This window comes from Lactuca virosa, chromosome 5 (genome assembly GCF_052849685.1).
Source record: "Lactuca virosa cultivar CGN04683 chromosome 5, Lactuca_virosa_CGN04683_v6, whole genome shotgun sequence".
NCBI classification, from domain to species: Eukaryota; Viridiplantae; Streptophyta; class Magnoliopsida; order Asterales; family Asteraceae; genus Lactuca; species Lactuca virosa.
Genome location: NC_136430.1, coordinates 153,696,414 through 153,840,592, shown reverse-complemented (window position 1 = coordinate 153,840,592; position 144,179 = coordinate 153,696,414).

The window sequence follows — 144,179 nt, the reverse complement described above, 5'->3', positions numbered from 1 at the left end:
AACTCCTTTTCTCCCCCTTGCACCCCTGTGTTAACAGGTGGGGCACTTGTTGGTAAGAGATTTGAAAATTTTGATAGAGGAGCCACTGCTTTCGTTATTGATGCTTCAAGGGAATTGAATTTATGAGTTAAAAACTCAAGAGTTAAAGCAGAAGTTGTAGTAGACTTTGACACAATTTCCTTTAATTCTCCAAGTGAGACGCCTATCTTTTCGAAACTTAGAACATCTCCACTCACCTTTTCTTCATTCTTAGAAATTAACGAATTATAGTATTCCACAAATTTCGTAACAGCCCCAGCAATGATATCAACTTTCGAATGAAGAGAAGAGTAATTAGTATTCAACTCTTGGATTTCTTTCGAAACATCAACCTTCATTTCCTCAAGCTTGCGATTCACATCCTCTCGCACAGTCTTGACATCCTGAACAAATAGAACATGACGTTCTTTTGCTACCATCCCAAGCTCTTTAATTTCACCATTAAATGAGTCAGCTTGAGCGTTAACTCTGAGCTCATTGTTCTTATCCATAACATCCATCTTATTTTGAAGACGTAACTCCTGTGCCTTGAGCATTACATCCACCTCTATACCCGAAACTGAATGTTTTGCCCCTGAGTCAGCTTGGGATTGAAGAATAGAGTTGAGCTTTCGATTAAGTATCTTGAACTGTTTGCTAGACATTAGCATATGATCTGGAATGTTTTCTTTCTTAGAATCAAATTCTAAGTCTGAAATTAGGCTTTGGTGGATCAGTGGATTGTGATGTGAATAGTGAAGGGTTGCTGTAAGATGTTTTCGAAAGTGGGTGAAGTTGTGGTGGTGAGAACTTTCAAAATAAATGGTGGAAGTGAAGTGTTAATGACAGAAGTGTTTTCGACAGTAGATGAAGTGATTATACCTTGAGAAGTAGCTGACTTCGTGACACCATCACCCATGTTGACATTTGCACCCGTATCAGATACGTTTGCAAGAACGCCTGAAGTTGGAACCTCCTTAGTAAATGACTTAGTTACCAAAACTTCGAGTGGAACTGTTGTAGGAGTTTGGATTAGTGATTTCGATCCCAAAGGTGTTTTTGGGACAATCTCACTGTCTGATGACTCTTCGTGAATGACCAAATTTCTCTCCTTTCTCTTATCAACTATATGTTTTGCAACATCTTCAGCTCTTCTTTTCTTTGAGGATGGAGAAACTCGTGCTAGGATTTCTCGAACAATAATTCCTTTCCTATTCAATTGCACTTTTCGAACTAAAGGAGAGTGATCATCAGTAGATACTTTGGACTTGTGTGACAACTTCCTCAATCTTTTAAACACTCCTGATTTCGAAGGTATTAATTCCTTCGAAGAACCAGTTGTAGTCACTTCAATTTGCTTGACCAATTTTGGCATAACTTTTTCTTTATCAACAACACGCTTCTTTGGTGATTTAGCCAAGATCTTCTTATGACTTTCTTTCAAAGGAATTTCTTCAGTTTCCTTCGTTGATTTCTTGGATTTCTTGGAAGACCCCTCATCACTTTTTGATAAAAGAACTCCAGTTTCCACTGAAGGATTAGTCTTCTGCAAATACGCCACCAAAATAGGATTCTACGGATCTATCTTTTTGAGCATAGCATCCGGAATTCTTGCAATATTTGGAAATACCTCTGCATCATCTTCAACTGTCTTTGGAAAATGATACTTCAAGAATTCTGCTTTGGGTTCATCAACTGGAACTTGAATTCCTTCCTTCTCATACGCATAACATATGATCAGACTCCAATACCGAGCACACGATATCCCTTGAACCAAATTCGTGTTTTCTACACTTTTAAGAAACTCCTTCCACATTTGCGAAGCATAATCAACATTCAGATCATAGTATATTCCAGCTACCATAACATATACCTCCAAACGACCCTTGTCAAGCCCTACACTTCGACTAGTTAAGCATCGAAGGTAAATGCCAAAGAGAAAGTTCTAGATACAGGGTAGACTTGATTTCTTAAAATCACTGATCTTGGTAAGAGGTGGTTGATGTACCATCTCATTGAACATATGGATGACCTGAGCATTCGTAACCTTGTAGAATGGCGGAGAATTTGGGGTTTCAAGAATTTGAGTGAACAACTTCTTTGTGAGACGAATCTTCTTGTAATTTACCAGATTGAAGGTAACGACATCCATGGCCTTGCTATAAGTTGCAGTGGAACCCGCCATTGACAACCAGGACATAGGAACATCGAAATAGTTGAACATCGCAGTTGACAAACCTGAGTGTTTGAGAGCGACAATTAACATCTAGAGTTCATCTGGATACACGGAAACATCATCTTCAACTTGGTAATTAGTGCTATGAAGCTTCATGATTGGCTGGGATGAAGCATCGTCGGTGGTATTAGTTTGATCAGCAGCCATTGATTAGGGTTTTGAAAGCGTTGAAGAACAAAGAGAAATTAGGGCTTAAATAATCTGAGAGAATTTTGAACGCGTAAAGTGTTAATGATAAACCAATTTCCTTTTATATGTATCCTCATTTGAATACCAAACGATTTAGTTAAATCACTAGCCACGTCTCTCCTTGAAACTTGCACCACTAGCCGTTTTTAATGCCACGTTAGATAAAGTAACCTTGAAAGTCGCACCTTGTTGCCAAACAGTCACATCAGACGTTTCGTGAGTACGAAGAAGATAAGAACGAAAACCTTCGGCATAGAGGTTGGGCTCTTTCGCTTTTGGCTTTAGAAGCGAAGTCATATGTCAGACTTTCTAAATCTTCAGCCTGAGTTGGTAGTACTCAGAACCTCAAGGATTTTGTGAGTTCAGTGTGCCAATGAAATGAGATAAGAAGCAATAAAAAAATTTTGGATCTGTGATGTCGAAAATAAAATTTCGACATTAAGGTAGTTAAATCCCGGGCAAAGATTGCTTCGTTAATTATCAAGAGAGATAATCAACTGCTTGTGTAGTTTCCCGTGAATTACAATCGAATACTTGTAAAGAAGTATGGAAGGGCTACTTTTATAAGGCTTTCTGGGTGGTTAAGAATTTCGTTACATTTCAGCACTTAACATAAGTGTCATCAATTGTAAACGAAATTACTTGTTTGACCAGTGTAGTCAGTGACAAGTATGCTTTGAAAAACTTTTAATGTGACAAAGATAACGAATGATACTCATACAGAAATCATATTCAGAAAAACAAAATTTTAGCTGGATCCTGTTGGGAAACAAATGTCGTGGGTTTCGAACATTTGATCAAGATCACTCATAACGAAAGAATATGATTTTGAGTATCGAAAAATTGGTACAGAAACAAGTGTTTCATGAAAATCTGGAACAAAGTTCCCCGTCAATTTCTTAAAAAGTTTCAAGATTTTGGGTTTCACTTTCATCACGGCCTCATGAATCCAGATCATAAACATAGATTTTTGATATGTCTAAATCTTGATTGGTTTCGATCAAAGATCTCTTGGACATACGTCTTTGTGTGTGAATGTGTTAGAAATTTAGGATGAAAAAGATTGGTTTTCGAAGCGATTATACCTCTGCTATGTTTGGACCAAGCAGTAAACTCTTAACTCCATTGAGAAGAGTAAGGTAGCTCTGGGACTAATGTGAATACAACCTACTTGGGAAGAAATTTTTCGTAAGAGAAATTTCATTAAGGCTTTCGAAAATACACATTGAGTCAATGGAGGCTTGGGTTAACATGCTGCAGTATGCTTCTAGGTACACCCTAACTAGTTCAAAAAAATTTCGAAAGAATACCTGACCCCAGAATTGCAAGCATGATTCCTGAAAATCTTCATGATAGTCTGCATGAACTAATTAGAAACAAACTACGAACAACAAAAATCTTTTTGGATTTTATATTTTCAAAATTTAAGGAAGAAAATATTTTTGTGATTTTTGATTTTTGAAAAGAAAAAAAATATTTTTGGTATTTTTGATTTTTCGAAAATAAGGAACAAACAAAAAAAACATTTTTGATATTTTTGATTTTTCGAGAATAAAGAACAAACAAAAAAATATTTTTGGTATTTTTAATTTTTAGAAAATAAATAACAAAAAAAAAATATTTTTGGTATATTTGAATTTTCGAAAATAAAGAACAAATAACGAAAATATTTTTGTGGTTTTCAAAATTTTTCGAAAAGGAATAACAAAGAAATTTCGAAAATTTAGATGTACCTAACTCGCGAAAGTTTTGCATTCTAGATGTCAAAATCGAAGCGTTTCGAAGCGCTGAATGTGAATAGTAACCTCTGAATGATTAACCATTACCTCTGAATCGACACTTTTCTTCAACACTAGCTTTTCGTTCTTTCGAAAGTAGTCCTGGAACAGAACTTGCTTCTATCATCCCCAAACCTGTTAAAATTCTAACAAATGACTTTTCATCCAAGGGTTTTTTAAAGATATCAGCTAGCTGATCAGTTGTCTTTACAAAATGAACTTCGACATTTCCATCTTCCACATGATCTTTTATGAAATGATAGCGAAGTGCAATGTGTTTTGTTTTCGAATGTTGTACTGGATTATGACAAATGCGTATTGCACTTTGTGAATCACAATACAATGAAATCTTTTTCATATTTATTGCATAATCACGCAATTGACTTTGAATCCATATAATTTGAGATGTGCATGCAGCAGCTGCAACATACTCTGCTTCAGCAGTTGAAATTGCAACATATGTTTGCTTTTTCGACTGCCAACTAACAAGCTTCCCATCTAATAATTGACATCCGCCACTTGTACTTTTACGATCAAGATTGCAACCTCCCAAATTTGAATCTGAGTATGCTTGAATGAAAAAGCCTGATTTCGAAGGATACCACAATCCTAATGAAATTGTTCCTTTGAGATATCGAAAGATATTTTTCACAGCAGTTAAGTGAGGTTCTCTGAGATTTGCTTGATACCTAGCACAATTACAAACAAAAAACATGATATCAGGTCGACTTGCAGTAAGATAAAGCAACGAACCTATCATGCTCCTATATAAAGTAAGATCAACAGCAGGTTTATCTAACAAAGGTGTAAGCCTTGTTCCAACCGCCATTGGTACTCTTAACTTGGTACTATTCGTCAGTCCAAACTTTTCAAGCAAATTCTTGATATATTTTTCCTGATTAATGAATATGCCTTCTCTGCTTTGACGAATATTTAACCCCATAAAATTGTTAATTTTTCCCATCATACTCATCTCAAACTGACTTTTCATTAAGCTTTCGAATTCACTAGACAAAGCAGGGTTAGTAGAGGCAAAAATAATATCATCAACATAAATTTGAACAAGCATTAGATGATCCCCAACTTTCTTTCAAAATAACGTGGGGTCAACTGATCCTTGTTTAAATTTCGATTGTTTTAAGAAATTGGTAAGAGTTGCATATCAGGCTCTTGGTGCTTGTTTTAACCCATAAACATCTTTATCTAAGATATAACAATGATCAAGATATTCTTCATTTACAAAACCTGGAGGTTGTTCAACGTAAACTGTTTCTGCAAGTTCGTCGTTGAGAAAAGCACATTTGACATCCATTTGATATACATCAAAATCCTTGTGAGCTGCATAGGCTAAAAATATTCGAACAACCTCAAGTCTTGCGACAGGGGCAAAGGTTTGTTCATACTTGATACCTTCTTGTTGCGAATAGCCTTTAACTACAAGCCTAGCTTTATTTCGAACAATATTGCCATCTTTGTCGGTTTTATTTTTAAAAATCCTTTTTAAACCAACAATTGAAACATTTTCAGGTTTAGGAATTAATCTTCAAACCTTGTTTCTTTTGAATTCAGCTAGTTCAGATTGCATAGCAACAACCCAATCTGAGTGTTCCATTGCAACCTTAACTGTCTTAGGTTCTACTTTCGAAATAAAAACATTAAACATGCAAAACTCTTGATGAGTATTAAGTACCTCATTCTTTGCATGAATTTGAGCTCTTGTCAATACTCCATCTTGTGGATTTCCAATGACTTGTTCTTTTGGATGATTTCTTGTTCATTTTTCCAGTGGTGGATATGCTGGATCAAAATCCAATGGAGCATCTTCATACATTTCATCATTTTCTGAACCTGCAACAGAAACATTATCAGTTGAGTCAAGAAAAAATTCATTTTGATTCACATTCGACATATTTGTATTAATATGCTCCCCCTCGACATTATTATCATCTTGATGCTCCCCCTCAACATCTCCATTCATTCTCCTATTCTCCCCCTTGAAAGAATGCTCCCCCTCAACTTGAGAAGTTGAATGAAAGTGCTCCCCCTCCACTTGATCATTTAGCATACTTTCGACAATTCTAGGAGAATTCGATGCTGAGTTTAAATCTGAATTTTCTTGTATTAATGTCAAATTTTCAGAATGCTTTGATTCTTCAGATATTCGATTGACCGCGACATTAACTTCAGCATCAGCAGCCCTATCAGGAACACCAAATATAAAATCATAATCAAAATCTAACGAATTAACATTTTCATATTCATCATGTAACGACCCAAATTTTACAAAGAAATTTTTCATTTTTAATTAGTCAACCATTTTTCATAAAACATAAAGGTTCCAATAATTGTTTTCAAACCACAAACATTACAACATTATTATTTCCAAAACATCAGAGTGTCCCCCAAACCAGATCGGAAAAGAGAGATAGAGTGCATGCCGCATCATCACGCCTTGCCTTTGCCCTTGGGCTCCGATGGACCTACAAGAAATCCACAAACGGTAAGCTGAAAGCTTAGTGAATCCCCCAGAGCATACCCCACAGAAACCACATATCACATTAGCTATAAAGCTACCTCTACCACATATCACATGTCAATTAGCAATGCGCTATCTCTACCATTATCCACAAAGGCTATCTCTACCATCAGCCATAAAGGCTGTCTCTACCATTAGCTATAAGGCCATCTCTACCATTAGCCATAAGGCTATCTCTACCGTTAGCCACGAAGGCTATCTCTACCACATATCATGCACACATACATATCATACATCTACATAACAAATAAACCAACTATCACAAAATGGGCCGGCCTTGGTGCCTTAGACCCATTGGTATAGTGAGAAAACTCACCTCTCTAAGGTTGAACTGGCAAACTGTAGTCAGATATATCCCACGCTGCCCCTCCCAAACTGCCTATAATCAATGAGTAAGTAACTCAGCATAATCCCATAAATACCCCCCCCCCCATGGTCAACCCTGGTCAAAATCAAGGTCAACAGTCCATATTGACCTTGACTCGTCGAGTACAAACAGTCACTCGTCGGGTTCCCTGCTTACTCATCGACTCGCCGAGTCACCCGAGGGACTCGTCGAGTTCCTTGATGTTTTCGGCCGTAAACTACCGACCGTACACCCCTGACCGTGAACCCATGGCCGTGAACCCTTGGCCGTAAACCCTTGGCCGTAAACCCTTGGCCGTGAACCCTTGGCCGTAAACCCTCTCGACTCGCCGAGTCACCAGAGGGACTCGAGGAGTTCTCACGTAATCGGTTCTTTCTAGTGGGATTTTAGGTTTCAAACTTCAGATCCATACTCTCCTAGTGAAGATATAATGTAAAGTTGCAAACTTTACGTGCATGCATAGCCTCACATGACCATAACAACAAAACTAACCTTCAAAAAAGGTTCTGATGCATGGAGAGGGAATGAGCTCAATAAAAGATGCAACTTTAGGACATTTGGGGCCTAAAAAGGTCCAGATCTGGAACCATATCCTTGTGATAGGTCCATAGCTAAGCTTGCTTCCACTTCCTCAAAGTTGATCACAACTCTCAAATAGAATTTATGCTTAAGGTAACAGATTCATACCTCAAATCAATGACAAATAAACCAACTATCACAAAATGGGTCGGCCTTGGTGCCTTAGACCCATTGGTATGGTGAGAAAACTCACCTCTCAAAGGTTGAACTGGCAAACTGTAGTCAGATATATCCCACGCTGCCCCTCCCAAACTGCCTATAATCAATGAGTAAGTAACTCAGCATAATCCCATAAATACCCCCCCCCCCCCCAGGGTCAACCCTGGTCAAAATCAAGGTCAACAGTCCATATTGACCTTGACTCGTCGAGTACAAATAGTCACTCGTCGGGTTCCCTGCTTACTCATCGACTCGCCGAGTCACCCGAGGAACTCGTCGAGTTCCTTGATGTTTACGGCCATAAACTACCGATCGTACACCCCTGACTGTGAACCCATGGTCGTGAATCCTTGGCCGTGAACCCTTGGTCGTAAACCCTTGGCCGTGAACCCTTGGCCGTAAACCCTCACGACTCGCCGAGTCACCAGAGGGACTCGACGAGTTCTCACGTAATCGGTTCTTTCCAGTGGGATTTAAGGTTTCAAATTTCAGATCCATACTCTCCTAGTGAAGATATCACGTAAAGTTGCAAACTTTACGTGCATGCATAGCCTCACATGGCCATAACACCAAAACTAACCTTCAAACAAGGTTCCTATGCATGGAGACGGAATGAGCTCAATAAAATATGCAACTTTAGGACATTTGGGGCCTAAAAAGGTCTAGATCTGGAACCATATCCTTGTGATAGGTCCATATCAAAGCTTGCTTCCACTTCCTCAAAGTTGATCACAACTCTCAAATAGAATTTATGCTTAAGGTAACAGATTCATACCTCAAATCAATGACCAAGACGAACTAGATGCTAGATCTAGTGTTTTCCCCTTGATAATTCTTCTTCAAGCTTGGAATCCTCCCCAAAATCCCAAGGATAAGCTCCCAATTGATCTTGCTTCACTCACAAGAGGGTGTGCGATCGTAAACATCTTTCTATGGTGCTAAGGGAGGCTACTAGGGCGTATAATGTTGTTTATATAGGGCGCAAACCCCAAATTTAGGGTTTTCTTTAAACAGATCGGACTCGCCGAGTCAACCCGTCGACTCGCCGAGTCAACCCGTCGACTCGCCGAGTCAGTCCCGTTCCGCATTCCATGATACCACGACCATACTCGACGAGTTGGTCTCCCAACTCGCCGAGTCCATGCATAAAACCTTTACAAATTAAACCAGGTATTACAAGTCTCCCCCACTTGAACTAGACTTCGTCCTCGAAGTCTGCTGACTCAAACAATTTGGGGTAATGTTCTTGCATCTCCTCTTCCGGTTCCCAAGTCCATTCGGAACCCTTCCGATGTTGCCATTGCACTTTCACCAGTCTTACTTCCTTATTTCGGAGAACCTTCGTCTTCCTATCCAAGATGGCAACGGGCTTCTCGATGTACTTCAAGCTCTCATCCACCTGGATATCACCCAATGAAACAACCGCAGCCTCGTCTGTGACACACGTCCGAAGTTGCGACACATGGAATATGTTGTGAATCTAGCTAAGCTCCTCTGGTAGATCCAAGCGATATGCCACCTTGCCCACCCGGGCCGTGATCCTGAACGGGCCTATATACCGAGGCCCCAACTTGCCCCTCTTCCGAAACCTGATGATCCCTTTCCAGGGCGACACCTTTATCAACACGAAATCCCCCACCTGAAACTCAAGATCTGTTCGCCATCGGTCGGCATAGCTTTTCTGACGGCTCTGCGTGACCCGCAACCGGTCGCGTACCTGCTGAATCAATCTGGTGGTCTTGAGCACTACCTCAGTGCTCCCCATGACTCGGTGCCCAACCTCATCCCAACAAACTAGGGTCCTACACCTTCGACCGTATAACATCTCGAATGGAGCTCGATCGATACTGGCATGATAACTGTTGTTATACGAAAACTCTGCCAGTGGGAGATACGCATGACCGTCGGTCTGGGGGTGGTACGTCGTGCTAAAATGTAGCTGAGTGCCCAGCTCCTCGTGGAATTTCTTCCAGAACCTGGATGTGAACCGAACATCACGATCAGAGACTACCGACACAGGAACCCCATGTCTAGCCACTACCTCACGCACGTAAATATCCGCCAACTTCTCTGCGGATATACTTTCTGACATCGGAATAAAATGGGCACTCTTCGTCAGTCTATCCACAATCACCCATATGGCATCCACACACCTCGCCGTCCTTGGCAACTTCGTAATGAAGTCCATCGTGATCTCCTCCCACTTCCACATGGGAATGGGTAGCGGCTGGACCTTACCATAAGGCTGCTGATGCTCGGCCTTGACCTTCCTGCAAGTCAAGCACCGCTCTACAAACCAAGAGATTTCCCGCTTCATGCATGGCCACCAATAACTCAGCCTCAAGTCCCTATACATTTTCGTAGCTCCTCAATGTATAGGGAACTTGGACTTATGCACTTCCTCTAATATCTTCTGTCTCACTCCCCCGATCACCGGTACCCACACCCGGCCACACTGCGTCAAGAGGCCACGACTATCCTTAACAAACAGAGGATATTGTCCTCGGATCCTCTCTACCTTCCAATTCTATCTCTTTACTCCCTCAACCTGAGCCTCTTTGATCATCTCCAACAATGGAGAGATCACCGTCATCCTCAAACACACACTCCCCATCGGGGAACTTGCCGTTTTACGGCTCAAGGCATCGGCCACTATGTTGGCCTTCCCTGGTTGGTATAGAATCTCGCAATAATAGTCTTTTAGCACGTCCAACCATCTTCTTTGTCGCATGTTGAGGCTTTGTTGGTCCATCAAATACTTCAGACTCTTATGGTTGGTGTAAATGGTACACCGCACTCCATACAAGTAATGCCTCCAGATCTTGAGGGCAAACACCACTGCCCCCAGTTCTAGATCGTGAGTAGGGTAATTTGCCTCATGCGGCTTCAACTGTCGCGTGGCGTATGCTATCACGTGTCCTCTCTGCATCAGTACCGCACCTAACCCTGAAATCGATGCGTCACAGTACACCACCAGATCATCTAATCCCTATGGTAGAACAAGGATCGGAGCCTCGCACAATTTCCGCCTCAAGGTCTCGAAGGCCAACTGCTGATCCGTACCTCACCGAAACGTCACATTCTTCTTGGTCAGACGGGTCAATGACACTGCAATCTTGGAGAAGTCCTAGATAAATCTCCGATAATAAACCGCTAAACTCAAGAAGCTACGAATCTCTGATGCATTCTTCGGTACTTCCCACCGCATCACAACCTCAACCTTGGCCGGATCAACCGAAATACCCTCCTGGTTGATGATATGCCCCAAGAATTGTACCTCTCACAGCCAGAAATCACACTTGGAGAACTTGGCATACAACTTTTCCGCCCTTAGGGTTTCCAGCACCTCCCTTAAGTGTTGTTCGTGCTGCTCCCTGGTCTTAGAATAGACCAGAATATCATCAATGAAAACAATCACTGACCGATCCAACATCGGTCTACACACCCTATTTATAAGGTCCATGAACGCTGTTGGGGCATTGGTAAGCCCAAACGACATCACCACAAACTCATAATGCCCATACCGAGTCCTGAAAGCCGTCTTCGGTATATCCTCATCCCAAATCCTCATCTGATGGTATCCCGACCGAAGATCAATCTTGGAAAACCAAGACGCACCCTGCAGCTGATCGAACAAATCATCAATCCTTGGCAACGGATAACGGTTCTTCACCGTTAGCTTGTTCAGCTCCCTATAATTGATGCACATCCTATGCGATCCATCCTTCTTTTTCACGAAAAGAATCGGCGCTCCCCATGGGGAACTGCTCGGAAGAATGAACCCTCGGTCTAGTAGCTCCTGAAGCTGCATAGAGAGTTCCTGCATCTCTGGTGGTGCCAACCGGTATGGCGCCTTTGCTATCGGAGCGGTACCCGACACCAAGTCAATGCGAAACTCCACCTGCCTCTCCGGAGGCACTCCTGGTAACTCTTCGGGGAAAACATCCCGAAAATCCTGAACAACCGGCACACTGCCTACATCCTTCGTGATCTCTACCCTTGTATCCGAGATATAAGCCAGGAATCCTGAACAACCCTGCTGCAGGAACCTCCTAGTCCTCGCAACCGAACAGAGGATCGACCCCCGCGATGCCCTATCACCCTGTATCACCAGTTCTCCCCCACTTGGGGTTCGAACCCTCACCAACTGATGCTCACAGTCAATCAGGGCCCCGTTGGTCCCCAACCAATCAATTCCAATAATCACTTTCAGCCCTCGCAACGGTATCAGAACTAGGTCGACACGAAATCTCTCACCAATCACATTCAGGACACAATCCCGATACACTCTCGCAGCACTAATATTGCGGTCATCTGCAATCTCCACCTCAAGCGGGGAATCTAAAGTTCCCGGCGCTTCCCGGAACTTCTTGCTAAGCGCAAGAGATACAAATGATCGGGTAGCACCCGAATCAAATAAGACGTGAGCAGACATACCATTGACCAAAAAGGTCCCTATACAAGCATATAATATACATAAGTGAAACAGATCCATAGAGTAGAGAAGAATGAATACGTACCAGCCACAATGTCTGGCGCTGCCCGTGCCTCCTTGGTAGTCAGCTGAAATGCCCAGATTTTTACCGTTGGAGTATCCACCTTAACTGGGCGGCCATCGGTAATCCTCATTGTGGCGGGCGCAGGCGCCATCGCTCCTCCTCCTCCCTGCAACTTCGGACAGTTGACCCGCTTATGGCTGGTCTGGTTGCAGTGAAAACAGATTAAGCCCTTCGTGGGGCAATCCCTGCTCATATGGCCCTTCTGGCCACATGCATAACATCTCGAGCCTGTGATACGGCAAGCTCCACTGTGTACCCGACTACACTTGGCACATCGGCCCCGAACCTGCTGACCCTTGCTGGGAGTGTCTGACGTCTTAGGCTTCTTAGCCTGTCCTACTGCTGCCTGAGCCTGCTCAGGCTTCCGCTTTGTGCGGGATTCTAGCTCTATTTCCCGTTCCCGGGCCTTCTCCACCATTTAATTCAGGGTCTTACACCCCGTAAAGCTCACAAACTCCTGAATATCGTCCCTCAGCATGGAATGATATCGGGTCCGCCTCATTTCCTCATCGGTAGCGTAGTGTGGAATCAATAAAGCTCGTTCCCGAAACTTGGCGGTGATTTCCGCCACAGTCTCGGTGGTCTGCTGCAACTCATGAAACTCTCGCACTAATCGTTGCACCTCAATGGGCGGCGCAAACTCCAGATCAAATCGCCGAACAAACTCGGCCCATGTCATCTCAGCCACCCCGGCTGGTCCCACCTGTCTAGTAACCTCGCCCCACCAATCCCGGGCTCTGTCTCTCAGCATGCAAGAAGCAAACCCAACCTTTGCCACATCCGGGCAAGAACTCGTGCGCTGGGCGTTTTCGATATCCGCCACCCAGCGTCGGCTAACAATGGGGTCCCTGACCCCGAAAAGCTTCGGTGCCCCACACGCCTTGAACTCCCAGACCGAGGGAGTTCGGGCCCCCAACTGGCCCGCAGCAATCTCAGTCCTAAATGATCTGAGTCTCTCCTCCATGATCTCTATTATGCCCTCCTTGACCATCCCAAAAATGACTGGGGTAGCGTCAAGGATGCCCCTGGTAACCTCAGCTGCAATAAGCTCGCGCAGCCTCCCATCTATGCCGTCTGTAGTGTCACCTAATCCATTCCCAGATCCAGATCCCGATCCTGATCCTCCCGTCCCGAAACGTGTCACTACCATGCTGAACTAGAATGTCATAAATTATAACGATCAGGATTTCCATAAAACGGATCTCTCCACACCGGTCCTCCTTGAAGTCGTCAGATCTAACATTGGCTTGGGTACAGATCATGTTCTTCCAATAGTAAGGGCCCAATACTACCTTCCACACCTACCTGTACCTTTCCCCAAGACTCGATTTGATAACTCCAATTCGTCCCAAATAAACGATATACTACCAACCACCGCATAACCCAAATCCTAGACTGTTCTAAGATTTCTCTACCCACATCAAACAGACCAAACGTAATAGGTTGCCTTTATGCATGCAAATTATACACAGAAGAGGATCAAATAGACTTTCGAATAAAAGATTCTACCCTAGGACCACAACCAGACAAGGAACAGGAAATAAGGCCAAATCGATCATTCTAAAGCTATAAGCTCCTAAACGTATATAATTTTAAAAGCATACACATAGCAAATTCCATATGATCATCCAAGCTCAAATACCAAAATAGCATGACTAGCATATTGGGGATCTACTTACTTGGCTCGGCTGATCACGATTGTTGCACTCTCATCTTTTCCTTATTTCAAAAAGCTTTTCATGTCATTTTTGAAAACAATTTACCATTTCCTTAGTTTGAGTACTGACACACCCAAGGGTATGCCTGAATCCCTCAAACCAAGGCTCTGATACCAACTTGTAACGACCCAAATTTTACAAAGAAATTTTTCATTTTTAATTAGTCAACCATTTTTCATAAAACATAAAGGTTCCAATAATTGTTTTCAAACCACAAACATTACAACATTGTTATTTCCAAAACATCATAGTGTCCCCCAAACCAGATCGGAAAAGAGAGATAGAGTGCACGCTGCATCATCACGCCTTGCCTTTGCCCTTGGGCTCCGATGGACCTACAACAAATCCACAAACGGTAAGTTGAAATCTTAGTGAGTCCCCCAGAGCATACCCCACACAAACCACACATAACATTAGCTATAAAGCTACCTCTACCACATATCACATGTCAATTAGCCATGATCTATCTCTACCATTAGCCACAAAGGTTATCTCTACCATCAACCATAAAGGCCATCTCTACCATTAGCCATAAGGCCATCTCTACCATTAGCCATAAGGCTAACTCTACCGTTAGCCACGAATGCTATCTCTACCACATATTATGCACACATACATATCACACCTCTACATAACAAATAAACCAACTATCACAAAATGGGTCGGCCTTGGTGCCTTAGACCTATTGGTATGGTGAGAAAACTCACCTCTCAAAGGCTGAACTGGCAAACTGTAGTAAGATATGTCCCACGCTGCTCCTCCCAAACTGCCTATAGTAAGTAACTCAGCATAATCCCATAAATACCCCCCCCCCAGGGTCAACCCTGGTCAAAGTCAAGGTCAACAGTCCATATTGACCTTGACTCGTCGAGTACAAACAGTCACTCGTCGGGTTCCCTGCTTACTCATCGACTCGCCGAGTCACCCGAGGGACTCGTCGAGTTCCTTGATGTTTTCGGCCGTAAACTACCGACCGTACACCCCTGACCGTGAACCCATGGCCGTGAACCCTTGGCTGTGAACCCTTGGCCGTAAACCCTTGGCCGTGAACCGTTGGCCGTAAACCCTCTCGACTCGCCGAGTCACCAGAGGGACTCGAGGAGTTCTCACGTAATCGGTTCTTTCTAGTGGGATTTTAGGTTTCAAACTTCAGATCCATACTCTCCTAGTGAAGATATAATGTAAAGTTGCAAACTTTACGTGCATGCATAGCCTCACATGACCATAACAACAAAACTAACCTTCAAAAAAGGTTCTGATGCATGGAGAGGGAATGAGCTCAATAAAAGATGCAACTTTAGGACATTTGGGGCCTAAAAAGGTCCAGATCTGGAACCATATCCTTGTGATAGGTCCATAGCTAAGCTTGCTTCCACTTCCTCAAAGTTGATCACAACTCTCAAATAGAATTTAGCTTAAGGTAACAGATTCATACCTCAAATCAATATCCAAGACTAACTAGATGCTAAATCTAGTGTTTTCCCCTTGATACTTCTTCTTCAAGCTTGGAATCCTCCCCAAAATCCCAAGGATAAGCTCCCAATTGATCTTGCTTCACTCACAAGAGGGTGTGCGGCCGTAAACGTCTTTCTATGGTGCTAAGGGAGGCTACTGGGGCGTATAATGTTGTGTAACAACGTAAATTTCCAAAACAATTTTTCATTTTTAAAACATACTTTTATTCATAAGGTAATATCAAAACATAATGTATCTAATGTTATCATAACAAAACATATCCCAGAATCTCAAGACATAAACTCCATGAGTGTGTACGGATCATGCCGGCGCCTTCCCGCGATCCTCGCTAGTACCTGAAACACATATCACAACAACTGTAAGCATAAATGCTTAGTGAGTTCCCCAAAATACCACTCAAGGCTATAAGACCTTCCGGTCACTGTGTCTTAGAGGACTTCCGTCCCCACAACCCTGGTAGACCTTCTGGTCCTACCCGTAATGACCTTCCGGTCCATATCATCATGACCTTCCGGTCCACATCATAATGACCTTCCGGTCCTTCTCATTCATAACATACATAACACATACATATCATATAACAGCATACAGTACATACATCTCATAGCATATAAGACCTTCCGGTCACATATAGGTACCATCCTAGGTACAGTATAGTGAGAAGACTCACCTCGTAGGAAATCGGGTAAACTCTCGTGCTTGACGTCCCGACCTAGCCTCCTCCTATCATCCGAATAACATTCCTGATCAATACCCTCTCATAGTCTCATCTCTAAAGATTGGGTAAAAGGCCATTCTATCCCTCCCTGAACTCTCCTGAATCAGCTTGACCAAAACCCTAAGGTCAACTGAAGTCAACGGTCAAACTTTGACCCGACTCGTCGAGTGCACATGGGCGACTCGGCGAGTCCATGCAGGTCCTCTGAATCCTTCTAGCCTCACTTGGCACGTCGAGTCATCCCTTCACTCGACGGGTTACTCCTGTCACGAATCGCGGGGCAACCCCGACTCGACTCGTCGAGTCCACTTATGAACTCGGCGAGTAGCGTCCATGGCAACACTCAGATGACCTTCTAAGGTCAGATCTGCTTCTCTAACCTATAGATCTGACCTTTCCATACCCACTAATCACGTAAAGGTGAAACCTTTACACTCATGCAACACATATATGGTTCCTTTTGAAGAAATAGCCTCAAAAATGGCAACCTAAGTTCATTCCTTCCATAACATTTCATAAAGCAAGATGGATAATGCTCTCTGGACCTCTATGGGTCCAGATCTGAAGTCTAACACATAATGGGACCATAAACTCATCAATTCAAGCCATAAAAAGGGTATAGAAAACCCTAGATTCATAGATCTTAACCAAAACAGAAGGAGAGTTCGATTTGCTACCTCAATACTGCAGATCCAAGATTGAAAACCACGGATTAGCAATCCTCTTGACCTCCTTTAGCTGGAAACACCTTCTTCTTTGCAAAACAACACCAAAAAGGATTAAAATGGCTTGCTCTCACACACAACTCGCCCAAGCTCTCTAGGGTTTCTCTCTCTGGACTGGTAGCCGCAAATGAGGGCCATAAGGTCCCTTAAATAGGGCACAGGCCCGAGGATTTAGGGTTTCCACCCACAGCGCCTACTCGGCGAGTCTACTCTTGGACTCGTCGAGTAGTTCATTAAACTTACATGGCCATCCCGCTTCTACTCGACGAGTTATAGCACCAACTCGCCGAGTAGATCAATGATCCTCAAAAATAATTAATTAAAATAATGTTCCTGGAAATCCGGGTGTTACAATTCTCCCCTACTTGAAATAAATTGCGCCCTCGAAATCGCTCCTCAAATCACATAGATAGAAACCAAACACTTGAAAAGCACCACTGTGAGGTTCTCACACTAAAACGATATCTTCCTCCATGAATACCTGGATCCGACCAGGAACTCCAAATTTTAAACAAAACCGGCCCCTCTGTCGCTAAAATACCCCTTTCTGATCTTCCCATAATCGGGAAACTCTAGTGGCCTGGCTCGCCGCCAGACCGCCCACTCACGCTATCACCATAATATTCGCTCCTCGAACATCAAACCCAGGTAACTCACTGATCCGCTGATTCTCACAAGACAAAATCCAACAATCGGCTACCGATCACACGTACCAACGTAACAAAACAGTCCGAATCACGCCCCAAGGAACGAAAGGGTTCACATCCCACCAGGGCTCATCCACTGAACTACTATCAGAATCCATCCGATCAATAAACTTTCAACATCCTATTCTCTGCCACAAGAAAATCATGCTCGCTCAGAAGTCCTCAGACATCAAAAATCATAAGCCTCAGCTGCATCCCTCGTATCCCTTTTTTAACACTGAGTACCAGGTCTGATCTCGACCCAACAGTTGACCCTCCAGGTCATCCGTTGCATTATCCCAACCGTCTCCATGGTTTCCTTCTTACTATAACCACATCGGCCCAATGTGACAGACAAGTAACGAAGTTCGCTTAACCCTAAGCGAATGTTACCTTCCCAACTGGAGATCGACTAAGCCCCGACCTCTGTCATCTGTTACTCATCGTTCCATGCAATTTGCGGTACCTCCCATACCCGAGTACTGACCCACACAGGTCTAAGACATCAGACGACAAACAATACTCCTCAACATGGAACCCACCTCAGAATCCAGAATCTCATCTCGCCTATCCAACGCACCACCAGAACCAAACTCAAACTCGAGAGTTTGGTCCGACCCAGAGTGGGAACCACTCGTCCCAATGAAGCACTCAACTCAGAGCTCATTTCCCGCAACCCATGCGTACCTCACTTATCCCATTCTTTTGGATTGCGATTACCACCTTACTCAGAACATAATAACGCCCTATCATTAAGGAGACCCCGGTCTCGCCCCTGGTCCGACCACCAGGTTCCCAAGAAAACTCATAAATTAGGGCCACCACATGCCTAAAACTCTTCTGCGCCCTGCTCTGATCAAAGAGTACTTTATCATGACAACTTCTCGCTGACTAGTGTGTACTACGTCTTCCCGTAGCATCACATCAACCTCTCACTGACTGGTGATTACTACGGCTTCCTGCAGTATCACCACAACCTCTGTGACAACCCGAAATTTTTATTCTGTACAACCACTCAATTCAATAGAAGTCAGAACAGTTTCTGCTAACTTTCAAGCTTTTTGGAATAAGTTTGAGTGTTTTTAAGTTAGTACTTCGGGAGAAAACAGGAGAGAGGATGCTCTAGGGTTTATTGTGCAACAATAATGTCCCAAAACTCCAAGAGTTTGGAGTTTACGGCCTAAACAAAGGTGGTTACGGCCGTAAACCCTAAAAGGGGGTATAAATATGACACTTAGTCATTATTTACCACTTTTTCACATTTTCAAGATCCAAACTCAAATTCTCTCAAATATCATCCAATTTCCCTTCTTGATCTTCAACTTTGTAAGTGTTTCTATCCCTAAAAAGTTGATATCTTACTTAATCTAGTGATCTTACATGATTTCATCCGTAAAATCATTCCAAAAGTGTAGATCTTCAAGTTTCACCAAGAACACCAAGAACACACACTAGTGTTCTTGGACTTTTAGCACCTTTTCAAGCTTCTACCTAGTAAGTACTTCTATCCTAGTGTATTATAAGACTTGTTACACTTCTAATCATCAAGAAAACACCCAAGAATCAAAGGATCAAAGGTGTTTACGGTCCAAGAACACCTTGAACCGTAAACCCTAATAAAGGGGCCAAAGTGTGCCCTAGTCCCTACCAAGCCTTGTAAACTAGTTTAGATCTCATCCTTGATGTGCTTAGGACTTAAAACATCAAAAAGACCATAAATCATAGAGGTTTACGGCCATAAACACATGGAGAAGTGGTCCATGGGCCGTAAACTCCATTTAGGAGTGAAATGATGCCACAAACACTTCCTAAGGCTTATACATGAAGTAGGATGCTTCCTTATGACTTGAAAAGCTTCAAATCGCAAAATGGTATAAGTACCATGAGTTTATGGCCGTAAACTCATGGGTTTACGACCGTAAACTCAAGGGGTGATGGTCACAAAACCGTAAACTCCAATAAAGGGTCCCCTTCAACCCTAAACTCAATAGCCAAGTCCTACCACCCTTAGATGCAATCCTTAGGACTTATAGCACTTAAATCAAGTGTTTTACATGTCTTAGGATGTCTTAACTTGGTTAATTAGTTGTTTTACATGTGTCATTATATGTTAACTAGGATCCTTGTGTGTGCTCAAGTCTTCACTTGACACTTAGCATCCTATATCAATCCGTTCATCCAAACCACTCACTACAGGTGAGTTCATACCCCCTTAATTAACCTTTTAAATGTTTTTTAATGTTTTTAAATGCTTTTATGGGGGGGGGATACAAGTTGATCTATTATAGTTATTATATCAATCACATGTGATTAATAACTACCAGACTAGTGGATTTCTTACTTTTCAAATTGTGTTTTCAACAAACTACTTTTCAAAGGGTTTTACAAGCTTTTTTACATATCAAATGGTTTTATCAAACTCTTTTACATATCAAATACTTTACTTAAACTCTTTTACATGTCAAATACTTTTACTTCAAATCTTTTACACTTATATTCTGTTAAATGTATATCTTTATAGATATAGTTATATAAGTAGGATTGAAAGGACTTAGAACTGATAACTCACCCTACCTCCTCTTCCTCGTTTGGTTGTGGACTTAGGGTATTGGTTATTTGTCCGAAGGTCGTTTGAATCCTAGTTATATATTATGTATATGTATATAGATATAAAAGTTCCTTCTTTCTATTCAAAACCTTTGGGTAGCAAAGGCATACATACATGTTTATACATTCAAATCATACTACTAGTAAGCTACTATAGGTGTAGTTTAGGGAGTTACTAATACTGTTACTAGAACAATGAATCATACAATGAGTCAGTTCATACATGAGTCAATACATGCTAGATAGAGAGAGAACACACAATACAGCTAGTACACACAATACATTACAATACATGCTAGATAGAGAGAGAACACAATACAGCTAGTACACACAATACATTACAATACATGCTAGATAGAGAGAGAACACAATACAGCTAGTACACACAATACATTACAATACATGCTAGATAGAGAGAGAACACAATACAGCTTAGATCATACGCGGATGTCGATAATTCATGGCTTCTAAGCTGACATGATAACGCTTCCTTTAGCTCCCAAACCAACATACATAAACAACCAGCTAACAAGCATGAACACTCATACCTGGCCCAATCAACCTCGGGCTGGAATACCAGGCATGCCCACGATGGGTCCAGTCATCCCTAGGATGGAATACCCTCATATCACGCACATGTTTGGCCCAATCAACCCTCGGGTTGGAATGCCAAACATGTGAGGTCCAATCAATCATAGGGTTCGGTCATCCTCATGATGGAATACCCTAGATTAGAATACCACTATATACATAACTTGGGTCTAAGCCCATAACTTGACATCCAAGGACCTATCCTTGTATCTCGTCCAAAATCCTCTGATTTGTCGCAACCGATTACAACTCACCCGAACCACAACAATACATCCATTCCGAAAGCGCTCCAACAGGAGTGATAAACCATTATGATCTCTAGCCCCATAGCCTCTGACTGGAATGTTGCCGATAATCTATCGATGATGTGGTCTTCTCGTCAGTTTCCCAATCCTTCGGCCTTGAAGGTACCCACCTTCCTCCGTCGCCCAAAAGGCCTAATCAACGTTCCTCACATCACCATACAGGCACCGCAATACTGAAACTCTACCGTGCACGATTCCCTTTTGGAGAAAGTTGCTACCCAAGAGTTTCCAGGCTCTCCTACATGACCACCGACAATCCCTAAGGGAACTCTATAATTGATAACCCGCAAGCACATATAATGTATGGTTCTGCAGGTTCGTATCACAAAGCATCATGCTCAATACCAGAACGTAGATCTAACAGAATACACGCAGAGTCTTCAGCATGACTGGACAGCCTCACTGGGCCTTCATCCTACCTGGACCACTCTCAGAACCTTCAGCATGTCTGGACCGCCTCTTCGGGCCTTCAGCATGTCTGGACCATTCCTCGGGCCTTCGGTCTGACTGGTACACCTCGTTGGCCTCCAGTCTATCCGGGCCACCCTAGGTTTGTTGAGCAAAACCCTAAACCCACCCTGGTGCCCTTTTCATAAATAACCAGCTCTCCCCCACTTAGGGTTAGAACTTTTGATCCAATTCACATACTATAATCCTGACCTAACCATACACGTAAGTCGAACCAAACCCCAATGCTACCTTGAAAACCTACAAATAAACACGAAAAATCGCCTCCATGCGTGTACTTGGGGAAACCCTTGACCTCATGTTTGATCGCCTAACCTCTCTGGAAACCGTTATCCGGACAGCAACAGACAAAACCTTCAATCATTGATGCTCCATCTGAGAATTCTCAATTCTCCCCCACTTAGGACACTAACCACCACCTACTGTGGCGAAACCAAAACATGACTTAACCGTCCCAACCATGTATTACCATACTTAACCATGGAATGATTAACCCTGTAATGAATAACCTACGCAGAACAATCCTCCTGCCACGGAGCAACCGAACTTCAAGAGAAACTTGAATCCCAGCTGAATACTTCTGAATTTCCAAACTACAACCACTGACTCTGGAATGACGATTCTCTATCCTAACTTCTCATCCTCAAATGCATCCCTAGATCCTAACCATCTACAACCCTTCGATACTAAATTTCCCCTGACCCTCCTATGTCCTAGCGTCTCATGCAGAAGGCAAACGAAATATCACAATATAATCATAAACAGTAAGATAAGAGGCAAAGACATACCAGTCGCCACATCAGGTGTTGTCCTGGCCTCCTCGGCGGTAAGCTAGAAGGCGCGTCCCCAAGCCCTCGGGGGCTCTACCCTACCCTGACTCCCATCAGCAATCCTCAAGGTAGCCAGCGCTGGAGCCGGTGCTGGACTGGCAGCTAGGAGGGGACATTGAGCCTTCATATGGACCACCTGCTCGCAATGGTAACAAAGTCTGACACCAGAACATAGAGTCTGCTGCCTACAATCCTTCGCGATGTGACCCTCCTTGCCACACTTGTGGCATCCTGAAGAAGATCGGCACACCCCATCATACACATTGCCGCACTTCCCACAAGTGCGACCCCTCTGACTCTCCTCTCTGGAATCAGCGACCCTAAACCGTTTTGGCGCAGGCTGTGACTGCGTCGGGGCCTACCTCTGCTCCCTCAACTGAAGCTCAATCTCCAACTCGCGCCGCCTGGCGGCCTCCTGTAACTCTAGAAAAGTATCACATCTCTGCGTGAACACGGACTTTCTGATGTCCGTCTTGAGCATGCGCAGATATCGGGTCATCTGAGCCTGCTCCGAAGCAAACTCGAGGCAAAACATCACCCTCTCAGTAAACATGTGGGTGATCTCCGTCACCGACTCCGTACCCTGTCTCATCTCCAAAAACTCTTGATCCAACCTCTCCCGCTCGACCCGCGGAATGTATCGAGTACGGAACAGCTCCCTAAACTGATCCCACGTAACCATAGCTCTTTGCTCGTCAGAATACGACCCAGTAATCAAGCTCCACCAATCCTTTGCTCCGGACCTTAGCAAGTTCAAAGCACACCTGGCCTTCTGGTCAGCTGGGCATAAGCATGTGAAGAAGCATCCCTCCACGTCCGATAGACACCTCATGGCTATGATCAGACGCTGAATCCCCTCCAAGGTCGGGGGCTTCATGTTATCGAAGTCCCGATACTGAAAACCTCGACGTGTCCCCACACCTGCAGCTACCACGGCTACGGAGGCTGCAGCAGTCGCAGTCTCAGCAATGGTTGCGTATCTATCATCAAAATACTCCATCATGGCAGTCTTGATAGACCCGAACATCTCCGGAATCTGACCTCAGACTATCTCAATCACCTCCTCCCAGATGATCTCCCTGACGCGATCCTCTATCAACGCTGGCCTATCCTGGCTGCCAGCTCCTGATCCTGACCTGGATCCGGCCTCAAATCACCTCGTAGTCACCATACTGAAAATATACCAGGAATATATCAGACATTCTGTGCAACAACGGAAAACCAACTACCAACAAACCCCTAGGGGTTGTGACTTCCTTGCTACGTGTATGGGTCCTGTGCTTTCATTATTACGGGCCCATACTACCTTCCACACCTACCCATATTTGTCTCAAGTATCATCACAACGCCCTAACAATATACATCAACATAGGCTAGCGCTCAATCCTTACTCCTAGAGGAAGGCTGAATATCTCATAACTGGCCGACTGACCCCGCACAACTCATCCGTCCTACCACTAACTGCCACACGACCCTCCATTGGTGCCATATGACTATCGCATGAATACAAGCACATACCCCACACTTTAAACAATGTTAGGCTAAAAGATTGAATCCAACAATGGTTGGACTCATACAAGAGCTGCGTAGCAGGACCAAACCTCTCAGCCTAAGATCCTTTAAACCATGCAGTATGTGACTTAGCGTATCCACTCAATTGCCGGTTCACAAGCGAAAGAGTCACATATCATCTCAACAAGAGAACCCTATAGGAACTAAGGCATCATATATTCAGGCAATTCTATCATGCAATTCCTGAAGATCCCTAGCCTATCACTAGCATGTTGTTCTAACATATCACAATATCAAATAACTGTATGGTATTTTGGGGTCTACTTATTGGCTCCGTCTGATCGTACACTCTGCATCCTCCTTTAGTATTTTGAAAACCATTTGAAAAACATTTTGAAAATCTTTTCCTTGGTTTGAGACTGGATTCACACGAGTGTTCCTCCAATTCACTCAAACCAAGGCTCTGATACCAACTTGTAACATCCATAAAATTCATGAAAATTTAAAAAATTTTCAAGCATTCAAAAAACCATTAATTACTACAAAATGTTTTCAAAATAGTTTCATATCAGAGTATCCCAGAAATCAATATCATAAAATGTGAGGAGGTGCACGATCATGCCTTCGCCTTCCCGCGATCATCTGAAGTACCTGAAACAAAATCCATAACTGTAATCCCGAAGCTTAGTGAGTTCCCCCAAAATAACCATACACACAACAATATAAATATAATCACAAAAAGCATACTATGGGTCCAATCAACCATCGGGTTGGAATGCCAACATACTATGGGTCCAATCAACCATCGGGTTGCAATACCCCAGGCCCTCTGCCATCGGGTTGGAATGCCAACATACTATGGGTCCAATCAACCATCGGGTTGGAATACCCTCAGCCCTCAACCATCAAGTTGAAATGCCAACATATAATGGGTCCAATCAACCATCGGGTTGGAATGCCAACATACTATGGGTCCAATCAACCATCGGGTTGGAATACCCCCAGCCCTCAACCATTGGGTTGGAATGCTAACATACTATGGCTCCAATCAACCATCGGGTTAGAATACCCCAGACCCTCAACCATCGGGTTGGAATGCCTACATATTACGAGTCCAATCATCCTTGGGATGGAATACTCTCACTACAAATCAAACATGTGCACCTATATCAGATAATAATATAACAGTCTACAGAGATAACATACTAAGGTCCAATCATCCTCAGAATGGAATACCCTTAACTACCAATCAAACATGTGCACATATAACAGGTAATCACATAACAGTCTACAGACAGTCACTCCGATCTACAGATCTCTAATCATAGCACCATCCTATCTACCAGGATACCGATCTAACCAGTCTCACTAATAATAAAGCACGATAGCAATCCAAAGGGTCGGCCTTGGTGCCTTCGACCCGTGAGTATAGTGAGGGAAACTTACCTCATAATGTCGAACTGTAGTGATAAGATCAAACTCCCGAATCACAGCCACAAACTCCACCACCTATAACCACCATAGGACCAAGTCCATTAAAATCCCAATTTACCAGAATACCCTCAGAAGTCAAATTTGGTCTACCCTTGGTCAATGTCAAAGTCAACGGTCAAGGTCAACAGTCCATGTTGACCAAACTCGTCGAGTGCAACTTACTGACTTGACGAGTTCCTTCAGAACTCAGAAACCGTGAAAACTCGAGTCAACTTGCCGAGTTGCCAAACAACTCGTCGAGTCCATGCAGTGTCCAGAAGATCGGGAAAACCCTAACCAACTCGTCGAGTTATCTCTGTAACTCGCCGAGTTCATGCAGAATCCAGAAAGCGGGAAACCCTCTTCCAACTTATCAAGTTGGTTATGCAACTCATCGAGTTTCTTCATTCCTTTTTTCATTCAGACACTTTTAAGCAAAACCAAGGCTCCAAACTATGGATCTAGCCTCCTAGGGTGTAGTTACCACGTAAAGTTGCTAACTTTATGTGCATGCAAGGCTCCAAGAAGCTAAAACACTCAATACTATCCTTAGGAAGAGGTTTTGGACATGGAGAAGGGCCAAAGCTTCATAAATCTTGAGGCTTTATGTCCATAAGGGCCTAGAGGAGTCCAGATCTGATGTTACAACTTCAAATCATGCTCAAAATCAGAAATGCTTCAAAGATAAACAAGAAATGGCCCTAAACTCTTGGATGAATAGATCTAGTATGAGAATGATAAGGGTAATGACTTTTTACCTTCAAATGAATGCCAAAACGATGTAGATGTTGGATCTACAAGCCCCTTCTCGTTCCAAGCTCCTAACTCTTCAAACCTCTTCAAGAAATGCACAAAAATACACACTTTTAGCCTCACATACTCAAAATAGGGTTAGATCGATTAGGGTTCGCTTCGGGACGTGAAAAGGTGGTAAGGAGGCTGGAAGAAAGGACTTAAGGTCCTTTAAATAGGGTGCAAACCCTTAAAATTAGGTTTTTTCATATCCAACTCCAACTCGTTGAGTTGGGTCCTTCAACTCGTCGAGTTGGTCTCATAATCCATGCGACCATATGGGATCCTACACGACGAGTTGGGGCCTTCTAACTCGTCGAATAGACTTTCTAAAATGCCCAAACATCTCAAGAATTTCGGCCCTGGAAATCGGGATGTTACAAGAGACAAACCCTATTTTTTGGGTTTGCGCCCTATTTAAACAACTTTTCTCACATTTTGACACCCTTATGATCAACCTCCATCATCATATGCCCTGAAATCAAACCCTAAGTGCCTCTTGTGAGTTTTTGAGCTTGTAAGTGAGATCTTGGTGGTGTTTTAGTGAATGAATAAGAAGAAGAACTCTTTGTGGTTGCTTGGGATTAGCTTGGGCTTCTAGATCCAGCTTTTTCATCATCATTTCAAGCCATTTGAGGTACAAAGCTCTCACCGTGATGGCCTTTTGTGCTAGATCTGGTTTATGGTGTTTTATGCACTTTTGAGTCTTTTGAGTTAAAGTTGAGCTTTTGATCTACTCCAGAAGCAATGGATGCTAGATCTTAGCTCCATTTAGGCCCCATATTCATAAAAAATGCAAACTTTATGGAGAATATTGGTCCATGCAAGCATTAAGATCTTTATTAAGCTCATTTTTTAGCTTTGAGTCCCATTAAGCCATGGATGAGTGTAAAGTTGCCAACTTTACGTGATAAGTCACTCTTAGGAACCAGATCTGGGAGTTTGGAAAAAGGTCTTAACTGTTTAAGTTCTTAATGAAGAGGAATAATGGTTAGTGAGTACGTTGGGCGTACGAGCTGAGTACGCCCCGCGTACTCAGCATATGGACGTTGGGCTTTGATATTCTCGGATTAGGCCATAGTTTGGGCCTTGGACTTCTGATTTGGGGCTTTTGGCTAGTATATTGGGATTCCTTGGATTTAGGCCCATGATGGGGTTTTGGGCCCAAATTTGGATGATTGGGCCATAATTGGGCTTTGGATTGTCATTTAGGATTTGAGCCTTTTGAGTAGTTAAGTTGGGCTTTGGATTAGGTCCAGGTTAGAAAAAGGATAAAATGGTCTTTTACCCTGGTTATGGGCTAAGTAGCTTAGATTATCGGTTATGGGTCGAGATCTAATTAATAATTGGATATTATTTTGATGATGATAGCGCGGGGATTTTCTGGTCCAGCAGACAGAGATTCATTTGCGTATTTCAGCAGCTAGAGGTGAGTTTCCTCACTATGTTTAGCGGGTCAAAGGCACCAATGTCGGTCCATGGTTTGTTATGTTTAGATGCCAGATGTCTACGTGACTCTTGAATTTGTTATGTGCTTGTATGGTTACCAGGCGGGGCCCGATGTCGGGCGGTGCCCAATGACCATTTTGTATGTTATTTATCTTTTTGATTATTGCATGTGCTATGTGTTTGTCTGTTTATATGTTTATATGTATACCGGGTGGGGCCCATTATATGTTCATTATGTATGGTATGTGGTATTCTATGGATATTAATAAGCTTTGTGCTTACCGTTTTCAGTTTATGTTTTCAGGTACTTTTTCTTCGAATGGGAAGAGCTCAGGATGATTGTAGTGCACACACCACCTGGTTCCGCATTTTATGATTACTCTGATGTTTTATGATGTAGTTGATACACTTTGTTCCACCACGGTTTTATGATGATGTTTTGGATAATAGTTTAATTAATTTGAAAACAAAAAACTTTGGTCTAAATTTTGGGACGTTATAAGAACATGATTGGTAAGAGTTACAGTGACATAAATTTTAGAGATGACTTTGAGTCATAGTCTAAATGAATATTCATTTTGATTTGTTACATGAAAGGTCTCATATAGGAGATGGTGGTAGATTCGATAATGTGGGTAAGACCACATCAGTGCAAGTGAAGTGTCCAAGGAGCGTACCATGACTAGAAAACTTCATTATTGACCTTGGATTTGTTTTGAATAACAATTTGCCATTTTGTGAAAGTGTAGTCATATTGACTAACGATTCTTGAGATCACAGAAGGTCAACGCATAGAAGGAGGAAATTCCACTTCATCCAAGAAAATATTAAGGATGGAGATCTAGTTGTGAAGTGAATATCTTTTTGATGATTCATTCACAATAGTAATGACCAAAGGAAAACATGATATGCATGCTACAAGCATTGGTATGATAAATGTTAACAAGTTTATTCATTAAGTCGATTACCTTGAAATGTTTATACAGTAGATATTTTTGTAATTGTTATGATGATTATGTAATAGAAAATTATTTATATTCAAAGAGTATGATACCATAGAACAATTAGTTTATTATTGTGTTTCACATTGTGTGTTACCTCCTGAATATTAATTTACTCAAAATGCCACAATTAGTCATACTTTTAGGAGTAAGTACTAATTTAAGACTGTCATGAATTGATTATAGATTGTCCATAGGGATTGAACATTGCATAGAGATTGTTGCAATATTCATGAGTACTTTGAAAATAGAGATTTTGAGTATTGATTAAACCTGTGCTTAGAGATTACTTCATGGATCCAATCACGAGTAATTCTAAGATGATAATATCTTCTATTATTCAAACAGAGATATATAGGCCATATTTTGCAAATATGTTGTGCATTGGTTACACCAACGCATCTCGTAACTGGGTGTTATAAAGTGTAATTCCATGCTTGATTTGGTGAGTGAAATTGATGATTATATATTCGAAGTTTATTCATTCCTTTTTCCTTAATAGGAAAAGCAATATCTTTGGGCTCCTCGATGATGTTGCCGACATCTGAAGTGATTGATAGAGCCCAGACTAAATTGATGTGTTCAATTAGTAGTCTACATTCTGTCATCATAAATTGGAAAAAATCGAAAAACAAAATCTTGGACAATGAGATTGATTCTAATCCATGTTTCGTGTCCATACGATATCTTGTAGAACAAAGGAATAGCTTATCACTTATCTTAGGACCAACATCTAATCAGAGTTTGGGAGTGTCTTTGGAATACAATCTTTACTGGTTATTCGAAGTTGTACGTGTACTTATCCAAGTGGGAGACTGTTGGATTAAGTGTCTAAGGTCCTAACTAAATTGGTATAATGTTGATGAATAAAACTAAAGTCCTTTTGGTGTTGCCCTCATTACCAGGAAATGGGTTGGGTTGATCAAAGGAAAGAGAGATAAAATGTTTTGTTAATATATTAATTAGAAATTGTTAATTAATGATTTGTTAATTTATTATTTGAATAATAAATTAATTAGAAATAAGTGATAATTGATTAATTAATAGTCAGAATTAATCTGGAATTATCTCGTGATTAATTGGAATTAATTAAAGGTGCAAGGGGTGAATTGTAATTTTTCAATAATTTAACAAAGATGTAATTCTAGAATGGTCCATAGTATGGACGGTTTTGGAGCCTTTCTTAAGGTTTCCAGAAGCCTCCTGATGGTATATAAGGAAAAGATTTGGATTGGGATTAAATCCTTCAAATCTTGCTTTGTCCCTAAGTTATCTAGACTATAAATAGGACCCTTGGGCACCTAATTTTGGGGACCTCCCATACCCAAAGGGGGATAACGAAATTCTCCTTCTCTCTCCCCTCTCTCCTTTAATCCTAGGGTTTCTTGTGTTTTGGGTGTGAACCATTAGAGGCTCGCACACTATTGGAGCTAGGTTTTCCAAGGAGACAAGAAGACTTTGATTAGCTTCATTGGAATCAAAGATTTGTTTACAATAACAAGTCAGAGGTATGTAATTTTTGTGAATTTCGATTTCAACTAGGGTATAGAAAGTTTTGTTGTTCAATAGTATGTTGCTTCAATAGTGTTATGACAGATCAAAGTAGGTTGCATGTACCCTTAAGAGTATAAGGATTTTTGCACATTATTACATGTAAAACCCATCAAATTGTTCTTTATATGGGAAATGTAGACTATAGTTATTAAGGTGGTTAGTTGAAGTGTATTAAATGTATTTATGATCTAGCTTGAAATATATACATTTTGAAATTCTTCTATTAATGCAACTCTTTTTTTTTGGTTTTATATGAGTATATGTAATGGGATATGTGTGGTGTTTAATTTCTTTTGAATGTGTTAATAAAGTGTATGTTTATGAGCCCTTATCTTTAATTACTAATAAATTTATGTAGGTTTTGAGTGTCTTTTTGCTAAATGGTGGCTACTTAGTGAGGTGGAGGTCTCTAGGAGTGCATGTGTGACTTTAATTTGTGTATTGTTTGGTGACACCTTTTAATAGTTATATTTATTGTATGGAATAAAGCGAGAGACTGATAAATATTGTAAAGATCTTTACAAATTTTATAATAACTATGTTTTGAACTTGAAACTATGTTTGTGATAACTATTTGTTTTATTGATAATCTATTAAGTTTGTCGTTTGCTAACTGAAATATACATGAAGGCTGGGAGGATAGTAGGTTTTACTTTGTGTGAAAAAAGAAATTTTTTTTTGGTATCAAATAAGATCTTTTAGTTAGGGTATTAATTATATGTGGCGTAAATTATGATATGTGGTTAGGCCAAGGGAATTAATTGTTCCATTTAATTCTTTTCCATTACATGGAAGTCGTTTATTTTTAATATAGTTGTGAATGTGGGTTGCTTATTATTATTTTTCCTGTAGCAATAAGGATTTTTTTATAGTTATATTATTTTATGGAAAGATAAAATATTTAAATTTGGAATGATTGGGCGAAAATAAGGTGTCTGAGAAGGTATTTAATCTATGTTTGTAATAACCATTTTTGTATTAATAATGTGTTGAATTTGTCCTAGGCTACCTCAGATTTATATGAAGGTTTTGAGTATAATATGTTTCATTTTATGTGAAAGTGATTATTTTAATTAAAAGGCATCATTCGATAATTCGATTAATAGTGATGCTTATTTAAGACAAGTACAATTTTTGACCAAGTTGGAGATGTTGATAACTAAGTAAAAGTTTTTTTCGTTTCATGTAATTTGTTATCCTTACTGAGTAGTATTGTTTTGTATTTTTATTGATTTAATATTATGGAATGTGTATACAAATCAATTTATTTCTATCACTTAGTATTTGACAACATTAATCGTATGAATGTCAGCTTTTAGACTATTATTAGATTTTTTTTATAATATATATTGACATACACACAATCACAAGAGGCGTTAGTGTTTATAGTCGTTCTTATATCCTTTGTTTACAGTACCAAAAGCATTCCACATCAAAGTACTTGTGTCATGGTAAGCGAAAAACAGAAGTTTGTGGTGCTGCTATGAAACGATGTTGGAACCTATGATGGCTTGCGTCCTCGTTTTTGTTGTTTTGTAGGTGAAGGTTCATCTGCATATTGATACAAGCACATTAGAGGCAATTAGTTTTTCTTTTGAATGGAAAAGACATGTAGGTACCTGTGCGTTCATACGACAAAGTTCTTGCCACATGTGACGCCTATGAGGTTGTTCATGATGTTCCAAGGGTGTGATTACTTTCGATAGTCCTAGAGTCTGTAGCAGGTGTTGGAGTGGTTGGGACAACTGATTGAGTGAGGTTCCTAATGTCTCCTATGTCCATAATTATGAATCAAATGTTTTTAGAGGTGGAGGCTTTTAACATTCGAAATGACATGCTTTTCAAGAATCCTTTACAATCACTGATGATCGACGGTAAAATCTTTATGCTAATCATACATAACGTTGGATCCCAAAGACAGTCGAATACTTGATTCTACCCTAAGTCACAACCAGACAATGAACATGAAATAAGACCAAATCAAACATTCTTAGGCCATAAAATCTTAGTTATGTATAATTTTTATGCATACACTAAGCAACTACAGTAAAGTTGTCAATTTCATACAAGAAATAACCTTAGGCTATCAGGCATCATATATCAGACAATTCTATCATGCAATTCCTGAAGATCCCTAACCTACCACTAGCATGTTGTTCTAACATAACATAACATCAAATAACAGTGGGGGTAACTTGGGGTATATTTTTTTGCTCCGACTAATCGTACACATTTCATTAAAAACTTTTGCAGTTTCCTAGTTGGAGTCTGGATTCACACGAATGTTCATCCAATTCTCTCAAACCAAGTCTCTGATACCAACTTGTAACACTCAAAAATCACAATAAATTTATAGGTTTCAAAATCAACCATTAATCAACATTGTTTACAAAAATAGTCATTGTTTCAAAAACATTATATCAAATCAGAGATTTCCCAAGACCCAGTGACATACAACAGGAATTTGTGTATGATCACGCTTTCGCCTTCCCACGATCCTCGGAAGTACCTGAAACCATAAACTAAAATTGTAAGCCAAAGCTTAGTGAGTTACCCCCAAAGTACCAAACACACAACATATATCAGCATATACTAGGCCTACAGCCTACGGCTGGAATGCCCCTATAAGGTCCTCAACATAAGTCTGGATTACCCCTGAGCCCATAGTATGAGTCGGGCATGCCTATCGGGCCCTCAACTCATATGTGGATTGCTCCCAAGCCCACAGCATAAGTCTGGCTTGCCCTCTGGGCCCACAACTTATGTCCAAATTGCTTTGGGTTTGTCGGCTACCGCACAAAGCAGTACAACCTCAACGCAACCTAATATGTTGACATATGAAATAGATAAACTTAAACATAGAACCAGCAAATACAGATAATCATGCAAATCAACTACTCAGCCAAATACATGTATATCACTATCCTATAACCAGGATACATAAACTAGTGGGCCGACATTGATGCCTTCGGCCCAACGTACTCTGATGTTGACCAAAAATGGGGCACTGACCGCGTACGCGCAACGTACCACCAGGTACGCCCAACGTATTCAGCCCAGTCCCAAAACTCCATTAAGAGCTTATTTCATTAAGCCCTCACGTCCAAAACTCATATCCAAGCCCAAAATGATGTCCTAAGTCATAAAGTTTCCAACTTTATGACTTTGCATGGCTATAAAGTGTTAAATGTCCAAAACCCTAAGTTCTTAACCCAATAAGACCATCTAACACATGCATGGGTTACATACAACACTCAAGATCATATTTTTATGCATCACAACACTCTAAAATGTCTAAAAGGACGACTCAAATGACTTAAAGTAACCTATACTCATAATGTCAAGGTAATGGGACCAAAATGTTCACAACTTCAAGGCTAACAAGATCTTAAACAAATCATCATCAAGTTTAGAGCTTTTTACCTTAAAATGATGCCAAATGGTGGTGAGATTCTAGATCTAAAGTGCCTCACTCTTCCAAGGTGGTCCTCTCTTCTTCTCCTTCCTTCTAAATCACCAAAAGTACCCACAAAAGCTCAAGAACACTCTCTAGGAGGATCAGGGTTCTAGATGGACGAAATGGCAAGTGGAGGCTGAAGAGTGAATGAGAAATGAGGATTTAATGATGTTTATATATGGACCAAACCCTAAAAATTAGGGTTTTAAGGATCCTTCACGTATGCCCTACATACGCGGTGTACGCCCATCATACTAAGGTTCGCCCAAGTACGCCCAACGTACACAACATACGTCCAACGTACTAAGTCTTTGGCCAAAATTACCAAAATGCCACTATTGGTCGTTTAACCAATCTTTCTTATGCACAAGGGTCAAAATGCAATATTCCTTCATACACAGGGTTAAAATTGAAAATACCTCATCAACGGGATGTTATAATTCTCCCCCACTTGAACTAGACTTCGTCCTCGAAGTCTGATGCTGCAAAGAACTCTGGATAATGCTCTTGCATCTCCGTCTCCAGCTCCCAGGTCCACTCGGAGCCTATCCGATGTTGTCACTGAACCTTTACCAATGGTATCTCCTTGTTGCGTAAGACCTTCATCTTTTTATCCACCACCATTACTGGCCTCTCAATATAATTCAGGCGTTCATCGACCTGAATATCATCCAAAGGGACCACTGCCTCGTCGTCCAACACGTACTTCCGCAACTACGAAACATGGAAGTGTTGTGGATCTGACTGAGCTCACTTGGCAAATCCAACTGGTAGGCTATCATGCCTACCCTGGCAATCACTAGGAACGGTCCAATATACCGGGGACCCAACTTCCCCCTCTTCCTGAAGCGTATCACACCATTCCAGGGTGATAACTTTAGTAACACCATATCGTCGACCTGGAACTCCAACTCTTATCGACACCGGTCGGTATAGCTTTTCTGCCGACTTTGAATAGTCTGTAATCTCTACCTGATCTGCTGGATGAGCTCTGTAGTCTGGAGGACTACCTTAGTCCTTTCCATGACTCTGTGATCGACCTCCCCCCAACAAACAGGGGTACAACATCTCCGACCATACAGAAGCTTGAAGGGTGGTGCACCAATGCTGGAGTGATAGTTGTTGTTGTAGGAAAACTCCGCAAGAGGTAGATACGAATCCCAACTCCCACCAAAATCTATGACATAATCCCTTAACATATCCTCAAGTGTTTGGATGGTCTGCTCACTCTGGCCATCAGTCTGCAGATGATAAGCAGTGCTGAAATGTAGCCTCGTACCCAGTTCCTCGTGGAACTTCTACCAGAATCGAAAAGTAAACCGAACATATCGATCTGATATAATGGAGATCGGAACCCCATGACGAGCAACAATCTCCCGAACATACATATCGACTAATTTATCAGCCGAGGAGCTCTCCCGAATGGCAAAAAAGTGGGCACTCTTGTCAACCGATCCACAATGACCCAGATAGTATCAAAACCCTTGGCATTCCTTGGTAGCTTGGTGATAAAATCCATAGTGATTTGTTCCCACTTCCACATGGGAACCTCCAAAGGCTAAAGCTTCCCATGTGGCCTCTGGTGCTCGGCCATGACCATCTTACATGTCAAGCACCTCTCGACGTACCAAGCTATCTCCCTCTTCATGCACGGCCACCAGTAACTTAGTCTCAAATCCCGATACATCTTGGTGGCTCCCGGGTGTATCAAAAAGCGAGACTTATGTGCCTCCACCAAAACCGTCTGTCTGATCCCACCAAAAACTGGAACCCATACCCGACCACACCGGGTCAACAATCCTCGACTATCGGTGACAAATCTGTCGATATCGCCCCTAATCCTCTCTTGTTTTCAGTTCTCCTTCTTGACCCCTTCTGCCTGTGCCCCTCTGATCAAATCCAAAAGTGGAGAGTCAATAGATATCCTCATACACATACAGCAGTCGAAGATCCAGACGACTTGCGGCTCGAAGAATCCACGACCACATTCGCTTTACCCAGATGGTAAAGGATCTCACAGTCATAATCCTTGAACACGTCAAGCCACCTGCGTTGTCTCGTGTTTAGGTTCGGCTGGTCCATAAGATATCACAAACTCGTGTGATCTGTGTAAATAGTACACCGAACCCCATACAAGTAGTGCCGCCAAATCTTGATGGAAAACACTACTGCCCCCAACTCAGCTTATGGGTAGGATATCGTGCCTCATGCGGCTTCAACTGCCGAGAAGAATACACAACCACTCGCCCTCTCTACATAAGAACTGCCCCCAAACTAGTGTCATCTGCTGCTCACGGCCCCATTGGAAACTCACGCCCTTTCTCGTCAGACGAGTGAGGGGTACAACAATCTTGGAGAAATCTTGGATAAATCTCCGATAATATCCTGCTAAACCCAACAAACTCCTGATCCCTGAGGGAGACTTCATAATCTCCCACTGCATCACAGCCTCAATCTTCGCCGGATCGACCAAAATCCCATCCTGGTAAACGAGATGCCCCAGGAACTGGACCTCTCGTAACCAAAACTCACACTTCGAGAACTTGGCATACAATCGTTCTCGCCTGAAAACTCCCAAAAGTTCTCGAAGGTGTTCCTCATGCTGCTCTTTGGTCTTGGAATACACTAAGATATCATCAATAAAGACAATAACTGATCGATCGAGCATCAGCCTACACACCCGATTCATCAAATCCATAAACAATGCAGGCGCATTGTGAGCCGAAATGGCATCACCACGAACTCGTAATGCCCACAACGAGTCTGAAATGCAGTCTTATCTACGTCCTCCTCTCTAACCCTCACCTGATGATACCCCGACCTCTGATCGATCTTGGAGAACCAAGATGCTCACTGCAACTGATCAAAGAGGTCATCAATCCGCGGGAAGGGGATAACGGTTCTTCACCGTCAACTTGTTCAACTCCCGGTAATCAATGCACATCCGGTGTGAACCATCTTTCTTCTTGACGAATAATATTAGTGTTCCCCATGATGAACTGCTCGGTCGGATGAACTGCTTACCTAACAGCTCTTGAAGCTGAGAGGACAACTCCTGCATCTCAGGCGGTGCTAAACGGTACGACGCCTTGGCAATCGGATTCACACATGACACTAGGTCAATCCTGAACTCAACCAGCCTCTCGGGAGGCACACTGAGTAACTCCTCTAGAAACACATCAGCAAACTCCCTGACATCCGTCGCATCCGAAACCAATGTCTTCTCCCCAACCCGTGTATCAACCACATAGGCAAGATAACCCATACAACCCTGTTGAATGTACTGCCGAGCCCTGGTCACCGAACAAAACCCTAACCCAATCCTGGTACCCTCTCCATAGATAACTAGTTCTCCCCCACTTGGGGTTTAAACTATCACTCGTTGACCCTCGCAGTCTATCACAGCACCAAAATTGCTCAGCCAATATATTCCCACTATCACGCATACATCCCCCATGGGGATAGGAATCAAATCAATCGGACAAGGCACCCCATAAATCTCCAAACACAACCCTGATACACTTTGGATGCAGAAATCCCATGTTCGTTGGCGATAGAAACCCGCAACAGACACTCCAACTTGCTAAGGGACATACCAAAATCCCTACTAAAAGACCGAGACACAAAATACTGACTCGCACCCGAGTCAAATAACACAAGAGCAGGCAAAGAATTCACTAAGAATTTGCCTATCATAAACATAAAAATAAGCATACCATAATATAATTGACAGAATAATAAATGGAAACATACCAGTAACGACGTCTGGCATCACCCCGACCTCCTCTGTCGTGAGCTGAAAAGCACGGCCTCGAGCCCTCGAGGGCTCCTCCTTACCCTGGCGCCTATCGGTGATCCTCAAAGTAGTTGGCGCTGGAGCATACGTCGGTCCCCCAGTGAGAAAATAACAGTTGGCCTTCATATTGCCAACCTTCTTACAATGATAACAGATCCTGGTAGTCGGCGTGGAAACCTGTTGGTGACAGTCCTTGGCGTAATGCATATCCTTGCCACATTTTTGGCGCCCAAAAGTAGATCGGCAAGGACCCTCATGAAACCTACCGCACTTGCCACAAGTGCGGTCCCTCTGACTCCCAGATCTCACATCAGCGACCTTGAACCGCTTCATTATAGGCTGCGTCTGCCCCAGATCCTGCCTCCGCTCCCTCGCCTGGACCTCCAACTCAATTTCCTGCCTCCTCGCGGCCTCCTGTAGCTCCATAAGTGTACTATAGCGCTGAGTAGACACAAACTGGCGGATGTCCGTCTTGAGCATGATCAAGTACCGGTTAATCTAAGTTTGCTCAGAAGCAACAAACTCAAGACAAAACAGTGCTCTCTTAGTGAACATCTTGGTGATCTCTGTTACCGTCTCGGTCCCCTGCCTCAAGTCCAAATACTCATGAGCTAATTTCTCCCTCTCAACCAATGTGACATATCTCGGGCGAAACATCTCAAACAACTGCTCCCATGAAACGACAATCCTCTACTCCATAGTATAGGAGCTAGTAACCAACCTCCACCAATCCTTCTCCCCCAACCTGAGAAGGTTCAGGGCACACTTGACCTTCTGGTCAGCTGGGTAGGAGCAAGTAAAGAAACATCCTTCAACATCAGACATCCACCTCATATCAATGATGAGATCCTAAACCCCATCAAACACTGAGGGCTTCGTATTGTCGAAGTCCCGGTACTGGAAGGTCCTCTCTCCACGAACCCCAACGACCGCAACGGCCGTGGTAGCTGTAGCAACATCAGCCTCAGAAAGTGCAGCGTAACAGTCATCAAAGTACTCAATCATGGCAGTCTTGATAGACCCAAATAGCTCTGGTATCTGTCCCCAGATGACAGTCACAAACTCAGTAGAAATCAATGCCCTAATCTCCTCATCAATCAACCATGGCCTATCCTGGCCATTTTCTCTAGCTCATGATCTGGATCCCCTCGTGATAACCATACTGAAAATAAACCAGAAAATATCAGATAGAGTGCATTTCATACCTTATGAGTTATTCGAAACAACGAAACCATAGGGGTTATAATGTTGAGATTAAATCTTGAATGATCGAAATATTCAAATAGGTAAAATAATCGAGAACATACAATGTGACAACCCGAACCCCTTTTTTCGTTAAAGTTAGCCGTTTTCCGTTAAATAAATTTCACGTTTTTATTTGTTTCGTTAAATTTCTATGGTTTGGAAAATCATTTTAAGTTTTATATAATTGAATTTTCTTCTATGAGTCGGAACGAAAAACACGCGAAAACCCAAGTTTCCTTCGAAAATTAGCGAAAATCCAGCCTGACTGGTGTTCACGGCCGTGAACCCGATCACGGCTGTAAACCCGTTCACAGCTGGTGAGTTGTTCACGGTTGGACCCCACCACCGACCATACCCCCCAACCTATATATGCGAGACTCCCACCCTCATTTGAACTTTTCTGGCCGCGAACACACTTTCTCTCTCTAAAAATCATCACCCGAAAACACAAGGGAACACTAGATTTCTCTTCATTTATCGTTCTATCCGCCTTGGAACTCGTTTTGGAGCATCAAATCATCAGTTTCTCATCGAGATCAAGTGTTGATGTTCTTGAGTTTACGGCCGTACACCCTTCAAATCTTCAAACCTTCAAGGACCGCAAACCGTTTACGGCCGTACACCCTTCAAAAGTTCATATTTCCTTCAAGAACACCGTTCACGGTCGTAAACCCTTCAAGGGGTTGTTCAAGGCCAAGAACAGTTCACGACTGTAATCCTCTTAATGGCCGCAAACCCTTCCAAGTCGTGAACTTGGCTGAAAACCTGCTTTTTCCGATTCAATTGAGTCCCGGTAACATTCCTAAACCAAAATCAAGTGTTTTACCAACACTATAATTAATGGTTTCGCTAATAATATGCTTATATGTATTTAATTATTATTAGGATTCCGTTAAGTGCCACGTATAGCAATTCGAGGGTCTTCGTTTCCAGTCTCTTTTATGATTTTAATGTTTTCAGGGGGAGAATACAAGCCAAACACAAATGATTTTATGAATTCATACAAAAAGGACTTCAATACACTTAAAACGGATACAACCTTACGTTTTCCCACATTTTTATAAAATATTTATAGATATTTTTATCCCTTTTGTAACATGCTGAGCATAAGGGACGTTTTCAACTTACAAGCGTAATTACATAGTTTTTCAGATCAATACATAAATCAAAGTATATAACATACTTACAAACTATAATAGGTATAGTTTGGGAATTCAATACACGGTTTTACATATACAAGCATACAAACTATAATAGGTATAGTTTGGGAATTCAATACACGGTTTTACATATACAAGCATACAAACTATAATAGGTATAGTTTGGGAATTCAATACACGGTTTTACATATACAAGCATAGAAACTATAATAGGTATAGTTTGGGAATTCAATACACGGTTTTACATATACAAGCATACAAACTATAATAGGTATAGTTTGAGAATTCAATACACGGTTTTACTTATACAAGCATATAAACTATTATAAGAATATAGTTTAGGGAACGAACGTATCTTTTATAAACTTAGTCGTTATTTATAAAAAGGGTTTTCCGTATTATTACTTGTAAAGTCGTTAATCTAGTTTGAGAGACACGTCTTTGGGTACAATTACATGTACTAGTGGAAGACTACCCTTATGAACCAGAGTCTCCTTGAGGGAGAGCGTGAGTTTGTGTATAGATCTATATGGGACTGACAATCCCGCACCTTGTTGTTAGCTACAGTAGGACCGGCAGGTCTACGGGTGACAAAGTCATAGAGGATATTGGCGTCCGATTCACGTTGTATCAGTTAGTATGGTCATAAAACTCACAAGTAGATAACAACGATATATTTAAATAGTAATATACTTTACATGAACAATGCTTATTTAACATAAGTATGGAAAATACATGGTTTTATTTTGAGTAATGAAACTACTATACATACTGGTGATAGCCAGGGTTTTTCTTATACAAGGGATTTTACATTCAAAACAGTATTCCACATTTCATCAGGTGGTAAACAGGCATTTGAACTAATACTTTATGGAACACTGTAACAAACTCATATGTTAGAAAATATTGGATTTTCTTGGAAACATACAAACATTTTCACTGATTCATTAACAGGTTTTCATAACAAAAATATGCTTATGAACTCACCGGCTTAATGCTGATATACTCTTTCAAAACAACTTGTATTCTCAGGAAATCAATAGACAGGCACCTCTGCAGCTTTTAAGAAGGCGGAGCGTATAGAGTCACGTCTTTTATATTTTTCTATACTTTTGATGTATACAATCCATGTATCAAACGAAGTAAATATTCTATTTATTCAATGTAATGGTCGTGTTTACTTTGATTACTAAGATGCAATTGTTATGATACTACACGTGACGTCCTCCACCCCCAAGCGTTTCCGTCGTTCCGCTTTGGGGGTGTGACACATAATGAATATCAAATATATTGTATGATTAAAGATCACATCCATAGAAGAGCTCGATAAAGAACTGCTTCTGTAAAGGCGTGTAGGGCTTACAAAAGACGGTCACAAGATACAGTACATGCATGCACCTTAAATAGGTAAACCCTAATAATAATTAACTGGGGGACAGGCCCAACCCGGATACAAAATAAACTAAGCTTTAAACCACAATGACGCAACACATAATGCCTAACAATCTTCCCCTTTGCGTCAATTGAGGTAGGAGACCTTTACTGTGGAGTTCGATTTTGTACTTCAAAAAGTTTCAGAATGACACTGAGCAGAGCTTTGCGAACTTGGATGTACCATAGAATCATATCAGAGAAGCACTTCTTATCTACATTGTTGTTCTCTTTGCATTTGTTCACAAACTCCAGGATGTACTGCAGGCACGAACTGGTGAAAAGATGCTTATCAGTGAGATGGAAGCAAACTCTGTGAAAATCAGCATCACTTCGTTCTTTGATTTGAAATGCCAAGCACCAGCCATCCTTTTGTATTTTCCCCGGCTTCATTTTATCAAAATCTTCAGGAGCTTCTTTGGGGAGCACAGACGGCTTCTTTTGCAAGACAGATGCTATCTCAACGTCCATTATACCAATCTCTTGAATGTAAGAAACTAACATCTGTTTGAGATGATTAACAACGGGTTCGTATTTCTGTTCGTCCTTGAGCAACATGTTGAATAGCATAATCCCGTCATACGGGTTTAGGCAAGGTAGATCAGCAAGTGTAAATTCACATACCTGGCTTGTAGAACCTCTAGCAACCTTAAAGTGAGCATTTGGGAAGCTATCGGTTTCGATTGGACCTGAAACCTTCACAACAGTAGTCTTCTTCTCACTCCAGGTTTTGTATTGTGGCTTCATGTGCTTCAAGTAGAACGAGAATAGTAAATGATTTGCACCGCTGTTTGTCAGGGGGACATTTGTAACCTTGACAAAGCTACGAAACTTGAAAGCATTCTGAGTTATTGGTAGATCAAGTTGGAAATCCTGTGTGTTCTGCAAATCGAAGGAAACAATAGACTCTAACCAATATTAGCTTGGAAGATCAATAGCCTCGCTCATTTTTCGCTCCAAAGTCCACGATGGAAATAAAAGCTTTTGGCTTTCCAATGAGACTTGAGCTTCGCGTTCAGGTCTTTCTTTCTCTTCAACTTCTCGCACAATCCGATTGTGTTCATCCATTTGAGCTTCACGAGCCTTCCTTCTTTGTAAGTCGTGCTCATCGGTCCCTTCTTCTTCACTATCATCAAGAATTCTTTCATTATTGAGCTTCTCTTTGCCTTTCGAATCCGAAGCTACATCACCATTCGGTTCGTTTTCTGACTTAGGCTTCACATGTTGGGTTTTGAGCATTCTAACACTCCTATGGTGTACATGCAACCCTAAATACCTTGGATCTATGTTTTCTCTATTATACATGCAAATATCAAATTTCCAAGGTATTTATCCTAACTAGCATATTATGAAATACAAGTAATATAAAATCTAGTAGAATTACATACCTCTTTGTTGGTGCTTGATTCCATGGAGCTCAAGAGCCTAGTGCCCCAAGTGTGACACCTCAAATGGTTCACACAACACCATGAACACTTGGAATAACTTGAGAGAAACTAGAACACTTCTAAAATCGGTTTGCCCTCACTTTATTATCTAGTGGCCGATTTCTTCAATAATAAGATTGTTATATAGTTAGTCACAATTAGGGTAAACCCTAATTGTCATGGCTTTCCATTTCCTTGGATCCATGGGTTCAAATACACCATGGGGCATTCATGGAGTGTCCTATGGCTTTTAGCCCAACTTAATAATCCATGGAGTCTTAGCCCACTATACAAGTATGGATGATTTACACAATCAACCCATATATTTAATTAGTCTTCTTTTGATCACTTAATTAATTCTAGATTAATTCTTGATCAATACTAATTAAATAATCTTATTAATATATTAGAACTTATAATATATTAATAAACCTTAAGTGTTATTTCTCTCATTTTAGTCTATCCAAATGCATGATGCCATGCAACCCAAATGGACCATGCCGGGTCGGGTCAAGTATATATCAATTATAGTTATGGACTTAGACACTAATCCAACAGTCCCACTTGGATAAGTCTAATAACTATTATTGCAAGTACGCCTTTACAACCCAACCAGCAGTCGTAGCTCTTCAAAGCTGCTGCCGAACTCTGAACAAATCAATGACGCGTCCATTAGATAAGTGATCATATATTCCTCCATTCTAGATATCATATAGACTGAGACATGGATTATAATCATTCTCTCTATCCATTTGTTGTTTCCCGATGTCTGATTTATGATGACTGACTAATTGAACAAATCAAATCAGTCCAGGCTTAGCCAAGCACTTAGGGGTGCCATCACTAAATCATCGAGGGGCCCACAGATATCGCTTTTATCCCATTAAAGGTAAAAGGAATGGATAAACTTCGACCCATATGCTTGTACTGACTACTTGTTGAATCATACACAAAGGCACGTTTTATAGCATCGAGTTACCAATGCGTTTTCGTGCAATCAATGTATAACCAACTCATAGTCAACAACTCATATCTCTAGGTTTGAAGAATATAAGATATTATCGTCTCATGATTCACTCGTGATAAAATCCATGAAGTGATTCAAATGAGCGTGGGTTGAATCCAATACTCAGAACTTATGAGCACTCATGAATGTTGTAGCAACCATTGCTATGTCTAATGTACCTTAGACAAATCTTACAATCCATATTCATGACAGTCTTGATTCATATCTACTTCCAAAATATGACTGACTGTGGATGGTTTGGATAACTTAGTCATTCGAGAAGAATGACCTAGTTATTCTGGAAGTCAAAACATGCAAAGTGAAACACAAGAATAATACTTAATCCTATATGGTCCCAAACTCTTGAGTGTAAATAAAAACCCTTTTATCTAAGCACCATATTGATTACTCATTATTCATTGTTTCGATTTATCAACTTAATACTTGAATTGAAACAATAGTCATGCCATGCACCAAGCATGCATACTATGTTCGTCCAAACAATAGCTATGCCATACTCCAAGTATGCACACTATGTTTACATGTGGTCCTCTCTTTGTGAAACAGATCGATTGACAATATTTCAATGATGCTCATTTCACAATCCCAATCCTCTTGTCATTTACTGTAATATGTTAGATTCTAAACTTATATGCAATGATTCTCTTGTAATGACTATACCCAAAAGTCACAAAGACTTGGCAACAAACATTACAAAGAATTCCAATGGAGATCGATTCCATGGAAACGAAGTCTCAAATTCAAAGTATATTCCTTTGAACATCCTTCTTGCATTAAGTTCTCTAATCTTACACAGATTCAAAGAATAACTTCCACCTATGGAAACAATTCCATATTACCATTTTGACCATCACTTCTGAACAAGAGTTGCCTCTTTTCAAAATATGTCAATATGGTCCTTACTCTATACTTCTAATTGTCCATGAGCAACCAATCTTTGGTAAACCTCAGATTGTCCTCGACAATTTGCTTAATCATTTTAGCCATATCCAGTTCTATTCCTTTTCCATTTTGATGCCTTAGGCATTTGGAAAATTTAGAATGGATTATAGCACATGTAATCGAACCTATACCCGAAGCATATAGGACACGATTCATGCTATAAATTTTTTATTTGCCATGTTCTCACAATTTGAACTATGAAGAGGGATGTCGTAATCATAAACAAATTTTGAGAACGCAACATATATAGAATTGGAATGAAGTATAGAGTAAGGACCATTCCAGCATAACATTCATATATATTCTTGACTAAAGTTGATTAAAATCTCAATCTAAGCTTGTAGAATTGGAATGAAGTATAAAATCCTCTCCCTTAATTATAGCAAAACAACTTTTCAAAGCGAATTGAAACTTTTTGTTTTCTATAATTAACATTGCTAGCTTGCAACATAATCATCATGCTCCCACTAGAATAATGATTATTATCTTACTAGCATAACACTTATGCTCCCAATAGCTTTGACATGTATCCAGAAATCAACTGGACCTCTAGAGATCAATAGTTTATTGTCTTTCTTACCAAAGTTCATATTTCTGATACGAGATTGCTTTGATAATACTTTATCAAAATCATACACCTTTCCTTAGATAGCTCACATGTTTGTCTAGACCTTTTGCAATTCTCACTAGTTAGTGTGCCGGTTAACCACACACGCTCCACTAACTATATGAGAATGCAAATATCACAACTGCTATCTACTTAAAATCTTCTTAGTGAAAGCGTTTCCTCACCATCATTTTCATGAATCAAAGAGAAACCTTATAAAACTTAGATTTTATGGTGTAAGTGTTCCTATCCATGTGAATTTATCATAACCATAATCACAATACAAGGTTAGTGGCAAATCCAAACACATATGGACTGAACTTGTTCAATCTTAATTTCTTGCCTCCCGGCAGCACAAGGGCCTACCATTGCTTCCAGGTTTTTATTTGAGAACTCTCATAACTTATATGCAAAGCCAACTTTAACTGGAATGGGCACAGAAATATGATATGTCAACACGATAGGTTACAAACCTCAAGTCGTGGGCTAGTGATTAACAAATATCTTGATTAGTTCTTGAAACTATTTCATGATCTTTTAAACTCCCACTGTCCTCTTGACATATAAGACTCTCTTGCCCAATATTCAAGAGATAGTGCGGATTCTTTTACAAACACTTCACACAATTGACCTTAGTTGGTCTTTGTTTTATCCAAAACATCACAACTTACCAATTTCAAATGTACAAGAGTAAGAAAACATTTTACTCCACATTTGACAAGTGTTTTAAACCTTTCTTAAGATTATGTCACTCAAGGCTCAATCTTGGAGTATGACTCTAAGATTTTATTTTGGAATGAAGTATGATTTATCTTTTGATTTAACCATTTCCACAATTCACGATTCCTCTCCTTAGCCAACAAATGCACTAAGGTGTCCTTAGAGGATCAATTGTGCTAGGGTTCCATAATCACTAAGATAATCATAAAACAAGATACACAAGTACTATCCCATCTCTTCAGATTGGAGAAACTTTTATCTTTCTGCCTTATTTGATTCTTCTTATTCATTCTGCCATATATTGAAACTTTTCCAATGTTTCAGAATTACACTTAAACTTGTAAGCATAATCATATTTACTAAACTTTAGTAAATCATAACGAATAATCTTATCAACCTTTGTGGTGGACCTGACCAGTGCACAACCTAATGTACCCGATCCTTTAGTCCTTCGCTTGACTCACATGCGGATGTGAACAAGGAATTAGTCTTAATTTACCAAAGATGAAAAATCTCATTCATCACACAACACAACTTGCATGATTCCAAGTTTCTATCCAACTGAAACTTGGATGATGAGAATCTTTCCTTATTTGATAAATTATGACACTACCACAAACGAAAGAATCAAATTCATTTTCCAATATTGCTTATCGATGGAAACATATAAACAACAATTTTTCACAAATGCCTTTGTAAGGATACTTAAAATAAATAAAATCAAAAATTTTCTTTTATTTTAAAACTTGCGGAAAAACTTATCCTTACAATGCAAATTCATATGAAAACTTTGTTGTTATCTATTCCTAAGCAATATCTCATAACTCTTATGCAGTGGCTCAAAATTCTGGTCATCGAACCATGCGATCAGAATCAGCACACTTTTTCTTTAAGCTTCCTTTGATTCTTCAAAAATATCAAAATGTAATTACATTACATCATGTATTAAGAATCACAAAAGGAGACTTAATAGAGTTAGATAGTGGACTTTACCCGAAGCAAAGTCAAACTTTTGACTTTTACCAACCTTATGAAATTTCAGGTAAATTGGGCAGCTTCGCAACCAATGTCCCTTTTATTGGCAAAAGAAATATATGGACTCTTTGGAAATGGTATATGGGACTATCTCAGACTTAGCCTTTCTCTTTACCATTAGGTCAAACGACTTGACCATGGACGATCCCCTTTCAATTGGGAAGAGAAAGTCTTTCTGGACTTCCAATGTCACCATTGTCAATGTCAAAATAGGTTTGGAAAGTAGATCTTCCAATCTAATTTTCTTTTCCAACGCCCCAAATCATTGCTGATTCAGCATCATCAAGCAAATAGGTATGATCATTAAGGGTCATGTCGTGATCTGTCATCGGGGAGTGACTAAAGAACCAAGTCAAAAGCCAGCTACCTCGAGACTTCGACACCCGACTCTCCCGGCTTCTCCATATCTAACTTAACCTCTAAGATGTAAGCACATATAGACTTTGCTTGCCAATAGGAATTGAGTGACTTAGAACTTATCAAGTCTTGAAACTTGTGGGATAGGGAGATTTATTGGAGGAGGTGGAGGAAGTGAAGTATGATTTCCAGTCCCACTAATGCACAACAAAGGGACTGATCTTTCACCTTTGGTTGCCATTTGGGATATCATCTTCATTAGGAAGCTTGTTCCTAAAGATTTGGGAAGACCATAGTTGTCTGAAGGAGACATCTATAAGGGAGAAATTCAAGTTAGTTGATTTAAAGTCCTTAATATAACACCCAATATGAAATATTAAGGCTTAGGACCCAACAACCTATTTATAACCGGAAGAGGGATGCCGTAATCCAAGTTATAAAATAGTTGAAGGTAGGTAAATGACGATTTACCAATTTCCACCACGAAAACGAAATATAATTAAGTTTTAATTGGATTTGAAACTCCTAGATCTTTTGAGATACATTGAAATTTCAATGGCATGTTTGAATCTTGATTGTGCCCTCTCAAGTTTGTGACTGGGATGCCGAGGATCACAAACAAGGTGTGAATAACCATGCAAATATACTTGGTACCCTTAATATTTATCACCTAATCGATGTGCCGATTAACCACACACGCTCCACCGATCTATGATAAACTTAAGTTACCCTTTGCCACTCTTACTAGTCCTTATTAGTGTGCCGGTTAACCACACACGCTCCACTAACGACTTGGTAAGGTACAAAGTGTAATTTCATGGGTTAACACCTTTTCACATTTTCCTAAGTAACTAAGATTGGGAATTTATAAGTGTTTAGTTACTTAGTATTTATCATTATACTTTTAATTAAGGGAGAATTATAGTCATTTCCTACCCGTTCGGCTAACGACCCTCCACCAGTGTCACACCCCAAAACCGGAACGGCAGAAACGTTCGGGGGTGGAGGACGTCATGTTCAGTATCACAACAATGCAAAGTAGTAAACAAGCAACAACATCATCCATTGCATTAATAATATAATTTCATACAAGTGTGTTCTGTCAAGTTATATAGACACCAAAAATATACATCAAAAATAAAAGATGAGTCCTGAACGAGCTCCATCTTCTCAGAACCTGGCACCGGTACCTGTCTACTGGTGACCTGAGAATACAAGTTATTTTGAAAGAGTTTATCAGATTTAAAGCTGGTGAGATCATAAGTATATTAGTGTTTGTATTTGTATGAAAGTGTTTGTAAGTCTGTAATGTATAAGTTTTGTAAAAGTTTGTAATTGTTTGAACTCTCCTAGAAAACCCTATGTTTCCTACTAAAAGTAGCCTTCTACCAAGGCATCTAGTATCTGTGTGTGTGTCTCTTGTAAGAGTGTGTATTTTCCCAAATCTGACTATTATTAACCAAAAATATAGTTCTTACATTATTGTTTATTGTGTGAATATCACAAAGTAAATGTAACGGGAAAATGAAATAGTACTGTAGTGTTGTATTAAGTAACTACTGTTGTACTAATTACTTTAAACTATTTGTTATTTAAAGTACCATGTGATCGGCTTGTATCCTGCTACCGACTCTATAGTAAAACGACAATGTAAGACGTCGTAAGAAATGACGTTTGGCACCCGTAGACTTGCAAGTCCCACTGTAGCGAGCAGCAAGGTGTAGGATAGTCAATCCAGTATAGATCTATACACAAACTCATACGCTCCCCAATTAAGGAGATTCTGGATACAAAACGGGTCATGACAGGTAGTGCCATGTCCCCCGTTAAGTGGCTCACATAACTGTATGTAATGTATATGTATATGTATATGTATGTGCTAGCTGTATTGTGTGTTCTTTCTCTGTCTAGCTTGTATGTTTTGTTTCTCATCACTGTGTATTATGTTTGTTTCTCATCACTATGTATTATGTTTGTTTCTCATCACTATGTATTATGTTTGTTTCTCATCACTATGTATTATGTTTGTTTCTCATCACTATGTATTATGTTTGTTTCTCATCACTATGTATTACTCATGAATGAACTGACTCATTGTATGTTTCATTGTTCTAGTAATAGTATTTTCCTAAACTATACCTATTATAGTTTACTAGTAATGTTGTTTGTGTATATGAACATGTTTGTATACCTTTGCTACCCAAAGGCATTGAATTGAATGAAAGAAGTAACCTGAATGCCCTAAGTCCACAACCAAACAAGGAACAGGAAGTAAGGTGAGCTATCAGTCCTAAGTCCTTTCAATCCTACTTATATAACTATATCTATATAGATACACAGAATATAAGTTAAAAGAATTTAAATAAAAGTATTTAACATGTAAAAGAGTTTGATAAAAGCATTTGGTATGTAAAAGAGTTTGTAAGATAGTTTGAAGTAAAACAGTTTGGTAACACAGTTTGAAAAGTAAGAAATCCACTTGTTTGGTAGTTATTAATCACATGTAATTGATATAATAACTATTATTGTTTAACTTGTATTCCCCCCCCCCCCTCATAAAAGCATTTAAAAACATTTAAAAGGTTAATTAAGGGGTATGAACTCACCTGTAGTGAGTGGTTTGGATGAACGGAATGTATAGGATGCTAGGTGTCAAGTGAAGACTTGTACACACATGATGACCCTAGTTAACATATAATATCACATATATGTATCCAATTAGTCTTTAAACAACTAATTAACAAAGTTAAGACATCATAGGACATGTAAAACACCTTATATAAGTGCTATAAGTCCTAAGGATTGCATCTAAGTGTTGTAGGACATTGCTATTGAGTTTAGGGTTCAACGGAACCCTTTATTTGAGTTTACGGTTTTGTGACCATAACTCATTGAGTTTACGTTCGTAAACCCATGAGTTTACGGCCGTAAACTCATGTTTCTTTGACCATTTGCGTTTTGAAGCTTTACAAGTCCTTAGAAGCCTTTCTACTTGAAGTATAAGCCTTAGGAAGAGATTAGGGCACCATTTCACTCCTAAATGGAGTTTACGGTCTCTAGACCACTTCTTCTTGGGTTTACGGCCGTAAACCCATATGGTTTATGGTCTTTTGATGTTTTCAAGTACTAAACTCATTAAGGAAGGGATCTATGCAAGTTTCCAAGGCTTAGAAGGGACTAGGGCACACTTTGGCACCCTTTTTAGGGTTTACGGTCCAAGGTGTTCTTGGACCGTAAACACCTTTGATCCATGGTTTCCTTGGTGTTTTCTTGATGTATAGAAGTGTAACAAGCCTTATTATACTCTAGGATAGAAGTACTTACAAGATAGAGGCTTGAAAAGGTGCTAAAAGTCCAAGAACACTAGTGTGTGTTCTTGGTGTTCTTGGTGAAACTTGAAGATCTAACCTTTTGGAATGATTTCATGGATGGAAGTGTGTTAAATCACTAGATTAAGTAATATATCAACTTATTAGGGCTAGAAACACTTACAAGTTGAAGATCTTGAAGAATTGTTGAATGATACTTGAGAGAGAATTGAGTTTGGATCTTGAATTTGTGAAAAATGGTAAATAATGACTAAGTGTCATATATATACCCCCAATTTAGGGTTTACGGCCATAAACACCCTTGTTTAGGCCGTAAACTCCAAACTCTTGGAGCTTTGGGACTTTATTGTTGCACAATAAACCCTAGAGCATCCTCTCTCCTGGTATCTCCTGAAGTACTAATCTTAAAATACTCAAACTTATTCCAAAAAGCTTGAAAATTAGCAGAAACAGTTTTGACTCCTATTGAAGTGAATGGTTGTACAAAATAGAAATTTCGAGTTGTCACAACCAGTCAAGGAAGCGGTGGGTGAGAGTGGACACCCATTAAACTGCCATTTTATAGGCAGTAACCTTATACCCCCTTATAGACGAGCTTCGTGAATGAGGCCTACTAATGGTAAGATCAACTTTATCTTATACATATCTATATAATTAAATTTATAATAATAGTATAAGGGTTAAATTTTAAACTTTTAAAATTCTAAGGTTTTAATTTGGAATTAAAGTATTAGAGTATAAGACTTTACAAATTCCAAAACTTGAGGGCAAGTTTTGAAACTATTTCAATACTTTTCATTTCATAACTTATGAGTTTAATATACATTAAAATGAAGACTCTTCATTTTTTATGTAACTCCTTATTCTTTAATAACACTTTTAAAGAAGTGACTCTTAAACATCCATAACTTGAGGACAAGTTATGGAGTTATAAAACAATTTAATGAAAAGGACTCTTCATTTTTGTGTAACCTATGACACATTTATGAGTTTTAAGATTCATAAATATGACTTTTCACATAACTTGAAGACAAGTTACAAAAACATATTTTATGAACTTCTTTTAGATCAATATGGATTGAAAACAACTAACACATAATTTTTTTTATTAATCTAAATCAACTCATAAACAAGGTAACAAAAAAACTTTTGGTAATCCATAATTTGAGGACAAATTATGGAGTCCATAGAATTTCATTAAGATCAAGAATTATACTAACAAAACAATTTGTACATAATTCCTATGATCTAACAAAAACTCACAAGCATGATCATTCATAATCAACAACTTTTCAAGAATTACATAAACATATATAAACTTGAAACTTTGATTATAGCATTGAAATTGGTTTAAAATAATCATTACCACATTAAAAAAACAGGTTTTATAAGTCCAAAACAGTCAAAGGTAATGATTCTAGACCAATTCCAGCACCAAAACTCGAAGATATGTTGTTTGGGGGTCCAACTCGTCGAGTGCATGAACCAACTCGGCGAGTTGGATGAACTTTGCCTTGGACTCGTCGATTCCATCAGTGAACTCGGCGAGTCCACTATCCTAGCAGCAAAAAACTTCGATTTTAAGCAGTTTGCATCAAGTATAAGTGAAAACAAGCCTAGGCTCTGACACCACTGTTGGGTTTTGAGCATTCTAACACTCCTATGATGTACATGCAACCCTAAATACCTTGGATCTATGTTTTCTCTATTATACATGCAAATATCAATTTTCCAAGGTATTTATCCTAACTAGCATATTATGAAATACAAGTAATATAAAATCTAGTAGAATTACATACCTCTTTGTTGGTGCTTGATTCCATGGAGCTTAAGAGCCTAGTGCCCCAAGTGTGACACCTCAAATGGTTCACACAACACCATGAACACTTCGAATAACTTGAGAGAAACTAGAACACTTCTAAAATCAGTTTGCCCTCACTTTATTCTCTAGTGGCCGATTTCTTCAATAATAAGATCATTATATAGTTAGTCACAATTAGGGTAAACCCTAATTGTCATGGCTTTCCATTTCCTTGGATCCATGGGTTCAAATACACCATGGAGCATCCATGGAGTGTCCTATGGGTTTTAGCCCAACTTAATAATCCATGGAGTCTTAGCCCACTATACAAGTATGGATGATTTACACAATCAACCCATATATTTAATTAGTCTTCTTTTGATCACTTAATTAATTCTAGATTAATTATTGATCAATACTAATTAAATAATCTTATTAATATATTAGAACTTATAATATATTAATAAACCTTAAGTGTTATTTCTCTCATTTTAGTCTATCCAAATGCATGATGCCATGCAACCCAAATGGACCATGCCGGGTCGGGTCAAGTATATACCAATTATAGTTATGGACTTAGACACTAATCCAACATCACAGTGGGTTTAGGGGTTTCTTTCTTGGATTGCTTCGTAGTTTCTCCCCTTTTTTCGGAAGTGAGCTTGACTCCGAAACACCCTCTAGCCGATTCAGCATTACAAATACTGCTCTAAGATTTTCAGCCAAATGCTTCTTGACAGTAATCGTGATCATAGAATCACGAGTCTCGATTATTTCAGAAAGCAAGGCATTCACAACTGCAACGCAACTCTTCATAAAAGCCTTTTCTGATAAGAGTTCGTTGATCTTCTTCTCAGCATGCTCGAGCTTAACAGTTAAAATCTTCACTTTTTCTATATTCATGGCAAGAGCATCCATTATTTTGCTCTCTGTGGCCAAGTCATCTTGAAGCTTTTGTATTTTTGATGTTATGGAGGTGTTGAGTTCTGAGTTGTCAGTTTGGATACCAGTCCGAACTTCTTCAAGCTTTTCCTTCTCGGTGCAAAGAGTTGATCCAAGACTGGAAATAACTTCATTTTCCTTCGCAGTATTTGATTCAAATGAGCTCTGAAAAGTGCTTATGAAGAATTTAGCATCAGTAATTAGTTTATCGACTTTTTCGGTCGTTTCTTTACCGAAGCAGAAGCATCAACTGCTTTATTAGTCTTCTCGAGATTTGCATTGTGTTCTTTTGTGAGGGTATCGAGAAAAGATTTGATCGTGGCTTGAGAATAATCATCACTGGTGGAGGTTTTGGAGGATTGAATCAGTGAATCTAGCTTCTCGGTCATAGCCTTGAGTTGCCCTTTGGTGACAGGGGCTTCATCATCACTTTCTGTCCTAATGTTGAATGGATTGTAAGTGAATCCTCCAAAGTCTTCTGTATCTTCACCAAAAATGGTATTGGGATCATCTTGCAGAAGAGGTGAAATGGGTGGTGTAGAATGACCAAAAGCGAAACCTAAAGCACCTACCCCCGCATCAGATGCGTTGACAGAAACTGGAGGTTCAACAGTGGTTATGGTTGTAGTGGATGTTGAATCTGTGAATAGTGGGTTGATTGTGCGAGAGAAGTTTTGGTTTGCGAAACTCCCATAGACACGGGTGGGCATGGAGCAATAGTAATTGGAGTAGTAGTGGAAATTGGAGAGTTTGGAGGAGTAGAGTGTTAAAAGAATTCATCAGTTAAGGGAACAGACTGAGGCATTGTAAAGGTTACCTATGGATTAGAAGAGACTGCCTGCGAGGCCTGGGGTTGCGACGTAGTAGCGATATCTTCGTGTTCGTTGTGAACTTCCTCTTGAACAGGAATCTTTGAAACCGTGTTTGACTGCGAGTCTTCGTGGTCACTCGGTGTTGGAGTTCGTGGTCTACGAGCAGCTTTCTTTACCTTCTTCTTTTTCGGAGCTTGAGAAGGTTCAGATGGACCAGCTTTCGCACCTCTTTTCTTTCCTCCTTTCTTCGGTTTGTCTGCTTCGTCAAGGACCTTTCACATTTCATCGGTTATTGGGCGAAAACCAGAAACTGGTAGATTATGATAGGCTCGCAGCACTTCACTTACAGTTGGAACTGTTGGATAAGGTCTCTAAGTCCATAACTATATTTGGTATGTACTTGACCCGATTTAGCATGGTCTATTTGGGTTGCATGGCATCAGAACAATTTGGATAGACTTTTGTGAGAAGAGGATACTTATGTTTTATTAATATATTATAAGTTCTAATATATTAATATTATTTAATTAGGATTGATCAAGAATTAGTTTGGAATTAATTTTGTGATCAAATAAGACTAATTAAATAAATGGGGATTGATTTGGTAAATCATTCATTCTTATGTAGTGGGCTTATGATCCATAGTTCTTCATGTTGGGCTAAAACCCATGTGGTGACCCATGGATACTCCATGGAGGTTAAAACCCATGGATCATCAGGAATGTGGAAAGGCATGAGTTACATGGTGTAACCCTAATGTGCACACTATATAAAGAAGCCTCACACTAGCAAAATCGGCACTTAAGAGATACAAGTGAGGGCCAGCCGATTTTGGTGCAATATAATCTTCTCTCAAGTTATTCCAATTGTTGGTGGTGTTGTGTGAAGCATTTGAGGCATCACATTTGGGGTGCTAGTCTCACAAAGTCTTAAGGAATCCAAGCTACAAGAAAGGTATGTCATTCTACTAGTTTTTGTATTACATATACCCCATGAAATGCTAGTTACGATGAAACCTTGGAAAAAATGAAAGTTTGCATGTATAATAGAGAAAACATAGATCCAAGGTTTCTAGGGTTGCATGCACATAATAGGAGTGTTAGAATGATCAAAATCCAACAGTGGTATCAGAGCCTAGGCTTGTTTTCAATTATACTTGATGTTGCTTGCTAAAAAATCGATTTTCTGCTCACTGTTCAGTGAGCTCGCCGAGTCCATTGGGGGGGCTCGACGAGTCCATGTGAAAATTCATCCAACTCATCGAGTTGGTTCATGCACTCGACGAGTAGGAGGCCCAGAGTGCAAAATTTCGAGTTTCAATGCTGAAATTGGACTAGGATCATTACCCTAAACTATTTTTAGATTGTTAAACCTGTTTTTGATGTGGTAATGATTGTGCTTATCCAATTTCAAAGATAATTGTCAAAGTTTTAAGTTTTATATTAAGTTCATATGATTCTTGAAAATTGTTGATATGAATTATGCATGCTTATGAGTTTTGTTAGATCATAGAAATTATTTGACATGCTTGTTAGTTTAATTGTTGATCTAAATGCTTCTTAACGGAGTCCATAACTTGTCCTCAAGTTATGGAATTCCAAGAGTCTTTTCCATTAAAATCATTAAAACTCATAAGTTATAGAAATGAAAGGTTTTGAATAGTTTCAAAACTTGCCCTCAAGTTTTGGAATTTGTAAAGTCACTTTAGAAAACTTTAATTCCAAACCCTAGAATTTTAAAAGTTTAAAATTCAACCCTTATACTTTATAGTATTATAAGTTAATATATATATATATATATATATATATATATATATATATATATATATATATATATATGTGTGTGTGTGTGTGTGTGTGTGTGTATAAGATCAAGTCAGTCTTACCGTTAGTAGGCCTCATTCACGAAGTCGGTCTATAAGGGGGTATAAGGTTGTTGCCTATAAAATGGCAGCTTAATGGGTGTCCACTCTCACCCACCGCTTCCTTGACTGGTGGAGGGTCGTTAGCCGAACGGGTAGGACAAAGAATATAATTCTCATTAAAAGTATAATGATAAATATAAAGTAACTAAACCTTTTATAAATTCACAATCTTAGTTACTTTAGGAAAATGCAAAATTGATGCTAACCCATGAAATTACACTTTGCACCTTGCTAAGTCGTTAGAGGAGTGTGGTTAACCGGCACACTAACTTGGACTAAACAAGGGTGGCAAAGGGTGGCTTAAGGTTTATCATAGATCGGTGGAGCGTGTGTGGTTAACTGGCACATCGATTAGGTGATAAAATTAAGAGTACCAAGTTAATTTGCATGGTTATTCACACCTTGTTTGTGATCCTCGGTATCTCAGTCACAAACTTGAAGGGCATAATCGAGATTTAAACATGCCATTGAATTGTTTAATGAATCTCAAAAGATCTAGGAGTTTCAATCCAATTAAAACCTAATAATCTATTTCGTTTTTCATGGTGGAAATTGGTAAATCGTCATTTACCTACCTTCAAATATTTTGTAGCTTGGATTACGGCATCCCTCTTCCAAGTTATAAAATTGTGTTGGGTCCTAGACTTATTATTTCATTTGGGTGTCTTATTAAGGATTCTATATCTAATCTAAACTTGTATTTCTTCCTTTTCAGATGTCTTCCAACAATGCTGCTTCTGGCTCAAACCCTACCGTCTCCTTCTCTCTCATAAACCTTTGTGGGAGAGTCATCTTTGATGGAACTAATTTCAATGATTGGATTAGGAATATAAGGATGGTCACTCGTTATGAGGACAAGGAATATGTCCTCGACAAGGAGCTTAAAGTCATCGATGAGTCATCTGCTACTCCTGAGGAGATTGCTGAGTACACTAGCCATGAGAAGGATGCCACTAAGGTATCTTGTATCATGTTGGCTACCATGACAGCAGAACTCCAGAAATCCTATGAAGATTTCTACCCTTATGAGATGCACCAGGACCTAATGGAAATATTCCATCAGAGTGCTCGTTAGGAAAGGTATGAAATCATCACCTCCATGATAACAACAAAAATGAAGGATGGAGAGTCTATCACGGGCCACCTGTAGAAAATGAAAAGATTCGTGGACCGTTTGCTAAAGTTAAATGTGAACTTTGATGAGGAGTTAGCAATAGATATCATTCTACACTCCTTACCCTCCTGTTATGATCAGTTCCGCATGACCTATCGTATGAACAAGGAGGAGGTCATACTTAGCAAACTTCAAGGACTTTTGAGGACTACTGAAATTAGTCTCAAAGGTAAGAATGTTGTTACCACTCCTACCACAGCCCCTGTTCTGGCAATCGGGCAAGGTAAAGGGAAAAAGAGGAAGACCCCTTCGAAGGGTACCAAGGGAAAGTCTCTTGATGGCTCCTCTTCGAGTGGAACCAAAGGAGGTTCTGTCACTCCCTCTTCCAACCCGAAGGATGCACAATGCTTCTACTGTCAGGAAAAAGGGCACTGGAAGCAAAGCTGCCCCAAGTACTTGCAGGATGTTAAGGATGGGAAAGTGAAACCCACCCATGTAGGTATTTACACTATATTGTCTACTAACTCACCACATACTAATTCTTGGGTCCTTGATACAGGGTGTGGAATTCACATTTGTTCTGATTTGTAGGGCCTAAAAAGAAGTGAGGATGTGGAGCACGGGAAGATAAACTTGATCATGGGGAATAGGAAAGCTTCACCTGTCACCAAGATTGGAGTTTATTCTTTATTGCTTAGTAGTTGGTTAATATTAGATTTAAATAAATGTTGTTACTCGTTTGAAACGGCGAGAAATATTATTTCCTTTCATGGTTTGTACAAACAAGGATTTACTTTTTCATTTGATAATGAATGTGGTGGTATTAATGCTTTTTATCATGGTGTTTTTTTATTTTAGAGCATTACCTTGTGATGGTGTATATGAAAGTGTGTCGGTTGTAGACAACTTAGGAAATAATGTATTGCATATTGATTCTTCCACTAGTTTGGATAAGGCATCCTTGTGGCATTGTCGTCTTGGACATGTCAACAAGAAGCGCATAGGCCAACTCCAAAAGGCTGGAGTCTTGGAGTCATTTGACTTAAGGTCAGATGATAGTTGTGAATCTTGTTTACTTGGAAAAATGACTAAGTCACCCTTCACTGGTACATGTGCTAGGGGTGAAGGTTTGTTGGATCTCATACACACCGATATGTGTGGGCCCTTCAGAACCGCCACAAGGGATGTTAACCGCTTCTATGTGACTTTTACTAATGATTACAATAGATATGGCTATGTCTACTTAATCAAGCATAAGTCAGAAACCATTGAGAAATTCAAAGAGTTTAAACAAGAAGTGGAGAATCAGTTGGGCAGGAAGATAAAGATGCTCCGATCTGATCGAGGTGGTGAGTATCTTAGTATCGAGTTCCTTGACTATCTTAAGGAATGTGGAATTGTTTCACAATTGACACCTCCTAGGACACCACAGTTGAATGGTGTGGCTGAGAGGTGTAATTGAACCTTGTTAGACATGGTTCGTTCCATGATGAGTCGAGCTTTGTTACCAATCTCATTCTGGGGGTATGCCTTAGAGACTGCTGCCCATATCCTTAATCTAGTCCCTACCAAGAAGGTTGCCAAAACACCTCACGAGACGTGGACTGGGAAAGTTCCCACTTTAGACCACATCAAGAGTTGGGCTTGCGAGGATTTCGTGAGGCGCGAGACTCACGACAAGCTCGAACGTCGAAGTGAGCAATGTATTTTCATCGGCTATCCACAGAAATCTTTTAGTTATTTCTTCTACAGACCGAGTGACAATGTTGTCTTCGTTGCAAGGAGAGGATTCTTTCGTGAGAGAGAATTCATAAGCCAAGGAAACAGTGGGAGGCAAATTGACCTTGAAGAACTTCAAGAGTCAAGCGGTGAAGGATGTTAAAACCGCTTTCCTTAATGGAAAGTTGGCTGAGGATGTTTACATGAGTTAGCCAGAGGATTTTGTTGATGCAAAGTACCCTAATAGAGTGTGTAAGCTTGAGAAATCCATCTATTGATTGAAACAAGCATCTTGCAGATGGAATCTTTGTTTCGATGAGAAAGTCAAAGAGTTTGGCTTTTCGAGAAGCGAGGATGAGTCCTGTGTATATGTCAAGGCTAGTGGGAGCATAGTTAGCTTTTTGGTATTATATGTGGATGACATACTACTCATAGGAAATGACATCCCAACCTTGCAGGAGGTTAAGTCCTGGCTTGGGAAGTGTTTCGCTATGAAGGACCTTGGAGAAGCTACCTATATCCTAGGGATAAGGATATTGAGAGACAGGAGTAAGAGACTAATTGGACTTAGTCAAAGTACCTACTTGGATAAGGTGATGAAAATATTCAGCATGCAGGATTCCAAGAATTGAGACTTACCGATCCAGAGTAACGCCAAACTGAGTAAGACTCAGAGTTAGAGTACAGAGGCTGAGATAGCTGAGATGAGTCGAGTACCATATACTTCCGCTGTAGGCTCGATCATGTATGCTATGACTTGTACTCGCCTTGATGTGGCCTTTGCTTTGAGCATGGTCAGCAGATATCAAGGGAATCCTGGCAAGGCTCACTGGACTGCGGTGAAGAACATTCTCAAGTACCTGCGGAGGACTAAGGACTGGGTCCTTACCCATGGTGGGAGTGATGACTTGAGAGTAGTGGGGTATAGTGATGCCAACTTTCAGACTGATAGGGATAATTTCCGCTCTTAATCGGGTTGGGTCTTTACCCTAAATGGAGGAGCAATTACTTGGAAAAGTTCCAAGCAGGAGACAGTAGCTGATTCAACTTGCGAATCAGAGTAAATAGCAGCAAGCGAGGCGGCGAAGGAGGCAATATGGCTGAAGAACTTCATTGGAGACCTTGGAGTTGTACCAGCTATACAGGAGCCTATGGAGATTTTCTGTGATAACGAGAGTGCAGTTGCCTTAGCCAAGGAACCAAGGGATCACGGCAGATACAGACACATCGACAGAAAATACCACTTCATTAGACATCGAATAGAAGAAGGACTCCTCGTGGAAAAGAGGGTATCATCGGATGAGAACCCAACAAATCCCCTCACGAAGGGAATTTGTAGGGTTAAGCATTTACAGCATGCGAGGCGCATTGGGCTGAAGGATGATATTAGTTTTAGTAATTAGATAGCTTTCGAAACTTGTAATAGTTGAAATGTAATTGACATTTGATGTTCAAATAAAAGGTGTTTTATTTACTAGTATGGTATTGTCTTGTGTCAATCATTTACTACTGTTTTATATTGCATGTTTTGACTTCCAGAATAATAATATTATTCAAACTATCCACAGTCGATCATACTTTGGAAGTAGGTATTGAAATAAGACTGTCATGAATTGGGTTTGTAGATTTGTCTGAATTGTATTAGACATAGCAATTATTGCTGCAACATTCATGAGTGCTCATAAGTTCTGAGTATCGGATTCAACCCACGCTCACTTGCATCACTTCATGGAATTTATCTCGAGTGATCGTGATATGGTAATATCATATAAGTCTTCAAACCAAGAGATATGAGTTGTTGACTATGAGTTGGTTGTACATTGATAGTACGAAAACGCATCAGTAACTTGATGTTATAAAACGTGTTGTTGTGTACAATTTGATGATTAGTTAGTACAAGCATATGAGTAGAATTTTATCTATTTCTTTTAGTCCTTGGAGGATTAAAAGCGATATCTTGGACCCCTCGATGATTTTGTTTTGACTTATGTGTCGGGCCCGGTCAGAACTGAATTGATGTGTTCGATTAAGTTCTATGTCAAACAAATCGGAAATCGGGAAACAAACTGCTGGACAATAAGTACGACGTTGTTCCATGTATTTGTATGGCTGATATCTTGAACAGAGGATTATATGATCACTTATCTAAAATGGCACAACTTAGTTCCATGAGACTTTTAAGAGCTACGATTGTTGGTCGGATCCTAAAGTCGTACTTGCAGCTATAGTTATGAGACTTATCCAAGTGGGAGACTGTTGGATAAGGTGTCTAAGTCCATAACTATATTTGGTATGTACTTGACCCGATTTAGCATGGTCCATTTGGGTTGCATGGCATCGGAACAATTTGGATAGACTTTTGTGAGAAGAGGATATTTATGATTTATTAATATATTATAAGTTCTAATATATTAATATGATTTAATTAGGATTGAACAAGAATTAGTTTGGAATTAATTTTGTGATCAAAAGAGACTAATTAAATAAATGGGGATTGATTTGGTAAATCATTCATTCTTATGTAGTGGGCTTATGATCCATAGTTCTTCATGTTGGGCTAAACCCATGTGGTGACCCATGGATACTCCATGGAGGTTAAAACCCATGGATCATCAAGAATGTGGAAAGGCATGAGTTACATGGTGTAACCCTAATGTGCACACTATATAAAGAAGCCTCACACTAGCAAAATCGGCACTTAAGAGATACAAGTGAGGGCTAGCCGATTTTGGTGCAATATAATCTTCTCTCAAGTTATTCCAATTGTTGGTGATGTTGTATGAAGCATTTGAGGCATCACATTTGGGTGCTATGCTCACAAAGTCTTAAGGAATCCAAGCTACAAGAAAGTATGCCATTCTACTAGTTTTCGTATTACATATACCCCATGATATGCTAGTTAGGATGAAACCTTGGAAAAAATGAAAGTTTGCATGTATAATAGAGAAAACACAGATCCAAGGTTTCTAGGGTTGCATCCACACCATAGGAGTGTTTTTTTTTAGTAAAAAGGCGAAAGAATAGTTTGCTTTGTGCTCACTGCATGGCTGCGTACACCATAGGAGTGTTAGAATGCTCAAAATCCAACAGGAACATCGCGAAGCATGGCTTCAGGGATGGATCCGATGAATGAAAAGTTTGAAGTATCCGCTACAATTATGTTGGTGGTGTGAAAGATCTGAATAGCAGCCATACAGGAATCTTCGAGGACGGGGATGTTAAGCTTGTTAATCGCCCGGTTTACCATTACCGCCTCGCGATCACTCGAGATAAATTCCATGAAGTGATACCAGCGAGCGTGGGTTGAATCCAATACTCAGATTTTATGAGCACTCATGAGTGTTGAGGCCATGTCCAACATCTTAGACCTCTACAACTAACTCATGACAGTCTTAATTCATATCTACTTCCAAGATATGACTGACTGTGGATAATTTGAATAATATGTAAAACACAACATAAATAATCTGGAAGTCAAAACATGAAAAAGAAATAATAGTAAACGATTGACAAAAGATAGCAACACTTTACTCATAAATAAACACAACTTTTATTCATCATCAAATGTCAATTACACTTTACAAATTTCGAAAATTATCTAACTACTAAAACTAATATCATCCTTCAGCCTTATGCTCTTTGCGTGATGGAGATGCTTAACCCTACCCAGTCCCTTCGTGAGGGGATCTGCCGGGTTCTCATCCGATGATACCCTCTTTGCCACGAGGAGTCCTTCTTCTATACGTTGTCTGATGAAATGGTATTTTCTGTCAATGTGTCTGGATCTCCCGTGATCCCTTGGTTCCTTTGCTAAGGCAACAGCACTTTCACTATCACAGAAAATCTCTATGGGCTCCTTTACAGCTGGTACAACTCTAAGGTTTCCAATGAAGTTCTTTAGCCATATCGCCTCCTTTGCTGCCTCGCTTGCCGCTATATACTCTGATTCGCAAGTTGAATCAGCCACTGTCTCCTGCTTGGAACTTTTCCAAGATATTGCTCCTCCGTTTAAGGTAAAGACCCAGCCCGACTGAGAGCGGAAATTATCCCTATCAGTCTGGAAGCTAGCATCACTATACCCTATAACTCTCAAGTCATCACTCCCACTAAGGGTAAGGACCCAGTCCTTTGTCCTTCGCAGGTACTTGAGAATGTTCTTTACCGCAGTCCAGTGAGCCTTACCAGGGTTCCACTGATACCTGCTAACCATGCTCAAAGCAAAGGCTACATCAGGACGAGTGCAGGTCATAGCATACATGATCGAGCCTACTGCAGACGCATAAGGTACTCGACTCATTTTTGCTATCTCAACCTCGGTACTCGGGCTCTGAGTCTTACTCAATCTAACGTTACTCTGGATGGGTAACTCTCCTTTCTTGGAATCTTGCATGCTGAACCTCTTCAACACGTTATCCAAGTATGTACTTTGACTAAGTCCAATTAGTCTTTTACTCCGGTCTCTCAAAATCCTTATCCCTAGAATATAGGCAGCTTCTCCTAGGTCTTTCATAGTGAAACACTTCCCAAGCCAGGACTTCACTTCCTGCAGGGTTGGGATGTCATTTCCTATGAGTAGTATGTCATCCACATACAATACCAAAAAGCTAAATATACTCCCACTAGCCTTGACATATACACAAGATTCATCTTCACTTCTCGAAAAGCCAAACTCTTTGACTTTCTCATCAAAACAAAGATTCCATCTGCGAGGTGCTTGCTTTAATCCATAAATGGATTTCTCAAGCTTACACACTTTATTAGGGTTCTCTGTACTGACAAAACCCTCTCGCTGATTCATGTAAACATCCTCAGCCAACTTTCCATTGAGGAAAGCAGTTTTGACATCCATTTGCCATATTTCATAGTCATGAAATGCAGTAATGGCTAACAATACCCTAATAGACTTAATCTTGGCTACTGGTGAAAAGGTCTCATCATAATCAACTCCTGAAGTTTGTGAAAAGCCCTTTGCAACCAGTCGCGCCTTATAAGTGTGTACATTACCATCCATGTCGGTCTTTTTCTTGAAGATCCATTTGCACCCTACTGTCTTACGACCTGGTACATTGTCAACCAAGTTCCAGACTTGATTGTCATACATGGACTGTATCTCGCTGTCCATTGCCTCTTTCCATTTGGCAGACTCGGGGCCTGCCATGGCTTCCGTATAGCTGTTAGGTTCATCCAGACTTACCAGTGTCTCATCACTGATAAGTGACTCACCTTCCGCAGTAATATGGAAATCATAGTAGTGCTCAGGTGCATTCCTAACCCTTGTGGAATGCCTCAGAGGTACAGACTTGTCAATTGGATCAACAGGAGTTTCCTCCTCAAGTTGACTGCTAGGGATTGAGGTTCCTTCACCACTTGACTCTTGAATTTCTCCAAGGTCAATTTGCCTCCCACTGTTTCCTTGGCTTATGAACTCTCTCTCTCTCGAAAGACACCCCTCCTTGCTACAAAGACCATATTCTCACTAGGTATGTAGAAGAGGTAACCAAAGGATTTCTATGGGTAGCCGATGAAAATACACCTCTCACTTCGAGGTTCGAGCTTGTCGTGAGTCTCGCGTCTCACGAAAGCTTCGCAACCCCAAATCTTGATGTGGGCTAGACTAGGAACTTTTCGAGTGCACATCTCGTGAGGTGTTTTGGCAACCTTCGTTGTAGGGAACAGATTAAGGATATGAGCGGCAGTCTCTAAGGCATACCCCCAGAATGAGATTGGTAGCGAACCTCGACTCATCATGGAACGAACCATGTCCAACAAGGTTCGATTACGCCTCTCAGCTACACCATTCAACTGTGGTGTCCTGGGAGGTGTCAATTGTGAGACAACCCCACATTCCCTAAGATAGTCGGGGAACTCAGTACTAAGATACTCACCACCGCGATCGGATCGAAGCATCTTAATGTTCCTGCCCAATTGATTCTCGACTTCCTGTTTAAACTCTTTAAAGCTTTCGAAAGTCTATGACTTATGCTTGATTAAGTAGACATATCCATATCTACTATAATCATCTGTAAAAGTCACATAATAACGATTAGCATCCCTTGTGGCAGTTTTGAAGGGTCCACACACATCTGTGTGCACTAGATCCAACAAACCTTCACCCCTAGCACAAGAACCTGTGAAGGGTGACTTTGTCATTTTTCCAAGTAAAAATGATTCACAACTATCATCTGACTTTAGGTCAAATGATTCCAAGACTCCATCCTTTTGGAGTTGGCCTATGCGTTTCTTGCTTACATGTCCAAGACGACAATGCCATAATGATGCTTTATCCAAGTTATTATCATTAGTAGATCAATACACAACACATTATTTCCTAAATTATCTACAACAAACACAGCCTCATACACACCATCATAAGGTAATGCTTTAAAATAAAACACATTATTAAAGAAAGCATTTATTCCACCAACTTCATTATCAAAAGAAAAGGTAAAACTTTGTTTGTACAAAGCATGAAAGGAAATAACATTTCTTGTCATTTCAGGCGAATAACAACATTTATTCAAATCTAAAGTAAACCCACTATTTAGTAATAAAGTGTAAACTCCAATCTTGGTGACAGGTGAAACTTTCCTATTCCCCATGATCAAGTTTATCTTTCCATGCTCCACATTCTCACTTCTTCTTAGTCCCTGCAAATCAGAACAAATATGAATACCACAACTGGTATCAAGGACTCAAGAGTTATAATAAGGTGAGTTATTAGATAATATAGTGTAAATACCTGCATGGTTGGGTTTCACTTTACCATCCTTCAAATCTTGCTGGTACTCCGGGCAGTTCCGCTTCCAGTGTGCCTTTTCATGGCAATAGAAGCATTCAACCTCTTTTGGGTCAGCAGAAGGAGTGACGAAACCTTTCTTGGTTCCGCTTGAAGAGGAGCCATCAAGGGTCTTACCCTTGGTACCCTTCGAAGGGTTCTACCTCTTCTTACCTCTACCTTTCCCGATAGGCATGACAGTTGCGGAGTTTGGAGTAGGAGTAGGAGTGGTAACAACCGACTTACCTTTAAGACCTGATTCTGCAGTCTTTAGGAGTCCTTGAAGTTTGCTGAGAGTGACTTATTCCTTGTTCATGTGGTATGTCATGCAGAATTGATCATAACACGATGGTATGTCATGGGACACTCATCTTCCTTTGGTTGAATTTTCTTATAACAACAGCTACCATACCAGCATCAAGGTTGCGCCTTTCGAAGCCCTCTATGGCCGCAAGTGCAGATCCCCTCTGTGCTGGGCTGAGGTGGGCGACACGCAGCTGGTCAAGGGACAAGTCCCTGACAGCACTCTCACTGGTCCAGAAATCATCCACGAAACCACCGAAAAGATCGTACAAATCCGAGAACGACTTAAGGCCTCCCGAGATAGACAAAAGAGCTACGCCGATAAACGACGAAAACCCTTGGAATTCCAGGTAGGAGACCGTGTCCTGTTGAAAGTCTCACCCTGGAAAGGCATGATACGCTTCGGAAAGCGTGGAAAGCTGAATCCAAGATTCATAGGACCTTTCGAGATCCTCGCTAGGATCGGTCCCGTAGCCTACAAACTCCGATTACCTCATGAACTTAGCAATATCCATCCTGTCTTCCACGTTTCTAATCTTAAAAAGTGTCTTTCCGATGAGACCCTTGTGATCCCTCTTGATGAGATCGAGATCAACGAAAATCTGAACTTTGTGGAAGAACCAATCGAAATCATGGATCGAGAAATCGAACGAACGAAACAAAGCCGCATCCCGATAGTGAAGGTTCGCTGGAATGCCAAGCGGGGACCCGAATTCACTTGGGAGCGCGAAGACTCGATGAAACAGAAATATCCGCATCTCTTTCCAAATCCATGATTTGTATCTTAAATTTCGGGACAAAATTCCCTCTAACGGGGGGGATGATGTGACAACCCGAAATTTATTCCGTCACTGTAACCCTTTCCGTTAATAAAATTTATTTTATTATTAAAATTGTCCGTTAACTTTTAAGTTAAATAATTCATCTAGGGTTATTGTCATAATTTCCTACGTGTAGGAAATCAATAAAATCACATATAATTCCCTCGATAATCCTTTGGAAAAATTTCTAGTTTACGACTAAGTCGGGTTACGGTCACTTAATCGGGTAAAATCTTAAACTCCGTTTAATGTAGGGATTGGGTGTGTCCCCACCTAACCGTGGACTCAACCCCATATAAGGGTTGAGTGGACTCCATTTGAACCTTTTCACCCACCTTGGAACTTTCTCTCTCTACTCTCTCTCTAAAAATCGGGTTTTGATCAAGAATCACCTCATTCAAGCTCCAAAATCGTAAGTAATCCTTCCTAGCTTGTTGTTTAACTTAACATGCATGCAAATCTATGGGTTAAACTCTCAAAAACCCCAAAAACTTGTGTTTATGGTTTGGGAACACCTCCCAAAACCGTAAACTCCCATAAGGGGGTTTTGAAGCCCCAAAACCCTTTCAAACCTCTTCTAATGTTTAGCTATGGCTTAGAAACTTGCATGCATGAACTTAGAACACCAAAATCATGTCTTTATGGGACTAGAAATGAGTTTACGATCCATGAACATTCATGAACCGTAAACACCCCAAAATGGGGTTTTGATGCCCCAAACCCTCTTCAATGCTTGGCTAATGACCTAGAAACTTGCTGGAATGATCTTAGAACCCTAAAACATGGCTTGAGAAGTGTAAACATGAGTTTACGGTTTGGGAAGGTCTCCCAAAACCGTAAACACCTCCAAAGGGTGTTTAAGTGCCCTTAACACCTTGAATGGCTTACCTTTGGGTCTAGAACCTTGCATGCATGACCTACAACCATCAAAACTCATGAAGATTGAACAAACATGAGTTTACGACCGTAAACCCATGTGTTTACGACCGTAAACTCCCCAAGGAGTGGTTCATAAACCGTAAACTCCATAAAGGGTCCATTCCAAGCCCCAAACACTTCCTAAGCCTTTGATTCAACCCTAGGACCCTTCTTTGTGAAGCATGAGACCTTGAAACACCCAAATGCACCATTCCCATGAGTTTACGGCCGTAAACTCATGGGGGATATGGTCTTTGGACCGTAAACACCCCTAAGGGCTTACACTTGAAGAGTAAACTCCATATCAAGGCCCAACACTCCTTAGATGCAACCCGAATCATTCCTAATACTTGAAATAAAGTGTTTTCGCGCCTCGGGTGTATTATCTTACTTAATTAGAAGTTCAATGTCTAATTAGATACACTTATGTATCTCCTCATGTTACATAGGATCCTCGCGCGTGTTCAAGCTCTAAATTGACACTTAGCATCCTATCCGACACATTTCTCGTCTAGTGAGTTCATACCCCTACACTTTTTCGAGTTTTTCATGTTTTTCCGGGGGGGAATACAAGCAAATCATAAAGGTTTTCGCAACTTAAAAAGTTGATGTAATTATACGATTTTCTGTAAAACTTTAGATACTGTATCCCTTTTGTAATATGCGGAGCATAAGGGACGTTTTCTAAACATAATTACATAGTTTTCAAAACAGCATAGAAACCTATCGAAACATTCAAATTATTATGGGAATAATTTGGGATCTTAATACTTGTTTTACGGATTCAGATTTCATACAAAGCCAAGATATAAACTATGTCTGATTTAGTTTATCCATATCTGATCTAGAGTACCATGCTAAATAATTATGTTGTATTTAATTATTTATACTCTACTATGTTCCAAACGATTTCGAAACTTGATAATGACCAATTATCTCGTAAATTAGTTAATACTAGCTTGTGAGACTTGTCTTCGTTATACCCTTCGGGGTACCAGTAAATCCTCTCTGGAAGTATAACCAGAGTCTCCTGGAGGGAGAACGTGAAATTTGTGGATAGATCTATTCGGGACTGACAATCCCACACCTAAACTGCTAGCTACAGTTAGGCGGGCACGCCTGGGGTGACAAATTTTGGAAATCGAACGACGCCTGAAAAAAGTCAAGGAGGTCACGGGTCAAATCAGTATGGTTATATGACTCACAATACGTACTAAATTAACTAACTCTATTCACGGATTTCTTTCTTTCATCTATAGTTTTATGTATTAAAACTACCTACTTTCGTACTGGAGGGGAATTCCAGGATCCTAACTTATGGTTTTCTTAACTTATTGATGATTAGTCAAGGTTTTTCTCATTCTATGGAAACCAACTTACATGTTAGAAAATATGGGATTTTCTGAGAAAACATGCTTATGTAATTCATAACTCAGTAACAATGGTTTTCGATATAACAACAATCTTTATTAAAGGAAATGAATTATTTATCACAAGAGTAAATAACCGGTTTTCCTTACAAAACATGCTTATGAACTCACCAGCTTTATGCTGATATTTTAAAACTGCTTGTATTCTCAGGTTCTCGTTAGACAGGTATCCCGTTACTTTTGGAGAAGACGGAGTGTATAGAAGTCTCGTCTTTACTTTTGATATACTGATGTATATAAACTATGTATTTCTCCACTCTCAAACGAATGTAACTTTTCTTATGCAATGTAATGGTTATGTTTACTATGATTACTATGTTCAATGGTTGTGATACTACGTATGACGTCCTCCGCCCCGGAACGATTCCGCCGCCGGTTTCGGGGTGTGACAGATTGGTATTAGAGCTATTGTTTATAGTGAACTAAGTATACCGAACCTTACATGGTATACAACTATAAACACTAAGGGGCCTAAGTTCTCTAAACTAAAAGTATACTTTCAAAATATAAATATTTTTACAAAAGTATACAAGTATACCCGTATCCCAGGAACCGTGCCTTAAGCAGAACAAAACAAAAGTATTTTGGATGTTGAACACTGCGGTTAAACCTGGGCAGTTATGTAATCATGTCTAGGGTCAATATAGCCTGATCAACTATATTTATTCGAGACATGACCAACATGTGCTTGGGAGTGACTTTGGTGTTACAACAGGCCTAAAACTTACCTAATATCTATCCAACTCAAAATACTATAGGAGTATTTTAGTCAAAACCGAATGCATTGCAGAAGTTCATCCCAAGTGTTGCTACTCATTCCTTCCTTAGCGATAGCTTACTTGCTTTAGTAACTTTTCCTATACTATCGCTTTGTAGAACACTCTAACTGCCATAATGAGATATCCCTTGTTTCATATCTCTTAATTCTATCCAGAGGACTTACCATCCTCTTCTTCCTGATTGTTTTAGAACAAGATGCCTCCCCGAAAAAGACCTATCAGGAGAAACGACGACACTCCACCACCACCGCCGCCTCCTCAGTTTGATCCTGTCATATTCCAGGCAGCTGTTACTGCCGCAGTGGCTGCCGCAATGTCACAAATGAATCCTGGTGGATCGGGTGGTCAGGGAGGTGGTATGCATCCCCAAATCCAGGAAGGTGGTCAGGAATGCCAGAAAGAATGCTCTTATAAGGATTTCATGAACGCAAAACCCACAACTTTCGACGGCACAGGAGGTGTTATTGCCCTGACTCAATGGTTCGAAAAGATTGAGTCCATATTTGAAATTTGTACCTGTTCGGAGGCCAACAAAGTAAAATTTGCCGCTTGTACTTTCGTCAATAAATCGTTAACCTGGTGGAACGGCCGGGTCAAGTCCTTAACCCTACCGGTGGCAAATGCTATGGGTTGGGAAAGCCTAAAAGAACTTATGATAGCCCAGTACTGCTCACGGGGCGAGATGCAGAAACTCGAACACGAACTCTGGACCCTAAGGATGAAGGGTTCCGACATTGCTTCCTACACTTCTAGGTTTGAAGACCTAGCACTCCTTTGTCCGGGAATGATCTCCCCAGAAAGCAAAAAGATTGAACGATTCATTTGGGGGCTGACCCAGCCAACCAAGGGAAATGTTTTGGCTGCGAAGCCAGACACGTTCGACAACGCTAAATGTTTGGCACAAACTCTGATTGATCATGGTGACGATCTCGAGGAAGTGGCCACCGTTCTTGAACCGGCAAAAGGGAGCGGTGAAAATAAAAAGAAATTCTGGAACAAACGAAAGGGTCAAGGTTCGCAAGGACCCTTGAAGAAACAACAAACTGTGGCAGTTCATGCTACTACAACTCCTACCGCCGCTCCTACAACTCAAGCTTCTACCAGTGGATACACTGGTACCCTCCCCTGGTGCGACAAGTGTAGTTACCACCATCGTACTTCTGGACCTTGTCGTGAAAAGCTCTGCAACAATTGTGGTAAAAAGGGCCATCTGACTCGAGACTGCAGAAACCCAGTCCAACAAACTACTCAGGCCTCTGGAGCAGGTGTTGATCGAGCCTGCTACAACTGTGGGGAGATTGGACATTTCAAGAGAAACTGCCCCAAAGCAGCAACAACCAACAACACCGGGAGAGTTCTATCTATGGGACAAGAGGAGGCAGTCGCCGACCCCACCGTTGTCACGGGTACGTTCCTTCTCGACAACTCTTATGCATGCATCCTTTTCGATTCTGGTGCGGAACGAAGTTTTGTTAGCCATTCATTCAAACATCTTCTTAAACATAATCCTCAGCCATTAACCGAAAAGTTTACCGTCGAAATGGCTAATGGTGAGAAAGAGAGCACTAACGAGATATACGTAGGTTGTACCCTTACCTTAAACGACCATTCATTTCCCATTGACCTTATGCCAGTCTCCATAAAAAGCTTTGATGTCATCATCGGCATGGATTGGTTGAGCCCCAATCGTGCTGATATCCTTTGTTTCGAAAAGGCTATACGTCTCAATCTTTCACCGGACGAAACTCTTGTAATCTACGGTGATAAACTCAGTTCAAACCTTCGCATCATTTCGTGCATCAAAGCCCAGAAACTCCTGCGGAAGGAGTGCTATGCATTCCTAGCCCACGTCATTAACGAGAAGCAGGAAGTTAAAGACCTCGAGAGCATCCCCGAAGTCTGCAACTTTTCCGATGTTTTTCCAGAAGATCTTCCAGGAATCCCTCCTGAACGCCAAGTCGAGTTTCGTATCGACTTAGTCCCCGGAGCTACCCCCGTAGCCAAATCTCCCTACCGATTAGCACCAGCAGAAATGCAGGAATTATCTAGTCAGCTCAATGAGCTGCTCATCAAAGGATTCATCAGACCGAGTTCCTCACCCTGGGGAGCCCCGATCTTGTTTGTGAAAAAGAAGGATGGATCCTTTCGAATGTGTATCGATTATCGGGAGCTGAATAAGCTCACAATCAAAAACCGTTATCCTCTTCCTCGGATAGACGACCTTTTCGATCAACTTCAAGGAGCCAGTTACTTCTCGAAAATAGATTTAAGATCAGGGTACCATCAGCTACGAGTCCATGAGGGTGATGTTCCTAAAACAGCCTTTCGGACTCGATATGGTCACTACGAGTTCGTAGTTATGCCCTTCGGCCTAACCAACACACCGGCAGTATTCATGGACCTAATGAATCGGGTGTGTCGTCCTTTCCTGGACAAGTTCGTCATCGTATTCATTGACGACATACTTGTCTATTCCAAAAACGAGGAAGACCACAAACAGCACTTGAAATCAGTACTGGAAACCTTAAGGACGGAGAAGTTGTACGCGAAATTCTCCAAATGTGAATTCTGGATCCGAAGAGTAACTTTCCTAGGTCACGTAGTAAGCGAGGAAGGCATACACGTGGACCCCCACAAAATCAAAGCGATAGAGAACTGGTCAGCACCAACGACACCTACTGAAATCCGTCAATTCTTGGGTCTCGCTGGCTACTATCGCAGATTTATCCAAAAAATTTCCAGAATTGCCAAACCCTTAACCACTCTAACTCAGAAAAGGCGTACCCTTTTGTTGGAGTGAAAAACAAGACACTGCGTTCCAAACATTGAAGCGGGCCCTATGCAGCGCACCTATACTGTCTCTGCCCGAAGGGACAGAAGACTTCGTTGTCTACTGTGATGCATCTAATCAAGGCCTAGGTTGTGTGCTCATGCAACGGGGAAAAGTCATTGCTTATGCCTCGAGACAGCTGAAAGTACACGAAGTCAACTACACGACGCACGACCTAGAATTGGGAGCAGTGGTCTTCGCATTGAAAATATGGAGACATTATCTCTACGGAACTAAGTGCACTATCTTCACTGACCATAAAAGTCTACAGCACATCCTCGACCAGAAGGAGCTGAACATGAGACAACGACGATGGGTTGAACTACTCAACAACTACGAGTGTGAAATCCGCTACCATCCCGGCAAGGCCAATGTGGTGGCAGATGCTCTCAGCCGAAAAGAGTACTCAGGTCGTAGAGTGAAGGCACTGACTATGACTATCCATTCCCATTTATCTGCGCAAATCAAAGAGGCTCAGTTGGAAGCCTTAAGACCAGAGATCGTGCCAGGCGAAGCCTTGAGAGGAATGGATAAAAATCTTGAGATCAGAAGCGACGGAGTCTATTGTTTCATGGACCGAATCTGGACCCCGAAGTTCGGAGGTTTCAGGGAGGTTATCATGAACGAAGCTCACAATACTAAATACTCCGTACACCCAGGTTCGGATAAGATGTACCTGGATCTCAAGAAACTATACTGGTGGCCAAACAGGAAAGCAGAGATCGCTACCTTCGTGGGCAAGTGCCTGACTTGCGCCAAGGTGAAGGTCGAATATCAGAAACCCTCCGGTCTACTCCAACAACCAGAGATACCTGAATGGAAGTGGGAGAGGATTACTATGGATTTCATTACCAAACTACCCAAATCTCCGAGTGGGTACGACGCCATTTGGGTAATTGTCGATCGACTAACCAAATCCGCTCACTTCCTTCCTATCAAGGAAAACTTCAAAATGGAGAAACTCACGCGAATCTACATCCAAGAGGTAGTCCGACTGCACGGTGTGCCTGTATCCATTATTTCCGATCGGGATAGCAGTATCACTTCGAGATTCTGGCAGTCACTACAAAAGACTCTTGGAACTAAGCTGGATATGAGCACGGCTTACCATCCTCAAACAGATGGACAGAGTGAGAGGACCATCCAAACCTTGGAAGACATGTTGAGAGCCTGCGTCATCGATTTCGGCGCATCATGGGACACTCATCTTCCTTTGGTTGAATTTTCTTATAACAACAGCTACCATACCAGCATCAAGGTTGCGCCTTTCGAAGCCCTCTATGGCCGCAAGTGCAGATCCCCTCTGTGCTGGGCTGAGGTGGGCGACACGCAGCTGGTCAAGGGACAAGTCCCTGACAGCACTCTCACTGGTCCAGAAATCATCCACGAAACCACCGAAAAGATCGTACAAATCCGAGAACGACTTAAGGCCTCCCGAGATAGACAAAAGAGCTACGCCGATAAACGACGAAAACCCTTGGAATTCCAGGTAGGAGACTGTGTCCTGTTGAAAGTCTCACCCTGGAAAGGCATGATACGCTTCGGAAAGCGTGGAAAGCTGAATCCAAGATTCATAGGACCTTTCGAGATCCTCGCTGGGATCGGTCCCGTAGCCTACAAACTCCGATTACCTCATGAACTTAGCAATATCCATCCTGTCTTCCACGTTTCTAATCTTAAAAAGTGTCTTTCCGATGAGACCCTTGTGATCCCTCTTGATGAGATCGAGATCAACGAAAATCTGAACTTTGTGGAAGAACCAATCGAAATCATGGATCGAGAAATCAAACGAACGAAACAAAGCCGCATCCCGATAGTGAAGGTTCGCTGGAATGCCAAGCGGGGACCCGAATTCACTTGGAAGCGCGAAGACTCGATGAAACAGAAATATCCGCATCTCTTTCCAAATCCATGATTTGTATCTTAAATTTCGGGACGAAATTCCCTCTAACGGGGGGGATGATGTGACAACCCGAAATTTATTCCGTCACTGTAACCCTTTCCGTTAATAAAATTTATTTTATTATTAAAATTGTCCGTTAACTTTTAAGTTAAATAATTCATCTAGGGTTATTGTCATAATTTCCTACGTGTAGGAAATCAATAAAATCACATATAATTCCCTCGATAATCCTTTGGAAAAATTTCTAGTTTACGACTAAGTCGGGTTACGGTCACTTAATCGGGTAAAATCTTAAACTCCGTTTAATGTCGGGATTGGGTGTGTCCCCACCTAACCGTGGACTCAACCCCATATAAGGGTTGAGTGGACTCCATTTGAACCTTTTCACCCACCTTGGAACTTTCTCTCTCTACTCTCTCTCTAAAAATCGGGTTTTGATCAAGAATCACCTCATTCAAGCTCCAAAATCGTAAGTAATCCTTCCTAGCTTGTTGTTTAACTTAACATGCATGCAAATCTATGGGTTAAACTCTCAAAAACCCCAAAAACTTGTGTTTATGGTTTGGGAACACCTCCCAAAACCGTAAACTCCCATAAGGGGGTTTTGAACCCCCAAAACCCTTTCAAACCTCTTCTAATGTTTAGCTATGGCTTAGAAACTTGCATGCATGAACTTAGAACACCAAAATCATGTCTTTATGGGACTAGACATGAGTTTACGGTCCATGAACATTCATGAACCGTAAACACCCCAAAATGGGGTTTTGATGCCCCAAACCCTCTTCAATGCTTGGCTAATGACCTAGAAACTTGCTGGAATGATCTTAGAACCCTAAAACATGGCTTGAGAAGTGTAAACATGAGTTTACGGTTTGGGAAGGTCTCCCAAAACCGTAAACACCTCCAAAGGGTGTTTAAATGCCCTTAACACCTTGAATGGCTTACCTTTGGGTCTAGAACCTTGCATGCATGACCTACAACCATCAAAACTCATGAAGATTGAACAAACATGAGTTTAAGACCGTAAACCCATGTGTTTACGACCGTAAACTCCCCAAGGAGTGGTTCAGAAACCGTAAACTCCATAAAGGGTCCATTTCAAGCCCCAAACACTTCCTAAGCCTTTGATTCAACCCTAGGACCCTTCTTTGTGAAGCATGAGACCTTGAAACACCCAAATGCACCATTCCCATGAGTTTACGGCCGTAAACTCATGGGGGATATGGTCTTTGGACCGTAAACACCCCTAAGGGCTTACACTTGAAGAGTAAACTCCATATCAAGGCCCAACACTCCTTAGATGCAACCCGAATCATTCCTAACACTTGAAATAAAGTGTTTTCGCGCCTCGGGTGTATTATCTTACTTAATTAGAAGTTCAATGTCTAATTAGATACACTTATGTATCTCCTCATGTTACATAGGATCCTCGCGCGTGTTCAAGCTCTAAATTGACACTTAGCATCCTATCCGACACATTTCTCGTCTAGTGAGTTCATACCCCTACACTTTTTCGAGTTTTTCATGTTTTTCCGGGGGGGGGGGGGGGGAATACAAGCAAATCATAAAGGTTTTCGCAACTTAAAAAGCTGATGTAATTATACGATTTTCTGTAAAACTTTAGATAATGTATCCCTTTTGTAATATGCGGAGCATAAGGGACGTTTTCTAAACATAATTACATAGTTTTCAAAACAGCATAGAAACCTATCGAAACATTCAAATTATTATGGGAATAATTTGGGATCTTAATACTTGTTTTACGGATTCAGATTTCATACAAAGCCAAGATATAAACTATGTCTGATTTAGTTTATCCATATCTGATCTAGAGTACCATGCTAAATAATTATGTTGTATTTAATTATTTATACTCTACTATGTTCCAAACGATTTCGAAATTCGATAATGACCAATTATCTCGTAAATTAGTTAATACTAGCTTGTGAGACTTGTCTTCGTTATACCCTTCGGGGTACCAGTAAATCCTCTCTGGAAGTATAACCAGAGTCTCCTGGAGGGAGAACGTGAAATTTGTGGATAGATCTATTCGGGACTGACAATCCCACACCTAAACTGCTAGCTACAGTTAGGCGGGCATGCCTGGGGTGACAAATTTTGGAAATCGAACGACGCCTGAAAAAAGTCAAGGAGGTCACGGGTTAAATCAGTATGGTTATATGACTCACAATACGTACTAAATTAACTAACTCTATTCACGGATTTCTTTCTTTCATCTATAGTTTTATGTATTAAAACTACCTACTTTCGTACTGGAGGGGAATTCCAGGATCCTAACTTATGGTTTTCTTAACTTATTGATGATTAGTCAAGGTTTTTCTCATTCTATGGAAACCAACTTACATGTTAGAAAATATGGGATTTTCTGGGAAAACATGCTTATGTAATTCATAACTCAGTAACAATGGTTTTCGATATAACAACAATCTTTATTAAAGGAAATGAATTATTTATCACAAGAGTAAATAACCGGTTTTCCTTACAAAACATGCTTATGAACTCACCAGCTTTATGCTGATATTTTAAAACTGCTTGTATTCTCAGGTTCTCGTTAGACAGGTATCCCGTTACTTTTGGAGAAGACGGAGTGTATAGAAGTCTCGTCTTTACTTTTGATATACTGATGTATATAAACTATGTATTTCTCCACTCTCAAACGAATGTAACTTTTCTTATGCAATGTAATGGTTATGTTTACTATGATTACTATGTTCAATGGTTGTGATACTACGTATGACGTCCTCCGCCCCGGAACGATTCCGCCGCCGGTTTCGGGGTGTGACACCTCATATTCAGCAAACTCCCCAGGAGTAGCAGTTGGCTCAGGTACCTTAAGTTCCTTGTCGAGAACATATTCTTTGTTCTCGTATCGAGTGACCATCCTGATGTTTCTGATCCAATCAGTAAAGTTGGATCCATCAAAGATGACTCTCCCACAAAGGTTCATGAGAGAGAAGGAGCCGGTAGGGTTTGAGCCAGGAGCAGCATTGTTGGTAGACATCTGAAAAGAAGAAAAGACAAGTTTAGTTTAGATATAAAGATAGTCCTTAATAAAACACCCAAATGTAATATTAAGGCTAGGATCTAATCACAATATATTATAACTTAGAAGAGGGATGTCGTAATCTAAGCTAAAACACATTTGAAAGGTAGGTGAATGACGATTCACCAATTTCCACCATGAAAACGAAATATAAATTATTAGGTTTTATTTGGTTTTTAGAAACTCCTAGATTCTTTTGAGATTCATTGAACTTTTCAATGGCATGTTTCAATCTCGAGTGTGCCCTTTATGTTTTGTGACTGGGATACCGAGGATCACAAAACAAGGTGTGAAGTAACCATGCAAATTACTTGGTACCCTTAATGTTTTTCACTTAATCGATGTGCCGGTTAACCACACGCGCTCCACCGACCTATGAAAAACCTTAAGTCACCCTTTGCCTACTTTGTTAAGTCCAAGTTAGTGTGCCGGTTAACCACACACGCTCCACTAACGACTTAATCAAAGTGCAAAGTGTAATTTCATGGGTTAGCACCTTATTCACATTTTCCTAAACTAACTAAGATTGGGAATTTATAAAACATTTAGTCACTTTATAATAATCATTATACTTTTAATGAGAATTTTTAAGTCATTTTCCTACCCGTTCGGCTAACGACCCTCCACCAATCAAGGAAGCGGTGGGTGAGAGTGGACACCCATTAAGCTGCCATTTTATAGGCAACAACCTTATACTCCCTTATAGACCGGCTTCGTGAATGAGGCCTACTAACGGTAAAACGACTTGATATTATACATATATATATTATTAAACTTATAATATTATAAAGTATAAGGATTGAATTTTAACTTTTAAAATTCTAGGGGTTGGAACTAAAGTTTATTAAGATGGCTTTACATGTTCCAAAACTTGAGGGCAAGTTTTGTAACTTTACAAAACCTTTCAATTCATAACTTATGAGTTATTAAAATGAAGACTCTTCATTTTTGTAACTTGTGTGTTCTTTTAATGGAATTAAACAAAGAGACTTTTGGTTATCCATAACTTGAGGACAAGTTATGGACTCCATTAAAACATATAAAGATCATGAATTCAACATTAATCAAGTAATTCCTATGATCTATCAAGAACTCATAAGAACATGAATAATCATATCAAAATTTCAAGAACATATGAACACATATAATCATGTAATTTTGATATTAGCCATTGTAAATGGATTAGAACAACCATTACACCAACTAAAACAAGTTTTAAAACACCAAAACAGTTTAGGGTAATGTTTCTAGTCCATTTCCAGCAGCAAAAGTCGAAAATCTGCATTTTGAGGCTCCTACTCGTCGAGTGCACGAACCTACTCGACGAGTAGGATGAGTTTAGTCATGGACTCGGCGAGTCCCCCCATGGACTCGGCGAGTTCATCATGCAGACAACAAGAAAATCGGCTTTTTTTCACTATTTTGCATCAACTATCAAACAAACAAGCCTAGGCTCTGATACCACTGATGGGTTTAGAGCATTCTAACACTCCTAAGTGTACATGCAACCCTAGAAAACCTTGGATCTATGTTTGTCTAAAATACATGCAAAATACTTTTTCGAAGGTTCATAATCCTATCTAGCATATATGGGGAACTTTAATCATAAAAGATGGCTAGAATTACATACCTTGTAGTTGTTATGATTCCTTGAAAACCTTGAGAGCCTAGCACCCCAAGTGTGATGCCTCAAATGTTTCACACAACACCAAATGCTTTGGAATGAATTTAGAGAATATACAACACTTGTAAAATTGAATGCTTGCCCTCACTTGTTCTTAGTGTAGCCGATTTTGGTGAGTAACATAGTCTTTATATAGTGTGTCACATCTAGGGTTACACCATGTAAACCCTAATGTGACATGACTCTTCATTTCCATGACCCATGGGTTTGTAACTCCCATGGAACCTCCATGGAGCATCCAATGGGTTTAACCCAACTTGATAATCCATGGAGTCTTTTAGCCCACTATACAAGTTATGGATGATTTACATAATCAACCCATATATTAGTCATCTTTTGATCACTTAATTAATTCCAAATTAATTCTTGATCAATACTAATTAAATAATACTATTAATATATATTAGAACTTATAATATATTAATAAACCACAAGTGTTATTTCTCTCATTAAGTCTATCCAAATGCATGATGCCATCAACCCAAATGGACCATGCCGGGTCGGGTCAAGTACATATCAGAAATAGTTATGGACTTAGACACCTTATCCAATAGTTAATTCCATGGTGAATAAGCTAGAACAGTTAAATTGTTCACCGTCAATTCGTAAATTTGTGTTGGATTTTGGGTTTCACTCAATTCGTGGTAATAACGAATTTAAGATCATAAACACATAATTTGTTGTAACCATAAACCTCAGTGGTAATATCTAAGAGTCTCAAGGGTTACCTTTATGAGTGCGAAAGTGATGGAGAAATGGTAAGAGGTGGTTCCAAAGAAATAGTATACCTCTGCTATGCGAAAGTGACCAAGCAGTTAACTCTTAACTCAATGTGAGAAGAGTAAGGTAGCTCATGACTTATGTGAATAAACAGCCTAGTTGGGAAGAAACGATTGGTGTTATCGATTCATTAAGCTTCAACATAGAGTCTTTGAGGCTTCGGACTACATGCAACAACATGCTTCTATGGACACTTAACTAGTGCATAGATTAGAAAATTTATACCTGCCCCATCATTCGTAATTGAGATCACCAAGATATTTACCTTCAAATCTGCTCAATTATCTAATACTTTTGGTATTTTTGATTATTTTACAAAAATAAATGATGAAAATAAAGAAAATATTTTTGTATTTTTGTTTTTCTAAAAAAGAAATAAAAACAGAAAAAAATAAAATATTTTTGGGTTTTCAATATTTTGAAAAAGAAATAAAAACAAAATAAAATATTTTTGGATTTTGGATTTTCTGAAAAAAGCAATAAAAGCATAAATTAGTAAAAAGAAATAAAGTAGTAAAAAGAAATAAAGAAAATGTACAAAGGATACATGAAGTTCCGAACCACGAATGAACAGTAGACTGCGAGTCATTACAAACATTCGCACCTTTTCACAGTGTGAATAGTTGACTACGAGTTACTGCGAGCGTTCGCACCAATTCGTAGTGTGAACAGTGGATTGCGAGTCACTGCGAGAGTTCGCACCAATTCGCAGGTCTATCAAAACCTTATGACTACGAAGGTGGTTTCGGAACAGATTCAGCCTCTATCATTCCTAAGCCTTGAAGAATGCGATTGAAAGTTTGCTCAGGCAAGGCTTTCGTGAAGATGTCGGCTAGCTGATCAGCAGATCTAACAAAGTGTATCTCGACATTTCCATCTTCCACATGATATTTGATGAAGTGATACCTTAGTGCGATGTATTTGGTCTTTGAATGTTGCACTGGGTTGTGACAAATGTGAATAACGCTCTCAGAATCGGAATACAAAGGGATTTGCTTCATATGTATGCCATAGTTATGAAGCTAACTTTGAATCCAGATTACTTGTGAAGTACAAGAGGCAGCAGCTATGTACTCTGCTGCAGCAGTTGATAGGGAGACGCAAGTTTGCTTTTTAGATTGCCAACTTACGAGTTTGCCATCAAGAAATTGGCATCCTCCCGTTGTACTCTTTCAATCCAATCCGCAACCTCCTAGATCAGCATCCGAAAATGCTTTCACAAAGAAACCTGAACTTGAAGGGTACCATATTCCTAGTGAGGATGTTCGTTTGAGATACCTGGAGATATTCTTGACAGCAGTCATGTGGGGTTCGCGAGGATTCGCTTGAAACCTGGCACAATAGCAAACAGAAAACATGATATATGGACGACTAGCAGTCAGATACATCAATGAACCTATCATTTAACGATACCTTCTTGACAGCAGTCATGTGGGGTTCGCGAGGATTCGCTTGAAAGCTGGCTTGTCTAGAGACGGTGTTAGTTTCGTTCTGAATGCCATTGGAACCTTCAACTTCGAATCTCCCACCATTCCAAACTTACAAAGTAAGGTCTTTGTATAAGCCTCCTGATTGATAAAGATACCTTCTTGACTCTGTATTATATTCAAACTAAGGAAAAAGTTAATCGGACCCATGGAGCTCATCTCAAATTTAGTTTCCATCAACTTTCGGAACTCAACAGTTATGCTGGGGTTAGTTGATCCAAAGATGATGTCATCAACGTAAATTTGGACGATCATCAAGTGGTAACCATCTTTCTTGCCAAAGAAGGTTGGGTCGACCGATCCTTGTTTAAATTTAGCTTGTTTTAAAAAACGAGTAAGAGTTTCGTACTAGGCTCTTGCTGCTTGCTTTAGACCGTAAACTGCTTTGTCTAGAATGTAACAGTGGTTCGAATACTTTTTGTTTATGAACCCTGGTGGTTGTTCCACATATATTGTTTCTTCTAGTTCCCCGTTCAGAAAGGAACACTTAACATCCATCTGATATACTTCAAAGTTCTTGTGCACTGCATATGCCAGAAAGATGCGACCAGATTCCAACCTTGCAACTGGTGCGAAGGTTTCTTCGTAGTCAATGCCTTCTTCCTGACAATATCCCTTAACAACGAGTCGCGCCTTGTTCCTTATCACATTTTCTTCTTTATCCATCTTGTTACGAAATACCCATTTTAGACCAACAACAGATGCATACTTTGGAGTGGGAATAAGTCTCCAGACCTTGTTTCGTTTGAATTCATTGAGCTCCTCTTGCATTGCTTGCACCCAATCAGAATGATGAAGAGCAATTTGAACATTTTTAGGTTCAATTTTGGAGATAAACGAATTAAACATGCAAAATTCCACTCTAGAGAATAATGTAGTCCGTTTCGCTTTTTGTTGTGCTCTCGTAAGAACTCCTGAAGACGAATCTCCTATGACTTGAGTTTTTGAATGATCTCTGGTCCATTTGGTCAACGGAGGGTAATTTGGATCATATGTTGGATCCAATTCAGCATTCACTTCTTCAAACTCTGGCTGCATCTGAATCATCATTCATATTTTCATTCTCCCCCTCGAATGATGTATATTCTACTTCTTCATTCGGAATAGGATTCTTCCCCTGGAGAGGACTTTCGTGGGTTACTGGAGGAGTTGAATGCTCCCCCTGCACAGGTGTATCATATGTTGAGGTCGATGTGTACATTCGCACTTTGTGCTTGAGACGGAATTTCAGAGTCTTTCGGAGTGGGGTGCTCCTGTTCCATATTTTTCGCAGCGTCATCAATGATCTTCTTTAGTTCGTCTTCCTTGTTTTCTTCTGCTTTGGATTCGAAGGAGATGGCCTTTTCTGGCTCATCAAATAAGTTCATGAACTCCTCGTAGAGATTGGAGAGTGGAATTGTAGTTGGATTCCGTTTGGGAAAGATTTCCTTTGATTGATTGTCATTCTTCTGAAACTTATTCAAATAATTGTCCTCGAATGTGACATAGTAGGTTTCTTCTATCTTTTTGGACTTTTTGTTGAGAACCCTATATGCCTTAGAAGTCAGAGAATACCCCAAGAAAATACCTTCGTCGGCCTTCACATCGAATTTGTTCCTTTGCTCCATAGACTTGAAGATAAAGCACCTGGAACCAAACACATGGAAAAACTTGACATTAGGTTTGCGATTATTGATAATCTCATATGGAGTGATAGAGAATCGGTTATTAAGGATTGATCGGTTTTGGGTAAAGCAGGTTGTTCCAATTGCATCCGCCCAGAAATAAAGCGGCAGATTCGCGAATGACAGCATGGTTCTTGCAGCTTCGCACAACGAGCGGTTTCATCTTTCAACGACCCCATTTCGCTGAGGAGTATAAGGAGCCGAAAAATTATGAGTTACTCCTTTCACAGTCAGAAATTCTTCAAACGCTTGGTTCTTGAATTCCAAACTGTTGTCACTGCGAATGTTACGAATCAGCTTTCACAGTTGTATTTCTATCTGCTTTATGAAATCTTTGAGCTTGGGTGTGGCTTCGGATTTCTGCTTAAGAAAATGCACCCAAGTAAATCTACAAAAATCATCAACAATTACAAGTATGTATTTGTTACCACCAATACTTTCAATTGTAGAAGGACCACAAAGGTCTATATGCAAGAGTTCAAGTGGTTCTATGACTTTTGTATCCACAACTGTTGGATGACTCTTCCTGCTCTGTTTCCCCATTTCACAGGCTGCATAAAGATGTTCTTTATCAAACTTCAAGAGAGGAAGCCCTCGCACATGATCACCAAGAACCAGTTTATTGATGTATTTAAAATTGAGGTGTGAGAGTCTCCGGTGCCACAGCCAGCTATCATCTGTAGAAGCTTTCATAAGTAGACAGATGGCAGGCTTCCCTTTGATGGGGTTCAGATTGAGTGGATACATCTCGCCTTTGCACTTTGAATTTACGAGCACTGTTTTGGTCTCCTTTTCGATGATCTCTGATCCCTCGTTGTCAAATGAAACTTTTAATCCTATACCAACCACCAACTGCGAAACACTTATGAGGTTATGTTGTAAGCCTTCCACGTATGCGACCTTGCGAATTGAAAACTCCCCATTAGTGATCATCCTGTATCCCTTGATTTCTCCAAGTGATTTATTGTCGTACTTCACTCTTCCTCCATCCTTTAGCGCTCTAAACTCTCGTAGTTCTTCCTTCCTTCCTGTCATGTGACGTGAGCAGCCACTATCTATATACCATTTGGAGTCAAACTGCTCGTCACGAATCACTTACAAGAATCAAAGAGATTTAGGAACCCAAAGTTGTTTGGGTCCATGTGAGTCTTTCACAGAAACATGAAAAGTAATAGCAACATTAACTAGATAAGATAATTTAATCAAGGTGGTGTTATCTTTCTTTATTATTTGAAAAATGGTGATCCTGTTATCTTTTAAGTTCATATTCCTTATGGATATTTCCTTTGCTTATTTTGGATTTGTTGCTTGACAACTTTCTTCTCAATTTTCTTTTCGGACCTCTTAATTGGAATTTTAGGCTCCGAAACTATCTTTCCTTTGTCGTTAGCATCTTGCGATGTCTTGGCTAAATGTGAAGCATTCGTGTTAGGAGAGAAGTGAGACTTTGTCTTCTCCATAGGTTCCGCGTGATTTGGAAAAGACGGTTTTTGAAAAACTTTTTGTTTCGAAACCTATGGAGACTGTGACTGAGTCCGTTGAATATTCTTAGGGTTCGCATGTGAAGAGACTTTTGCATTTGGATTGGATGATTTTTCTTGATAGACAAAGTTGGGGTTTTTGGATTTCCAGAAATGCTTTCTTTACTTCAGATTTTTGTTATATCTCGCATTTCTTTGACGTTTTTGAGCTGCGAAAGAAGGCTTATAAACATTTGCCCTAGCTTTTGGCTTTCTAATGGGAGTTTCGGTTTGAATGGATGATATATCACTTGGAACATTCTTGGTTCCGCTTGGACTCCCTTTTTCGTAGCTCGAGTTGACTTTGCTTAACGGTTCTGCTACATATCTGCTCTTCGTCTTCCTAGAGGTCATTTTAAAGAGACCTTTGGTTTCTTCCGCATTGTCGATTGGAGCTGACCAGAAAAATTCATCACAACCATCTTTATTATCGTCTTCGACCATGGACGTTAGTTCTGCTGTTTGATTTTTATTTAGTCCCTTAGTTGCGAAAGCTTGATTGGGAACAATTTGAACTTCTGGAAAAATGGTTGCTTTTTCTCTCAAAACTTTTGATTTAACTTCAGAAAAACGTGCAAACTCAACTGAATTTTCAGAAATTAAGACTTTCGCAGGTTCATGTTCGTTTTTAACAACTTTAGAGCAATCAACCTCATCCTCCACATAGATTGCACTCATATTAGTATCATCGTCGAATTTAGATGTATTTTCAACATTAAGTTTGTTTTCTGAACTCAACTTAGTGTTTAATGAGTCAAACTTCTGCACAGTATCAGATTTGGTTTTCTCTTTGTTATTTTCATCTAAAAGTTGTTTCAACATGTTTTTATGATCTTTAGACTTTATGAAAGATTCAATTTTGTCTAGTCCTACTCTGTAAGCATCTGAGACTTCGTCAGATGAGATTATAGATTCGCACCTGTAATAATCTGCGCCGATTTCGTCCTTTTTCAATTCGAGAAAGGGCAAAATCATCTTGTGAATTTTCTCTCTAATCTCACAATCAAGATGTAACTGAGTAATATTAAAATAAAGTCTTTTGGCAATCAAACAAAAAATGTTTCGCTATTTTAAAAGCTCTAATTTATCTCTTTGCAAACAAATCAACTCATCCCTAGACTTGAACAAATCTGACTCCAACTTTTCAATCCACGTGCGTCTCTCTTCAATTTTGTTTGAAACCCTGCCGAGTTGATCGGTTAGTTAGAATTATTCAAACGGGTTCTTTTTAAACTTTCATTGAAACTAGATACTGTATATTTTAGATCATCTAATTCAATTTCATATTTAGATACAGGAATATTTAGATATTTAAGAATGGTGTGTACCTTGTTTATCACCCTCTCGCATTCGCTAATCTGCTCAGGGACGGGTTTCATTGCAAAGCAACTGTCGGAGATACGGTCGCCTTCAGTAGCGTATCCTCTAAGCTCCGAACCTTCATTTGTCACCATAAAGCACCTTCCACTGAACTGCGAATCATCAACTTTTGCCACGCAGCTTCTCCTGTGTGTTGGCCTATGAACCTCTTCGTCTTCGGAGTCAGTCGACCACACTTCGACTCTGCCAAACTCATCATCCTGTTCCTGCACAATTAAAGCAGGTTTAGCATCATCAACACTTTTCTTCTTCTTGATTTCCTCCAGCTTTCTTAGGAAATAAGTCTCATCATCTTCCTCTTCCTTCTTCTCATTCATCCGTCTTAACATGCACTCCTTTGCTTGATGATTTTTGTCATGACAATAATTACAGTCATAGCCAGAGTCGCCAACAAACTTCTTTTCCTTCTTCACTTCTTCCTTTAGAGGGTTGTTCGCACTCTCATCCTTTACTTTCTCAGAACAGTAACTCCCCTGCCAGTTTCGTTTTTTGTTGCGACCGAAATTTTTCTTTACGAACCTCTTTGGGTTGGACACCATCTGAGCATAATCTTCTTTAGAGAGTTCAAAATCGGAGAGATCAGACTCCGAACCATCATCATCAACCTTCTTTCCCTTTGCCACAAGCGCCAACGAACCCATTCCCAAAATGACCTTTCCTTCACTAGTCGCCTCATCTTCATGTGACCTCAGAATACCAACGAGCTTTGCCAATGAGTGATTTTTAAACTGCTTGTGTGCTTTAACTGTCGGCACCACAACTTTCCATTCAGACCTTAACTCGTTCATAAATCTCACCTTCTGCTCAATCAGTTCTTATTTGATCTTGTGTTTCACCATCGTGCTCAATAGATGGTTGTAACGGTTGAACGTTTGGCCAAGCTTCTCATCAGGCTTCTGAACGAAGGCTCCAAACTCCGAAAGTAACAGCGTCTGGATGGAATGTTCAAGATCAACGTCGCTTGAATACAGTTCCCTAAGCATGTCCCATATTTCTTTCAAAGTTTCGCAGGAGCTTACTAAGCGAAACATGTTGGCTGGTAAAGCAAAGCGAATAATCCTCATCGCCTTGACATTGCTGATTAGCTTGTCCTTTTCATCTTTAGGTATATCAATAACTTCAAGAAGAAGAGCGTTGTACTCTGCTTGTGTCTTGATAATTCTCTTTGTACATGTGTGAGCAAACGTCTCCTTGTTGTAGATTCAATACCGCTAGAAAGATTGAATGAGTTAGTGTGAGAATCGTCAGACTATATTTATCCCAGATATGATTAGATAACTGTCTAGGTTTGACTATAGTGTCCAACATCTAAATACTTTTGTATTGTACTTCTTGTGATATTGTTCTAGTCTGTATGTATGTATGTATGTATGTATGTATGTATGTATGTATGTATGTATGTATGTATGTATGTTCGTATACTTCTCATAAAATACTTATATTTTAAAAGTATACTTTTAGTTAGAGCACTTCGGCCCCTTTGTATTTATAGTTGTATACTAAGTTCACTATAAACAATGCTCTGATACCAATCAGTCACACCCCCAAACCGAGATGGCGGAAACGTTCGGGGGCGGAGGACGTCATGTACAATATCATCAGAATGAATAATAGTAATCAAAGAAACAACAACCATTGTATTGATATGTCACACCCCCGAACCGGACGGCGGAAATGTTCGGAGGTTGGGTGACTTTATCTTTGTAGTATCATCACATAGTATATAACTGAAACATAACACCGTCATCATCACACATGTAATATAACAACATATATTGTTTACATCGAGTATTGTGTTTTGAATATTACATGCCATAATAGTTAAAGTATGTTGAAACAAAATATAACAAAATATCCATTAGTTCGGTCCGCCCAACCTGATCAACGGGTCCTGAGAACACAAGTTAATTTTAAAAAGGTCAACATAAAAATTTTGGTGAGTTCATAAGCATGTTTGAGAAAATGATTTGTATAACTTTGTAGTCACAAGAAAATCCAATATTTTCTTAAAACAATTTAGTATGTTTGTGTCTGATCTTGTATTAATGCATGTGTGTTATTGTTTACTAGAATGCCAAAAGAGAATGAAGAGAATGTAAAGAGAATGTAAAGAGAATGCCCCCAGACAACCCGATGTTGTCTGCAAAAGAGAATGCTGGTAAAGCAACCCCCGAGGTTGCGTACCGGCGCGAGTACGTTACCGAGTATTCCAAAGAGAAAAGAGAATGGTTTTCCCGTAAATTTTATAATGTTAATTCCTCTAAGTGAGTCGTTATAACCATACTAGATAATGACATTTCCCCTGTCTTGGCGTTTATGGACGCCGACGGAATAGAATAAGGTTTTTGTCACCCTAGACTGGCCTAGTCTAACTGTAACGAACAGCTCAGGTGTGGGGTGTCATCCCCGTATAGATCTATACACAAACCCCCACTCTCCCTCCAAGAGACTCTGGTTATAACTACAGGCTACGATCGTACACTCAATAGGTGTCAACCGACACGTCTCACTAGATCCTTAATCGAATTTACGCGAAAAGAAACATATAAAGTACATTCCAGGCCCACTAAACATGTAAGTGGACAACTAAGGCCCACTAAGCATGTAAAGTATTTCTAGGCTCAAAAGGAATGAGATTATATATATCCCGGGCCTAATATACATGTAAAAGGACAACTAAGGCCCACTGAACACGTAAAAGGACACTAAGGCCCACTAAACGTGTAAAAGGACACTAAGGTCCACTAAACATGCAAAAGGACACTAAGGCCCACTAAGCACGTAAAAGGACACTAAATCCCACTAACATGTATATTATTTACAGGCCCAATAAGCACGCAAGGAGTATCCAAGGTCCGTCGAGTATGTAAATGGGTCAACGAAGCCCAATAACATGTAAAGAGTATTCAGGACCTATCAAGCATATAAATGGGTCACTAAAGCCCAATAAACATGAGAATGACCTAATTAGCCCGTTTCTTATTATTTTGCTAGTTTTAGCTCAACTATTTACCAAAACGACATAAAAGGCCCACTTTTTGTAAAAATGTCATTCTTGGCCCATTAAGCCAAAAATTTACAATTAAGACACTTTTTTTGGTAAAAATAACATTTTAGACCTTTTTAAGAACAAAACTTGCATTTAACACAAGTATAAGAGCTTTTAGCATCATAAAAATAATTTCCTTGTTTTTGACCTTTCTGTCCTTGTTTTTAGAAAAATTATAGAAAAATCATTGTAAGTGGAAATTTGGATCCGTAAACTTTGAGAGTTTGGAAAATGAGTCTACTTTATTCATAATTTTTATTTAGGTTTGTAATGGCCTCAAACCAGTGTGAAAATGTTCATCTTCACAGACTGGTCCGAAAACATTCCTAAAATGATAGGCAATTTTGTAAAAATCGCCAAAAATTGTAGAAACATCGTATGAACGCGTGAGAGCAGTCATTTTAAAGGTATAAACCTGAACTTTTTGCATGTAAAACAGTTTGGAAAAATATTACCATCAAGGTGGTCAAAACAGTCCGTAACTAGACCAAAACTTTTCTGTTAAAAGTTGATATTTGAGTTTAGGTTATGGATTTTTGAACACAACACTTGTTTTTGCTATTTTGAGGGTATAAATCTCAGATCTGCAAGTTTACATGACAACATATACTTTTCTCATAGTTTTTATGAAGATCTAAGTGATAAACTTCATATTTTTAACATATTTTTAGATTTATGAAGTAAACAACACATAATCACCAAATAAAACATGAAAAACACACAGTCATGAATATACACATAGATCTAGACAAAACAACTTGTATTCTCCCCCAAAACTTAGTAAAAACCGAAAATAGGGGGTATGAACTCACATTGCTTTGGAGTTTTCGGTTTTTGATGAAGGATGGATGAGATTTTGGCCTTTAGCAAGCTTTCTTGAGTGGATTTCGAGATCTATGTAGTTCTAAGAGCAAGGACCATGAAATGAAGTGTTAAGGAGTGAAGATTATCATAAAATGGAGTTAAACACTTTGATCATAGAATAACTTACCAAAATGATGATATTTGATGAAGAATTCTTGAAGAACACATACACACTCACACGAATTTTAGAGAGAAAGAGGTGGATGAATGTTGAAGGTTGAGAGGAAATAAGTTAGTTTTGAAATGGTGAATGAAGATGGAGAAAGGGCCGAGAGGTAGAGAGAGGTGGGGGGTGGTGAGTTGATTTATGAAGAGAGTGAAATGATGTTTGCCTAGATACATGCAAAATTTTCCTGGATATCCATTAGGCAAAAATGAGGTGTCATGTTCTAAATTACTCACATGTTATCTTCTTTATTTATTTATTATTTTTTTATGTTGGGCTTAAATTGCATAGGCCCATTAGGAATTTTCGATTTTTGTGGGCCCATTTGAGAGTTTACGGACCAAGATGGTATAAACAATGAGTTTTCGGCCCATTGGGACTATGGTTATAATACAAGACTTTAACTGGTACTCTACAGAGTACAATGAAGTAACGTCTCACAAATTTAATTCAACGAGTTTACGTGTAGTGTGAATGAAAACCCCTTTTTGAATGTAAGAATCCCCGTAAACTATATGTGTCGTTGTTTCCCTATGTGAGTTATTATAACCGTGCATTTGACATAGTAAGCCTGTTACGACGTACTTCGGGCGTCGGAATGTTTTGATATTTGTCACCCCAGACTTGCCGGTCTAGCTGTTGCAAGCAGCTCAGGTGCGGGATTGTCAGTCCCAATATAGATCTATACACAAGTATCACGCTCTCCTACAAGAGACTATGGTTATAATACAGGACTTTAACCAGTACTGTAAAGAGTACAATGAAGCAACGTCTCACAAATTTGATTCAATGAGTTTACGTGTAGTGTAACTGAAAACCCTTTTTATAGTATAAATGAAACCTTCCTTAGTATGTTCGTAGTGTTAATGTACCATAAACTATACTTATTATAGTTTATCATGTGTGTTTGTAATGATGAAAGACCCTTATGTGAATGACTATTTTTGTTTCATGGGAGTAAACTAACATGAAATACAATCAATATGTAGCTATTTATTGCTATACACTTTGCTCAACATGTTACAAAGTGTTAATGAACTTATAAACTATTTTACTAGTTATAAACTTTCTATCATTGTTTTTAGAAAAATCATAGAAAAATCACTGTAAGTCGAAAACTGAATCCGTAAACTCTGGGAGTTCAGAAAATGTGTCTAGTTTGTTCATAATTTTCATTATGATTTTTAGTGGTCTCTAACCAGTGTAAAAATGTATATCTTCACAGACTGGTCCGAAATCATTTCTGAAATGATAGGCAGTTTTGTAAAAATCAGCATAAATTGTAGAAAAATCGTATGAACGTGTGCAAGTATTCATTAGAAAGTTATAAACCTAAACTATTTGCATATTGAACAGTTTTGAAAAATATTAAGTTTAAGATGGTCAAAACAGTTCGTGAATAGACCATAACTTTTCTATTGAAAGTTGTTGTTTGAGTTAGAATATGTTTTGGTGTAGTAACTTGTATTCTCCCCCTTTAAACTTGAGGAAAACATGAAACTATAGGGGTATGAACTAACCTTCTATGATTTCTTGAAGAATGGAAGGTTGAAGATGAAGAGTTTCAAGTCAAGAACACTTGAAAGATGCTTGAAGATTTGAAAATCCTAAGAACAAATATGTGAATATTTGTGTAAATGATCACGATTTGTATGAAGATTGTGTAGAAATTTAGAGAATATACTTACCAATCCCAAGGAGGAAAGTTCAAGAACTTCTTGGAGAAGTCGTGACTGAGAAAGAGAGAGAGAGAGAGAGAGAGAGAGAGAGAGAGAGAGAGAGAGAAAGAAAGAAAAAGAGAGAGAGAAAGAGAGAAGTTTGCTTTTGGTTAGGGATGAGCAGCGGAAGCGGGTACCCGCTTTCGGAACTGGAACCGCCTCGGAACTGCCGGTTCTGGAACTGGAACTGCCTTAAGCGGTTCCGGTTCCGGTTCCTAAAGTTGCGGAACCGCCTCAAGCTGTTCCGGTTCCAATTTTCATTTTTACAAAACCGATACCCGTTGGATACCCGCCGGTTCCGGTTCCAATACCGGGTACCCGGAACCGAAGGTTAACCAGAACAGGTACCGACGGGTACCCGCCTTTTCTAAAAAAAAATTAATTTTTATATTTTTATGAATTTGTTTTTAAAAAATAGGGAAAAAGAACTTATACATGATTACTTAGGCCTTAGTTATTTTTAGGGTTTTAGTGATTCGTTCTTACAAAAAAACGCCGACACCCTAAACTACACTCTCTTGTTCTCGTCGTTAATCTCATCAATTTCGAAGCTTCAATCACAGCTTCAATCTATTCAGTCGAAGCTTCAATCGTCATCTGCTCACATTACCGATTAACCCAGGTTGTTCAATCGCCACTCATCTCTGTTCAGTCGGCTCAATCGAAGCCTCAATCTACAACTACTTTTTTAGTCATCGGCTTAATCGAAGCTTCGTCTCTGTTCATACGACTCAACTGAAGACGACTAGTTTGAAGGCCAAACCTGTTCTGTTCAATCGAAGGCCAAACCTGCTCAATCGTTAAGATTCAATAATCTGTTCACTTGGTTTCTACAAGGTCTCAACGTATGGATTATGGAATGTCTTGACCTGTTACATTGTTTTTATGTATGCATTTAAATGAATTTGTGGTGTTAAGTATGGCTTACAATGTCATTGTTTTGAAGATGCTTGGAGTCAAGCGAATTGAACGTTTTCAACTGGCACTCCATGGCATTAACGGTTGTTGGCGAGATATGTGTTTTTATACAAGTGAGAAAACTGGAAAGAACCATTGTCTCTTTTGTTTAACTTGTTTATGGTCTAGGTTATTTAATATCACCACTTCAAATTTTTGTTATAGAAAATGAGGAAGCTTTTCAAGAAATTTTATTGTTCTTTTAAGATGACCCTCTAAAAAGTTTTCCATAAAACTTCCCAATTTAACTTCTGAAAAGAACATGGTTTTGCTAACATGGTTATGTTCTTGGTATCGAGGTGGAGAGCTCTCTAATGAAAGGCAACACAACACTTACATGTTCAAAATTTCCCAGGTTTTTCAATAAACTCTGCACCATGAATCACCACTTTTATGTTTTAGACCGATTTACTTACTCTATGATGCACCATATATCAAGATCATGAGTTATGCCTTAGTGTGCCTTTCACTTTTATTGATCATGTTCTTCCAATGGTGAAGGGAACTTCTAATAAGGAAAAAATCCTACTAAATGTGAACTCTGGTACAGATACAAAGATCATCTGCAATTATTCTAGTCATCCTTTAAAGGTATACTTTTTTATTTAATTATAATTTACTAATAATTCTTTTTTTATTTCCTAATCCAATATCTTTATCTCTTTTCCTAATCAGTCACAATATGGAAGTTCTATTACGAGGGAATAAGTAATTGTTGCTGTTGATGTTTGCTGTTTTTGCTGCTGCTGATTGTTGTTGTTGTTGCTGTTTTTGCTGTTGTGTGCTGCTGCTGCTGTTGTTGCTGATTTGTGTTGTTGTTTTGTTGTTGATGTTTTTGTTGTTTTTTGTTGTTACTATTGTTGTTTTTGCTGTTTTTATTGTTGCTGTTTTTGCTTTTATGAATTACAATTCCAGTCTCCTCTTGCTATTTTATAGTTTGTAGTTTGTTGTTGGCTCTTGCTATTGTGATATTTAAAAGTGGGAAATGTTTTTAATAGCTTCTTATTTAAAAGATCAAATTTTTGTAAATGTTTTGGTTTTATATCTTGTACTTATATTGTTTGTATAGGTTAATTTACATGACATGTATAAAATAACAAGTTTTAATACTCAAAAAGTCGGGTACCCGGAACCAGAACCGGTTCCGGCTGTTCCAGAAGCGGTTCCGGTTTTCTAGGAACCGGTGTAGGCGGTTCCGGTTCCAATACCTAAAACTTAAGAACCGCCGGTTCCGGGAGCGGTCCCGGTTCCAGCTAAAAGAGGCGGGTACCCGGTTATGCTCATCCCTACTTTTGGTGATAACAAATGGAATCCTGGAGAAGTGAAACAAATCTCTTGGATTTGTTCATAAAGGTTGATTGGATGGAAATAGTGTTGAAGAAGCTAAATGAATTGACTAGCTATATGTGAATAGTGACATAAAGTTGTCATAGAGTTGATATGAGGGTGGTTGGTGTCATAACTTTATGAGAAAAGTTAAAGAGATACTTTATGTACTCTTGATATTTTCCTAAGCATATATCTAATAAATCTCCAAGATGTGGATAAAATATGAGTTTGGAGGGTTTAAAATGATAAAAATAAGAATTGGGTGAAATTCCCACATCAAAATCATCAATGTAACGCCCTGATTCTCAGGTATTGTTTAAATAAGAGTTTAATTGGTTTCAAGGCCTACTCGACGAGTTGGTTGCCCTACTCGTCGAGTAGCAGCGGGTTGGTTCGCGTATTTAGTGGCCCACTCGCCGAGTCCAAAAAGGGACTCGACGAGTAGGAGCTGGCAGATGAAACCCTAAATCCCGGGGTTCTGCACCCTATTTAAAGAAGCATAAGCCTCCTTCGGCCTCTTTGCAGTCCATTGAGAGTCCAGAAGAACCCTAACTCGAGTGTGTGTGTATTCTTTGGAAATTTAAGCTTGGAGGAAGATTTTTGGTGAGGGAATCTCTTGGGAAGCAAGCTAGTTGAAGCAAGAGCTTGTGGGTTTCAAGTTCTGCACCAGAAAAGGGGTCTCGTGAAGGTATTAAATCGTTTTTCCCTTGGCTCATTTTCTCCTAAACCTTTTTATGCATAAGTTTAGGAAAGGATTCTTGTGTTTAAGCCAAGATCTGAAGTTGTAACTTCATATCTGGATTTCCCTTGGCTTCTAGATTCATAAAGCCATCAGCCTTGTCTGGTATGAGCCTTCTATCAAGGATGTGACTTCATTGCAAGCTTAGTTGTGCCATTTTAGGGTCTTAAAGCCTTGCATGCACGTAAAGTTTGCAACTTTACGTGATAAGCATGCCTAAGGAAGTTGGATCTGCAATTTGGGGCCTGGGCATGGCTTAGAAAGTGTCTGCATGGTTAAAGGGCTGAAGAAACTCGGCGAGTCGCATAGTCGACTCGACGAGTCATATGAAGATAGGCATTGAACTCGACGAGTTGGATGAACAACTCGGCGAGTTCGATGAAGATTGTCGTAGACTCGACGAGTGGATGAACAACTCGGCGAGTCGGTTGAGGTTTCCCCAATTTATGTATGCGTGTGCAACCGTCGAGTCGGAAGAAGGAAAACTCAACGAGTGGCCTTCGAGTTCCAATCGCGAGCCTTAGAACTCGACGAGTCACTCCGGTGACTCGGCGAGTGGTCAGGTATTTCATGGAACTCGGCGAGTAGCTAAGGGTACTCGGCGAGTTAGGGTCAACATGGACTGTTGACCTTGACTGATGACTTTGACTTTGACCAAAGGTTGACTAGTTGACTGATGGGGTACCTTGAGAGGTTGAGAACTTACAGTATGGTTATACTATGGTAATAGGTGGTGAAATTGGTGGCAGTGATCCGAGGGTTGAAGCTTATCGACCGAGTCGACATCTGCAAGGTGAGTTATCCTCACTATATCGATAGGGTCTAAGGCACCAAGGCCGGCCCTTTAGTGGTTATTGTTATGTTATGCTACATGTGGTTATGACCTGTTAGATCGGAATCAGGATAGACAGTATGTTATGCTATTATGATCCGTAGGGATTGATATGTTAGTGACCTGCTAGGTCGGTGCTCTAGTTACGAGAGATTGCTATGATTGGTGATCAGTGAGATAGATATGTTTGATGCTTGTATATGCCAGTATATGTTAGTTATGCGCACATGGTTATTTGCTTGTTGCTTGGGTTGAGGCGGTCCTGCTTTGTGCTGAAGGCCAACAAACCCCATGAGCGGTCCGGGGAGACTGTAGGCCCACGTGGCGGTCTAGTTATGTCGAAGGCTCGGGACAGATTCAGATAGACTGTAGGCCCAGCAGGGCGGTCCAGTTAGGCCGATGGCCCAGTATGCATGTTGTTGATTGTCTGTTACTGATATGGTATTATCGGTGTGGTATTGGTATTTTGGGGGTAGCTCACTAAGCCCTCGGGCTTACAGTTTTCAGTTTCTTGTTTCAGGTACTTCAGGAGATCATGGCACGGCGAAGGCGTGACCGTACCGCTCCTCATCCTTATGATCTGGTTATTGGGACACTCTGATGAATAATGATTGAAAACATTTTTCTAAACAAACACTATCTGGTTTTATTTGTGGTTGAAAAAGTTTAAATTTGGCGTGAAATTTTTGGATGTTACAAGTTGGTATCAGAGCCTTGGTTTTAGTGAATTGGGGGAAACACTCGTGTGAACCCAGTCTCAAATCAATGAAATTTTCGGAATAAATTCTAAAATGGTTTTCAAAATAAAGGATGGAGGATGCAGAGGGTACGATCAGCCGGAGCCTGTAAGTAAACCCCAAAATACCATACAGTTATTTGATATTATGATATGATAAAACAGCATGCTAGTTTTAGGCTAGGGATCTTCAGGAATCGCATGATAGACTTGCCTGATTATATGATACCTACTAGCCTAGGGTTTCTTGTATATGGAATTTACATCATAACTTTAGGTGTTTAGTGTATACATCACGGCTGTATATAACCAAGATCTTATAGCCTGAGAATGTCTGATTCGACCTTAGTGTAGGATTGGATATTCGAAAGTCTACCGGGTCCAGCGTTATGTGTGGCTAGCATACACTAGTGTTGCAGGGTTGGTGAAAGTTTCATGGATGTGTGAGTTATGGAAGCTGTGAGATCAGTGGCGAGATAGTCGATATTCCCCTAGGAGTGAGGGTTGGGCGCATATTATGTTGATGATGGTATTAGGGCGTTGTGGTGATACTTGATACAAATATGGGTAGGTGCGGAAGGTAGTATGGGCTCGTACTACTGAAAGCACAGGACCCATTCGCGTAGCAAGGAAGTCACAACCCCTAGGGTGGTGGGAATTGGTCTCCCGATATATGTTGCTTATCTGACGTCTTGGTTATATTTTTAGTATGGTGGTGACGAGACGTTTTGCTACTGGATCCAGGTCAGGATCAGGATCGGGAGATGGAGGGTCGGAGGTGCCGGTAGCACCTGAGCCCGTGGTACAGATAGGGACAGAGGAGTTGGATGCCAGGATCCGGGAGATTCTGCACGACGAGATTGCTGCAGCATTCCGAGCGCAGCTGCCAGAGATGTTTGGGTCGATTAAGACCGTGATGGTTGAGTACTTTGATGAGCGATATGCAGCTCTAGCAGAGACAGCTGCCGCTGCAGCCACATCGGCTGTAACCGTGGCAGGGGTTGGAGGAGGAGTCGGCAGGGCTTTCCAGTACCGGGACTTCGATAACACGAAGCCCCCGACGTTTGATGGTACACAGGATGCGATCAGGGCTATGAGTTGGTTATTTGACATGGAGGGCTGTTTCTTCACGTGTTCATGTCCTGCTGACCAGAAGGTCAGGTGTGCCCTGAACCTGCTGAGGCTTGGGGCAAAGGACTGGTGGAGACTGACGACAGGGTCGTACACTGATGATCAGTGAGCTGTTGTTACTTGGGAGCAGTTTCGGGATATGTTCCGCACCCGCTACGTTCCACGCGTTGAGCGGGAGCGGCTTGCTCAGGAGTTTTTGACATTGAGGCAAGATGGGGAGTCAGTGATGGAGATCACTCATATGTTCACGGAGAGGGCTATGTTTTGCCCAGAGTTTGCTTCAGAGCAGTCTCAGATGACTCGTTATCTGAGTATGCTCAAGACTGATATTCAACAGTTTGTTGCTACGCAACGTTGTGAGACTCTTTTGGATCTCCAGCAAGCCGCGAGGCGGCGCGAGTTGGAGTTAGAGCTGCAGTTGAAGGAGCAGCGTCAGGTTCCGGCACAGTCTCAGCCGGCACCTAAGCGGTCCAAGACCGCTGATACTCGGACTGGGGGTCAGCAGAGCCGCACTTGTGGAAAGTGTGGCAGGGGTCATTCTGGGGTTTATCGAGCAGGAGGTGGTTGCCACAAATGTGGCAAGGAGGGGCACTATGCCAGGGACTGTCGCCAGTCCGCCCCTCCAGCAGATATGAGGATTTGTTAGCATTGTCATCAGGTTGGTCACGTGAAGACCAACTGCCCGCAGCTCGCCGCCAAGCCGGTGCAGGGATCCGCACCGGCTACTTTGAGGATGGGCGATGGGAGGCCAGTCAAGGTGGAGCCTCTGAAGGCTCAGGGGCGCGCCTTCCAGCTCACGGCCGAGGAGGCCAAGGCAGCACCGGATGTGGTTGCTGGTATGTTTCTATTTTCTGTTTCAGTTATTGTATCTGTGGTATGCTTATCAGTGGTACCTGTGTTTAGGTACGTTTTTAGTAAACTCCTTGCCTGCTTTGGTTTTATTCGACTTGGGGGCGAGTCGGTCGTTTGTATCTCAGACTTTCAGTAGAGAGTTCAGTGTGTCGGTAGATGAGCTTGAGTGTCCGTTGCGAGTTTCGATCGCCAACGAACACGGGATTTCTGCTTCTTCGGTCTACCGGGGGTGTGAGTTGGAGATATTCGGCGTGTCCTTCCCGATAGAATTGATTCCTATTCCCATGGGGGAAGTATGTGTGATTGTGGGGATGGATTGGCTCGGTCGATTTGGCGCCATGATCGATTGTGAGAGACAGCGAGTAGTAGTTCGAACCCCAAGTGGGGGAGAACTGGTGGTATATGGTGAGGGCACCAGAGTAGGATCAGAGTTTTGTTCGGCAGTCAGGGCTCAGCAGTATATTCAGCATGGGTGTGCCAGTTATTTGGCGTACGTGGTGGATACATGGGGTGGAGACCAGACTTCAGTTTCAGAGGTTCCAGTGGTCAAGGAATTTGCCGACGTATTTCCGGAGGAGTTGCCGGGGATACCTCTGTAGAGGCAGGTCGAGTTCAGGATTGATCTAGTGTCGGGTGCGGCCCCTATCGCTAAGGCGTCGTACCATTTGGCACCTCCAGAGATACAGGAGTTGTCATCTCAGTTGCAGGAGCTACTGGGTAAGCAGTTTATTCGTCCGAGTAGTTCACCCTGGGGAGCACCGATCCTCTTCGTCAGGAAGAAGGACGGTTCGCACAGGATGTGCATTGACTATAGGGAGTTGGACAAGTTGACGGTAAAGAACCGTTATCCACTTCCAAGGATAGATGATCTTTTCGATCAGCTGCAGGGTGCATCTTGGTTTTCCAAGATCGATTTGAGATCCGGGTATCACCAGGTCAGTGTGACGGAGGAAGACATGGAGAAGACCGCGTTTCGAACTCGTTATGGTCGTTATGAGTTCGTGGTGATGCCGTTTGGGCTCACCAACGCGCCGGCAGTGTTTATGGATTTGATGAATCAGGTCTGCAGACCGATGCTCGATCGCTTGGTCACTGTGTTCATAGATTATATCTTGGTGTATTCCAAGACCCGAGAGCAGCACGAGGAGCACCTCAGGGAGCTGCTGGAGGTTCTTCGACGAGAACGGCTGTATGCCAAGTTCTCGAAGTGTGAGTTTTGGTGACGAGAGGTCCAGTTCCTCGGACATCTCGTTAACCAGGAGGGGATTTTGGTCGACCCGGCCAAAGTCGAGGCGGTTATGCAGTGGGAGATTCCGAAATCTCCCTCAGACATCAGGAGTTTCTTGGGATTAGCAGGGTACTACCGGAGATTCATTCGAGATTTCTCCAAGATTGCAGTACCCCTCACTCGTCTAACGAGGAAGGGGGTGGATTTCCGGTGGGACCTTGAGCAGCAGAGGGCATTTGAGACCCTCCGGCGGTGTTTATGTGAGGCGCCAGTGTTGACGCTCCCCGACGGAGTTGAGGATTTTGTAGCATTTTATGATGCAACCATCACAGGTTTGGGGACAGTCCTCATGCAGAGGGGACGAGTGATAGCTTATGCATCGCGGCAGCTGAAGCCGCATGAGACGAGATACCCTACGCACGATCTTGAGTTGGGAGCTGTGGTATTCGCTCTCAAGATTTGGAGGCATTATCTGTACGGGGTCCGTTGTACTAAATACACGGATCACTAGAGTTTGAGGCACATCATGGATCAGCCGAACCTGAATATGAGGCAGCGCAGGTGGCTGGATGTAGTCAAGGACTATGATTGTGAGATCCTTTACCATCCTGGTAAAGCGAATGTGGTTGCGGACGCTTTGAGCCGCAAGTCGGCTGGGTCTTCTACCCCAGCAAGGTGCATGAGGATAGCAGTGGATTCCCCACTTGTGAGCTTGATTAGGAATGCTCAGGTTGAGGGCATGAGACCAGAGAACTGGAAGTTGGAGCGGATTAAGGGCGAGAGCGCCCGGTTTGAGTTTTGGTTATTGACCCGACACGGTCGGGTTTGGATTCCGACGTCCGGAGGGGTCCGGCAGACAGTGATGGAGGAGGCTCATAAGTCTCACTTTTCTATACATCTGGGGGCCACCAAGATGTACCGCGATCTGAGTTTGAGTTACTGGTGGCCCGGTATGACGCAAGAAATCGCTTGGTATGTTGAGAGGTGCCTGACCTGTAGGATGGTCAAGGCCGAGCATCAGAGGCCGCATGGTAAGCTGCAGCCTCTAGAGATTCCCATGTGGAAATGGGAACAGATCACGATGGACTTCATTACGAAGTTGCCGAGGACAGCGAAGGGGTTCGATGCTATATGGGTCATCGTGGATCGGTTGACCAAGAGTGCCCATTTCTTGGCCATACGGTAGAGTTCGTCAGCCGAGAAATTGGCCGACATGTACGTCAGCGAGATTGTCTCTCACCATGGGGTTCCAGTCTCCATCGTTTCCGATCGGGATGTCAGGTTTACTTTCCGTTTTTGGCAGAAGTTCCATGAGGAACTGGGTACACAGCTGTACTTTAGTACAACGTTCCATCCGCAGACCGATGGACAGAGTGAGCGAACCATTCAGACCCTCGAAGATATGTTGAGGGCGTGCGTCATTGACTTCGGTGGGAGTTGGGATTCTCACCTACCGCTTGCAGAGTTCGCCTACAATAACAACTATCATTCCAGTATTGGCGCCCCGCCTTTTGAGCTGTTGTATGGTCGGAGATGTAGAACCCCGGTCTGTTGGGGTGAGGTTGGACACAGAGTGATGGGTCGGACGGAGGTAGTCTTGCAGACTACCGAAAAGATCCAGCAGATCAGAAAGCGGTTGTAGACCGTTCAGAGCCGGCAAAAGAGTTACGCTGATAGACGTCGATCGGATTTAGAGTTTCAGGTAGGTGACATGGTACTTCTGAAGGTCTCGCCCTGGAAGGGTGTGATCCACTTCAGGAAGAGGGGAAAATTGGGTCCCCGTTATATTGGGCCATTCAGGATCATTGCCAGGGTGGGTAAAGTGGCTTATAGGCTAGAGCTATCGGAGGAGCTCAGCCGAATTCATAGCACGTTCCATGTTTCGCAATTGCGAAAGTGTATTATGGATCAGGAGGCAGTAGTATCGCTGGATGATATTCAGGTCGATGGGCGCCTGAATTACGTAGAGAGGCCTGTGGCCATCTTGGAAAGAAAGAAGAAGATTTTGCGGAACAAAGAAATACCTTTGGTGAAAGTGCAGTGGGAGCATCGGAGGGGATCCGAGTGGACATGGGAGCCGGAGGCGGAAATGCGAGAGCATTACCCGGCGTTGTTTATTTCGGCAGACTTCGAGGGCGAAGTCTAGTTCAAGTGGGGGAGAACTATAACGCCCCGATTCTCAGGTATTGTTTAAATAAGAATTTAATTGGTTTCAAGGCCTACTCGACGAGTTGGTTGCCCTACTCGTCGAGTAGCAGCGGGTTGGTTCGCGTATTTAGTGGCCCACTCGCTGAGTCCAAGAAGGGACTCGACGAGTAGGAGCTGACAGATGAAACGCTAAATCCCGGGGTTCTGCACCCTATTTAAAGAAGCATAAGCCTCCTTTGGCCTCTTTGCAGTCCATTGAGAGTCCAGAAGAACCCTAACTCGAGTGTGTGTGTATTCTTTGGAAATTTAAGCTTGGAGGAAGATTTTTGGTGAGGGAATCTCTTGGGAAGCAAGCTAGTTGAAGCAAGAGCTTGTGGGTTTCAAGTTCTGCATCAGAAAGGGGTCTCTTGAAGGTATTAAATAGTTTTTCCCTTGGCTCATTTTCTCCTAAACCCTTTTATGCATAAGTTTAGGAAATGATTCTTGTGTTTAAGCCAAGATCTGAAGTTGTAACTTCAGATCTGGACTTCCCTTGGCTTCTAGATTCATAAAGCCATCAGCCTTGTCTGGTATGAGCCTTCTCTCAAGGATGTGACTTCATTGCAAGCTTAGTTGTGCCATTTTAGGGTCTTAAAGCCTTGCATGCACGTAAAGTTTGCAACTTTACGTGATAAGCATGCCTAAGGAAGTTGGATCTGCAATTTGGGGCCGGGGCATGGCTTAGAAAGTGTCTGCATGGTTAAAGGGATGAAGAAACTCGGCGAGTCGCATAGTCGACTCGGCGAGTCATATGAAGATAGGCATTGAACTCGACAAGTTGGATGAACAACTCGGCGAGTTCGATGAAGATTACCGTAGACTCGACGAGTGGATGAACAACTCGGCGAGTCGGTTGAGGTTTCCCCAATTTATGTATGCGTGTGCAACCGTCGAGTCGGAAGAAGGAAAACTCAACGAGTGGCCTTCGAGTTCCAATCGCGAGCCTTAGAACTCGACGAGTCACTCCGGTGACTCGGCGAGTGGTCAGGTATTTCATGGAACTCGGCGAGTAGCTAAGGGTACTCGGCGAGTTAGGGTCAACATGGACTGTTGACCTTGACTGATGACTTTGACTTTGACCAAAGGTTGACTAGTTGACTGATGGGGTACCTTGAGAGGTTGATAACTTACAGTATGGTTATACTATGGTAATAGGTGGTGAAGTTGGTGGCAGTGATCCGAGGGTTGAAGCTTATCGACCAAGTCGACATCTTCAAGGTGAGTTATCCTCACTATATCGATAGGGTCTACGGCACCAAGGCCGGCCCTTTAGTGGTTATTGTTATGTTATGCTACATGTGGTTATGACCTGTTAGATCGGAATCAGGATAGACAGTATGTTATGCTATTATGATCCGTAGGGATTGATATGTTAGTGACCTGCTAGGTCGGTGCTCTAGTTACGAGAGATTGCTATGATTGGTGATCAGTGAGATAGATATGTTTGATGCTTGTATATGCCAGTATATGTTAGTTATGCGCACATGGTTATTTGCTTGTTGCTTGGGTTGAGGCGGTCCTGCTTTGTGCTGAAGGCCAACAAACCATATGAGCGGTCCGGGGAGACTGTAGGCCCACGTGGCGGTCCAGTTATGCCGAAAGCTCGGGACAGATTCAGATAGACTGTAGGCCCTACAGGGCGGTCCAGTCAGGCCGATGGCCCAGTATACATGTTGTTGATTGTCTGTTACTGATATGGTATTATCGGTGTGGTATTGGTATTTTGGGGGTAGCTCACTAAGCCCTCGGGCTTACAGTTTTCAGTTTATTGTTTCAGGTACTTCAGGAGATCATGGCAAGGCAAAGGCGTGACCGTACCGCTCCTCATCCTTATGATCTAGTTATTGGGACACTCTGATGAATAATGATTGAAAACATTTTTCTAAACAAATACTATCTGGTTTTATTTGTGGTTGAAAAAGTTTAAATTTGGCGTGAAATTTTTGGATGTTACAATAAAAAACGGGCTTAAAATCCGAAAGTGGTCGAAAACCAGGAAGGAAGTGCGAATCCTGCGAAGGTTGTTGCAGATCTGAAATTCATGGTAGGATTCATACCTGGTTCCTCTATCATCACCTTGGGTATACAAGTTGTATATAATTAAGATCGACAAGACCATCGGTTGGGTGACTCTGCCTCAGGTCCACAACCAAACAAGGAACAGGAGGTATGGCGGAATCACACATCCTAAGTCCGTAGAATCTTAATTATATACTACTCTCGCGTATACACTTAGTAGTGTCAGCTTAACCGTATTTGTACTTAGTCTCTATTCTTGAACCTGACTTGCTATACGAGTGATATCCCCGAAAGGTCTGCTGAGAATACTTCGGGAAGGCTACGAAATATGTGGTACTCCTCGCATGAGTACTTCAAACGTTTGAAGCGAGAGACGATTCTGAGGTCTGTGTCAGGTTTATCGTTATGAGTGACGAGGGTCTAGTTAGTCGGTCGGTTAAGCCGAAGGGTCATTTCGTAACACATATAATTGGTATGGTGAGGACCAAGCCAATCCATGTCGGATGATGACGTCGAAACTTCTTATTGTAACGGGTGTTAAGTCGATTCGGAAGAAGTGTTTGTTAGAGCGATAGTGCATTCTGTGTGTACTTTCTAGTGCTTTTGGTTTTATCCTTGTTATTACTACTGCGAACATTTTGTACCGCATTTAACGAGTACTAGCAATACGAGGGACCCCGATAACTGGTAATGATATTTCATATTATGATCCCTACTAGGTCCTTCCATAATCGCTTGGTGTCTACAAGTCATATATAATTAAGGCTGAGGAGATAGTCGACTGAGTGATTGCCCTAACTCCAACACTAGACAAGGAACAGGAGTTAAGGCGGAATTACGCACTCTAAGTCTGTAGAATCTTAATTACATATGACCTTTACACTAAGCCATCATAGCTTAGCTGTAAGGACCCTTAGTTTTATATTGAAGCGGTGCTTTGTACGGACGAGGAAGTAATTAATGATTAAGATTTAGTTGGTAACAGTTTTCGTAAAAAAATTAAGTTTTAACATATTTTTATTTGGGAAACGTACTGTTGTCCACAGTTGGTTCCGGAAGAGTTTCTCCTGCGGTGATCATCAGCACTCTTCCATCTTCGCCCGAGTTCCATGTTATTGGACAGTCCCTCTTGAAGTGTCCAGTTTCACCACACCCGTAACAGGCCTGGCTTAATCCAATGTCGGGGACCTGGGAGATTGGTTGTGTCGGTGATCTTCAGAAACGGGTCGTGTGCCCCTTCTTGTTGTAGTTTTTACAGTGCATTACTCTGCAAACTCCCGTGTGATGGAAGTTGCACTTGGTAAAATTTGGAAGGTTTCCAGCATATCGATTGGGGGGTGTTGGAGTGGCAGATGTTGTGGCTGCAGGGACTGCCACAAGTTGTGGTCTCTTGGGAGGACCTTGAGTCGAACTGCTCCCTTTCTTGTTCCATAATTTTTGTTTCTTGTTCTTAGGTATTTGGTTTGAGGTGTCCTTGTCAGCAGACACTAGTCGGTGCCCTTGGTTGCTATTGCGATTAGCATTGTCGGTACAGTTTCCGTGGCCGCTTGTGTTGTTAGCGTTGAGTTGTGTCATGACGGCTGTCACGGCGGCTGTGACCGCAGCTTGAAAAGTAGCGGAGTCTATCTGCAGAATTGGTGTTTCGTCGGTTGGTTGGTTACTTCCTTGTGAAGGCATGATTCTGTTGCATGATGAGAAACGAGCTCGTTAGCAACTATGGTCGTTTCTAGTCATATTCCATCTATATATATATATATATATATATATATATATATATATATATATATATATATATATATATATATATATATATATATATATATATATATATATATATATATATATATATATATATATATATATATATATATATATATAATTTTTTCGTTTTGTTGAACTCTTCTCAATGTTCCTGCCAACATCCCTGAGATGTACTTATGGTAGGAAGTAGAAGTAGGTATTTTACAAGTGTTAGGTTTACTAAAATAAACTATGGGCGCCCATAGCTTTCTTCGTGGTTAGGATGGTTAGCACCATTATCCAACCCACTGGTACCACTTGCGTGGATTTGAGTCATGGCGGATGTTACAGCGGCCTGAAAGACTGTAGTGTCGCACAGTGGAGGATTTGTTGATGTGCTGTTGAGGGCGTGCCTTATAGGCCTATGGGGAGGCACCCTTCTACCGTGAGGTTTTTAAAAGATGGAATGGTGGTAAGTCCTTAGTAGTGGTTATAAGTCGAGTGTCGTTTGAACTAAGTTATCTTAGTTTTGTGTGTATCATGTTCCGACTTTTATAGTGTTTTGAAAACAATTCATAACAGAGGTCTTTGTATAGCAGACTTATGAATTTTTAATAGTGACCACCTTTAAATGAAATTTTGTGACCTGGTTTACTGTTACTAGTTGTTACGAATGAGGCAATAAGCCTAACACATAGTGTGAGTAGTGTAATCACTAACTCACTAGGTTAAATTAGTTTAACAGTTATTAGTGTGACGCATAAGGAGCTCGGCCTCCTCACATGATTCGCGAATAGTCTCTTCTGCTCTCTATCCTAGTTGTGATTGCCCTAGTTCCAGCTGTAAGGATTGGTTTTCTCCTGGCATTCCTATGGTGTTATCGTTCCTATGATTGCCCTAAACTGGACCTAAATGTGCAAGCGGGCTCTCCAGTTTGTTTCTGATAGGGTAAGGTTCGTTAGTGATCTCTTAAGTGCCTTTCTCTTCGTCCGATCCTTTCTCGGAATTCTCCTCATGAACCCTCTTTTGGTTCTTCCTCGACTCCTCTGTTGGCTGTGGTAGTGGGGTTGCAATGTCCAGATATGTCGTTTGTACGAGAATTAGTGGTGTATAAAGAATCTATGAGATTAATAAAAGTATCTCTATTGAAAATTCTATGATGATCCTTATCAGGTCCTCCTATAATCACGTAGTGTATACAGATTATATATAACCAAGATCAGATAGACCTTCGAATAAGTGATGCTACTCTAAGACCACAACCAAACAAGGAACATGAAGTAGAGTGAGAATCACAAATTCTAAGTCTATAAAAATCTCAATTATATATAACCTTAACGTATACATTCAGTAATTATAGACCTACCAGGAAGGGTCTTTTAGTTTTCACATAAGTTAGTTATAGTGCCTAAAATACTCCTATAGTATTTAATTGTATGTTTGATTCTAGAGCTTCTTGATATACGAAGTTGATAAGTTTTTAGACTTGTTGTTATTGTATAGTATCACAAAATACTCATATAGTATTTTAAACTTTGTGTTTGGTTCTAGTATTCCTTTGTATATAGAGTTGGTAAGTTTTAGACTTGTTGCAACACCACTATCACTCCCAAACACATGTTGGTCGTATCTCAAATAAATATAGTTGATCAGGCTATATTTATCCCAGATATGACTACACAATTGTCTAGGTTTGACTGTAGTGTCCAACATCTAAATACTTTTGTATTGTTCTTCTTGTGATATTGTTCTAGTATGTATGTATGTATGTATGTATGTATGTATGTATGTATGTATGTATGTATGTATGTATGTATGTTCTAGTATGTATGTATGTATGTATGTATGTATGTATGTTCGTATACTTCTCATAAAATACTTATATACTTTTAGTCAGAGCACTTCGGCCCCTTTGTATTTATAGTTGTATATCTTCTTATGGGTTGATATATTGAGTTCACTATAAACAATGCTCTGATACCAATCTGTCACACCCCCAAACCGAGACGGCAGAAACGTTCGGGGGCGGAGGACGTCATGTACAATATCATCACAATGAATAATATTAATCAAAGCAACAACAACCATTGTATTGATAGTATAGTGTTTACATTGTACTCGAAACATAGCTTGAATGACTCCAAATGTATATAGTAAAAACTAAGACTAGAAGCTATTATGCTCCGTCTTCTTGAAAACCTGTGTGTGTACCTGCCTACTGGTTTCCTGAGAATACAAGTAATTTTGAAAGAGTATCAACATTTAAGTTGGTGAGTTCATAAGCATTTTGTTTTAGAAAATGAGTTCCTTGTTCATTGAAAATGTTCGTATGCTCCTCCAGAAAATCCTATATTTTCTTAGTAAAATGTAATGTAGTCTTAGTCCCTTCGGACCAAAATCTATAAATGTTATCGTATTCTTAAGTAGTAATATTACGTAGATTTTTAATCTATATAAAAGCCATTTGGATGTATGATTTCCGAAATGAAAGTTGTTATGTACTTGAAAAAGTGCAATGTAGTTGTATGATGATACAAACCCTTATGTATGCATGCTCCCGGGTAAAAGTTACTCCAGATATGTAAGTTTATGTGTCATAAAATAGTGTGCTCCTAGAAAGGCTTATAGTTTCCTTCTAAAATCCCCCAATGTATATAAGTTATATAAAAATCAAAATCGAATAAACCGTCGAATATAATGGGTCTGCCCTAAGCCCACAACCAAACAAGGAATAGGATCTAAGGCGGACCCAGCCATTTTCCAAGTCGATCATGTCTAAATTTTATATAACTCTGCCGTATACAAGTAGCAATTATGGACGAAATCTAACAATTCTAGACGAAATGTAGTCTTAACTACCCTAAGACCGATAAGTGTGAATGTTTGTTCTTGAAAATAGTATAATGTAGTAGTACATAATTAGAACTTCTTTCTTTGTAACTGTAATGTATGTTCAAGAAAAATTCCAACTTTTTCCTTATAAAATGATTTGTAGTCTTAGAGCTCAAAAACCTAAATGTACAAGCATTTTCCATACTTATGATAGTAAGTGCAGTTATAAATAAATAAAAACCTTATGAATGTAAGAATTCCCGTAAACTATATGTGTCGTTGTTTCCTTATGTGAGTTATTATAACCGTGCAATTGACATAGTAAGCCTGTTACGACGTACTTCAGACGTCGGAATGTTTTGACATTTGTCACCCCAGACCTGCCGGTCTAGCTGTTGCATGCAGCTTAGGTGCGGGATTGTCAGTCCCAATATAGATCTATACACAAATATCACGCTCTGCCTACAAGAGACTATGGTGTCACACCCCCAAACCGGAACGGCGGAAACGTTCGGGGGCGGAGGACGTCATGTTTAGTATCACAAGACATGCATCATAGTAATCAAAGTAACAAACAACCATTTCATTAGAATGAAAATGTTTACAAAGTATGTGGTTCACATAAGATAGACTACAAAAGTAAATAACAAAACAAGACATGAAGCTATTATGCTCCATCTTTTGAATCCCAGTGTGCGTACCTGTCTACTAGTTTCCTGAGAATACAAGTTATTTTGAAAGAGTAGATCAGCATTTAAGCTGGTGAGTTCATAAGATTTTAGTGATGTAATGTAAGTGTAAGTTCTTTTAGAAAAGTTCACCTGTTCCTCCAGAAAATCCTATATTTCCTGCTTTGATGAAAGATAAGAAAAAATGACTCTACAATCCTTTCTATGAGTACTAAATGGATACGAGTTATATAAAACCCAAAGTAAACAAACAATCGATTGTGTGTATCTACCCTAAGCCCACAACCAAACAAGGAACAGGAAATGAGGCGGAAGGCACACATCCCATTGTTTGTTAAATCATCGTTGTATATAACCCTGGTGTATTCACTTGGTACTCACGGAGTTAACTGTAATAGTTCCTTTATAATTGATGAAAAGATCCTTTAAGAAAACCCTTATTTATTTTAGTAAAAATGGTAACCACAATAGTTCCTTCTATAATCACTTAGCTTATACTAGCTATATATAATCTAATATCGAACAGATAGTTAATTGTGTGAATCTTCCCTAAGCCCACAACCAAACAAGGAAAAGGAAATGAGACGGAAAGCACACATCCAACTACTTATCGGATATTAATTATATATAACCCTGATGTATAAACTAAGGTATTATAGAATTAGCCACCAAAGGTCCTTTAAGTTATACTGGTTTAATAAAATGGATTAAACCTTTACTGGTAAGTTTCTAGTTTTGTCTACCAAATGTTCTACTTGAAAAGTATGTTTTGTACTAGAAAACAATGTATTGAATTAGTGTACTATATATATTCCTTATGATTACTTGGTGTATACGGAATATATATATATATATATATATATATATATATATATATATATATATATATATATATATATATATATATATATATATATATATCTAAGATCGGATAGATAGTAGGCTGGGTGAATCTGCTCTAAGCCCACAACCAAACAAGGAACAGGAAATGAAGTGGAAAGCACACATCCTACTACCTGTCGGATCCGATTAATATATATTCCTGATGTATAAACTAAGGAATCATAAAGTTAGCATTATATGCCCCTTTCTACTGAATGTACTATGACTCGACTGTTCCGTTTGTCGCTTGTAATGATGTAAGTTTTCCCTAGTTTATAACTATCTTTACTTGAAAATAGTTTGCATTTCCTTTCAAGTGAGAATATCACAATATGAAAGTAATGGGAAAATGTAAGTATACAGTAGTCTTTTAAACTGACTACTGAAGTACTGACTACCTTAAAACCAATTCGTTTTATTAAGGTTATAATGTGATGTGGTTGTAACCATACTAATAACGTTCTCCCTCCAGGAGACTCTAGTTACAAAATGCGACTTCAACAAACGAATTGCTAAGCCGTGAAATAGTCTCACATTAATGTTATCTTGTTCTTGTTATACCACTTTTATTATCACCTTTTGTTTAGAACAATGAGTTAGTGATCATTGGTATAATTTTGTTAATCATGATTTGTTCTTCTGTTATAGTGTATAGTATGTTCCTCCCTGTTTCTCTTTATAGTATGTTCTCTCTGTTCTAGTGTATAGTATGTTCTTCCCTGTTTCTTTTTATAGTATGTATTGAACCCCTAAACTATACCTATTCTAGTTTACTAGGTAAGTTTACTTGAACTGTTACTGACTTGAATAAAAGACTCATTTATCTACTAAGTTATGATTGTACGTTAAAAACGGTGTTTTATAAACAATAAAGTAACATAACTTTAAAAGAGTTTTTGAAATGTTTTGATCACTTATAAACACATAAGCAATCTGTTAAAATGATGTTTATCAAATATAACATTTACACAATTATCATTGTGTTCAACTTGTATCCCCCCTCCTATAAAAGCATTTAAAACAATTTAAAAGATTGATTATAGGGGTATGAACTCACCTTATGTGGGTGATTCACTCGAATATGCGCGTAAGGATGAGGAGTTCCACGAATGAAGTCCCGAGACACAAACGAGTCCTAAATGACATATAATGGCATATATTGGCATGAATTTAGTGTTTAAAAGCAACTAACATGCAAGGAAACACCCTTAGGGACTAGGAAACATGCATAAGAGGGTGTTTGATCCATGGGGAAGCTAGGGTGACCATTACACAACAAGAAGATGACCAAAGCTATCATTTTGGAAGGTCTTTTGGAGGGTTTTGAGGTGTGTACGGCCACACCAAGTGTGTACGGCCGTACACCCTCTAAGATGGATGCATTTTTGGGTCTTAAATCAAAGGGGTTCAAGGGTTCAAGAGTTCTAAGGGGTACCAAGTGACTAACAAGTGTTCTAAGCCTTAGATTATGGTCTTAACAAGGGTTTTGAGGTGTGTACGGCCACACCAAGTGTGTACGGCCGTACACCCTCTAAGATGGATGCATTTTTGGGTCTTAAATCAAAGGGGTTCAAGGGTTCAAGAGTTCTAAGGGGTACCAAGTGACTAAAAAGTGTTCTAAGCCGTACACTCTTGATGTTCTTGAGTTTTGAAGATGTTTCATGGATGAAATCATGAATCCTTACTAGATATAGCAATGCATCAACTAACAATGGAAGGAATACATACTTAAATGAAGATCAAGATGAAAAAGCTTGATGATAGTTGAGAGAGAACTCGAGTTCTTGACTTGGAAGTTGAAGAAATGAATGAAAAATGAGGTGATGGATTATATATGGGGGAGAGTTCACGGCCATCATGGGTGTACGGCCGTATACCCATGTGTACGGCTGTACACTCCCTTTGATGGAGTGTTCGGCTTGATTTCAACTCGAAGAACCTAAGCAACTCAATCCTATACCCAATCCTTGAATGTACTGAGCTTAGAACCCTTAAAATGATCCTTAACAATGCTAATTGATAGCAGAAACGAGTCTGACTCTTGGTTGAATTGAATGGCTGGACTTACAAGGCAAAAATTTTCGGGTTGTCACATCATCCCCCCGTTAGATGGAATTTCGTCCCGAAATTAGCTTTCTTAGCAGTATTACTGGGGTTGTGCTCCTCTGATTGGCAGAATACCCACTCGTAGACCTGGACAACTTTGCCCTAATGTCCATGATATGATTCATACCTGGTCCATCTATCATTACCTCGTGTATACAAGTCGTATATATTTAATATTAGTAACACGGTCGGATGTGCGACTCTGCCCCAGGTCCACAACCAAAAAAGGAACAGGAGATAGGGCGGAAACACACATACTAAATCTGCATAATCATAATTATATATCACTCTCGCGTATACACTTAATAGTGATAGGTGGGTTGTATTCGTCCTTAGCCTCTGTGCTTGAACTTGATCTGCTGAACGAGTGGTATTTCGGGAAGGTCTGCTGAATATACAGTGTTGAGGTTTCAGAGGGCAAAGTACTCTTCGCATGAGTACTTCGGGGTTTAGAATACGAGGTAGACGATTCCGAAGTCTGGGTTGGGCTTTCATTACGAATGACGAGGGTTTCGTGAATTTGACGGTCAAGGCGATGGAAAACATATGAACATAGTATGGTGAGGACCACGCCAATTCATGACGAATGATAGCAACAGACTCTTTACTGAACAAAAGTTTGGCAGATTTGAAAGAAACGTCTGTTATACGATGGTGTATCCCTAGTGTGTTCGACAATGTACTCTGTGTAGACTTTCTAGTGCTTTCTGTTTTCTCCTTGATGTTAACACTTCTACGTATCGTACCGCGATGAGCGAGTACATACAGTGAAAGTGTTTTGATAATTAGTGTCAATACTTTATACTACGATCCTCCTCGGTACCACTATGATCGCCTGGAATATACAAGTTATGAATAATTAATATGAACAGTCTACTGAGTAACTCTGCCCCAAATCTACAACCAAACAAGGAACAAGAATTAAGATGGAATCACTCACTTTAAGTCTGCAAAATCTTAGCTATGCACAACCCTGATGTACACACTAAGTCATCATAGCTTCCCTATCGGGTGTATTTATTATTACTTGGGGTACACCAGTCACGCATAATTAAGATTTGAAATACCGTTGACTAAGCGATGCTGCCCTAATTCCACAACCAGACAAGGAACAGGAAATAAGGCGGAATCACTCACTCTAAGTATATAAATCTTACTTATAGATGACCCTGAGGTATAATCTAAGTCGTACTAGCTCACATGCGAGGGTCCTTATCTTTCATATAGATGATTGGGTTTATTTGGGTGAGGGAATAATTTATGAGTTTTTGCCTTAAATGCTGGAATTTTTAGAGTAAAATTTGATGTTAAATTATTGTTGTTAGGATACGTACCAAAAATTCTAGTAGGATTCCTTGTTGTTTTACCACGTCCCGTTGCTAAACACCTCCTACTCCTCCGTCATTCTTCTCTGTTGGACAATCTCTCTTGAAATGCCCTAATTCACCACATGCATGACATATCTGACTGGTCATTCTTCTCTGTTGGACAATCTCTCTTGAATTAGCTTGACCAAAACCCTAAGGTCAACTGAAGTCAACGGTCAAACTTTGACCCGACTCGTCGAGTGCACATGGGCGACTCGGCGAGTCCATGCGGGTCCTCTGAATCCTTCTAGCCTCACTTGGCACGTCGAGTCATCCCTTCACTCGACAGGTTACTCCTGTCACGAATCGCGGGGCAACCCCGACTCTACTCGTCGAGTCCACTTATGAACTCGGCGAGTAGCGTCCATGGCAACACTCAAATGACCTTCTGAGGTCAGATCCGCTTCTCTAACCTATAGATCTGACCTTTCCATAGCCACTAATCACGTAAAGGTGAAACCTTTACACTCATGCAACACATATATGGTTCCTTTTGAAGAAATAGCCTCAAAAATGGCAACCTAAGTTCATTCCTTCCATAACACTTCATAAAGCAAGATGGATAATGCTCTCTGGACCTCTATGGGTCCAGATCTGAAGTCTAACACATAAAGGGACCATAAACTCATCAATTCAAGCCATAAAAAGGGTATAGAAAACCCTAGATTCATAGATCTTAACCAAAACAGAAGGAGAGTTCGATTTGCTACCTCAATACAGCAGATCCAAGCTTGAAAACCACGGATTAGCAATCCTCTTGACCTCCTCTAGCTGGAAACACCTTCTTCTTTGCAAAACAACACCAAAAAGGATTAAAATGGCTTGCTCTCACACACAACTTGCCCAAGCTCTCTAGGGTTTCTCTCTCTGGACTGGTAACCGCAAATGAGGGCCATAAGGTCCCTTAAATAGGGCACATGCCCGAGGATTTAGGGTTTCCACCCACAGCGCCTACTCGGCGAGTCTACTCTTGGACTCGTCGAGTAGTTCATTAAACTTACGTGGCCATCCCGCTTCTACTCAACGAGTTATAGCACCAACTCGCCTAGTAGATCAATGATCCTCAAAAATAATTAATTAAAATAATGTACCTGGAAATCCGGGTGTTACAATTCTCCGCTACTTGAAATAGATTTCGCCCTCAAAATCGCTCCTCAAATCACATAGATAGAAACCAAACACTCGAAAAGCACCACTGTGAGGTTCTCACACTAAAACGATATCTTCCTCCATGAATACCTGGATCCGACCAAGAACTCCAAATTTGAAACAAAATCGGCCCCTCTGTCGCTAAAATACCCCTTTCTGACCTTCCCAGAATCGGGAAACTCTAGTGGCCTGGCCCGCCGCCAGACCGCCCACTCACGCTATCACCATGATATTCGCTCCTCGAACATTAAACCCAGATAACTCACAGATCCACTGATTCTCACAAGACAAAATCCAACAATCGGCTACCGGTCACTCGTACCAACGTAACAAAACAGTCTGAATCACCCCCAAGGAACGAATGGGTTCACATCCCACCAGGGCTCATCCACTGAACTACTAGAATCCATCCGATCAATAAACTTTCAACATCCTGTTCTCTGCCACAAGAAAATCATGCTCGCTCAGAAGTCCTCAGACATCTAAAATCATAAGCCTCAGCTGCATCCCTCGTATCCCTTTTTTAACACTGAGTACCAGGTCTGATCTCGACCCAACAGTTGAACCTCCAGGTCATCTGTTGCATTATCCCAACCGTCTCCATGGTTTCCTTCTTACTATAACCACATCGGCCCAATGTGACACACAGGTAACGAAGTTCGCTTAACCCTAAGCGAATGTTACCTTCCCAACTGGAGATCGACTCAGCCCCGACTTTTGTCATCTGTTACTCATCGTTCCATGCAACTTGCGGTACCTCCCGTACCCGAGTACTGACCCACACAAGTCTAAGACATCAGATGACAAACAATACTCCTCAACATGGAACCCACCTCAGAATCCAGAATCTCATCTCGCCTATCCAACGCACCACCAGAGCCAAACTCAAACTCGAGAATTTGGTCCGACCCAGAGTGGGAACCGCTCTTCCCAATGAAGCACTCAACTCAGAGCTCATTTCCCACAACCCATGCGTACCTCACTTATCTCATTCTTTTGGCTTACGATTACCACCTTACTCAGAACATAATAACTCCCTATCATTGAGGAGACCCCGGTCTCGCCCCTGGTCCGACCACCAGGTTCCCAAGAAAACTCATAAATTAAGGCCACCCCATGCCTAAAACTCTTCTGCGCCCTGCTCAGATCAAAGAGTACTTTATCATGACAACTTCTTGCTGACTAGTGTGTACTACGTCTTCCTATAGCATCACATCAACCTCTCACTGACTGGTGAGTACTACGGCTTCCCGCAGTATCACCACAACCTCTCACTGACTGGTGAGTACTACGGCCTCCCGCAGTATCACCACAACCTCTCACTGACTGGTGAGTACTACGGCTTCCCGTATCATCACAACAACCTCTGACTAGTGAGTACTACGGCTTCCCGTAGCATCACAACAACCTCTGACTAGTGAGTACTACGGCTTCCCGTAGCATCACAACAACCTCTGACTAGTGAGTACTACGGCTTCCCGTAGCATCACAACAACCTCTGACTAGTGAGTACTACGGCTTCCCGTAGCATCACAACAACCTCTGACTAGTGAGTACTACGGTTTCCCGTAGCATCACAACAACCTCTGACTAGTGAGTACTACGGCTTCCCGTAGCATCACAACAACCTCTCACTGACTGGTGAGTACTACGGCCTCCTGCAGTATCACCACAACCTCTCACTGACTGGCTCACAATCCGCAGATCAAACATAGATAGGTGCATGCACTTACCCAAATTATGCATCACTATATCTGGCGGTAATCGTCATAACAAAACACCCTTCTCTGCTGCAATCCATATTCTCGGACACTCTCACTTGCTGTCATTAACCGAAGGGCTCCCACTGGAATCATTGATGCTTGACCCACCACTTGCCGTCTCCACTCAAGACTCAAAATTATCCGAAATCCAATGCATTAAATTCGGATACCTCGATACACCACATAGAACCTCACGACGTCTTGTCTCATCCACTGATCTTCCTATTCCACAACCTGAAATTGGTTGTCTAATCAACTTCTGCTCTTCCCACGCTGAATAACAGCCCCATCATTGAACCAGAATTTCTCAACCGCCGAACTCACCCTGCGAGTCAACCATCTCGAATTCACCATTATGACCTCGAAGAATTCCTGTGCACCCCAAGGTCTCCGACCAACGGCCACTTGTCGTGGAGGTACTCAAACATAACACATGCATTATCTCACTCTACGCCTCGTCTCAATCACCAATAACCCTGGGCTCATGAATTCGCACCGCCGGTCTCTATATCCAGATCTCTAACCATCCTCGATCGAATCTCTGATCTCCTCAACAAAATACTCGGTTCTCCCCCACTTAGGGTTCGAACCATCCCCAATCGGCGCACCAGTAATCTATCCCACAGACTGTTTCCACCAGTAACATCGCACCTATTCTTGGAAGGTGCCACACAACGCTCGATGATCTCCCGGCAGAGATCGAGCAACTCCAAATGCCCCGAAACTCAGATGAAATCCTCAGAACTTCCCACCATGACTGCCTCTAGTCATTCAGAATCTCACACCATTCCATCACCGAACCTCCTAACTGTCCAGTATTAACCCTGACTCTTAGCCTGGAAGTAATGATCTACCGTACTCCTCATCATCGACTCCTTAACCAACGTTCCATCACGTCACTCATCATAAGAGCAGAAACCATATTTCCACTCTTAATACCCATCAAAGATAATAAGGGCCACCGCCCTGATATATTCCTCTTGATCATCCGACGCTGCAGCCATCACATGCCCTACTATACTCAATTAGGGTGTATCCTGGTCCTTGACCCATCTCAGTCCCCACTGACGACCTGTTCAAGCTATATCTTTACCTCGCAGCAGACCTACTGCCATATACTCTGGTTGAAGATCACCATCCGTGCAATCCCACAGGGCTCACCCCCAAACTCAAAAACCAAAATCTCAACACCTCTTACGTCTCCCACAGGAAACGGAAATAGCACCACTCGGGTCACAGAAAGTGACCTCTCCACTATCGGCCTGTTACCCAGACCAGACCGTATTCTCCCGTAATGCACCATCCCTACTCATCCCTGAGTCTTGCGACTCCAACTGGCATATCACCCACAATCCCTCGGAGCTCACTCGATTTCCCTTTTCAAGGGATGCTCCACTAAAACTTGTTCATCGTGGCCTTCTGACCTCATGCTCATTCACCTCTGCTCTCAGTCTAGAAAATCCCCACGGAATAACCGGTAAAAACCAGAAATACTAACCGCCACATGTCATGGTACTCAAACCGTGTGGCCACCTCTCGATCTGCTATGAATCATGGTACCTGAACCATGCTATCTCTTCTTAATCTTCTACGAATCATGGTACTCGAACCATGTTCCCTCTTCTCATTTCACCTCACATCATGGCACTCGAACCATGACATCACCTCTCGACCTGCTACAACTCATGGTACTCGAACCATGACGTCACTTCTCGATCCGCTACTTATCATGGTACTCGAACCATGACATCACTTCTCAATTCGCTACTTATCATGGTACTTGAACCATGTCATCACTTCTCAATCCGCTACTTATCATGGTACCCGAACCATGTCATCGCTTCTCAATCCGCTACTTATCATGGTACTCGAACCATGACATCACTTCTCAATCCGCTACTTATCATGGTACTCGAACCATGTCATCACTTCTCAATCCGCTACTTATCATGGTACTCGAACCATGACATCACTTCTCAATCCGCTACTTTAAAATCCTTCCGATTAGCCTTCCGGATCGCTGCGGTCATCTCGTCATGAATCACACGGCGAATCTCATCACCGCTATCACTGCTGCTCTCCGGTGTGTGGGGTGTACCAACCAAGATGTCTCTGAAACACAACACAAAGATACTAGAGACTCGATCGAGTATACTCGCACTCGATCACCCAACCCTACTTGTTCCTTGGTACCCTAAGGATTCTTACTTGGACTGCTCATTGATCTGGTGTTTTCAGTAGTACGAGCCCTATACTACCTTCCACACCGCATCAGCATTCATTCCAACTCCTCCTCCTAGGATCCCAGATCGCAAGTACTCTACATCTCGCTAAGCATAGGCTACCCTTCGGTAGACTTCTCATAAGCTCCTCACTGCTACCTACTCACTCTCGAAGCATCACATAGCAGCAATAATCTCCTAAGCTAAGGCATCACAAATCAGGCCACTCTAGTCCTAATATGAATACCTAGCCTACTCTAGCATGCATAGCATATCATATCATATCTCATAATACATAATGTAAGGGTATTTTGGGAAATCACCGTTCGGGCGCTGGCTGATCGTACACACTGCTCCTTTCTGCTTTTCTCAAAGTCTTTTACTCTTTTAGAAAAATTGTTCCTTTTTATGAAAAACTTTCTCAAATCCTCAGTTTGAGTTCAGATAAGCCCGAAGGTGCATCCGAATCCCTCAAACCAAGGCTATGATACCAACTTGTAACAACGTAAATTTCCAAAACAATTTTTCATTTTCAATCATAATAAAGTTCATAAGAACAATTTCAAAACCCATTGTATCACATATTAACTCAATAAACAACCCCATAATCTCAAGTACATAAATCTTCATCAGTGTGTACAGATCATGTCGGCGCCTTCCCGCGATCCTCGCTAGTACCTGAAACACATATCACATAACATGGTAAGCATAAATGCTTAGTGAGTTCCCCAAAATACCACATTCATATCGATTAGCCACTCGAGGCTATAGATCTATGATGCCTTCCGGCCAATGTGTCTCAGTGGACCTTCCGGCTCCACAACTCGGGTAGACCTTCCGGCCCTACCCTGATGACCTTCCGGTCCTCGTCATCTTGACCTTCCGGTATATACACTGTTTACCTTCCGGTCCATATCATAATGACCTTCCGGTCCTTCTCATTCATAACATACATAACACATACATATCATATAACCGCATACAGCACATACATCTCATAGCATATAAGACCTTTCGGTCACACATAGGTACCATCCTAGGTACAGTATAGTGAGAAGACTCACCTCGTACGAAGTCGGATAAACTCTCGTGCTTGACGTCCCGACCTAGCCTCCTCCTATCATCCGAATAACATTCCTGATCAATACCCTTTCATAGTCTCATCTCTAAAGATTGGGTAGAAGGGCATTCTACCCCTCCCTAAACTCTCCTGAATTAGCTTGACCAAAACCCTAAGGTCAACTGAAGTCAACGGTCAAACTTTGACCCGACTCGTCGAGTGCACATGGGCGACTCGGCGAGTCCATGCAGGTCCTCTGAATCCTTCTAGCCTCACTTGGCACGTCGAGTCATCCCTTCACTCGACGGGTTACTCCTGTCACGAATCGCGGGGCAACCCCGACTCGACTCGTCGAGTCCACTTATGAACTCGGCGAGTAGCGTCCATGGCAACACTCAGATGACCTTCTAAGGTCAGATCTGCTTCTCTAACCTATAGATCTGACCTTTCCATAGCCACTAATCACGTAAAGGTGAAACCTTTACACTCATGCAACACATATATGGTTCCTTTTGAAGAAATAGCCTCAAAAATGGCAACCTAAGTTCATTCCTTCCATAACACTTCATAAAGCAAGATGGATAATGCTCTCTGGACCTCTATGGGTCCAGATCTAAAGTCTAACACATAAAGGGACCATAAACTCATCAATTCAAGCCATAAAAAGGGTATAGGAAACCCTAGATTCATAGATCTTAACCAAAACAGAAGGAGAGTTCGATTTGCTACCTCAATACTGCAGATCCAAGCTTGAAAACCACGGATTAGCAATCCTCTTGACCTCCTCTAGCTGGAAACACCTTCTTCTTTGCAAAACAACACCAAAAAGGATTAAAATGGCTTGCTCTCACACACAACTCGCCCAAGCTCTCTAGGGTTTCTCTCTCTGGACTGGTAGCCGCAAATGAGGGCAATAAGGTCCCTTAAATAGGGCACAGGCCCGAGGATTTAGGGTTTCCACCCACAGCGCCTACTCGGCGAGTCTACTCTTGGACTCGTCGAGTAGTTCATTAAACTTACGTGGCCATCCCGCTTCTACTCAACGAGTTATAGCACCAACTCGCCTAGTAGATCAATGATCCTAAAAAATAATTAATTAAAATAATGTACCTGGAAATCCGGGTGTTACAAAGAAGAGAGGTTTCCAAGTCAAGAACACTTGGGAGATACTTGAAGATTCGAAGATCTAGCAACAAATATGACGATATTTGTGTGAGAAATCCATGACTTGAGTGAAGAAGTATGGGATAATAAGGTGAAGGATGAAATTTACTTACCAAAAGAGGGTGGAAAGCTCAAAACTCCTGGAGAATCTCGAAATCTTGGAGAGAAAATGAGAGAGAAAAGTGTATTTGCTTTTAGGTGAAGTGTTTGTGATCTAGAGAATGTGAGTAGTATAAGTTCTTTGTGTGTGGGTTTAAGGAAACTTGTGGGGGAAGGATAAGAGTACAATGAGTGGACAAGGCTGATGTGAATAGTGACTGAGGGTGTCATGGAGTGGGTATGGGAGGTAGCTTGTGTCTTTGCTTTATGGAAAAGTCAACACTCTACCTTTTGTACTTTGCCTTTGCTCTTAAGAAAACTGTGGGTTTTAATACAAGAATCCTTAGAATATGCATATTTTATGATCTTGGAAGGTTAAAAATAATAAAATATGGATTTATACGAAAATCTCGTGCGAAAATCATCGAAAAGGGCTTAAAACGAGATCGGGGTCGAAAACCGGGAAGAAATGGTAAAATCTGAGGTCAGGCCGAAGGTTCGATCCTTAGAGGGTGAGACCCGAACCTAGCCCTCGGTCCGAGACAGGAAGACCCGAAGCCGAAACTGGAGTTGGAAGCGAACCCGGATTTCATAGAAGCGAAATGATGGTTCGGTCCGAAAAGGGACCTTCAGTTGTACATGTTTCGGGCCCGAACTGGACCTTCAGGTTCGGTTCTTGGCAGGTTCGGTCCTCAAGAGTTCGGTTCCTAAGCTAGTTTCGGTCCTTAAGGAGTAGTCTCGGTTCTAAAGAGAGGCTTCGGTCCAGGATGCTTCTTAGGGTTTCGCCTCTAAGAGGGTTTCGCTTCTATAGAGCTGTTTTTCGCATAAACTTCCCGTTTCGAGCGGTTTTTGACTAAGTTAAGGGTCGGGATGCCCCAAATGATTATAAAAAGTTGAGGGAGGTTATGAGAGAGATTTGGGAGAGATTTCACATGCTTGGAGAGATTTGAGAGAGATTTCACATACTTAAAGAGATTTGGGAGAGATTTCACATACTTGGAGAGATTTGGGAGAGATTTCACATACTTGGAGAGATTTGGGAGAGATTTCACATACTTGGAGAGATTTGGGAGAGATTTCAGATAGAGAGAGATAGAGCGAGAGAGATTTACAGAGACATTATTTGCGACTTTTGTGAGTGTTTAACTTCGAAATACAAGGTTTGTAAGCCTCGTTTTGCCTTGTTATGAGCGTTATACGCCCCCGAAGGGTATGTATTAATGTTTTATTGAGTTGTTCCATCAGTTACACTGATTAGGGTTTAGATTTTCTGAACACGTGAAGACTCAAAGTGATACTTTGCATAAAGATGGTGTGTTGTACAATAGTAAACACAATGTAAACCCTAATATACAAGGGTTAATTGAGTTGACCGGTTTGACTTGTCAACTTTATTTGACTTTGACTTGACCGGAAATTGACGGTTGTCACATCATCCCCCCGTTAGAAGGAATTTCGTCCCGAAATTAGCACTTTGACCGGAACTTCGAGAGTTGGGGAAAAATGCGGGTATTTTTGTTTCATCTGGTCTTCGCGTTCCCAGGTGAACTCGGGTCCTCGTTTTATGACCCAACGGACTTTCACAACAGGGATGCGACTTTGATTTCGTTTTCTTGATCTCTCGATCCATGGTTTCTATCGGTTTTTCCACGAAGTGGAGACTCTCGTTGATTTTGATTTCGTCGGGAGGTATCACAAGAGTCTCGTCAGACATACATTTCTTTAAATTTGACGCGTGGATGGTTGGATGTACATTATTAGGTTCTTGTGGCAGTCGGAGTTTGTATGCTACCGGGCCAATCCTAGCGAGGATTTCGAATGGCCCGCTGTACCTTGGATTTAGTTTCCCCTAGTTTACCGAAACATATCATTCTTTTCAACGGTGAGGCTTTTGGCAGAACTCGGTCACCAACCCGCAATTCCGAGGGTTTGCGTCGCTTATCTGTGTAGCTCTTTTGTCGGTTTCGAGATGCTTTCAGCCTTTCTCGAATTTGTACTAAGTCATAAGTGATAACTTCTCCTCTAAGCACTCGTAAGAGATATTCGTTAGAGTGATAGTGCATCGTGTGTTTCTTTTCAGTGTGTTCCGTTTTGATCGATGTTATTGTTACTGCAAATGATTCATGCCACAGCAGCTAATACTGCTAGTAAGTGTGTTCTGATAACTAGTAATGATTCTTTATATCATGATCCCCGACCGATCACTCTATGATCGTTCGGTATATGCAAGTCGTATGTAAATTGGTATTGATGAAATCGTCGAGTGAGTGGCTCTACCCTAACCCCACTACTAGACATGGAACAGGAGTCAGGACGGAATTATTCGCTTTAAGTCTGTAGTATTTTAATTATAATTAACCTTGATGTATACACCAAGTCATCACAGCTCACCGGTAATGATCCTAAGGTCATATATGAGTGTCTTAGATTTGATTGAACGAGAGAGTATTTTAACTACTTTTTGAAAGACGGTAATTTTAGCAAACATACCAAATTCATTACAAACATATGGTACTTAAACGTTTTTGTTGTTGGAAACATTACAAAAGTTCTAATAAGGTTCCTTATTGCTCCTGCTAGTTTGTTTGTCACACTCCTCCTGCTCCCCTATCATTCCTCTTAGTTGGACAGTCTCTCTTGAAGTGTCCTATTTCACCGCATAGGTGGCATACTGGACTTACATTGGTATTGGTGATTAAAGCGATGCGCTGGGTCTGGGTCCTGCAGAAGCGGGAAGTATGTCCGTTCTTGTTGCAGTTTTTACAGTGCGGCACTCGGCAAACCCTATTGTGATTGTAGCCACACTTGTTACACTTTGGGAGTGTTCCTATATATTGTCTGGCCGGTGCTTGAGTGACAGACGTTGTGGCTAGTGTCGAGGCATGAGTCGTGACTACTGTTGTAATTACAGGGGAAACCACGGATTGTTGTCTTTTAGCGCGTTTTTTAGATAGGTTGCGCTTCTTTTTGTCCCAAAACTCTCGTTTCTTGTTCTTAGGTTTGTGGTCTGAGGCGCCTTCGTTGGTGGACACCCGCTGGTGTTCTTGATTGTTACTGCGGTTAGTATTGTCGACACCGCCCTCACCTCTGCTGGCGTTGTTAGCATTGAGTTGCGCCATGACGGCTGTCACGGCTGCCGTGACCGCAGCTTGAAAAGTAGCATAGTCTATCTGCAGGATTGCTGCCTTGCTTGTTGGCTGGTTACCTTCTTGTGAAGACATTACCCTATTGCATGGGGAGAAACGATGTCGTGAGTGGGGATGATTATCTCTAGTTATATCCTTACCATTTATATACACATATATAAATTTCGCACTTTACTGAACTATTCTCGATGTTTCTGCTAACGTTCCTGAGACGGAGTAATGGTAGTGGGTAGAAGTAGGTTTTGTACGGGCGTTAAGTTTTTCCCATCCTAGGATTATGTTTGTCCAAACAGGCTTAGCTGAAGAGTTCTGATGGGATCCGGTGTATTAGTGTTGGTATGATCGCACCATATATGCCTACGAAAAAGGCACCTTTCAATCATGAGGTTTAAAAAGGTGAGATGATAATGAGTCTTGAATAAGGATTTATACGTCGTGAGTTATCTAACTAAGTTTATCTTAGTTCTGAGTGTATCGTGTTCCTATTTTTTTATGGTGTTCTGAAAACAATCCATAACGAGAGTTTATATATAATAAACTTATGAATTCTTAGTAGTATTGCTCCCAATGAAATAATACGCATGCCCATTTCATTTGTATGATTATAGTATATTTAGTTTTAGAGAAAATTTTGTGCCTGAAGTAGGCCTACACCACATCATTGCAACGAAAAGTTTGGACCGCAAATAAATATTTGGACTAGTGTAATCACTAACTCGTAGGGTTGGGCCTACACATGGAGGGGAGTAGCACCAACGCATACTCATAGACCTAATCTACAAGGTCTTGTGAGTAAAATGAACTCTGCTCACGACAATACGTCCCCACTTGTGCTTGAAATGAAGCTGATGCGTCTTGTAGTCCTGTCAACCTACGCTCGGCTGCGACCACTCTCTCTTCGAGTGTCGAGTGTCTATCCTGACGCTCCATTTCCTTCGTCTGAGTGGCGATAAGGTCCTTAATGAGTTGGTCTCTGAAATAGTAGTCTCTTTCCAAGTCTCATTTTTGTGAGATGGTAGAGTCTGTAGCAGCGCGCAGTTCCCGAACTCGATTCACAGTCTCCATGTTTTGGTCCCCGATGGTTGAGGTTACTGCAACTTTGTTGGTCCCCAAATGGAGATTGCTGTTGCTGATGACGACTCCACCCCTCGATCAATGCTGCCCAACGGGGCACAGGTTCGACGTAGTCGAAACGATTCGCGAGAGCCCTGGCTATGTAAGGAGAGTTGACGACCTCTGGCTCCACTTCCGACTCTTTTCCTAATCACCCACTAACTCTTTGGGTTCGGAAAGTAGGGGTCTCCTAGTAAGTAAAATCTTGCCATGATGTCCGTGCGAGAATAGGGGTGAGGTAAGAGGCATATAATAATCATATTCCTAGAAATACTTATAGGGGTTTGATCCTCCTTAGTTACTTCTATAATGACATGGTGCATACCCGTTACATATAACAAAAGATATGATAGACCTTCGAATAAGTGATCATACTCCAAAACCACAACCAAACAAGGAACAGGAAGTGAAGCAACGATCGCAGATTCCAAGTCTATGACATCTAAGTTATATATAACCTTATCGTATCCACTTAGTGATTGTAGATCTACTAGCAAGAATCTATTTAGTTTTCACATAAGTTATAGCACCACAAAAATACTCCTATGGTATTTTAAATGTTATGTCTGGTTCTTAACTATTTTATTGTATGGGTGTTGGTAAGTTGATAGACTTGTTGTCCACTATGACTATCCCCCGACACATACTAGTCACTTCTCGGACGAATATAGTTGATCAGGCTATATTCCTCCCAGACCTGATTGCATATCCCAGGGCATATTCACATTGCACAACTCCTCTATTTTTAACTTTTGTATTGTCCTAGATATGATACTTTACTAGTATGTATGCATGCACTCATACTTTTAACAAGAAACTATTTATTTCTAAAAGTATAGTTATTTGAAAATGTTTAAATCAGAGACTTTAGTCCCAATGCATTTATAGTTTGTATATCTTATGTGGTTCGATATACTTAGTTCACTATAAACAATGCTCTGATAGCAATCTGTCACACCCCCAAACCAAGGATGGCGGAAACGTCCGGGGGTGGAGGACTTCATGGATAGTATCACAACAACGAATATAATAGTGCTCAAATTAAATACAACCATCATAGATATAATTGAAATAGTTACACCATAGTATGTGTTGACATGTTTCAAATCAATTACACTATGATGACAAAATGAAATGTTTGACGATTTAACGTCCCATCCTCAAAAGCTGTTGATTTCCTGTTTCACTGATTTCCTGAGAATACAAGTAGTTTTGAAAGAGTGTAAACAATTAAGTTGGTGAGTTCATAAGAGTTTTATTTGAGAAAGAATCTGTTTTCCTTGTAAAAGCGATAGAGTATGATTCCATAAAATTCAATATTTTTTTTATTAAGTGTGAAATGCACGCTCCTATGTTATGCAATAATGTACCCTAGAAAGACCTGTAGATTCCTTCTATAATCACCCAGTGTATATAAGTTATATAAAATTTAAGTTAAATAAACCGTCGAATATAATGGGTCTGCCCTAGGTCCACAACCAAACAAGGAACAGGAAGTAAGGCGGACCCACCAATTCTAAGTCGATTGCGACTAAATTCTTATATAACTCGAACATGTACACTTAGCAAATTATAGCTGAAGTCTAACAATTCTAAATGAAACGTGGTTTTAATATCATGAAAGCCATTTAGTGTAAACCTGGTACTTTGTCATGTATACTTCAAGAAAAATCCCTTATTTTCCTTATAAAAAGTTATGTAGCCTTAAATCCCAAGACCGAGAATACGTGTGTGTGTTTTGTACTTATAATGTTTATAATAGTAATGCGTTTCCAAAGAAAATCCAATATTTTCCTTATAAAAAGTTATGTAGCCTTAAATCCCAAGACCGAGAATATGTGTGTGTTTTGTACTTATAATGTTTATAATAGTAATATGTTTCCAAAGAAAATCCAATATTTTCCTTATAAAAGTCATGTAGTCCTAAATCCCAAGACCGAGAATATGTGTGTGTTTTGTACTTATAACGTGTTTGTAGTTTTAACTAGATAAAACCCCTTTTTAAAGTAGATTTTTCCCCGTAAACTTGAAAGGTTGTTAACTCCCTATGTGAGTCGTTACAACCATACTATAACGAGAATTAACCTGCAACAACGTTTTTCAGACGTCAAGATCCTATGACTCTTGTCACCCGTAGACCTGCAAGTCCGGCTGTAGCTAGCAGCGAGGTGTGGGGTGTCAATCCCAATATAGATCTATACACAATTATCACGCTCTCCCTACAAGAGACTCTGGTTATAACTTACAGAAATTTTAACCCGTACTCTATGAGTACGATGGAAGAATTGTCTCACAACTTACGTTAACTAGTTTATATATAGTTTGAGTATAAAACCTCTTCCGTGGTGGAAGTGAAATCACCCTTTATGAAATAAATTAGTGATATGAAATCCATAAACTATTACTATTATAGTTTATCATGTAGTATATGAAAAACCCATTTGTTTTGAGAGTAAAACATTTTTCATGTAGTATGCTTTTATCGTAAAATCCATAAACTATACTTATTGTAGTTTATTATATGTGTAAGAAATGAATGGAAAACCTTATCATGAATGACTAATTTCTGTTTATGATGATGAACTAACAAGCAATACGTTCAACATTTAGAAACTTATTGTTATGCACTTTGCTCAACATACTACAAAGTGTTGTTAATATTGTAAGCTATGTAACTAGTTTTTAACCTTTCTACACTGTTTTAAAAACATCATAGAAAAATCATACGAAGTCGAAAACTAAATCTGTAAACTCTGAGAGTTTAGAACATGTATCTAGTTTATTCATAATTTTTAGTATGATTTTTAGAAGTCTCTAACTTGTGTTAAAATGTTCATATTCACAGACTGGTCCGAATTCGTTTATGAAATGATAGGCAGTTTTGTAAAAATCACCATAAATTGTAGAAAAATCGTATGGAGATGTGAAAGTATGCATTTTAAAGGTATGAACCTGAAATATTTCCATATTAAACAGTTTTGAAAGATATTAAGTTTAAGATGGTCAAAACAGTCCGTGAATAAGACTCAACTTTTCTAATAAAAGCTGTTGTTTGGGTTTAGTTAAGTTTTTGGTATTTTTAACTTGTATTCCCCCCCCTAAAACTTGAAGAAAACGTGAAAATGTAGGGGTATGAACTCAACTTGAGTTATTCTCTGAGATGAAGGTGGAAGAAGAGAGGTTTCCAAGTCAAGAACACTTTGGAGATACTTGAAGATTTGAAGATCTAGCAACAAATATGACGATATTTGTGTGAGAAATCCATGACTTGAGTGAAGAAGTATGGGATAATAAGGTGAAGGATGAAATTTACTTACCAAAATAGGGTGGAAAGCTCAAAACTCCTGGAGAATCTCGAAATCTTGGAGAGAAAATGAGAGAAAAGTGTATTTGCTTTTAGGTGAAGTGTTTGTGATCTAGAGAATGTGAGTAGTATAAGTTCTTTGTGTGTGGGTTTAAGGAAACTTGTGGGAGAAGGATAAGAGTACAATGAGTGGACGAAGCTGATGTGAATAGTGACTGAGGGTGTCATGGAGTGGGTATGGGAGGTAGCTTGTGTCTTTGCTTTATGGAAAAGTCAACACTCCACCTTTTGTACTTTGTCTTTGCTCTTAAGAAAACTGTGGGTTTTAATACAAGAATCCTTAGAATATGCATATTTTATGATCTTGGAAGGTTAAAAATAATACAATATGGATTTATACGAAAATCCCGTCCGAAAATCATCGAAAACAGGCTTAAAACGAGATCGGGGTCGAAAAGCGGGAAGAAATGGTAAAATCTGAGGTCAGGCCGAAGGTTCGGTCCTAGAGGGTGAGACCCGAACCTAGCCCTCGGTCCGAGACAGGAAGACCCGAATCCAAAACTGGAGTTGGAAGCGAACCTGGATTTGATAGAAGCGAAATGATGGTTCGGTCCGAAAAGGGACCTTCGGTTGTACAGGTTTCAGGCCCGAACTGGACCTTCGGGTTCGGTTCTTGGCAGGTTCGGTCCTCAAGAGTTCGGTTCCTAAGCTAGTTTCGGTCCTTAAGGAGTAGTCTCAGTTCTAAAGAGAGGCTTCGGTCCAGGAGGCTTCTTAGGGTTTCGCTTCTTAGGGTTTCGCCTATAAGAGGGTTTCGCTTCTATAGAGCTATTTTTCGCATAAACTTCCCGTTTCGAACGGTTTTTGACTCAGTTAAGGGTCAGGATGCCCCAAATGATTATAAAAAGTTGAGGGAGGTTATGAGAGAGATTTGGGAGAGATTTCACATGCTTTGAGAGATTTGGAAGAGATTTCACATACTTGAAGAGATTTGGAAGAGATTTCACATACTTGGAGATATTTAGGAGAGATTTCACATACTTGGAGAGATTTGGGAGAGATTTCACATACTTGAAGAGATTTGGGAGAGATTTCACATACGTGGAGAGATTTGGGAGAGATTTCAGATAGAGAGAGATAGAGCGAGAGAGATTTAGAGAGACTTTATTTGCAACTTTTGTGAGTGTTTAACTACGAAATGCATGGTTTGTAATCCCCGTTTTGCCTTGTTATGAGCGTTATACACCCCCGAAGGGTATGTATTAATGTTTATTGAGTTGTTCCATCAGTTACGCTGATTAGGGTTTAGATTTTCTGAACACGTGAAGACTCAAAGTGATACTTTGCATAAAGATAGTGTGTTGTACAATAGTAAACACGATGTAAGCCCTAATATACAAGGGTTAATTGAGTTGACCGGTTTGACTTGTCGACTTTATTTGACTTTGACTTGACCGGAAATTGACGGTTGTCACAGTTTTAATATCATAAAAGCCATTTTGTGTAAACCCGGTACTTTGTAATGTACCCATTTTGTATAAACCCGGTACTTTGTAATGTACCCCTTTTGTATAAACGCGGTACTTTGTATTCGTACCCCGTTTATATGAGAACCTGGTACTTTGTAATGTACCCCTTTTTTATAAACCCGGTACTTTGTATTCGTACCTCGTTTATATGAGAACCCGGTACTTTGTAATGTACCCCTTTTGTATAAACCCGACACTTTGTATTCGTACCCCGTTTATGTAACATCCCAAGTTCGGAAGCAAGAAGTTGCAGGGTGCAAAGTGTAAATTTAGGAAGGGGACTCGACGAGTAGGTCCGCTTACTCGTCGAGTCGGAGCGGGATTGATCGCGGGTTAAGTGGCCAACTCGCCGAGTCGGCGGCTTGGACTCGACGAGTTGGTGCTGGAATGAGAAAACCCTAATCCTGAGGGTTGCACCCTATTTAAAGGACATTATGTCCTTCTCCCAGCCTCCTAATCCCCCAGAGAGTTCCAGAAAACCCTAATTTCGTGTGAGACTTCATTGTTGAGGAGATTGGAGCTTGGAAGAGGAATTTGGTGGAAGAAGCTTGAGAAATTGGAGGCTAGCATCAAGGGGCTTGCGTAGATCTGGGATCTACATCAGTTTGGGCACATCTCAGAGGTAAGGAGCCATTATCTTAAGCTATTTCCTTTTTGGATTCATCCTTGGTGGTTGATTTGGAGTTCCTTAGCTTGTTTGAGATCTATTTCGGGTTTGGAGCTTAGATCTGAGGTTGCTACTCCAGATCTAAGCTTGTGATGGTCCTCAATGCCATAAAGCTCCTGTCTAAGAGTTATTGGTGAAGCCCCTTTGTCATGAACCCTAGCCTTAGAGTGTTTTGGGTCTATATCTCCTTGGTTTCACGTAAAGTTTGCAACTTTATGTGAGGGTTAGGCTGTAGAAGAGTGGATCTATGGATTGGAGCCCCTGCATGGCTCGAAAAGCCTCTAAATGGATTGAGAACTGGAGAGACTCGGCGAGTCACATGGGTGTACTCGACGAGTTGTATGAAGATTGCCTTGGACTCGACGAGTTGGAAGAACAACTCGGCGAGTCTGTTGAAGATTGCCTGGGACTCGGCGAGTCTGTTCTTGGACTCGGCGAGTCTGGTCGCGGAATCCTAACCTCTTCTGGTTAAGCCTCGAATCGGTGAGTCGAGGGACGACTCTATGAGTTGAGCAGGATGGGACTCAGAGATCATTGGACTCGACGAGTCTTGGGGCGACTCGGCGAGTTGAGTCGTGTTATGGGAGTTTTTGAGTATAGGAACTCGACGAGTCGACGGGTCGACTCGGCGAGTAGAATCAACCAGGAAGGTTGACTTTGACTGAGGACTTTGACTTTGACCAAGAGTTGACCAGTTTGACTTCCAAGGGTATTTTGGTAATTTTGGTATTTATGGAATTGATTCTTTGGTAGTGTTCTGTGGTGAAGTTCCTGTCGGTGGTCGGAGCAGCTTTGTCTTATCTCTTCAGTCGGCAATTACATGTGAGTTATCCTCACTATATCGACAGGGTCTACGGCACCAAGGCCGGCCCTTTATCGGATGGAAATCCGGGTATTGTTTGTTATGTTATTGCTTTGCTAGATCTGCATCTTGGTTTTTAGGATGGTATTATGTTAGTGACCTGGTTAAGGTCGGTACCCGGTATATAGGGTAATGTTATGCTAGTGATCGGTTATGTCAGAATCCTGGTTAGGATGTTGATATGGTATGTGATCTGTTAGACTGTTTGTCTGGTTAAGGTTTGTTATGCGATTAATTGTTTATGTGCACATGGTTGATTGACGGGGGTTGGGTTGAGGCGGGTCCTGCTTTGTGCTGTAGGCCAACATACCCAGGGCGAACCGGATATTCCGAAGGCCCAGCGAGCGGTCCGGATAGGCTGAAGGCCCCAAGAGGGCGGACCAGACGTGCCGAGGCTAGGAGAGTGGACCAGGCCGACTGAAGGCCCGGCGTGGGCGGACCAGTCATATTGTAGACTTAGAGAGTGGACCAGGTGGATTGAAGGCCCGATGCGGGCGGACCAATCACACTGTAGACTCGATGTAGATGGCTAGACTCGGAGGGTGGACCAGGTGGACTGAAGGCCCGGTGCGGGCGGACCAGTCACATAGTAGACCCGATGCGCATGGATGTTCTATTTGTGATATGTTATGAGTATGTTTATGTGTGGTTGGTATTTTGGGGGTAACTCACTAAGCTTTCGGGCTTACAGTTTCAGTGTATTGTTTCAGGTACTTCAGGAGATCGTGGCAAGGCGAAGGCGTGATCGTACCACTCTTCATGTTTTATGTTTTATGTGATATGGTTCTGGGGGATACTCTGATGTTTAAACTATTTTGAAAACGAGATGTATGAACTTAATGGTTTTTGAATGAATTAAAATGTTTTAAATTGGCTCAATTTTTATGGGTGTTACAAGTTGGTATCAGAGCCTTGGTTTGAGTGAATTGGAGGAACATTCGTGTGAATCCAGTCTCAAATCAAGGAGGGATTTTCAAAATGGTTTTCAAAAGGTTTTCAAAATAAGTAAAGGAGGATGCAGAGGGTACGATCAGCCAGAGCCAGTAAATAGACCCCAAAATACCATACAAGTTATTTGATTATGTGATATGTTAGAACAACATGCTAGTGCTAGGCTAGGGAATTTCAGGAATTGCATGATAGAATTGCCTGATTATGTGATGCCTACTAGCCTAGGGTTTTCCTTATATGAGATATTCAGCTTTCCTCTAGGGGTGAGGATGGAGTGCTTGCTATGAATGTTTGTGCTTAGGGCGTTGTGGTGATACTTGAGACAAATATGGGTAGGCGTGGAAGGTAGTATGGGCCCGTACTACTGAAAGCATAGGACACATACGCGTATCAAGGAAGTCACAACCCCTAGGTTGTTGGTTAGAGGTTAGTTCTCGGAGGTTATGCGAGGTATCTGAGGATCTTGTTGCTGTATTGCAGTATGGTGGTTACGAGGCGTGTTGTGACTGGATCCGGATCGGGATCAGGTCAGGGAGATCAGGGGGCCCCAGCGGCACCTGAGATTATCGGTCAGGAGGGGCCAATGTTGACAGAGGATCGGGTCAGGGAGATCATCCGCGAGGAGGTGGTCGAGATTGTCCGGGGTTAGATTTCGGAGTTGTTCGGGACTATTAAGTCCGCTATGAGGGAGTACTTCGATGATCGTTATGCAGCTCTTACTAAGACGGCTGCCGCGGCAGCTACAGCGGCTGTAGCAGCGGCAGGGGGAAGAGCCGGTCGGGGCTTTCAGTATCGGGATTTCGACAATATGAAGCCCCCTACTTTCGATGGAGTTCAGGATCCGATCGTTGCTATGAGATGGTTGTCAGACGTGGAGGGTTGTTTCTTCACGTGTTCATGCCCTGCGGATCAGAGGGTGAGGTGTGCTCTGAACCTTTTGAGGCTCGGGGCGAAGGATTGGTGGAGGTTGACTACGGGATCTTATTCTGATGCGCAGCAGGCTGCGGTTACTTGGGATCAGTTCCGGGAGATGTTCAGCACTCGTTATGTTCCACGGGTTGAGAGAGAGAGGTTGGCTCAGGAGTTCCTAGAGTTGAAGCAGGATTCAGAGTCGGTGACGGAGATCACCAGGATGTTCACTGAGAGGGCGATGTTTTGCCCGGAGTTTGCTTCGGAGCAGGCTCAGATGTCCCGATATCTGAGTATGCTCAAGAGGGACATCAGGCAGTTTGTGTCCACGCAGAGATGTGATACCTTGTTAGAGTTGCAGGAGGCCGCCAGGCCGCGGGAGTTAGAGATGGAGTTGCAGTTGCGAGAGCAGAGGCAGTCCCCGGTGCAGTCGCAGCCGGCGCCGAAACGGTTCAAAACCGTTGACTCCAGGATTGGGGGTCAGAGCAGCCACACTTGTGAGAAGTGTGGGAAGGGTCATACCGGAGTTTGTAGGTCCGGTGGTGCGTGCCGCAAGTGCGGGAGAGAGGGGCATTATGTGAGGGATTGTCGTCAGTCAGCCCCGGTACAGGATATGAGGATTTTTTATCACTGCCATCAGGTTGGACACTTGAGGGCCAACTGCCCACAGTTTGCTGCTGGATCGGTGCAGGCTCCAGCATCGGCAACTTTGAGGATTACTAGCGGGGGTCAGGGTGGAGCGGAGCCTCCGAGGGCTCAGGGACGCGCATTCCAGCTTACAGCAGAGGAGGTCAGGGCAGAGCCAGATGCAGTAGCGGGTATGTTTCCATCTTGTTATCTTGTTATTTGTGTGGTATTGTAAATCTGTCTGCATTGTTCCGCATGTTTCGTAGTATGATTGAGGATCTTAGTAGTTAGGAGTTGTAGTCAGCGTTCAGGAGGACTCTTGGTCGAAAGATAAGGTACATGATCTCGTTGCTAGGAATAGCAACAGCGATGCGAGAAGTGTTCAGTTGAGATTCGAACTTCCCTGGAGTTCGGGTGTGCGATGGCGGAAGGGATATTCGGTGAAGGTTACTCACTCCCGAGGGAGTCAGTTCATGGTTAAGAGGGAATATATGGAGTAAGGGCGATTGAGCTATGCCGGTTTTGGGCATCGGTGGTTAGTAGTCGGTGCACTAAGTGGGGGAGAATTGGAAAATTCTCCGGTGAAACAACATGCATCCAAGGATGGTTAACTGTTTGGATTTCAGCAGTGTTTTGCTGAGGGTGTGGATCGGTGAGAGCAAGTGGTAGACAAGTGGGGTGGAGCACAGACCATGGTTTTCGGAAAAGGTGACTGATTGTTGTAAGGCCTGGGTTTAGGCCATGGAAAGGATTCCAGGAACGGAACTGGAGTTCAGAACCCCAAGAGGGCTAGAACAGACTGCATGGGAGAGATTCCCAGGAAGGATGGTTCAGGGTGACGTACGACAGTGTGGAGCGGTCCGGATAGACTGAAGGCCGGAAGGCGTACCAGTCAGACCGAAGGCTCGAGGAACGGTCCAGATAGGCTGAAGGCCCAGGAGGGCGGTCCAGACGTGCTGAAGGTTCTGAGAGTGGTCCAGATAGGCTGAAGGCCTGGTAAGGCGGTCCAGTCATGCTGAAGACTTTGTATGTGTTAGTGGATCTGTATGCGGAGAATGAGTGAATATGTTGCCATGCAATAGTAATCGATATGGTCTGGCCCCAAGTATTGATCATGATGATGAAGTTGGTTGGAGGCCATGCGTGGGCCTTGTTAGTTACGTGATCGGATTCGGAGTATGTGTGAGTTCGAGAATAGCAGTTGCTCTACATGGATAGTGTAGAGTGGAGTTTAGCTCTGTGGCACTTATAGGTGCGGTAAGGGTTGTTGAGTAGACTTCCTGGAAAGGGAAGGTATGTAGCTCCGGAAGGAGTTTGGGTCCTCTGAAAGGAAGGCAGTGGAGTAAATGGATGATCGAAAGTGCTTGGTAGTAACGGGTTGGATGCCCGTTGAGGTTGTGGCAATGTTGGATGATGCGCAGGCATGTTTTCAGTCTCCTTGGAAGAGGAGGAGGAAGGAGGTTCCAGATTGGAGATTGGGACAGAGGAAGGTGAGACAGCAGGTTAACAGACTCGGGAGTAGTCTGGACTGGTGCTGGGGACTGTATAAGGATATTACAATCGGAGCTCAAGGACCTAGAGATCGTGATAGGGAGGTGTGAGTGGGTTGCACTCCGTTGTGTCGAACCGAAGGGTTCGAGGGTGACGCAAGGACAAGGTCCTTAGTTTCGAGTATGGTCGTAGGCTTGAGTTATGTTTATGGAGGTATTCCAATCTGGGGTATTCCATCATGGGGATTCATTCCAGGTTGCAAGTTCTCAGGGTTATCGCCAATCTTGGGCGAAGGAAGATGGATTAGTGTCTTGGCGGAGCTCAGTGGGTGTTGTGGTATCCAATTTTCGCAGGTTGCGAATGAATGCGTAAGACGGAAGTAAGGCAGTATCTTCAGGTGACACTTAGTTGATGAGTGTTGTCATCAGAGAAAAGAAGCCGGTGGCCGGCTTGAAGCAGTTATCAGGACCCTGCGAGGGAAGAGATGGATTTTAGAGATTCGATAACTGTGTTTGAAGGAATCGGGGTCGGTTTGAGATCAGTGGATGCATTGTGGGAGTGTCATCCGGAAGTTTGTGATGCCGCAGGCTTCGAGGACGAAGCCTAATTTAAGTGGGGGAGAATTGTAACATCCCAAGTTCGGAAGCAAGAAGTTGCAGGGTGCAAAGTGTAAATTTAGGAAGGGGACTCGACGAGTAGGTCCGCTTACTCGTCGAGTCGGAGCGGGATTGATCGCGGGTTAAGTGGCCAACTCGCCGAGTCGGCGGCTTGGACTCGACGAGTTGGTGCTGGAATGAGAAAACCCTAATCCCGAGGGTTGCACCCTATTTAAAGGACATTATGTCCTTCTCCCAGCCTCCTAATCCCCCAGAGAGTTCCAGAAAACCCTAATTGCATGTGAGACTTCATTGTTGAGGAGATTGGAGCTTGGAATAGGAATTTGGTGGAAGGAGCTTGAGAAATTGGAAGCTAGCATCAAGGGGCTTGCGTAGATCTGGGATCTACATCAGTTTGGGCACATCTCAGAGGTAAGGAGCCATTATCTTAAGCTATTTCCTTTTTGGGTTCATCCTTGGTGGTTGATTTGGAGTTCCTTAGCTTGTTTGAGATCTATTTCGGGTTTGGAGCTTAGATCTGAGGTTGCTACTCCAGATCTAAGCTTGTGATGGTCCTCAATGCCATAAAGCTCCTGTCTAAGAGTTATTGGTGAAGCCCCTTTGTCATGAACCCTAGCCTTAGAGTGTTTTGGGTCTATATCTCCTTGGTTTCACGTAAAGTTTGCAACTTTATGTGAGGGTTAGGCTGTAGAAGAGTGGATCTATGGATTGGAGCCCCTGCATGGCTCGAAAAGCCTCTAAATGGATTGAGAACTGGAGAGACTCGGCGAGTCACATGGGTGTACTCGACGAGTTGTATGAAGATTGCCTTGGACTCGACGAGTTGGAAGAACAACTCGGCGAGTCTGTTGAAGATTGCCTGGGACTCGGCGAGTCTGTTCTTGGACTCGGCGAGTCTGGTCGCGGAATCCTAACCTCTTCTGGTTAAGCCTCGAATCGGTGAGTCGAGGGACGACTCTATGAGTTGAGCAGGATGGGATTCAGAGATCGTTGGACTCGACGAGTCTTGGGGCGACTCGGCGAGTTGAGTCGTGTTATGGGAGTTTTTGAGTATAGGAACTCGACGAGTCGACGGGTCGACTCGGCGAGTAGAATCAACCAGGAAGGTTGACTTTGACTGAGGACTTTGACTTTGACCAAGAGTTGACCAGTTTGACTTCCAAGGGTATTTTGGTAATTTTGGTATTTATGGAATTGATTCTTTGGTAGTGTTCTGTGGTGAAGTTCCTGTCGGTGGTCGGAGCAGCTTGGTCTTATCTCTTCAGTCGGCAATTACATGTGAGTTATCCTCACTATATCGACAGGGTCTACGGCACCAAGGCCGGCCCTTTATCGGATGGAAATCCGGGTATTGTTTGTTATGTTATTGCTTTGCTAGATCTGCATCTTGGTATTGTTTGTTATGTTATTGCTTTGTGCTGTAGGCCAACATACCCAGGGCGAACCGGATATTCCGAAGGCCCAGCGAGCGGTCCGGATAGGCTGAAGGCCCCAAGAGGGCGGACCAGACGTGTCGAGGCTCAGAGAGTGGACCAGGCCGACTTAAGGCCCGGTGTGGGCGGACCAGACATACTATAGACTCAGAGAGTGGACCAGGTGTATTGAAGGCCCGGTGCGGGCGGACCAATCACACTTTAGACTCGATGTACATGGCTAGACTCGGAGGGTGGAACAGGTGGACTGAAGGCCCGGTGCGGGCGGACCAGTCACATAGTAGACCCGATGCGCATGGCTGTTCTATTTGTGATATGTTATTAGTATGTTTATGTGTGGTTGGTATTTTGGGGGTAACTCACTAAGCTTTCGGGCTTACAGTTTCAGTGTATTGTTTCAGGTACTTCAGGAGATCGTGGCAAGGCGAAGGCGTGATCGTACCGCTCCTCATGTTTTATGTTTTATGTGATATGGTTCTGGGGGATACTCTGATGTTTAAACTATTTTGAAAACGAGATGTATGAACTTAATGGTTTTTGAATGAATTAAAATGTTTTAAATTGGCTCAATTTTTATGGGTGTTACAGTATATATGAGAACTCGGTACTTTGTAATGTACCCCTTTTGTATGAAAACCCGGTACTTTGTAATGTACCCCTTATGTATGAAAACCCGGTACTTTGTAATGTATCCCTTTTGTATGAAAACCCGGTACTTTGTATTCGTACCCCGTTTATATGAAAACCTTTTGTAATGAGTTCAAAATGTAAATGAAACATAAACTATACATATTATAGTTTATCATAATGTTTGTATTGTATATGCAACCTAACTATACCTATTATAGTTTAGCATGTTTGTTTGTGGTGTATAATAGACTTGACTTTACTTATTATAATTTATTATAATTATTTGTAGTGGTAGTACTTCTTTATATATGATTCATACCTTTAAACTAAGGTAAATAATATGTACTATCAACAACATGTATTCAAATAATACTACACACCTTGCTCAGCAAGTTACAAGGTGTAAATAGGATTGTTAACAATTTATAGTTTTTAACTTTTATGTTCCTGCTATTGGAAAATTTTATAGAAAAATCGTCAGAGGTCGAAATTTAGATCCGTAGACTCTGAGGGTCTAGAAAATGTGTCTATTTTATTCATAATTTTTATCATGATTTTTAGTGACCTTTAACTTGTGTAAAAAGGTCCAACTTCACAGACTGGTCCGAAGTGGTTTCTGAAATGATAGACTGTTTTGTAAAAATCTCCATAAATTGTAGCAAAATCGCATGGAGATGTGCAAGTAGTCATTTTAAAGGTATAAACCTGAACTATTTGCATGTTAAACAGTTTTGAAAGATATTAAGTTTAAGATGGTCAAAACAGTCCGTGAATAGAACTCAACTTTTCCGTTGAAAGATGATGTTTGAGTTTAGTTAAGTTTTTGGTGTTTTAACTTGTATCCCCCCCCCCCCCCCCCGAAAACTAAAGAAAACCGGAAAATGTAGGGGTATGAACTCACCTTGTGTGATTTCTTGAAGGATGGAAGGTTGAAGATAATGAGTTTCAAGTCAAGAACACTTGATGAACATTAGTTTTTGGATGATCATATGAATGATTTTGTGTTAATATGTGTGTAGATGGTTCAAGAGTGTTATGAAAACATGTAATAGCACTTGAGTTAGAAGGAAATACTTACCAATAAGTGAATAAATAACTCAAGAACACTTCAAAAGTGTGGCTGGAAGTTGAGAGAAAAAGAGGCTCTCTTGATGTGTAAGTGTTTGATGGTGAAGAAAATGATCAAGGAAACCCCCATGTATTTCTTTATATGAAGGATTGCTGGAGCAAGTGGCTAGGGTGAAGGTATGTTTACATTGATGTGTGTGATGTGGATAAGGTTGGACCAATGAGAAAGTGACACATAGGTGCAAGTGGACACACGTGACCCACTTGTAGCATAAAATATCCTAAGCTATTTTCTTTAATGTAAAATAATGATTTATAATTAATAAATCCTTAGGATGTGATTAAAATATGAGTTTAGGGAGTTTAAAATGATAAAAATATGAATTTGGTGAAAAATCCCCATCAAAAACGGGCTTAACAGGCGAAAGTAGTCGAAAACCGGGAAATAGGGGCGAAGCTGCGAGGTTCGGTCCTTAAGAACCGAGAGGGAGGGTTCGGTCTCGGTAGTTCGGTTCCCTCGGAGCTGCTTCGCTCGTCAGAGTCTCGGTCCGAAAGGGACCTTCGGTCCTCCGAAGTTCGGCTTCGGTCTATGGTAGCTTCGGTCCAAATGAGGTGTTTCGGTCTTAGCAGGGTTCGGCTCTAAGAGGTTCGGCTCTAAGAGGGTTCGGCCCTAAATGGCTGCTGTTCAAACAAACTTCCCGCTTTGAATGGTTTTTGGCTCCGTTAAGGGTCGGGATGCCCCAAATGATTATAAAAAGATTTGAGAGAAATTTGGGAGAGATTTGGGAGAGATTTGACTGTAGTCTTTGTTAGTGTTTATCCTCGCAATGCAAGGTTCGTAAACTCATTTAGGCTTTGCGTATGAATGTTTTAAGCCCCCAAAGGGTCCATAATCGTGTTTTGGTGCATTTACTCTCCCTTGTTAGGGTTTTACATTGCTAAACACTTAAAATCTTCGACACACTTGCATTCATGATACATAATTGTACATTTGCACATATAGAATAACTTCTATAATAAAAGTACTAGTTGAGTTGACCGGTTTGACCCGTTGACTTTTCTTAACTTTGACTTGACCAAAATTTGACGGTTGTCATATTATCCCCCCGTTAGAAGGAATTCTGTCCCGAAATTAGCATTTTGAGTGGGACTTCAAGGGTTTGGGGAATAGATGTGGGTACTTTTGCTTCGATTGGTCCTCGCATTCCCAAGTAAATTTGGGTCCTCGCTTGGCGTTCCAGAGGACCTTTACAATGGGTATGCAGCTTTGCTTTGTCATTTTGACCTCTCGATCCATGATTTCAACAGGTTCCTCTACGAAGTGGAGGTTCTCGTTGATCTCAATTTCGACCAGTGGAATGAGAAGGGTTTCATCAGACCAGAATTTCCTCAAATTAGACACATGAAAGGTAGGATGAACGTTGTTAAGTTCCTGTGGTAATTGAAGCTTGTATGCTACCGAACCAATCCTGGCAAGGATTTCGAATGGCCCGATATACCTTGGATTAAGTTTCCCATGTTTCCCAATACGTATCACTCCTTTCCAGGGCGAGACTTTCATCAGTACTCGATTCCCAATTTGGAATTCCAAGGGCTTCCTTCTTTTATCCGTATAACTCTTTTGTCGGTCTGAGAAATCTGCAGTCGTTCTCGAATTTGGATGATTCTTTCTGTCGTTTACCTTAGGATCTCAAGGCCGGTGAGAGTGCTGTTAGGAACTTGCCCCTTAACTAGTTGCGTGTCGCCCACCTCAGCCCAGTACAAAGGTGATCTGCACATACGGTCGTAGAGGGCTTCGAACGGAGCAACCTTGATGCTTGTGTGATAACTATTTTGTACGAGAACTCACTAAGTGGTAAATGAGTATTCTAAGTCTTACTGAATGTTATCACTCGGGCTCTTAGCATGTCTTCCTATGTTTGAATGGTCCTTTGTCTCTATCCGTCGGTCTGTGGGTGGTAGGCTGTACAGATGTCCAAATCTAGTCCCAGTAGGTTTGTGTAGCGACTGTCAGAACTGTGATGTAAATCTACTATCCCTATCGGAGATAATGGATATCGGTACTCCGTGTAGTTGTACAATTTTCCTTAATGTAAGTCCTTGTCAGTTTCTCCATTTCGTTTGTCTCTTTTACTCGTAGGAGGCATGCGGTTTTGGTTAATCTATCAATGATTACCTTAATGGTGTCGAGTCCATCCGTACTCCAGGCGGATGCGTCCTGAAGTCGTGGTAGGTTCTTATACCTGGTTCCTCTATCATCATTTAGTGTATTCAAGTCGTATATAGTTAAGATCGGTTAGATTGTTAGCTGGGTGATTCTGCCCCAAGTCCACAACCAAACGAGGAACAGGAGATAAGGCGGAATCACACATCCGAAATCCGTAGGATCTTAATTATATACCACCCCAATGCATGCCCCAAGTGGTGATAGTTTAACCGTATGGCCCACCTGTCGCTACCCCCGAAGTTGACTTGCTATATGTGTGGTATTCTTGGAAGGTTTGTTGAGGAAAACTACGAAAAGTGTGGTACTCCTCACACGAGTACTTCGAAAGTTTGAGGCAGGCGATGACTCTGGGGTTTGCGTCGGGTTCACCGCTATGAGTAACGATGGCTTTGTTAACGACTAGTTAAGGAGAATATTAAATCCGTAGAACACACAATTGGTATGGTGAGGACCAAGCCAATTGAGTTTGAATGATGACGTCGGGATCTCTTAGGTATTAACTTGATCTGGAAAGAGTGTTTGTTAGACGGTAATGCCTCCCTTGTATATGTTCGCGGTGTTTTCAGTTTTTCCTTTTGTTATTAGTAATGTGAACATTTGTGTATTGCTTCTTAGTGAGTATCAATAGTACGTGAGTTTTGAGAAGTTGAAAATGATGCCCTTTTAGAATAGAATCCCTATCGGGTGTATTTATTATTACTTGGGGTACACCAGTCACGCATAATTAAGATTTAAAATACCGTTGACTGAGCGATGTTGCCCTAATTCCACAACCAGACAAGGAACAGGAAATAAGGCGGAATCACTCACTCTAAGTCTATAAATCTTACTTATAGATGACCCAGAGGTATACGCTATGTCGTACTAGCTCACATGCGAGGGTCCTTATCTTTCATATAGATGATTGGGTTTATTTGGGTGAGGGAATAATTTATGAGTTTTTGCCTTAAATGCTGGAATTTTTAGAGTAAAATTTGATGTTAAATTATCGTTGTTAGGATACGTACCAAAAATTCTAGTAGGATTCCTTGTTGTTTCACCGCGTCCCGTTGCTAAACACCTCCTACTCCTCCGTCATTCTTCTCTGTTGGACAATCTCTCTTGAAATGCCCTAATTCACCACATGCATGACATATCTGACTGGTATTAGCATCGGCGGTTGAAGTGATGTGTTGGGCTGGGTTTCTACAAAAAGGGATAGTATGCCCATTTTTGTTGCACCCAATGCAACGCAACACTCGGCAGGCTCCGGTATGATGGTAGTTGCACTTGTTGCAGTTTGGAAGCTTTCCAGCATATTGGCACAGTGACGTTGGTGTTGGGGTAGTAGATGTTGTGGTTGCAGGGGTTGTCGTAGTTTGCTGCCTCCTGGCAAGTTTTGGAGATAATCTGCTCTTCTTTTTGTTCCAGAACTTTCGTTTATTGATCTTAGATTTGTGAGTTGAAGGATTCTTATAGGTAGGTACTTGTCGATTTCCTTGGTTGTTACTACGGTTTGAATTGTCTACACCACTTCCATTTTCACAAGTGTTATTTGCATTGAGATGTTCCATAATGGCGGACACGGCGGCTGAAACCGCAGCTTGAAAGGTAGCAGAGTCTATCTGCAGGAATGGTGTTTGTGGAGGCATGATTCTGTTACAATGTATGAAATAAGCTGGTAACTAACAATAGTTGTTTCTAGATGTAACCCATTTATTTATATACACGCATAAATTTCTTGTTTTGATATACGATTTTTAATGTCTCATCTTACATTCCCATGATGTACTTGTGGTAGAGAGAAGAAATAGGTATTTTATCTAGAATTTAGTTCGACTAAAATCGAGTATCGATACTAATTTTTAAGAGGGTCGATTTTTATGGTTCTGGAAGGGAGTATTTCTTCTGGTTTTACTGCTACTAGTGGAGATGAATGGTACGGTAGCATAGTGCGAGTAGTGTAGTCACTAACTCACTAGGCTATATTAGTTTCCTAGTTTATTAGCATGATACATACGGTATTTCCTAGTCCACTCCGAACGGAATAAGGTTTTGTTTAATGATTTTTATAGTGTCTTTCTTTTCTTTCGATTCTTTCTCAGAATCCTCCTCGTGAACCCTTTTATGGTTCTGTCTCGACTCTTCCGTTGACTGTTTGCTCTGTCTAGGTGTGTTGGTTGCACGAGAATGAAAATGCATAATGAATCTATGAGATTAATAAAATATTGAGATTTTTA